The sequence below is a fragment of the Capricornis sumatraensis genome, chromosome 21 (assembly GCF_032405125.1).
Source record: "Capricornis sumatraensis isolate serow.1 chromosome 21, serow.2, whole genome shotgun sequence".
Lineage (NCBI taxonomy): Eukaryota > Metazoa > Chordata > Mammalia > Artiodactyla > Bovidae > Capricornis > Capricornis sumatraensis.
In genome coordinates, this window is record NC_091089.1 from 24,095,845 (window position 1) to 24,240,023 (window position 144,179).

Sequence of the window (144,179 nt, forward strand, 5' to 3'; positions counted from 1 at the left end):
TTGGCTGTTGTAAATAGTGCTGAAGTGAACATAGGGTGCACATATTTTTTTTTGAAAAAATTTTTTTCCCAAATACATGCCCAGGAGTGGGACTACTGGATCACATGGCAGTTCTTTTTTTTTTTTTTTTAGTTTTTTAAGGAAGCTTCATACTGTTCTCCACAGTGGTTCTACAACAGTGGTTGTACCATTTTACCTTCCCACCAACATTGTAGGAGGGTCTGCTTTACTCCACATACTCTCTAGCATTTACGGTTTGTAGACTTTTTGATGATGGTCATTCTGACTGATTTGAAGTGTTACTTCATTGTAGTTTTGATTTGTATTTCTCTGATAATGGTGTTGAGCATCTTTTCATATCCTTTTGGCCATCTGAATGTCTTCTTTGGAGAACTGTCTGTTTAGATCTGCCCATTTTTCTGACTAGATTGTTTTTTGGCATAGACTGGCATGAAATATTTGTAAATTTTGGAGATTTTTCCCTTGTCAGTTGCATCATTTGCAAATATTTTCTCCTATGCTATGGATTGTCTTTTTGTTTACAGTTTCCTTTGTTGTGCAAAAGCCTTTAAGCTTTTAAGTTTAATTAGGTCCCATTGTTTTATTTTGCTTTTATTTTCATTAGGAAGTGAATCCAAAAAGATATTTCTGTGATTTATGTCAGTGTTCTGCCTGTTTTCCTCTAGGAGTTTTATAGTGTCCATGCTTATATTTAGGTGTGCACTAAATGTATCTTTATTTCTGTGTATGGTATTAGAGAATGTTCTAATTTCACTTTTTACATGTAGCTGTCCAGTTTTGCCAGCACTATTTTTTGAAGTGACTGTCTTTTCTTCATTGTATATTCTTGCCTCCTTTGTCAAAGATAAGTTGTCCATAGGTGTGTGGGTTTATTTCTGGACTTTCTATGCTGTTTCATTGATCTATATTTCTGTTTGAGGGCCAATACTATATTGTTTTGATGACTGTAGCTTTGTAGTATAGTCTGAAGTCAGGGAGATTGATTCCTCCAGCACCATTTTTCTTTCTCAGGATTGTTATTCAGGATCTTATGTGTTTCCACACAGATTTAAAAAATATTTTGTTCAAGTTCTGGGAAAAATTCCAATTGGTAATTTTATAGGGGTTGCCTTGAATCTGTAGATTGCTTTGGATAGTATAATCATTTTGACAATATTGATTCCTCCAGTCCAAGAGCATGATATATCTTTTCAACTGTCTATGTCATCTTCTATTTCTTTCATTAGAATCTTACTGTTTTCAGAGTACAGGTCTTTTGTCTCTTTAAGTAGGTTTATTCTTTGGTAGTTTATTCTTTTTGATGAGATGGTAAATGGGACTGTTTCCTTAATTTCCCATTTTGCTCTTTCATTGTTAATGTATAGGCATTAAAGAGATTGTAGTATATTAGTTTTATATCCTGCAACTTTACCAGATTCATTGATGAGCTCTAATAGTTTTCTGGTAACATCTTCAGGGTTTTCTGTGTACAGTATCATGTCACCAGCAAACAGTAATAGTTTTTAGTTTGTTATTCTATAATAAGTCTGTTCTTTTCCAATTTGGATTTCTTTTATTTATTTTTTTCCTAATCGCCATAGCTAGGAATTCCAAAACTATGTTGAATAAAAGTGGCAAGAGTGTACATCCGCGTCTTGTTCCTGGCCTTAGATGAAATACTTTCCACTTGTCACCATTGGGAATGATGTGGGTTTGTCATAGATGGCCTTTATTATGTTGAGGTAAGTTCCCTCCGTGCCCACTTTCTGGAGAGTTTTTGTCATAAATGGGTGTTGATTTTGGTCATAACCTTTTTTTTGCATCAATGAGATGATCATATGGTTCTTGTTCTTTGGTTTGTTAATATAGTCTATCACATGAATAGATTTGCAGATATTGAAAAAAAAATCCTTGCATCCCTGGGGTAAATCACATTTAATCATGGTGTATGATCCTTTTAATGTATTGCTGAATTTGGATTGTCAGTATTTTGTTGAGTATTTTTGCATCTGTGTTCATCAGTGATATTGGCTTGTAATTTTCTTATTTTGTGCTTTCTTTGTTTATGGTATCAGGATGATGGTGGACTCATAGAATGAGCTTGGAAGTATTTCTTCCTCAGCACTTTTTTCTGAAATAGTTTCGAAAGGGTAGGTGTTACTCTTTTCTAAAAATCTGATAGAATTCACTTGTGTACTCTGGATCTGTGTTTATTGGAAAATTTTAAGTCACTGTTTCAATTTCAGGACTCGTGATTGGTCTATTGAGATGCTCCTATATCGGATGCACATATATTTATGGTTGTTATGTCTTCTTGGACTGATCCCTTGATCGTTATGTAGTGTCCTTCTTTGTATTTTGTAACAGTCTTTATATAAAAGTCTGTATTGTCCGATATGAGTGTTGCTGCTCCAGGTTTCTTTCGATTTCTGTTTGCATGATATACCATTTTCCATACCCTCACTTTCACTCTGTGTGTGTTCCCGCTCCAATCTGTATAAGTCTGTTGTAGACAGCATACATATGGGTCTTGATTCTTCGTATCCATTCAGCCAGTCTGTGTCTTTTGTTTGGGGGTGTTTAATCTGATTACATTTAAGGTAATTTTTGATATGTATGTTCTGACTGCCATTTTGTTAACCGTTTTGAATTTGATTTTTGTAGGGGCTTTTTTTTTTCCCCCTTCCTGTTTTTTTTCTCTTCTCTTGTGACTTGATGACTGTCTTTAGTGTTGTGTTTAGATTCCATTTTCTCTTCTGTGTGTTTTTCTACAGTAGATTTTTGGTTTGAAGATACCATGAGGTTTTAATATAGCAGTTTATACATAGAGAAGATTGTTTTAAGTAGCTGGTCTTTTAATTTCAAATGCATTTTTAGTAATCTGTATTTATACACTCCTTCTCTCATGATTGCTTGTTTTGATATTATATTTGTGTATGGATGTTTTCCCACCACATTTACTTTATGTTAGCCCTTACTGATGATCTTTCCCATTCACAGTTTTCCTATTTCTAGTTGTGGCCTAATTTTCCTACCTAGACAAGGCTATGGTTTTTCCAGTGGTCATGTATGGATGTGAGAGTTGGACTGTGAAGAAAGCTGAGCGCCGAAGAATTGATGCTTTTGAACTGTGGTGTTGGAGAAGACTCTTGAGAGCCCCTTGGACTGCAAGGAGATCCAACCAGTCCATTCTAAAGGAGACCAGTCCTGGGTGTTCTTTGGGAGGAATGATGCTAAAGCTGAAACTCCAGTACTTTGGCCACCTTGTGCGAAGAGTTGACTCATTGGAGAAGACTCTGATGCTGGGAGGGATTGGGGGCAGGAGCAGAAGGGGACGACAGAGGATGAGATGGCTGGATGGCATCACTGACTTGATGGACGTGAGTCGGAGTGAACTCTGGGAGTTGGTGATGGACAGGGAGGCCTGGTGTGCTGCGATTCATGGGGTCACAAAGAGTCGGACATGACTGAGTGACTGAACTGAACTGAGAGAAATTTCTTCAGCATTTGTTGTAAAGCTGGTTTCAGTTCAGTTTGGTCGCTCAGTTGTGTCCGACTCTTTGCGACCCCATGAATCGCAGCACGCCAGGCCTCCCTGTCACTTGTTTGGTGGTACTGAGTTTTTTTGCTTGTTTGTAAGACTTTTCACTTCTCTGTCAAATCTAAATGAGAGCTATGCTGGGTAGAGTATTCTTGGTTGTAGGTTTTTCCCTTTCATCACTTTCAAATATGTTTTGCCACTCTTTTCTGGCCTACAGAGTTTCTCATGAGAAGTCAGCTGATAACCTTATGGGGTTTCCCTTGTATGTTATTTGTTGCTTTTTCCTTGTAGCTTTTAATATTTTTTCTTTGTCTTTAATTTTTGTCAATTTGATTAACGTGTCTCATTGTACTCCGCCTTTGGTTTGTCTTGTATGGGACTCTGTGCTTCTTGAACTTGAGTCAGTGTTTCCCGTCTCGTTAGACAAGTTTCCAGCTGTAATCTCTTCAAATATTTTCTCAGGCTGTTTCTCTCTTTCTTCTCCTTCTGGAACCTCTCTAATGTTAATGTTGGTGTGTTCTATGTTGTCCCAGAGGTCTGAGACATTTCATTTCATTCTTTTCTCTTTATTTTGTTCCACAGCAGAGATTTCCATCACTCTGACTTGTATTTTTCATTTCAGTTATTGTTCTTTTCTGTAAGTTTGTTAGTTCTTCTAGGTCTTTATTAAGATTAGTTATTCTAGGTCTTTATTATTTCTTGTCTCTTCTCAATCTGAGCCTCCATTCTTCTCCTGAGATCTTGGAGTAATCTGTATTTGTACACTCCTTTACCATTTGTACACTCATCTTTACCATGACTACTTTAAATCATTTTCAGGTAAGTTGCCTATCTCCATTTCACTTAGTTGTTCTTGTGGGTTTTTATCTTGTTTATTCATCTGGAACATATTTCTCTGCCATCTCATTTTCCCTGACTTTCTCTGTGGTCTCCTTTTCACAGGCTGCAGGATCATAGCTTCTCTTGCTTTTGGTGTCTGCCCCCTGGTGGGTGAGGTTGGTACTGGTGCTTGTGAGGATTTTGGTCCCTGCCCACTGGTGGGTGGAGCTGGGTCTTGTTCCTCCTGTGGGCAGGGCAGTGTCAAGGGTTGCCTTTAGAGGTAGCTAGGTGCTCAGAAAGCCTGTTTGTGATGGATGGGGCTGCGTTCCCTATCTTGCTTGTTGTTTGGTCTGAAGCATTCTAGCTCTGGAACTGCTAGGCTATTGACTAGGGCCAGGTTTTGATGCCGACATGGCAACCTCACACCAGTCAATATTCTCTGGGGCCTCTGCCACCATTGTCCTTGGCTCCCCCCTACCAGTAAGCCACAGCTGACCCTGCCTCCCCAGGAGACCCTCTAAGACTTACAGGTAGGTCAGCCCAGGATCCTATGGAATTACTGATTTCAGTGGGGGCCCAGCATACATGAAACCTTCTCTGTACCCCCAAGAGTGGAGTTTCTGTTTCCCCCAGTCCTGTGGAACCCCTACAGTCAAAACCTACTGGCCTTCAAAGCCAAATGTTCTAGAGATTCCTCCTCCCTATGCCAGTCCCTCAGGCTGTGGCGCCTGATATGTGGGGCTCAGGACTTTTACTCTTTTGGTGAGCCTCTGTGATATAATTATTTTCCAGTTTGCGGATCACCCACGCAATGGGTATGGGATTTGATTATGTCACAAAAGCGCCCCTCCTACCATTTCATTGTGGCTTCCTCTTTATCTTTTGAAAATCTTTTTTGGTAGGTTCCCGTCTTTGTTCAGTCATGAGTTGTGATTTTGGTGTTCTCCTGAAAGGAGGTGAGCTCAAGTTCTCTTACTGCACCATCTTGTCAGGAATCAAGGGGCTGCTTTTAGTTTGGATACTTGCTGCCTCTTTCCTCGGTCTGTGCTGGCTGTTATTCCCTTCATCTGGGGTGTGCAGGTGTGGCAGCCCTTGCACACCCTCAGGACAGCAGGCGTAGCACTTGGCACCTCCTTGCGGGCCTCGTATAGGCAGCTGTGGCTCACACACTCCTGGGACAGTGGAGGCAGCACGTGGAGCCTGCTCGTGGGTCTCACCGCAGTGTGGGTGACCCGGGCTAGCCTCTGGATCCCGCAGTGGTGGTGGCGACTCACGCCTGCCCCCAGAGCTCCTATAGGTAGTGTCTTGTTGCTTGGGAGCACTAATGGGGAAAGAAGCTTTTATGGTGGTCCTACCCTTCTCCTCAGGCACCTCCCCCCAAAATGGCACCTGGCCTCTCTGGCAGGCCCAGACCTCTCTGAGTACACCCTCAGTTGCGACCGTCCAGCCTCTTCAGGCTGTTTCTGATTCTCTCCCTGGTTCCCACCTCTGAAACCTTGAGCTTCGGCTCCGAGCTCCCATCCACACTAACAAACGAGCATCTCAGTCTGGGGAGTACAGGGCAGTGCCAACTGCCCAGGCAAGTGCCAACCTTGTGTGCTGGTTGCTCTCCATAAGCCAGTTGCTATGCTCCCCTCCTAGGCTCTGATGTTCCCTTCCATCCAGCTTGATCTCCCCACTGGTGACGGGACTTCCCAGGGTGTGGGAGCTTTCCTTCCTTCACAGCTCTCTCTCCTTTCTTTTTCTTTTTCCTTTTGTCATACCCAGTTATGTGGAGGTTTTCTTACCTCTTTGGAAGTCTGAGGTCGTCTGCCAGCATCCAGTAGATGTTCTGTATGAATTGCTCCACTTGTAGATATATTTTTAATGTTTTTGTGGGAGAAGATGAGCTCCACCTTCTACTCTTCTGCCATCTTGATCCCATCGCTCAGCAGTGGTTTCTTAAACATGACACTAAAAGCATAAAGACCAAAGAAAAAGAGGTACGTTAGATTTTATCAGCGCTTTAAACGTTCGTACTTCAAAAGGTACTGTCAAGAAAGTGAAAAAATAACCCATATAATGGGAAAAGATTTTCAAGTTATACAGCTGATAAGGGACGTGTGTTTATAATATAAAGAACTCTTCCAATTTAGTCATTAAAAAAAACTGTTAAAAATGGACAAAAAATCTGAATAAACATTTCTCTGAAGAGGATGTACGATGGGCCAATAATCAGCTATAAAGAGTGTCAACATCATTAGTCATCAGAAAAATGCAAAGTAAAATCACCATGAAATAGCACTCCACACTCACTAGGATGGCTGTTATTTAAAAAAAGGCAGATAATAGCAATGTTGATGGTGTTGAGAAACTGAAAAACTCATACATTGCTGGTGGCAATGTAAAATGGTGCAACTGCTTTGAAAAATGGTTTGGCAGGCACTCAAAAAAATAAACATAGAATTATTGTATGACCCAACAATTTCACTTCTAGAAAAATGTCCCACAAAATTTTGTACATAAATGTTCACAGCTGCATTATTCACAATAATCAAAAGTGGAAACAACCCAAATGTCTGTTAACTCATGAATGGGTAAATCAAATGTAGTATATCCACCCAATGAAATATTATTTGGCAATAGAAAGGAATGAAGTACTGATACATGTTACAGCGTGGATGAATCTTGAAAATGTAAGCGAAATGAAAGAAGCCAATCAGAAAACACTGTATACTGTAAGATTCTGTTTATATAATATCTTCAGAATAGGCAAATCTGTAGAGAGAAAAGTAGATTAGTGGTTGCTTAGGACTCTGAGGAGTGATAGCTAAGGAACTTGGGATGTCTTTCTGAAGTGATAAAAATATTCTATAATTTTGATGATGGCTGCACAACTTTGTTGATATATTAAAAACTAGTGAATTGTATACTTGCAATGAGTAAATTGTATTATGTGAATTACATTTCAATAAAGCTGTTACCAAAAGAATAAAAGCATCTTGGAACATCAGTAAGGAAGAAAGAAAAACAGAGTAAAAAACTATGGGTAAATACAATAGATTTTCCTCTTCCTCTTTAGTTTTCTAAACTATGTTTGGTGGTTAAAGCAAAAATTACCACATTTTCTGATGTGGTTCTCAGTATATTTAGAGACAATCAAAATGTAAACAGGGAACAGTTAAAGGGATCAAAGGGAGGTAAAGTGTTTTTGGTAAGTAAATCACAAAAATTTCTCAGTGTTCCTATAAAGTTTTAGACTAGAGAGACTCAGTAATTAATATTCAGTAAACATAGAGAAGGTTTGTTTTCACTTCCCTCAGAAACTAGCTCTGCAGGCATCTGTTTCCTTAAGAGTAGAGCTAATTGCTTCCATCCAACAGCCTCCTTTTCTCCCCTCAGGAACAAAAAAGTTACATTTCAGGATAAATATCTAGGTTTGAGCATTGTTTTTTCAGGTAATGGCTTTTGAAATTTCAAAAGGGATGAAACCCAGGACACACAGACATTTGTGTATTGTAAAAGTTGAGAATTGGGCTTATTTGGATCCTTGAGATATTTACTTCAAAGTGTTAAAGTTAAGAGATTTCCAAGGAGACTCTCAGAAAGGGAGAGAGGTAGCTGCGCTTTCTGCATGTTAAATGGCCAAAATTCACTCCTCTGTGTTTGTCACTTTTAATGTAGACTTTGCATGTGTCTTTGTTTTTTTTTTTTAATATTAAATTTATTTATTTTAATTGGAGGCTAATTACTTTACAATATTGTATAGGTTTTGTCATACATCAACATGAATCTGCCACGGGTGTGTACGTGTTCCTCATCCTGAACCCCCCTCCCCCTTCCCTCCCTGTACCATCCCTCTGGGTCATCCCAGTGCACCAGCCCTGAGCATCCTGTATCATGCATCGAACCTGGACTGGCGATTTGTTTCTCATATGATATTATACACGTTTCAATGCCATTCTCCCAAATCATCCCACCCTCACCCTCTTCCACAGAGTCCAAAAGACTGTTCTATATATCTGTGTCTCTTTTGCTATCTCGCATACAGGGTTATCGTTACCATCTTTCTAAATTCCATATATATGCATTAGTATACTGTATTGGTGTTTTTCTTTCTGGCTTACTTCACTCTGTATAATAGGCTCCAGTTTCATCTACCTCAGAACTGATTCAAATGTATTCTTTTTAATGTCTGAGTAATACTCCATTGTGTATATGTACCACAGCTTTCTTATCCATTCGTCTGCTGATGGACATCTAGGTTGCTTCCATGTCCTGGCTATTATAAACAGTGCTGCAATGAACATTGGGGTACACGTCTCTTTCAATTCTGGTTTCCTCGGTGTGTATGCCCAGCAGTGGGATTGCTGGGTCGTATGGCAGTTCTATTTCCAGTTTTTTAAGGAATTTCCACACTGTTTTCTCTAGTGGCTGTACTAGTTAGCATTCCCACCAACAGTATAAGAGGGTTCCCTTTTCTCCACACCCTCTCCAGCATTTATTGCTTGTAGACTTTTGGATCGCAGCCATTCTGACTGGCATGAAATGGTACCTCATTGTGGTTTTGATTTGCATTTCTCTGATAATGAGTGATGTTGAGCATCTTTTCATGTGTTTGTTAGCCATCTGTATGTCTTCTTTGGAGAAATGTCTGTTCAGTTCTTTGGCCCATTTTTTGATTGGGTCGTTTATTTTTCTGAAATTGTCTTTTCACCTTGCTTATAGTTTCCTTTGTTGTGCAGAAGCTTTTAATTTTAATTAGGTCCCATTTGTTTATTTTTGCTTTTGTTTCCAGTATTCTGGGAGGTGGATCATAGAGGATCCTGCTGTGATGTATGTCGGAGAGTGTTTTGCCTATGTTCTCCTCTAGGAGTTTTATAGTTTCTGGTCTTACATTTAGATCGTTAATCCATTTTGAGTTTATTTTTGTGTATGGTGTTAGAAAGTGTTCTAGTTTCATTCTTTTACAAGTGGTTGACCAGTTTTCCCAGCACCACTTGTTAAAGAGATTGTCTTTTCTCCATTGTATATTCTTGCCTCCTTTGTCAAAGATAAGGTGTCCATAGGTGCATGGATTTATCTCTGGGCTTTCTATTTTGTTCCATTGATCTACATTTCTGTCTTTGTGCCAGTACCGTACTATCTTGATGACTGTGGCTTTGCAGTAGAGCCTGAAGTCAGGCAGGTTGATTCCTCCAGTTCCATTCTTCTTTCTCAAGATTGCTTTGGCTATTTGAGGTTTTTTTGTATTTGCATACAAATTGTGAAATTATTTGTTCTAGCTCTGTGAAAAATACCATTAGTAGCTTGATAGGGATTGTATTGAATCTATAGATTGCTTTGGGTAGTATACTCATTTTCACTATATTGATTCTTCTGAACCATGAACACGGTATATTTTTCCATCTATTAGTGTCTTCTTTGATTTCTTTCACCAGGGTTTTATAGTTTTCTATATACAGGCCTTTGTTTCTTTAGGTAGATATATTCCTAAGTATTTTATTCTTTTCATTGCAATGGTGAATGGAATTGTTTCCTTAATTTCTTTTTCTATTTTCTCATTATTAGTGTATAGGAATGCAAGGGATTTCTGTGTGTTGATTTTATATCCTGCAACTTTACTATATTCACTGATTAGCTCTAGTAAATTTCTGGTGGAGTCTCTAGGGTTTTCTATGTAGAGGATCATGTCATCTGCAAACAGAGTTTTACTTCTTCTTTTCCAATTTGGATTCCTTTTATTTCTTTTTCTGCTCTGATTTCTGTGGCCAAAACTTCTAAAACTGTGTTGAAAAGTAGTGGTGAAAGTGGGCACCCTTGTCTTGTTCCTGACTTTAAGGGAAATGCTTTCAATTTTTCACCAATGAGGATAATGTTTGCTGTGGGTTTGTCATATATAGCTTTTATTATGTTGAGGTATGTTCCTTCTATTCCTGCTTTCTGGAGACTTTTTATCATAAATGGATGTTGAATTATGTCAGAGGCTTTCTCTGCATCTATTGAGATAATCATATGGCTTTTATTTTTCAATTTGTTAATGTGGTGTATTACATTGATTGATTTGTGGATATTAAGAATCCTTGCATCCCTGGGATAAAGCCCACTTGGTCATGATGTATGATATTTTTTGTGTTGTTGGATTCTGATTGCTAGAATGTTGTTGATTTTTGCATCTATGTTCATCAGTGATATTGGCCTGTAGTTTTCTTTTTTGTGTGTGGCATCTTTGTCAGGTTTTGGTATTAGGGTAATTTGTATGGCCTCAAAGAATGAGTTTGGAAGTTTACCTTCCTCTGCAATTTTCTGGAAGAGTTTGAGTAGGATTGGTGTTAGCTCTTCTCTAAATTTTTGGTAGAAGTCAGCTGTGAAGCCGTTTGGACCTGGGCTTTTGTTTGCTGGGAGATTTCTGATTATAGTTTCAATTTCCGTGCTTGTGATGGGTCTGTTAAGATTTTCTATTTCTTCCTGGTTCAGTTTTGGAAAGTTGTACTTTTCTAAGAATTTGTCCATTTCTTCCACGTTGTCCATTTTATTGGCATATAATTGCTGATAGTAGTCTCTTATGATCCTTTGTATTTCTGTGCTGTCTGTTGTGATCTCTCCATTTTCATTTCTAATTTTATTGACTTGATTTTTCTCCCTTTGTTTCTTGATGAGTCTGGCTAATGGTTTGTCAATTTTATTTATCCTTTCAAAAGAACCAGCGTTTGGCTTTGTTGATATTTGCTATGGTCTCTTTAGTTTCTTTTGCATTTTTTTCTGCCCTAATTTTTAAGATTTCTTTCCTTCTACTAACCCTGGGGTTCTCCATTTCTTCCTTTTCTAGTTCCTTTAGGTGTAGAGTTAGGTTATTTGACTTTTTTCTTGTTTCTTGAGGTATGCCTGTATTGCTATGAACCTTCCCCTTAGCACTGCTTTTACAGTGTCCACAGGTTTTGGGTTGTTGTGTTTTCATTTTCATTTGTTTCTATGCATATTTTGATTTCTTTTTTTTATTTCTTCTGTGATTTGTTGGTTATTCAGCAGCGTGTTGTTCAGCCTCCATATGTTGGAATTTTTAATAGTTTTTCTCCTGTAATTGAGATCTAATCTTACTGCATTGTGGTCAGAAAAAAATGCTTGGAATGATTTCAATTTTTTTGAATTTACCAAGGCTAGATTTATGGCCCAGGATGTGATCTATCCTGGAGAAGTTTCTGTGTGCCCTTGAGAAAAAAGGTGAAATTCATTGTTTGGGGGTGAAATGTCCTATAGATATCAATTGGGTCTAGCTGGTCTATTGTATCATTTAAAGTTTGTGTTTCCTTGTTAATGTTCTGTTTAGTTGATCTATCCATAGGTGTGAGTGGGGTATTAAAGTCTCCCACTATTGTTGCATTATTGTTAATTTCCCCTTTCATACTCGTTAGCATTTGTCTTACATATTGCGGTGCTCCTATGTTGGGTGCATATATATTTATAATTGTTATATCTTCTTCTTGGGTTGATCCTTTGATCATTATGTAGTGTCCTGCTTTGTCTGTTTTCACAGCCTTTGTTTTAAAGTCTATTTTATCTGATATGAGTATTGCTACTCCTGCTTTCTTTTGGTCTCTATTTGCGTGGAATATCTTTTTCCAGCCTTTCGCTTTCAGTCTGTATGTGTCCCTTATTTTGAGGTGGGTCTCTTGTGGAGAACATATATAGGGGTCTTGTTTTTGTATCTATTCAGCCAGTCTTTGTCTTTTGGTTGGGGCATTCAACCCATTTACATTTAAGGTAATTATTGATAAGTGTGATCCTGTTGCCATTTACTTTATTGTTTGGGGTTTGAGTTTATACACCCTTTTTGTGTCCTGTCTAGAGAAGATCCTTTAGCATTTATTGGAGAGCTGGGTTGGTGGTGCTGAATTCTCTCAGCTTTTGCTTGTCTGTAAAGCTTTTGATTTCTCCTTCATATTTGAATGAGATCCTTGCTGGGCTGTAGGTTATTTTCTTTCATCACTTTAAGTATGTCTTGCCATTCCCTCCTGGCCTGAAGAGTTTCTATTGAAAGATCAGCTCTTGTCTTTATGGGAATCCCCTTGTGTGTTATTTGTTGTTTTTCCCTTGCTGCTTTTAATATTTGTTCTTTGTGTTTGATCTTTGTTAATTTGATTAATATGTGTCTTGGGGTGTTTTGCCTTGGGTTTATCCTATTTGGAACTCTCTGGGTTTTTTGGACTTGAGTGATTATTTCCTTCCCCATTATTTCCTCAAGTATTTTCTCATGGTCTTTCTTTTTGTCTTCTTCTTCTGAGACTCCTATGATTCGAATGTTGGGGCATTTAACATTGTCCCAGAGATCTCTGAGATTGTCCTCATTTCTTTCACTTAGTTTTTCTTTTTGCCTCTCTGATTCATTTATTTCTACCATTCTATCTTCTACCTCACTAATCCTATCTTCTGCCTCCGTTATTCAACTATTTGTTCCCTCCAGAGTGTTTTTGATCTCATTTATTGCATTATTCATTATATATTGACTCTTTTTTATTTCTTCTAGGTCCTTGTTAAACCTTTCTTGCATCTTCTCAATCCTTGTCTCCAGGCTATTTATCTGTGATTCTATTTTGTTTTCAAGATTTTGGATCATTTTCACTATCATTATTTGGAATTCTTTATCAGGTAAATTCCCTATCTCTTCCTCTTTTGGTTGGTTTGGTGGGCATTTATCCTGTTCCTTTACCTGCTGGGTATTCCTCTGTCTCTTCATCTTGTTTATATTGCTGTGTTTGGGGTGGCCTTTCTGTATTCTGGCAGTTTGAGGAGTTCTCTTTATTGTAGAGTTCCTCGCTGTGGGTGGGGTTGTACAGGTGGCTTGTCAAGGTTTCCTGGTTAGGGAAGCTTGTGTCGGTGTTCTGGTGGGTGGAGCTAGATTTTTTCTCTCTGGAGTGCAATGAAGTGTCCAGTAATGAGTTATGAGATGTCAGTGGGTTTGGAGTGACTTTGGGCAGCCTGTATATTGAAGCTTAGGGCTATGTTCCTGTGTTGTTGGAGAATTTGCATGGTATGTCTTGCTCTGGAACTTGTTGGCCCTTGGTGGTGCTTGGTTTCAGTGTAGGTATGGAGGTGTTTGATGAGTTCCTGTCGATTAATATTCCCTGGAGTCAGTAGTTCTCTGGTGTTCTCAGGATTTGGACTTAAGCCTCCTGCTTCTGGTTTTCAGTCTGTTTTTACAATAGCCTCAAGACTTCTCCATCTATACAGCACCATTGATAAAACATCTAGGTTAGAGATGAAAAGTTTCTCCACAGTGAGGGACACACAGAGAGGTTCACAGAGAGGTTCACAGGGTTACGTGGAGAAGAGAAGGGGGAGGAGGGAGATAGAGGTGACCAGGATGAGATGAGGTGGAATCAAAAGAGGAGAGAGCAAACTAGCCAGTAATCACTTCCTTATGTGCGCTCCACAGTCTGGACTGCTCAGAGATCTTCACGGAGTTATATAGAGAAGAGAAGAGGGAGAAAGGAGACAGAGGTGGCCAGGAGGATAAAGAGGGGAATCAAAAGGAGAGAGACAGATCCAACCAGTAATCAGTTCCCTAAATGTTCTCCCCAGCCCAGAACACACAAAGAGATTCACAGGGTTGGGTAGAGAAGAAAAGGAGGAGGGAGGAGATAGAGGTGACCTGGTGGAGAGAAAGGAGAGTCCAAAGGGGGAGAGAGCAGTCAAGCCAGTAATCTTGTTCCCAAGTAAAAATGGGTACTGAAGATTGGGTTCTTAAAGGTACAAAATTGATAACAAATACCAAAAAGATTAAAAATCTAGAGTAGAGGTTGGATTTTCAATAATACAATATTAAAGAAAAAAAAGACAAAGTCACAAAAATTATAAAATATGTATATATGAAGTTTGCTTTAAAAAACAGGTCTCTTTTTTTGCAAAGTAATAGTAGGTTATAAAAATGAAAATTAAAGGAGTAATAGAGGACTTGAAATTAAAAAAATTTTTTTTAAATTAAAGAATGATAGTAAAAATGGTACAAATATATCTAGCACTTTCTCTGGTGGTGTTGTGAGCAGTGTGGGGTCAGTTAATTTCAGATAGTTCCTTGATCCAGCTTACATTTCTCAAGATCTATGGGCCCCTTCCTATGTAGTCGGTACTAACTACAGGGTTTTAGTCTATTGCACCTGTCACTTCCAAGGCAGTTCCCCCTGTTTCAGCTTCTTCTGTTTGCTGGTCTCTTCAGTGTCTAATTTCCGCCCTGACTCAAGGGGGCAGTGGTGGACACTTTTTTAAGCTCACTTGTTCAGTCGTGCTGTGGGGAGGGAGGGACGCTGCAAACAAGTAACACTGGTGTGTGCTCGCAGTGTTTCGGCCACACTGGGTTTGCCCCACTCACAGCATGTGTGCTTTCCCTGTCTACACTGCTCAGGCTCTAGGTTGCTCTGCTGGGAACTGTCTGAGGCCGGCTTGGGCTGCATGCACCTCCCAGGTCTAAGCCGCTCAGGTTCAGGCACTCAGATAGTCCTCAGAGGTGCAGACTCGGTTGGGTCTGCATTTTGTGCCCTTCCCAGGTCCGAGCAGCTCAGGTGACCAGGTGTTTGGCGAGCACGGTCATTGCGACTTATCGCCTCCCCCGTCCCTGCCGCTTGGTTTTCTGGGTGTACAACCGGCATACCTTCTCAGGCAGATGTTGACCATCCAGAATCCCAAGAAGTCTTGGTTAGCAATGAAGCCTGCTTGCAGTTTGGTAGATAATGCCTCTCTGGGGCCGCGATTGCCCTCTTCCGGCTCTGGCTGCCCTCGCCTGCCTGTCACCGGAGGGAGATGGCCGGTCTGCAGCTGGCTAGCTCTGCTCCGTCCTTTGTTCTGTGAGCGGGCCTGATGGTGTCCCAGGTCAGGGCCTTTCGCGTAGGTCTAGTCAGTCCTTTGTTCCGTGAGCGGGCCCGGTGGTGTCTTAGGTTAGGGTTCCTTGCATGGTAGTTATCGCACAGTCTGGTTTGCTAGCCCAAGTTAGTACCCTCAGATTGCCCTTGGGGCATTCAGGCCGGGTCCTTACTCTAAGCAATGCAGCCCACACCTCCCTGCCCAGCCCCCACTTGCTAGTGGCAGATGCAGGCGTCTGTGCTGCTTCTGCGCTGGAAGTTACCACTGGGCAAGTAATCTGTGTGTTTTGATTACTTATTTTTCCTCCCTGTTATGTTGCCCTCTGTGGTTCCAAGGCTTGCCACAGACTCAGCAGTGAGAGTATTTCCTGGTGTTTGGAAACTTCTCTCTTTTTAAAGACTCCCTTCCCAGGATGGCTCCTTCCAGCTGATTTATAGATTGTGTGATGTCCTTTGAGTTGCTCCCTCTTGACAACTGAACTCGCACAGTGTGATAACCTAGTGATTGCACTGTTTTCATCAGTCACATTTTTACAAATAGGTAGACTCATTCATTGGAGAAGGCGATGGCACCCCACTCCAGTACTCTTGCCTGGAAAATCCCATGGACAGAGGAGCCTGGTGGGCTGCAGTCCATGGGGTCACGAAGAGTCGGACACGACTGAGCGACTTCCCTTTCCCCTTTCCCTTTCCCAGGACGGGGCTCCCTACCTCTTTTGTCTCTCTTTTATCTTTTATGTTTTTTCCTACCTCCTTTTGAAGACAATGGGCTGCTTTTCTGGGTGCCTGATGTCCTCTGCTGGCATTCAGAAATTGTTTTGTGGAATTTACTCAGTGTTCAAATGTTCTTTTGATGAATTTCTGGGGGAGAAAGTGGTCTCCCCCCAGTCCTATTCCTCTGCCATCTTAGGACCACCCCACCCTGCATGTGTCTTTGTATTTGAGCTCACTCTCATCGTATTGACCTGACTTTCATTACGGATATGGGAGAAGCACATGCTTGTTATTTTTGGTCAATAATAAGAAATCTAATCCTGATTTAAAAATCTCATCTGTACATTGAGGACACAAAGAGAATGAGTGTTAAAAACATAATTGCTTCACTTGAATTGAAAAACGTTAACCTCAGTAGACTGATGTTATATACATTTAAATAGTATAGTATCTTGAGCAAACTGTTTAAAAAATACTATACAAAGAAGTGAATTAAAAAACTATAAGAAATTAAAAACTCTAGAAAAACAGGGACATTACTTTGCTAGCAAAGTCCATCTAGTCAAAGCTATGTTTTTCCAGTAGTCATGTATGGATGTGAAAATTGGACCATAAAGCTGAGTACCGAAGAATTGAGGCTTTTGAACTGTGGTGTTGGAAGAAGACTCTTGAGCATCCCTTGGACTGCAAGGAGATCCAACCAGTCCATCCTAAAGGAAATCAATCTTGAATATCCATTGGAAGGACTGATGCTGAAGCTCCAGTACTTTGGCCACCTAATGCAAAGAACTGGCTTACTGGAAAAGACTCTGATGCTGGGAAAGATTTAGGGCAAGAGAAAAGAGGGAGACAGAGGATGAGATGGTTGAATGGCATCGTTGACTCAATGGACATGAGTTTGAGCAAACTCCAGGAGATAGTGAAGAACAGGGAAGCCTGGCGTGCTTCAGTCCATGGGGTCACAAAGAGTCTGAGGACACGACTGAATGACTGAACTGAGCTGAAGTAACCGTGGAAGTCTAAGACCTACAGGATGGAATTCTGGTTTCCAGTTCCACATGCAAGGAGCTTGAAAGTCACCATCCATTCTAACAATGTATAAAAAGCTAAACGGGCTGGAAAATCAACACTTCTTCTTGGATCCATAGAAGGAGGACAGAGCAAACCACTGCCCCAAGATTGAAGAGTCAGGGGAATACAGGAAGTTGCAGTTTGCCCCTGCTTACCAGAGGAGTAGGCTCATGAGCAGAATTCACTGCAGGAACTGGCGACAGGCTAGGAAAATCTGAACTGTGATTGCTGGAGGCTCAGGGCGGACAAATCTGAGAGTTAAAACTCCAGGGCACCCAGGCACAGAGGGACCGCCACCATACTGTGTGACTTACTCTCAGGAGCTCAATCAGATCCCCACAGTAAATATCAGAGAAAAGCTACCCCAGGGCATCTGGCACAAGGGGTAAAGAAACCATTTTGAAATATGCCAAGAAATCTGTTCTTAACGAGACCTACCCTCAGGGGAAACTAACAAGTTATTTTACAGAATATCAACAAGCTGATTCTAAAGTTCATATGGAGAGACAACAGACTAAGAACAGCCAGCACAAAACTGAAGGAGAAAAACAGTATTGGGGGGCTGATTCCACCTGACTTCAAGACTTATTATATAGCTACGATAATTAAGAGAGCAGGATATTGGTGAAAGACAGATCAAAAGCCTGGAAATAGAGACCCATAAGTATGGTCAACTAATCCTTGACAAAGAAGCAAAGGCAATACAATGGAGCAAAGATAGTCTGTTCAATAGCTGATGCTAGAACAACTGGATATCTACATACAAAATAAAATGAACCTGGACCCAGACCTTACCCCCGTCACATAAGTTAACTTAAAGTAGATCACAGATCTGTTCTGTTTTGTAATTTTACTTATTTATTTTTGGCCATGCTGGGTCTTCGTTGCTGCATGCGCTCTTTTCTAGTTGTGGCGAGTGGGGTTGTTCTCTAGTTGCTGTGCACGGGCTTCTCATTGCAGTGGCTTCTTCTGTTGTGGAGCTTGAGCCCTAGGGGGCATGGACTTCGGTAACTACAGCACATCGGCTCAGCAGTTGTGGCTCTCAGGTTCTAGAACATAGGGCTCAGTAGTTGTGACTCTTGGGTTCTAGAGCACAGGCTCAGTAGCTGTGGCCTGTGGGCTTAGTTGCTCTGTGGCACGTGGGATCTTCCTGGATCAGGGATTGAACATGTGTCTCCTTCATTAGCAAGCAGGTTCTTTACCACTGAGCCACCAGGAAAGCCCTGGGTCGTAGATCCAAATGTAAAATGCAAAACTATAAACCTCCTAGAAAATAGCATTGGGGAAAAACCTATGTTATTTGGATAGGTTTATAGACTTTGGATATTGTGGTGCCTTTTTTAGATAGAACGACAAAGACATGATCCATGAAAAAAATAATTGATAAGTTCAACTTCATTAAAGTTTAGAAACTTCTGCTCTGTGAAAGATAGTATCAAGAAAATGGGAAGACAAGACACAGACTGGGAGAATATATTTGCAAAAGACACATCTAGTAAAGGACTATTATCCAAAATATAGAAAGAGGATTTCCCTGGTGGTCCCGTGATTAAGACTTTGCCTTCCAATGCAAGAGGTGTGGTTTCAATCCCTGGTTGGGGAGCTGGGATCCCAACATGCCTCATGGCTAAAAAACCAGAACATAAACAGTATAGGCAATATTGTAACAAATTCAATAAAGACTTAAAGAAAAATCTTAAAAACGTAGAAAGAACTCTTAAACTATACAGATAGCACACAAAAGAAGAAAATCTATAGATCAATATCCGTCATGGATAAAAATTCCAAAAACTTTTAACAAGACATTAGCAAGCAGAATTCACCAATCTGTAAAAGAATTCTACACCATGACTAAATGGGATTTATTCCAGTGATGGAGTGCTAATTAAATATTTGAAAACAGTGTGATACACCATTATGTTTGTTTCTCATTGCTGTCATAACACAAACTAGTGGCTTAAAAGCACAGATTTGTTGTCTTAACAGTCCTAGAGGCCAGAAGTCCAAAAATGGGTTTTACTGGCTTAAAACCAAGGTATTGGTAGGGCTATTTTCCTTTCTGGAGATTTGCAGGAATAATTTTTTTTCACCTCTCCTAGCTTCTAGGGGCTTCTGGCATTCTTGGCCCATGGCCCCCTTCCATCTTCAAAGCCAGCAATGTCCAGTTGAGACTTTCTTACATTGCTCTAACACAGACTGCTCCCTCCCTCCTTTGCACTGAAGGAGGCTTGTGATTGCATTGGGACCGTCCAAATAATCCAGGATTATTTCCCCATCTCAAGGTGAGCTGATGAGCACTCTTAAATCCACCTGCAAACTTAATTCTCCTTGGTGAAGTAAGTGAATGTAGCCACAGGTTCCAGGGATTAGGACATGGTCATCTTTGGCAGTCGTCTTCTTGCCTGCCTGTAATTAGCCCTCTCATTGCCTGCTTTTGGGGCCTGTCTTGGGCTTTCTTCCTTCACCTGAGTATTCCCTGTCCACACTGCCCTGCTAATCAGCTCGCTGACCTTGTTTCCCTCCCAGGGCCTCTCCCACTGCCCTCTTGCCCCGTGGCTTGCTTTTTGTATCTTTCAACCTTTGGTCAAATACTCCTTTTTGAGGTCAGCTGACCACCTGCTGTTGGATGGCTCCTTTTGCCCTGTCACTTTGTCAGCTCTTTCAGTTTTCGTCAAGGCACATTGTTTATTTTGTTTCACTTGATTTTTTATCTGTCTCCCACCCTCCCTTCTCTCATGAATTCTGTGAAGGTGGGGAGTTTACATTGAGTCCCTGAATGGTGTGGGACATAGATGAAACTCAGTGTATATTTGGTGAATTAACAAATGACAGTTATCTGCAAATCATGAGAACAAATTGCTGTTCTTGATGACATTCTTACCCCCTTTCTGCTTCATGTCTAATGTATTGCCAGAACTTCCGGAACACTGTTAAGTGGTAATGGTGATAGCAGGCATCCTTCTTTTGTTTGATTTAAATAACAAACTCTCTAGGGTTTTATTGTTAAATATAAATTTGGCTTTTGGTTTGGAAAAATATAAGTTAAAGTACAAGAGTACTTCAAACCAAACATGTTAAACACTTGTTTTGCAGCAAGTGTTTGGCTTACTAGTAATGTTTTATCAGCCATCTACTGTCCAATACATTCATAGCTTTTCTCTCAAAACTTGGTTAAATTTTGAGACAATCCCAACTAAGTTGAAATGAATGCTTCTTTTAATATAATGGTGAATTCTTTCTGTTTATCTTCCATTAGGAGTTTTGAATCTGCAATCCTGAAGGAGACTGGCTGAGAATTTTCTTTTCTCTCTTTTGGTTCCCTGTTTCAAGTCCAGCTCTTTGTCCCTAAAGCTGCCTATGGCCTGTAGATCAGTCTCTTCTGGAAGCCACACACTCAGGGTGCAGGACACAGCCAGGTGGGCTGGGCTGAGTAGAAGTGCTAAAGAGTAAATACTGACTTGTTTCGTCTCACTTTTTGCAGTTTTTTTTAAAAAATTAATTAATTGACTTGGCTGCGCTGGGTCTTAGTTGCAGCATGTGAACTCTTAGTTGGAGCATATGGGGTCTAGTTCCCAGGCCAGGGATCAAACGCAGGGACCCTGCATTGGGAGCTCAGAGTCTTAGCCACTGGACCACCAAGAATGTCCCACTTTCTGTAGTTTTAAATGTTTCTTTGCTAGAGTCAAATCAAATCAGGCACTGGTTAAGGAGGACCAGATTTCCATTCTTCTGGACTGGATCCTCTTCCAGCTGCCCCGTACACTGGGTCCTTGGCTGATCTGGCACATAGCTGGGTGCAACTGCCCCCACCACAGGCTTCAGTCCCAGCAGAAGCAAATAATGAGCACAGCAGAAGGGAAAAATCATTTGTTAATGCCATCTCTGTCAAGGTGTCTTAATTCCCCAGTGAGGCAGGCGGTCCCACAGAGATGAAGGGTCTTGGTAAAGGTCCCTCAGCTGATAAATGTCCCACTTTGAATTTTTTAATTAATTAATTTTAATTGGAGGCTAATTACTTTACAATATTGTAGTGGCCCACTTTGAATTTGAACCTATGATTGCTATGCTGTGCTTAGTTGCTCAGTTGTGTCCGACTCTTTGAGACCCCATGCACTGTATAGCCCACAAGGCTCCTCTGTCTAAGGGGATTCTCCAGGCAAGTATACTGGAGTGGGTTGCTATGCACTCTGCAGGACATCTTCCCAACCCAGGGATCAAACCCAGGTCTCCCACATTGCAGGCGGATTATTTACCATCTGAGCCACCAGGGAAGCCCATGAATACTGGAGTGGGTAGCCTATCCCTTCTCCAGGGGATCTTCCTCACCCAGGAATTGAACCAGGGTCTCCTGAATCGCAGGCAGATTCTTTTCCAGCTGAGCTACCAGGGAAGCCCAAACCTATGGTTGTCTGACCTCAAAGCCTGTACTCTACCCACAAGGCCACTGTCTCCTTTCACAACTGACCCTCTCGCTTTGGTCATACAGATGTTGTAAAGAGACTGTGTCCCTCGCCTTCTCCCCTCTTCCGATGGCATAATGCAGTACAGTATTGCCTGCTGTCTTGAAATCTGGCAAAGGCCCAAAGCTGAGGACAGAAAGTGAAGATCCTTTCTGGTCCATGAAGCAGGCGCTGAGACCATCAGGCTTGCAGGGGAGTTTCTGTGTGTGACCCAGCCTTCTTCCTTGAGACCTTCAGTAGCTCAACTCCAGTGTCTGAGGGCAGGAAGGGGGTGACTTTTGAAGGACGTCAGTCTCTCCCCCTCCTGAGTGTGTCCCTCTTGGGTAGAATGGGGGTGCTTGCCTGCAGGGGAGCAGGGCAGTAGCCCAGCACCCTGGGCTCATCTGCTTAGGTGGGGCCTTGCTGGGGTTCCCTCCACCACCTGAATAACAGAGAGACTGTATGGTGAGAGCTGCCTGGGGAGAGCCACCCGGGGGGTCCCTAGTTCCTAAGAGCAAAGAAGCAAGATGGGAACGGAAGGAACCTACCACCCAGGAGTTGGCTTCGGAGGGCCGTTCCCACCCCACCCCGCTGCTCTTGGGTGCAGTCATCTTTACTGCTGCTCTTGGCTCCCTGGTGTAGGTCTGAATGTCCACCTGCTGCCAGTTCCTTTCCAGCATGAAGAACTTCTTTCAGCATTTCTTATAGTGCAGGAGTCTTGTCCACAGAGGCTCTCAGGTTTCGTTTACGTGAAAATATCTTTATTTCATCTTTGACTTTTTGCTTATTTACTTTTTAAAGTAAACAATTCAGTGGTTTTAGTATCTTCACAGCATTGTATACCATATCCACCATCTAATTTCAGAATATTTTTATAATCTCACAAAGAAGCCCAGAGTCATTCCTCATTTCCTCTTCCCCAAGGTGCTGCCAACCACTAACTTGTTTTCTGTCTCTATGGGTTCCTAATCTGAACACTTGACAAACACGGAATCATAAAATACGTGTTCTGTTGTGTCTGGCTTCTTTCATGCTGCATATTTTCAAGGTGCATCCATGTTGTAGCATGCCTTAGGAAGTATTTCATCCCTTTTTTAAAAAGACATCTTTTAAGAGCAGTATTTAAGTTCACAACAAAATTGAGGTGGGATACAGCTGTTTCCCATATACCTGCCTTCCCCTACGCGTGCAAAGCCTCCGACATCACTCACCAGAGTGATACACTTGTTACCAAGGGTGACCCTACATTGACAAACCATAATCTCTCAAAACCCATGGTTTACCTTAGGGTTCACTCTTAGCGGTGTATATGCTGTGAGTTGGGACAGATGCATAATGACGTTTATTCATCATTATAGTATCATACAGAGTATTTTCACTGCCCTTTGAGTACTCTGTGCTCTGCTGGGGCCCTCTCCCCATCAAGTACTAATATTTTTATCGTCCCCATGGTTTTGATTTTCTAGGATGTCACTGTATTTGGACTCCTACATTAAGTAGCTTTTTCAGATTGGCTTTTTGTCACCTAGTAATATGCATTTGAAGGTTCCACTATGTATTTTTTTTAAGGGCTGAGCATTGTTTGAATGTACCAGAGTTTATTCATTCACTTTGGTTGCTTCCAAGTTTTGACAATTGTGAATAGAACTATTGTACACATCCTTGTGGGGGGTTTTATGTGAACAAAACTTTTTAAATCCTTTGGGTAAATACCAAGGAGAATGTTTCCTGGATGGTGTGTTAACACCACGTTGAGTTTTATAAGAAACTGCCAGACTGTCTTCCAAGTGGCTGTACCATTTTCATCTCTCGGTGTATGAGAGTTCCTGTTATTCTGTGTGCTCCCAGCATTTGGCGCATTCATTTGTGTGTGTGTGGGACAAAACACACAAAGTTTACCATTTTCATCAGTTTAACTATACTTCAGTGTTACGTATGTTCACATTGTTGTGAAAATCCCCATTAAATAGCACCTCCCTTTTCTCTTTCCTCCAGCCCCTGGTAACCACAATTCTGCTTTCTATTTCAGTGAATTTGACTACTTTGGATATCTCCAAGCGGAAACACATAATATTTGTCTTTTTGTGACTGGCATATTTCACTTAGCATAATGTCCTCAAGATTCATCCTTGTAGCAGGTGTCAGGATTCCCTTCTGTTTTGAGGCTGAGTAACAGTCCACCGTGTGATTATGCCTACATCTCTATCTGCCCCACATTTTATTTACCCATTCACATTCGTGTTGTTTCTGTCTCTTGGCTGTTGCTAATAGTGTGTATATATGCATGGGCGTGCCAACGTCTTCCTGAGACTCTGCTTTCTTTGGATATATACCCATAAATAAAACAGCTGTATCACATGGTAGTTCCATTTTTATTTTTTATTTTTGAGGAAGCTCCACACTGTTTTACATAAAGGTCACACAATTTTTCAATCACACCAATAGTGCACAAGTTCGAACTTCACATCCCTGCCAGGGATAACACTTGTTATTTTCTGTGTTGTTCATATTACCCATAGTAATGGGTGTGAAGTGATATCTAATGTGGTTTTAATTTGCATTTTCTGATGATTAGTGATGTTGAGCATCTTTTCATATGCCTGTTGGCCATTTGTATATCCTCTTTGGATAAATATCTCTTAAAATTTGTGCCCATGGTTTAGTTAGGCTATTTTATTTTTGATTGATTTGGAGGAGGTCTTTATATATTCTGGATATTAACCCCCCTTTTTCAGATAATGTGCTTTTTACAGATGTTTTCTCCCATTCCATAGCTGGCTTTTCATTCTGTTGATTCTGTCCTTTGACACACAAACGTTTTAGTTTGATGTAGCCTTGTTTCTCTATGTCTTCGTTGTTGTAGTTTGTTCTTTCGACTCCATATCCAAGAAATCATTGCCATGTCCAATGTCATGCAGTTTTTCCTGTTTGTTTTTTCCTAAGAGTTTTAGGTCTAAGTGTTCTAGCTAAGATTTCCAATACTATGTTGGGGGGGGGGGGGAAAGTGGTAAGAGCAGATATCTTTCCCTATTCCTGATCTCACGAGAGAAACTTTCAGTCTTTCACCCTTAAGTATGATGATAACTGTGGCCTTTTCATATATGGTCTTATGTTGCAATAATTTCTAGTTGTGGTGCATGAACTTCTCATTGTGGCAGCTTCTCTTGTTGCAGAGAGTGGCCTCTAAACACACGGGCTTCAGTAGTTGTGGCACCCAGGAGGTATGGTGCACGGGCTTAGCTGCTCCACTGGGTGTTGAATCTAGGATCTTCCTGGACCAGGGATCGAACCTATGCATTGGCGGGTGGATTCTTAACCACTGGATCACCAGGGAAGTCCCTCTCTTTCATTTCTAATATTAGTTATTTGAGTCTTCTCTTCTTTCTTAGTTAATCTCACTAAGGATTTGTTAATTTCATTGCCCTTTACAAAATCCAACTCTGTTTCATTGTTTTGTATCTTAGCATTCTCTAGTTTATCTCTGCTCTAATCGTTATTATTTTCTTCCTTTTACTCTCTTTGGATTTTTATAGGTTGAGTCATTTTAGGATTCCAGGAATAAATCCTACTTAGTCATGGTGTATAGTCCTTTTAAAGTTCTATTGAATTATGTTTGAAGGAAATGGCAACCCACTCCAGTGTTCTTGCCTGGAGAATCCCAGGGATGGGGCAGCCTGGTGGGCTGCCATCTATGGGGTCGCACAGAGTCAGACACGACTGAAGTGACGCAGCAGCAGCAGCAGCAGCAGTATTTTGCTAAGAATTTTTGCATCAGTATTCATCTGGGATATTGGTCTATAGTTTTACTTTCTTGTAGTATCTTTATCTGGCTTTGGTATCAGAGTAATGTTAGCCTCATAGAATGAACTTGGAAGTGTACGCTCCTCCTAAGTTTTTGGGAAAAGTTTCAGAATTGGTATTACTTCTTTAAATGTTTGGTAGAAGTCACCAGTGAATCTAGATGGTCTGGGCTTCTCCTTGGGGAGGCTTTTGATTACCGCTTCAATCCTTTCACTCACTATTGGTTTGTTTAGACTTTCTCTTTCTTCGTGATTCAGTCTTGTCAGGTTACATGTTTCTAGCATTTTATTTTTTTCTTCTAGGTTACCCAATTAGGCGTACAATTGTTCATAGTATTCTCTTATAACCCTTTCCCCCTGTGATTGTAATGCCCTCTTTTTCATTTCTTTTATGTATTTATTTGTGGCTGCACTGGGTCTTCATTGCTGTGCGTGGGCTTTCTGTAGTTGCAGCGTGCTTCTCTGTTTCTCCCTTCAATTCTATCAAGGTTTGCTTCATATATTTAGGAATTTCGAAGTTTGGTACATAAATATTTATATCTGATAAATCTTGGTGAACTCACCCTTTTTTGAGTGTACAACATCCTTCTTTGTCTTTTGTAGCAGTTCTAAAAAAATTATTTTTTTTTAACGGAAGGATAATTGCTTTACAGTATTGTGTTGATTTCTTCCAAGCGCTGACATGAATCAGTTCAGTTGCTCAGTCGTGTCCGACTCTTTGCAACCCCATGAACCGCAGCATGCCAGGCTTCCCTGTCCATCACCAACTCCCAGAGTTCACCCAAACCCATGTCCATTGAGTCGGTGATGCCATCCAACCATCTCATTCTCCGTCGTCCCCTTCTCCTCCTGCCCTCAACCTTTCCCAGCATCAGGGTCTTTTCAGATGAGTCATCTCTTTGCATCAGGTGGCCAAAGTATTGGAGTTTCAGCTTCAACATCAATCCTTCCAATGAACACCCAGGACTGGTCTCCTTTAGGATGGACTGGTTGGATCTCCTTACAGTCCAAGGGACTCTCAAGAGTCTTCTCCAACACCACAGTTCAAAAGCATCAACTCTTCAGCTCTCAGCTTTCCTAATATTCTAACCCTCAAGGCAATGGCACCCCACTCCAGTACTCTTGTCTGGAACATCCCATGGACGGAGGAGCCTGGTGGGCTGTGGACCATGGGGTCACTAAGAGTCAGATACGACTGAGCGACTTCACTTTCACTTTTCACTTTCAAGCATTGGAGAAGGAAATGGCAAGCCACTCCAGTGTTCTTGCCTGGAGAATCCCAGGGATGGGGGAGCCTGGTGGGCTGCCGTCTATGGGGTCACACAGAGTCGGACACGACTGAAGTGACTTAGCAGCAGCAGCAGCAGTGCATCCATACATGACTACTGGAAAAAACGTAGCCTTGACTAGATAGACCTTTGTTGGCAAAGTAATGTCTCTGCTTTTGAATATGCTATCCAGGTTGGTCATAACTTTCCTTCCAAGGAGTAAGCATCTTTTAATTTCATGGCTGCAGTCACCATCTGCAGTGATTTTGGATCCCAAAAAAATAAAGTCTGACACTGTTTCCACTGTTTCCTCATCTATTTCCCATGAAGTGATGGGACCGGATGTCATGATCTTAGTTTTCTGAATGTTGAGCTTTAAGCCAACTTTTTCACTCTCCTCTTTCACTTTCATCGAGATGCTCTTTAGTTCTTCACTTTCTGCCATAAGGGTGGTGTCATCTACATATCTGAGGTTATTGATGTTTCTCCTGGCAATCTTGATTCCAGCTTGTGCTTCCTCCAGCCCAGCGTTTCTCATGATGTACTCTGCATATAAGTTAAGTAAGCAAGGTGACAATATACAGCCTTGACGTACTCCTTTTCCTATTTGGAACCAGCCTGTTGTTCCCTGTCCAGTTCTAACAACCTATCTTGAAATTATGACTTTCTGTTTTAAACTGATAACATCTTAAGTTTCACCTCTCTTCCTTTATAGCTTTACCTCACACATTTTGTATTACTGATGTCACAATTTTTATATCTTTAAATATTGTGTACTTAGTAATATAGATTTGTGGTTATTTAAATTTTTGTCATTAAAGTTCTATGCATGAAAATTACAATATTAGAAGTTACTGTATTTGTTCATGCATTTAGCTTTATTGAAGAGCCTTATAATTTCATACAGCTTCATGTTGCTATCTTTTCATTTCAACTTGAAGTATTCTTTTAGCATTCCTTATAGATCAGTTCTTCGCATGGGATCACAAAGAGTTGGACACGACTGAGCGACTAAACTGAACAGATAGATCAGTTCTAGTCGTAATGAAACTCCTCAGCTTTTATTTATCTGGGACGGTCCTAATTTCTCCTTCATTTTGAAGGACAGTTTTGTCAGATGCAGTATTCTTGATTGAGTTCTTTTGGTACTTAAAATATATCACACTACTTCCTTCTGGCCTTCAAATGTTCTGCCGAGAAATCTGATCATCCTATGGAAGCTCCTTTTGTATGTGATATATTGCTTTCCTCTAACTCCTTTCAAGATCTTCTGTCTTTGTTGTTAGACGATTTGATTTTAATGTGTCTTGATGTTGTCCTTTTTGGATTTACTTGTTGGAGTTTTTTGAATTTCTTGGATGTCTGTCTTCTCAGATTTGGGAAACTTTTGGCTATTATTTCTTCAAACAAACTCTCTGCCCCTTTCTGTCTTTCTCTTATCCTTCTGAGAATCCCTTGATGTGTATATTGGTCCCCCTGAGAATGTACCATAAGTCCCTTAGGCTCTCTTTGGTTTTCTTCATTTCTTTTCTTATTTGCTCCTCTGACTCAATAATTTCAAATAAACTGCCTTCATGCTTGCTTGCTTGGTTGGTCAAGGCAGCTCTCAACCTCCTCTACTGAATTTTTTAGTTCAGTTATTGTATTTTTCAGTTCCAGAATTTTTTTTGCTTAAAAAATGGTTTCTATCTTTTTGTTAATATTCTCATTTTGTTCATTCCTCATTTTCCTAATTTAGTTGTTTTTTGTTTTCTGTTAGTTCACAGAGTATCTTTATAGCAGTTATTTTAATTTGGGGGGGTGGTCAGGGAGCTCATAGATCTGCATTTCTTTAGGGTTGGTTTCTAGAGTTTTATTTTGTTCCTTTGACTGGCCCACATTTTCACATATCTTTGTATACCTTATATATATATATTTTTTTCTGGGATTTGAGCATTTGTAAGAAAAAACCACCTCACCCAGTCTTTATATACTAGCTTTGCACAAGGTAAGGTCATCACCAGTCAGCCTTGCTGTAGTTTCTAAGATCTCTCAATTTTTATCTCTTGCTCCCCTTGGTGTCTTCCTGCAAAACTGCTGCTCTGATAGGTTGCTTGTCTTCAGTTTCAGCATCTTCCAAATTCTGGCACTGATCCTGTTAATGCTCTGAGTCAGACAAGAGAAACCAGTCCTTCAAGATGGCCCCAGCAAGCTGGAATATTGGCGATGTAGCAGTGGTAGAAGTGTTAGTCACTCAGTCGTGTCTGACTCTTTGTGACCCCTTCGACTGTAGCCCACCAGGCTCCTCTGTCCAAAGGATTCTCCAGGCAAGAATACTGGAGTGGGTAGCCATTCCCTTCTCCAGTGGATCTTCGCAATCCAGGAGTTGAACCTGAGTCTCTTGCGCTGCAGGCAAATTCTTCACCATCTGAGCCACCAGGGAACCCCACTGGTGACGTGGTGCTCTCTTTTGTTTCCATCCTGACGGAGAAACAAGAGTTTCCTCTACGCCATGCTGCAAAAGGAAGGGGCGTGAACAGGTGCCCCAAATGTGAGTTTTCCCACCCCTGTTGTTGGAGCTCCTTCTTGATTTTACAGTAGTCTGGGTTCCGTAGCTTCTCGGTTGGTCTCTAGACTTCTCACAGAGGTTCTCTGGTCCATATACTGTTGTTGATGCAGTGTCTTTGTGGGGGAGGTGGGCCTGTGGGATTCTAGTCCACTGTCTTGCTGATGTCACTCTTCAGTCATTGATTCTTTTTTGTGGATAATATTCCATTGTATGGAGATGCATTTTATCCATCCCTTTATCAGTTGATGGACATTGGGTTGCTGCCACTCTTTGGCTATTATGGATAATGTTGCTGTGACCATTTATGAACAAATGTTTGTGTAGACCTGTTTTCAGTTCTCTTGGATATAAACCTAGGAGTAAAATTACTGCATCTTATGATCATTCCATGTTTAACTTTTTAAGAAACTTGCCAAATGTTTCCCATGGTACCTGCACCATTGCACATTTCTGCCAGCAATATTTGAAGGTTCTGATTTCTCTATATCCTCAGAAGAACTTACCATCTTTTTAAAATGATCTTCCTAGTGGGTGTGAAGTGGTATTTCACTGTAGTTTAGGTTTGTATTTCCCTGATGGCTAATTTCATATTCTAATTGGCCATTTTTATATCTTTTTTGGAAGATTAAATATTAAATATATGATTTAAATATATATCCCTTATTAAATATATGATTGACCAGTATTTTTCCCATCCTCTGGTTTGTCTTTTTACTTTCTTGATCGGGGCCCCTGAGAACACAAAATCTTTTCATTTTGATGAATTTCAATTTCTGTATTTCTGTTTTAATAGAAATAGTGCTTTTAATTCATACCTAATAGATCATTACCTAATCCAAATTAATGAAAATTATGCTTATGTTTTCTTTTAAGAGTATTATAATTTTAGCTGTTACATTTGGGCCTTGTGTCTATTTTGAGTTAATTTTTGTATATGGGTATAATATATTGGTCAGACTTCCTTCATTTGCATGTGGATATCCAGTTGTCCCACCATCATTTGTTTAAAAAGCTACTCTATTAAATTTTCCTGTCATTCTTGTTGGAAAATCAATTGACCATAAATGCAAGAGTCTTTCTGAATGGACTCAATTCTATTTCATTAATCTATTTGTCCGTATCCTAGTCTAACACTGTTTTGATTACTGTAGTTTTATAGTAAGGTTGAAAATCAAGAAGCTTAGTATTTCAACTTTTGTCCTTTTTTTCAGGATTACTTTGATTATTCTGGGCCTTTTGAGTTTCTTTATGAATTCTAGGAAAAGCTTGTCTTTTTCTGCAAAAAAAAAAAAAAAAAAGGCCCCTGGAATTTTGATAGGAACTTACTGAAACTGTAGCTCAGTTTGGGAAATATCACTGTTTTAACAAGTTTAAGTCTTTTGATTCATGAATATGTGATTTCTTAAGGTCATCTTTCAGGTTTTTGTTTTTTAAAAGTTTTCAATGTATAAGACTTATAATTTTCTGTTAAATCTATTCCTAAGTATTTCTTTTTGATACCATTTTAAATGAGTTGTTTTCTTAATTTTCTTTTTGAATAGTCCATCGCTAGGGTGTAGGAATACAAGTGATTTTGAGTATTGATCTTTTATCTTGAAACTTTGTTGAACTCATTATTTCTAATATTTTTTTGTGGACTCCTTAGAGTTTTCTGTATACAAGGTCATGTCATCTGCAAATAAAGATAGTCTTAGTTTTTCTTTTTTAATCTGGGTGGTTTTTCTTGCTTAAATGCCTTGGCTAGAATCTCCAGTACAATGGTGAACAGACATGGCCAGACCGAACATCCTTATTGTTTGTTTTCCTGATCTTAGGCGGAAATCATCCAGTCTTGCACTGTTAAATATCATGTTAGCTGTGGATTTTCATAGAGTTATATTGAGGATGTTCCCTTCTGTTCGCAGTTTGTTTAGCGTTTTTTATCATAAAAGGTTGTTCGATTTTTATCGAATGGCTTTACTGCTTCTGCATGGGCATTGGGATGCCCATGTAATTTTTGTCCTTTTTTCTTTCAATATGGTGTAGTATATGGATTTCATATGTTGAACCAACCTTGTGTTCCTAGGAGAAATCCCACTTCATCACGGTGTGTGATTCTTTAAATATGCTCCTGAATTTGGTTTACTAGTATTTTGTTGATATTTTCATTGATGGTCATCGTAGATATTGGTCTTCTGGTTTTTTACTTTCCTTTGCTTGTGATATCTTTGTCTGGATTTGGTATCAGGATAATGTTAGCCACATGGAATGAATTGAGCTGTTTCTCCTTCTTCTTTTATGGGTCAGTTTGTGAAGGATTGGTGTTCATCTTTCCTTAAATGTTTAGTGGATGTACTGATTTTAAGTAGTGTTTACCCAAAATTCATGTCTATTGAGTACTTCAGAATGGGACCTAGTTTTGAAATAAGGTATGTGTTAGTTTCCTGGAGTGGCCTTAACAAAGTACCACACGTTGTGGAATTCCTGGTGGTCCAGTGGTTATGTCTCCGTGCTCTCACTGCCGAGGGCCCTGGTTTGATCCCTAGTTGGGGAACTAAGATCCCACAAACCTCACAGTGCAGCCAAAAACAAAGAAGTAAAAACCCTTAAAGTACCACCCACCAAGTGGCTTAAACAATAGAAATCTATTGTTTTGGAGTTTGGAGGCAAAAAACCCAAATCAGGGGGTTGGCAGAGTTGATTCTTTCAGAGGGTGGTGAGAGATGATCTGTTCCTTGCTTCTCTCCTGGGTTCTGTTGCCCTGAGGCACTCCTTGGCTTATAGAGGATGTTCTCTGTCTTTTCATCCTTTTCCTTCCATGTGTGTCTCTCTGTTCAAGTTTCCCATTTCTACAAGGACATCAGTCAAATTGGATTAGGGCCCACCCTAATAAGCCTTATTGTAACTTGATCACCTTGGTAAAGACACTGTTTCCAAATAAGGTTGTATTCTGAGGTGTTGAGGGCTGGAGTTTAACATATCTTGGGTGGACATGATTCAAACCCTAACAGTATCTTTGCAGATGTAGTTAGTTAAGAGGTCAAACTAGATTAGGGTGGGCCTTCAGTTCAGTATATATACAGTGTCCTTATAAGAGGAGAGACCCAGAGTATGATGCTGGGTGTAGAAGAAGGTAGAAATTGGAGTGATGCCATCTGTAAGCCAAGGACTGCCAGCGAGAATGGAAGTGAGGAGAGAGGCATGAAACAAATTCTCCCTCAGCCTCAGTTCCCTGTCTTACCTCCTTCTGAGTATCAAATGCATGTATGTGATTATATATCACTTTCCTCTTTTTTAAAAAATGTCATTTTATTAAATGACATATATAATTTTTATAATTAATGGATTCTTTATTAAACTGTGCCACATAAAGAAATAATTTTTTCTGCACATTGTAAATTTATTACAGAACAATAGAAACAAATAGCACTATTGATTTACTCTTTCAACAAGTATATATTTATTCTCTGTGTTCCAAGCACTGTATTTGTCAGTTCAGTTCAGTCGCTCAGTCATGTCTGACTCTCTGCGACCCCATGAATCGCAACACACCAGGCCTCTCTGTCCATCACCAACTCCCGGAGTTCACTCGGACTCACGTCCATTGAGTCAGTGATGCCATCCAGCCATCTCTTCCTCTGTATTTGTCAGTAAATGCTATCAATGATGTTTGGGACAGGACTGGAAAAGGTCAGTCCAATCCCAAAGAAAGTCAATGCCAAAGAATGTTCAAACTACTGCACAATTGCACTCATCTCACACGCTAGCAAAGTAATGCTCATAATTCTCCAAGCCAGGCTTCAACGGTATGTGAACTGTGAACTTCCAGATGTTCAAGCTGGATTTAGAAAAAGCAGAGGAGCTAGAGATCAAATTGCCAACATCCGTTGGATCATTGAAAAAGCAAGAGAGTTCTAGAAAAACATCTACTTCTGCTTTATTGACTATGCCAAAGCCTTTAACTGTGTGGATCACAACAAACTGTGGAAAATTCTTCAAGAGATGGGAATACCAGACCACCTGACCTGCCTCCTGAGAAATCTGTATGCAGGTCAAGAAGTGACAGTTAGAACTGGTCATAGAACAACAGACTGGTTCCAAATTGGAAAAGGAGTATGTCAAGGCCGTATATTGTCACCCTGCTTATTTAACTTAGATGCAGAGTACATAATGCGAAATGCTAGGCTGGATGAAGCACAAACTGGAATGAAGATTGCCAGGAGAAATATTAATAACCTCAGATATGCAGATGACACCATGCTTATGGTAGAAAGTAAAGAGGAACTAAAGAGCCTCTTGGTGAAAGTGAAAGAGGAGAGTAAAAAAGTTGGCTTAAAACTCAACATTCAGAAAACTAAGATCATGGCATCTGGTCCCATCACTTCATGGCAAATAGATGGGAAAACAATGGAAACAGTGAGGGACTTTATATTTGGGGGCTCCAAAATCACTACAGATGGTGATTGCAACCATGAAATTAAAAGACACTTGCTCCTTGGAGGAAAAGCTATGACCAACCTAGACAGCACATTAAAAAGCAGAGACATTACTTTGCCAACAAAGGTCGGTCTAGTCAAAGCTATGGTTTTTCTAGTAGTCATGTATGGATGTGAGAGTTGGACTATAAAGAAAGCTGAGTGCTGAAGAATTGATGCTTTTGAACTGTGTTGTTGGAGAAGACTCTTGAGAGTCCCTTGTACTGCAAGGAGATCCAACCAGTCCATCCTAAAGGAAATCAGTCCTGAATATTCATTGGAAAGACTGATGCTGAAGCTGAGCTCCAATACTTTGGCCACCTGATGTGAAGAACTGACTCATTGGAAAAGACCCTGATGCTGGGAAAGATTGAAGGTGGGAGGAGAAGGGGACGACAGAGGATGAGATGATTGATGGCATCACCGACTCGATGGACATGAGTGTGAGCAAATTCCGGGAGTTGGTGATAGACAGGGAAGCCTGGCGTGCTGCAGTCCATGGGATTGAAAAGAGTCAGACATGACTGAGCAACTGAACTGAATGGATACAGCTTATCATTTAGTGGTAAGATAGGGTAAATCCCCAGATAATTAAATGATCAAACATTTTGTTAAGAGCAACAAAGGAAAAGATTCTAAGTGAATTAAAAGGGTACCTATTTGGAATGGCATGGTCAGTTTCAGAAAGCTTGATAAGGAAGAGGCATTTATTTAAGATAAGAATAATAAATGGAAAATAGCTGGCAGATGTAGGATATTTTAGGGTAATAAAGGCACAGCACAAGTAAAAGCCTTCACGGGAAAAAGAGCTTGGTTTGTTGGACAAATTGAAAGACCAGAGTGGTTGGATCATAGTAATCAAAAAGGAAAGCAGCTGAAAATGATGTTGAAGAGGGTGACAGGCTTTTCTGTAGATGATGCAGTTTATTATTAACACAATTGGAAGCCACTACTTTTTTAAAAAAGAATATTTTGTTATAAATTTTACAAAAATCTAGCTCTCCCTCAAGTTTTAAGATTTAGCTTATAATATTTTAATTTTTCTATTTATAAGTCCATTAAAAGTCTATCAGCTCTGGGAGTTGGTGATGGACAGGGAAGCCTGGCATGCTGCAGTCCATGGGGTTGCAGAGTCGAACATAACTGAGGGACTGAACTGACTGATCAAACTTTAGCAATCTTTTTAAGGGGCTGTTGGATGATGAGTGTTCCATTTATAAATTTAAACATCTTCAAATATTTAAAATGTCCTTTGATACATTTAATATTTAATTCTAATGGAATTATATAGTTGATTTTGCCATATTATTTTAGTTTTGGGTGTACAACATAGTAACCCAGAATTTTTATAGCTTTAATTTCATTTAAAGTTATTATGAATTTTTACTTATTCCCTGAGCTGTACAATATAGCTTATTCCTTTGTAGCTTATTCCTTTGATAAATAGTTCTTTGTACATCTTAATTCCCTATCCCTTTTGCCCTTACCTCCTTTTCTCTCCCCCAGTAACCACTAGTTTGTTCTCTGTCTCTGTGAGTCTGTTTTTATTACAGTCATTTGTTTATTTTTAGATGCCATTTATAAGTATGTGCGTGCTTACTTGATTCAGTTGTGTCTGACTCTTTGCGACCCTATGGACTGTAGCGCACCAGGCTCTTCTGTCCAGGGATACTCTAGGCAAGACTTCTGGAGTGGGTTGCCATGTTCTCCTCTAGGGGAATCTTGCAACTCAGAGATCGAACTTTTGCACTGCAGGTGGATTCTTTACCCACTGAGCCACCTGGGAAGCCCGTTTATAAGTGATAACATACAGTATTTGTCATTTTCTGTCTGACTTTTTCATTAAGCATAACGCCCTCCATGTCCATCCGTGTTTTTGCAAATGGCAAAATTGTATTCCTTTTGTGGCTAAGTTGTATTCCGGGGTGTGTGTGTGTTCATGCACAGACACCACAGCTTCTTTATCCATTAATCTGTTGATGGATACTTAGATTGCTTCCTTAAATTGGCTATTGTGAATAATGCTGCCATGAACACTGGGGTGCATGTGTCTTTTTGACACATGCCCCTGTATCATTATTTTAACTTTCCATGTCTCTATGAAATTAGGTGAAGCAGTTACCTATCCTGGTCTTGAAGGTGTGTCCTTTTTTAAAAATGTGTGTGTGTGTGTATTTATTTATTTATTTGGCTGCACCAGCTCTTAGTTGTGGCACAAGGGTCTTCATTTTTTGTTGTGGCATGCAGGATTTTTGTTGTGGCAAAACAAAAATTGTTGTGGGATCTAGTTCCTTGACCGTAGATCAAACCTCGGCCCCCTGCATTGGGAGCACAGATCTTAGCCACTGGACCACCAGGGAAGTCCTCTGAAGATGTTTTTATATGGGAACATCCTATGCAGTCTGCGTGTGCCCAGTAGCTTTGGGGGAGAGCTGGTTCTCAGTTGAGCCTGAGTTGCCTCTCTGCTCAGGGTATGCTGGCAGCCACCCCTTTGGTGGGAGCTGAGACTGGATTTGGAAGGGCTAGAGCTAGAGCCAGGTGCCAGCTGGGGCTTCTCCGATGCTCAGTGGCCATCACTGCCCTCTTGGGACCAGGGCTGGGGCCTCAGGGGATGGAGCTGGAGCACCAAGGGAGATGGGTTTCTCCCAGGCATGATGGCAGTCTCCATCTCAGTTTAGGATGCACCTGAGAACTTGAGGATACACTTCTGTAATTGTTTCACTTCTCTCCTGGTGTGCTTGCCTTGGTGAGAGGCTGGGCAGAGGAAGGAGGGGTTGACGCTGCACCACTAAGCTGGCTCAGCCCCCTCCCATGTGTGCCTGAAGACACGTGCTCCAGCAATGCTTGTCTCTGTCCTGGAGCTAACTTCACTCTCTCCTGTGTGTGTGCGCCAAAGGCTCGCTGGCAATGGCTGTCTCGTCTGGTCAGAGGTAGGGCTGGGGCCTGAGGTGACCCGTTATCTCCAGATGTGCACACGCTCACTGCAAATGGCAGCTTCTGCCTTAGTGGGGAGCTGCCCCAGAGGAAGAGGGGCTGGAGCAAGAGCCCAGTGGGGGCTCGGCAGTGTGCTGGGATGGTCCCCGCAGCTGGCCAGAACCCCAGAACTTCTCCACCTGCAGCCTTCTCACTGTGATCAGGAGGAAGCGAGTCCATGTGCGCTCTTTCGAGTGGGAACCTCCCTTTCCTGTAGTCCTCCGGTAACTCCCACTGGTGTTCAGACCAACGCAAAGGGCTCATCTGCCTGGCGTCAGACTCGAGGGCTGGGATGCCTATTATGTGACTGGAACCCCTCACTCCCCAGGGAGGATCCCTGTGATCTCCCCCTCCTCTCCTGTGCCCCCAACTAGGGGTGCAGGTCTCCACCAGATTGCCTCTCTTCCCTTCTTACCAGGCTCTGTGGGGTCTCTCTTTACAGCCTTGGTTGTAGAGGAGCTGTTCTGTTAGTCCCCAGGTTGATTTCAATGGGAGTTACTCTATACGTGACGGGAAGTCCAGCAAAAAAAAAGGTTAAGCATTCACATTGGGGGCTTATTTCCTCTTTTTATTAATTTCATAATTTGTGGGAGGGTAGGGGATTGGATTTTTTCAAAAAGACTTGTATCCTAATGATCCTAATGATTTCCAGCAAGTGCCATAAACTACTGATCTATGTAAAAGCAGGCCTCCTTATTACAGACGTGGCATCGTCCTCTCACCATTTACACTTGAAGGGACAGAATCAGTCAATTCCCCTTTCTTCACAAGGCAGCAGATTTCCTTACCCACCCTTTTGCTTGTAGATGTAACTCCTCTGACTGTCCCAGCTTTATGCAGATCTTTAATTCTCCGATTTTGTTTAGGCACAAGACCTAAGCTCCCTCTCCCCAAACTGTGGTAACTATTAGGTTGGTGCAAACAAAATTGCAGTTTCGGGGCTGTAAATTTTGAATCATTGTAACTAGGCTCAGACACCCCTTTATTAATCAAAATAGGAACCATTACAATCAATACATTTTTGCCAATGAGAAGTTTGTTTGTTCATTCTTGTAGCATGATTGATGGCATCACTGTGCTGCGCTTCGGTGCTTCAACAAACAAATCTGTGCTTCGGCATTCAACAAACTCTTGGAAAGCGTTTTCTGCATCCTTCTGGTTGTGGAAGTGTTTTCCCTGCAAAAAGTTGAGATGCTTGAAGAAGTGGTAGTCGGTTGGCGAGAGGTCAGATGAATATGGCGGATGAGGCAAAACTTGGTAGCCGAATTCATTCAGCTTTTGAGGCCTTAGTTGTGTGACGTGTGGTCACCAACTCCTGGAGCTTACTCAAACTCATCTCCATCGAGTTAGTGATGCCATCCAGCCATCTCATCCTGTCATCCCCTTCTCCTCCTGCCCCCAATCCCTCCCAGCATCAGGGTCTTTGCCAATGAGTCAACTCGTTGCATGAGGTGGCCAAAGTATTGGAGTTTCAGTATAACAACCACATTTATTTAAGAATGTATTCTGGTATCAAATGACAAATTGCAACAATGCAAAAACTGCAATTACTTTTACACCAACCTAATATAGTTCATCCTTGAAGAGGAAAGGCCTTTATGTGCAGTAGTATATTTGTGGCTCAAGTCTATGTATCCTTTTCACCCCTGACTTTAGGGATTTTCCATATTTTCTAATTTACATGTAATAAATGCATATACAGATATAGCTCAACAAATTTGGAATATTTATGCATATTACCATTATGTAAACCCATTTATAGAACACTTCCATCATTCCAGAAAGTTCTCATGCTCATTTCCACCCTATGCTCATCTAGAGGTTACCACCCTAGTTTTGTTTTGCCTGTCCTTGAACTTGATATAATGTAGTGTATCAAGCTTTCTTGGCTCAACATTTTTTAGACTTATCCCTATTCTATCAGAAATTCACTTTTTAAAATTGCAGACTGATATCTCAGTGTACATTAGTTGTTGTATCCAACTCTGCGACCCCATGGACTGCAGCCCCCAGGCTCCTCTGTCCATGGAATTCTCCAGGCAAAAATATTGGCATGGGTTGCCATTTTCCTTTCCAGGGGATCTCTCCAACCCAGGGATCAAACCTGGGTCTCCTGCATTGCGGGCTGCTGCTTCTTTACTGTCTGAGCCACCAGAGAAGCCCTTAAATATACCTTTATTTTGATTATTCACTAATCTGTGGATAGATATTTGGGTAGTTCCCAGTTTGAAACTATGAGAATATTCTTGCACAAATTGTACTGTGGGCACAAGCCTTTGTTTCTTTTGGTTGTATCTGTGGAAGTGGAGCCGGTGAGTAAGCATAAATTTACCTTTATGAGGAGATGGCAAGCTGTATTCCAAGGTGACAATATCAAGACGCCTGCACGGTTGCTCCACATTCCCACTATTCAGCAGCTATGCAGTGCTGTTTCCTTCTGGTTTCGTCCTGTTCTCTGACGTTGGGCTTTTTTTCCTGTGCTAGCTGTACATCAGGACAGCTTCTGTGAAGTGTGTATTCAAGTCACTAATTTTTATATCGTGTTGCTTCTGCAATGGCTTTTAAAAGTTGTTTTCCTGTGTACAAATCCTTTGTCATTTGTATGTATTACAAATATTTTCTCCTTGGCCATAGCTTGCCTTTTCACTTTAATAGCATCTTCTTGATGAGAAGGGCTTAATTTTGGTTGTTTATTTTTTTGGTCACACTGTGTGGCATGTAGGATCTTACTTCCCCAGTCAGGGATGAAACCTATCAGTGGAAGCACAGCCTTAACCACTGGACCACCAGGGAAGTCCCATAATTTTGGTGAAATTTATGTTTTTATCTTTTATGGTTAACATCTCTTGTGTCCTGAGATATCTGCCTATTTTAAGAGTCATGGAGATATTCTGTTTTCTTCCAGGAGACTTGCTTTACCCTTCTCATTCATTTAAATCTGTGATCGACTCTGAGTAAGTATAGGTTGTGTGAAAGCATCAGTGTTTGGTGTTTTCTCATTATCTCATGGGTATCATTATTCCAGCTCCAAATGAAAACACTTCCCCCTTACTGAATTGTTTGTTGAAAAGTCAGTAATGATGTGTGCAGATCTATTTCTGGACTCTGTTCTATCCACTGATCTATTTGTCCTAACTTTAGTATCACACTCTCTTCATTTCTGTAGCTCTAAAGCAAGTCATACAATCAAGTAGTACAAAGTCTTCCAACATTTTTTTCTTCCTTCTTCATGATTTTCTTGGCTCTTTTGGGTCTATTCCATTTCCATATATATATATATATTTGCCAGTTTCTACAAGAAAGCCTCATATTTTAACTTCATTGATTCTATAGATCAATTTGTGGCCAACCGAGATCTTAACAGTGTGTAGTTTTTCAGTCTGTGAACATATAGATTACAGTTTTCTGTAGAAACTATTCTAGTTTCTCTCAGCAGTGTTTTGTGGTTTTCTGGGTAGAAGGCTTGTACATCTGTTAATTGCTTTTAAGGTATTTGACTTCTTTGATGATAAACTGCATATTTAAAGTTTAATTCTCAATTGTTTGTGGCTAGTGTATAGACAGTACAACTGAGTTGCCTCATGTCCTCCAAAACTGTTAGTTCTGGTAGGTTTATCAAACACACTTCAAGAAATCAGACAGTATGGGCAGTGTCATAAGACATCTGATTTTCCAGAGTAAAAAGGGATTTGCCTTTTGTATACCTTTTTTCACAGTTATCACCTCAGAAATATTACCTTCTTTCTGATTTCCTTCTCCTTTGAAGAACATATAATTCTGGAGTTAAATTTTTTCTTGGTATAGTTCTTGAAAAATGGAGACAGCACCAGATCTTTACAGAGGAACCTTTGTTTTTCAACTGAATGTACAACAGGGAAATGAGGACATGGCCTACATGCTGCCTCTTATTTGCAGAATGGTGAACAAAGTACTGTTTTTCAAGATCCCAATTAGACCAGAAAGACATATTAAAATGGGTTGGGACTAGAGTAGGGGGGAACAGATTTGTGAGATTTGAATTATCCTTAACTGTCACATTTATGAATTATTCACTGGTCAATAATCAAATCTTTTCATCGTCTTTTTCATTCATTCCTTTCTTCCCAATTTAATTTACAACAGTGAGGACCACACTGCCTAATCTACAAATAGCTATAAACAACAGGGATCCATTTTTAACTTCAAATAAAACCAATATAAGGCACAACTATTCAGGAATATTTTATATTTTCAAAGTATTTAGGAATTCTTTAATTAGAAAAATAAAGGCAATGGGATTATCTATCAGGTTCTAAAAGTACCCATGAATGAAATCACTCACATCCCCCTCTTAAAAAAAAACAACAAAACCTTAAATCACATTGTTGGTAAGTTTTCTTACAGTAAGAAATAAGACCAACCTACACTAGGTACAAAATCCTGAAATTCTGAGCATGAAAATAATTTACTGATTAGACATCCGATTTATTCAAGCGTAAGGCCTACCAAAGAGAGAAACACAGCTCAGGGAGTAGGGAAAAAACCCCATCCAGCACTTGCTTTGTCTCAGAGTTCCTGGGGACAGAATTTCCGCATTCTGTACTACAGCTTCACTCTACAGCAGCCACATGTGCTTGGTATTAACTTGAATATAGTGTGAGTAACTTTCTGTTGGCAAGTATCATTAGTGATGCAACTTTCAGAAACAGTCTTAGGCACAAGAAATAGCACTACCTGCAGTGAGAGTCTCTGATAAAGAAAAGAATATCATTAAATATAATCTCACAAACAGGAAAATACATGTAATTTTTGCCAATGGATTGCCTCACATATCAGGAAAAATGTTACAATTAGATTTTCTTTCCATGAGATTAAAACGCTAATTTAATTGATACTGAACTTTTAATTGATCCTCAGGTTATCTTGTATTTAAGATTGGAACAAGAAAACCGATGTACCCTAAGTGGAATTTAGGGAAGAAATACAGGCCTAATAATATGGAATAATAGCTGCACTTCTTTGGTTAACTCATTAAAAAATGCCAATTAAACATTTTCAGTCAGATTTTATTAAAAAAAAAAAAAAAGCAGCAGATCAACATTACAATTCAAGAACCTAATCTAAATACGCACTTGACAATGAAGCACATCCAAAAATGGAGTGAAAAAACTTTTCCAAAAACCATCAAACGTATCATCTCCAAATACCCAATTATAAATCACTTCTGCAGGCCTTTTGTTGAGTGGAATCATAAACAAAAACAGAAGATTTATTGCTGTGAAAACAAATCTGTAGTACAGTAGTATGAATCTTGGGTGTTAAGTAAGCATAATCAGCTGAATCAAGTTAGGAAGTTGAAACTCTAATAAGAAATTTGTGTGTGTGTGTGAGCAAAGTCTGTAAGCCAGTTGACCCAAGAACAACTGAGATATCTAACTTGTTCACTGAGACCAGACACCACTTTAAATCTCCATTTTTTGAAGGCAATTAAAAATTACAATTCCAACAGCCCACAAACCAAAAAAAAAAAAAAAAAAACTGTAGAAAGCAATTAAAACTACGTTCAAAGAGCCACTTTTTTCAGCTCAATTTCAGCACCCCAAGGAAAAAAAAACATCCATGACTATCACAGATGAAAACAGAATGTCATTGGAATCAGTTATTTTTCCCCACTGAGGTATAAAATCTATATAGAAATTTGATACTATACTATAACAAATTGTACTTTTCATAGTTCTGTTTTAATTTCCTTTAAACCCTGTTTAATATAGTTTGTTTTTTAAATTGTTGTAAAAATGTTTTCATGATTCTGAATCTGGTTCCAGTTCTTTTTCATTTATTTTTATATCAGTATTTAATATACTGGCTACCAGTTCTAATCAGAAAAAAAATCTTAGACATCTCTTCATTATTCCAGCACATTCAGCGGAAGTCACTGATGTGCAAGCAAACCATAAAAGGTGCAGCTCTCTGGAAAGCGCAGTTCGTAGATTGTTTCCGTCTGAGTATTCTTTACGATGATTCTTGATGAGCGACTCTTTCAACCTTGTAAACATCAGTGTGCACAGTCTCGCTACTACGTAGTTGCACGTCCTGGGACAGGAAGGCTGGTTCACAGCTAGTGGAAGCGAGGGCAGTCTATAAAGTTTTAATGGCTGATAAACCTTACATCCTGCAGAAGGAAAGCACTTTTCCTTTTTTTGCTACTTAAGAATGTGGCAGAAATGTATGCTGAGGTAGCCCAGTCAGTCCTTACGTTTTCCTTTTTTTGTGTAAATTTGGTCTCAGAATATTTCTGGAAGGGTGACGTTTCGAAGAAGCCACTGCTGGGATCGGCTTCCATTGCAGTCTCTGATGCTGGGCACCTGGCTGTCCTCGTCTGTGGCTTTATCCAGGCACTGGTTACTGTTCACATGCTGCAGGGTCAATTTCTGAAAGAGACAGGAAACAAGTCTTAATGTGAACGTGGAAAACAGAAACCAAAGCACCTCCACAGTCATATTTTTGTGATTATGAAGTTCCTCTGTAGAAAAGTATTTTGTTTTGCAATATAAAATACAGAGTATTTAAGACATTGGAGGAATGTATCTATGTAAAGACAGCAACGCTGGGGGGAGGCATGGGGACTACAGAGGATTATGCTAGAGCTGCTATCAGATGACCTTAATTCTAAGTCCCAATTCTGCCGTAAGCTCTGCAATACTGTGGGAAAATCCCTTTTTGTGCTTTGATTTCCTAAAACAAACAAAAAAAAGATCTTATTAGTGATTCCCAATTTAGGATCCTCAGCCTATTTTCCAAAAGGTATTTCAAAACTGCTTCATTTTCCCACAACAAGGCCATTCAAATTAACTCCGATTCCAAACTTTAAGTTCTTGGAAACTCAGGTCTTTCTGAAGACTAAACTCACAAGGTTTATAAAACAGTCCTTAGTAAGTGGCTGACAGATGTGGCCACGTGTCTTCCTCTCTACTTGTTTGCATTCCAGACCTGATGCTGTCATGTTGATTTTTAGGAAAACTAAAAAAAAATAAAAAAGGACAGATGGGCATTAAGAGACACATACTGACCATACTCATGAATATGATACCAAGCCCTGGTCAGGTGAAGAACTCCAAAGCAACTATGTAGGAAAGCTAATTACTTTACAATATTGTGGTGGTTTTTGCCATACATTGACATGAATCAGCCATGGTATACATGTGTCCCCCGTCCCGAACCCCCCTCCCCGCACCAGCCCTGAGTGCCCTCCAGCTTTGAGTGCCCTCAGTTTCATGCATCGAACCTGGACTGGTCATCTGTTTATTTCACATATGGTAATAGACATGTTTCAGTGCTATTCTTTCAAATCATCCCACCCTTGCCTTCTCCCACAGAGTCCAAAACTCTGTTCCATGTATCTGCGTCTCTCTTGCTGTCTTGCATATAGGCTGTCATCACTACCATCTTTCTAAATTCCATATATTTGTGCGTTAATATACTGTATTGGTGTTTTTCTTACAAGGCCTCTTTTGTACCTATTTGAACTTCAAACAAAGCAAAACCTGGTGACTGTCTACAACACAGCTATCTTAGCTTTCAGTCATTTCTTCTGCGTTGTGACCCAAGCGGAAGTTGACAAAGGGGAATGCACATTCGCAGATGTCACAGTTTACTATCCACACCGACTTCAGGATTAGACACTTAATCCTTATAAATGCATCAATAAGACATGGAAGAGTCAGCATGGCTGTGGCTGGTTTTACTTTTATGCACATGCCGTGTAGTTTATGGGTTGAGGGGATGGGCTCTGCAGTTAAGACGTTTCTGGAGTGAACCCCAGATTTTTCACATACCAACGACATGCCCTGAAGCAAAACCCTCTCCGAGCCCCAGGTTCCTTATCGATGAAATGGGGAGACATACTTCTCGAGGCGTGAGGAAACATTAAGACAGTGTGCAGAGAGCACGGCCAGCTCAGTCACTCGCTGTTGGAACGTTCCACAGCATCCTGAGCAGCTGCGGACGGTCTGACAGCCCCGAGAGCCGAAGGTCCCCACACATACCACTGCTGCCAAGGCCTTCGGTCGTGTGTAGGACGAAAACAGAGCACTTTAAAAAGAACCCCTCAAACATTCCACAGGCCCTTCAAACCTTCTCTGGGTGGCCACCTTCATCAGACCCATTGTCAGTATTAAAGTAAAAAAACGCATTATTTCACTTATTTAGAATCATTAAAATAAGCTTGTTAACAAAGAGGTTATTGATCCATGCTGGGTATTTACTCAAAATTAAGACAGAATCCCCCTAATTTCAGGGGGCTGCCACTCCCTTCAGGAGACCTGGCTGCTGGTAAGAAGCCCTGTTCAAGACACAGCTGTCTGGCTGCTGACCACAGGACAGAGTTCTGGGGCTCGTGACCGTGTGGGGACTGTGGCCACTGTACGCAGTGGAGGTTCTGCCAGCACTGACCAGCATCTGCACAGAAAAGGGGTTATGAAGGCAGTGGACTGACTGTAACCTCTGAAAGGAGGATAAAGCTATAGTTATCACTGCATAAAAAATTTGCTGCTCCCTGCCTTTCAATGTAAGTGTGATAAAATCTACATTTTCATTCCAGAAAGGACAGGTACAAGCAGTCAAAGCAAAAGAGCCAAGTATCATAAACTCTGCAATATGTAATATAAACAAGACTTAAAAGATGTAAGAATATACACATTTAATAAAAGATAGTATGGTATCGTGCAAAGAATCCTTGTTCAAGAATCCCAGGTCTGTCTGAGATCTGGTAGCACTGTTTACCTGCTCGGTGACCCTGGGCAATTAATTTCTATTCTGGGCTTCAATATTTACATGTATTAAACAAGGTCCTGAATTTTATTTCTAGGATTCCTTTGAAATCTAAGACTTCACAACCGTAGGTTTAAATGATACACCACTGACGTAAATGTTATTTTTCCAGATTGCTATTTTCAGCTGGAGGCAGCAGAACTCTGACGGGCTGTCCAGAGCTCCCTGTGCAGTAAGCCAAGCTGTGAGACCCCCGCTGCAGCCTAACTCCTCCTCTGCCCAGTTCTGCCATCTCCCTTTCCACAGGTGTTGATCTAAAGGGTGCTCCCTAATAAACATCCTGAACGCTAAGCTTGACCTCAGAGTGGAGCCTGCCTCCGAGAAAACCCAGCCTGCTTGCAAAATGCTCCAGGGCTTTTAAAACTTTACACTCGTAACTGGTTCTTTCAAAGTATTGTAAATCATCTCAAGTGCCTTAATTTCTAATCAAACATTTGCTTTTTGAAAAACTGTTGTGGTAGACTGTATAGGTTATACACAGTCTGCCAAAAGCCATTCCCACCCTCTGCCTCCCAGCTACATCATATCATAAAGACTGGAAAAGCAAATGCCTGCTTTCCCAGCCTCCCGCACAGCTGGTGGATCACTCTGAGAAGAAGTTCTGGCCCATGAGACCTAGCAGAGACTGCTGTGGAGGATCCAGGAAAAGCTTTGGCTTTCCTGATAAAGAGGAATTCAAGGAGCAGCGTACCCGTCGTCTTTTCTTCTTGCCTTGAGTTGGGAGTGACACCTTCTAGTGGCCACAAGAAAACGGCCGAGAATATTGCTGCCATGTTACCCCTGACAGCACTGTGTCACTGAAACCACACCAGCCACTTACCTCCAGACTTAAGGGAAAAAACCCACTATTTGTTCATGCTAGTATAAATAGGTTTCTGTTACCTATTTAAATATACTGTCATTTTTCAATAAATATATACAATTGGGAGGCTTTTAAAAATATTTTGGTTTCATAATGACTGTGGGGTGCCACTGATATTCACTGTCTGGAGTCAGAGATGCCATATATCCTTTAGTACCTGGGGCAGTTACACCCAACAGGTAGCAGCATGCACCATGGAAAACTCCAGAACAGAATATTCAGTCCATTTCCAACAGTCATACTAACTGAGCTACTGCACGCATACATACATATACGTGTGTGTGTGTGTGTGTGTGTGTGTATATACATAAACTGTAGTTTGATACTGTGAAGGGAGACCCAGGAATTATAAAACATGGTCTCTATCCTCTAGGCTCCAACTAATAGAGGAGAAAAAGACTGGTAGACAAATATTAAGCTTGGTGCAAAAGTAACTGCAGTTGCATTCTTGAACTCTATTTGTTATTAGAATACAATCTTTTTAAAGCGCATTTCTTGTTCTGTTTGCTAATGACTTATTACTTGCTGTGCATTTTATATTACTCTAGAATAGGGTGATGATATTAGACAAAAAACAGATTCAGGGGATTTTCTTAATCAAGTTCAAAATGGATTGTAAGATAGCACAGACAACTTGCAACATCAACAAGGCATTTGGCCCAGTAATTGCTAATGAATATACAGTGTAGTGATGGTTCAAGAAGTTTTGCAAAGCAGACAACAGCCCTGAAGATGAGTGCAGTGGCTGGCCATCAGAAGTTGATGATGCCAATTGAGAGGATCATCGAAGCTGATCCACTTAACAACTACATGAGAAGTTGCTTCATTTGGCATTTGAAGCAAAGTGGCAAAGTGAAAAAGCTCAATAAGGGGTGCCTTCATGAACTGACCGCAAATCAAAAAGTTATTTTGAAGTGTCTTTTTCTCTCATTCTATGCAACAACGACAAATCATTTTTCGATCAGACTGGAATACATTGAAAAGTGTATTTTATATGACAATAGGAGATGACCAGCTCAGTGGCTGCATTGAGGAAAAACTCCAAAGCACTCCCCAAAGCCAAACCTGCACCAAAAAAAGGTTATGGTCACTGTTTGGTGGTCTGCTGCTGGTCTGATCCACTACAGCTTTCTGAACCCTGGCAAAACCATTACATCTGGGAAGTATGCTCAGCCCATGATGAGATGCACTGAAAACTGCAACACCTGCAGCCAGTATTGGTCAACAGAAAGCACCCAATTCTCCATGACAATGCCCGACCACACGTTACATAGCTAAGGCCTCAAAAGCTGAATGAATTTGGCTACCAAGTTTTGCCTCATCCGCCATATTTATCTGACCTCTCGCCAACCGACTACCACTTCTTCAAGCATCTCAACAACTTTTTGCAGGGAAAACACTTCCATCACCAGTAGGAGGCAGAAAATGCTTTCCAAGAGTTTGTTGAATCCTGAAGCATAGATTTTTATGCTACAATAAACTTATTTCTCATTGGCAAAAATGTGTTGATTGTAATGCTTTCTGTTTTGATTAATAAAGATGTGTTTGAACCAAGTTGTAATGATTTAAAATTCGTGGTCTGAAACCGCAATTAATTTTTCACCAACCTAATAACTATAGAGAAGCACAAAATCACAGGGGTCAGAAACAATTATACTTAAGACAAAGAGAGCTGATTTCTGGCTGAGGGTGATGTCAGCTCTGGGCCCTCCAGAATAGGCGGGACCTGTCAGGCACAGGGAATAGTGTGACTCTAAATGTAAAGTAGGAAGAACTGGATATGGTCGGGGAATAGCTGGTCGAAGATGACGGTAGTCCAGGATTTGTAGGTGACATAGTGTAAGCAGAAAAGAGAGCCAAAGTCAAACCTTGGTTTGGATCTCATTTAAGGGGTGGGGTGAAGCAGGAGAGTGAAGCAAGCCGAAGACAGAAAGCTGTTTGAAGAAACTGAACAGGAGTGCATCTATAGGCAACAGGAAGAGGATTTTGAAAACGTATCTGCTTAGCAGTCGTAAATGCTATAGAGAAGTTAAGCACAAGAGATGTGAAAGCTCTGGCTTTGTATCCAGGAGCTGTTTCTGCACTGTCAGGCCAAAAGGCAGGAGCCAGGGTTGAAGACCCAGAGGCCTGAGTGTCAGCCACTCACTCGCCGTCATACAACACAGGAGAAGAGTAGGATGGTATGCAGAAAATGAAGTAGCAACAAAAGTCTGTCCCAACGTGAAGAGAAGAAAGCCAGTGCTGGACGCAGAGAAAAGCAACCAGAGAAACCCATCCTGAAGATGCCGGTGCCGGCTCCAGAACGGGAGAGCACAAGCATCAGCTGGGAGGTTAGTCAGGTACGAGGAGAGGAAGGGAGGTTTGCTGGAGAGGCTCTGCGTCCTCTCTGTGAGCACCACACCCGGGCAGTGGGGAGGGGGCGCAGCTCCAGAGGAGAGCAAAGATAAAGTCACTGACAAACAGGAGGAGCCAGAGAATTTCATTAATAAAACCTCCATGTTTAATTCAGTAATTTAAAAAGCCTTCTTACTGTTCCACTTCCACCACACTGGACGGCAGAGCTTGAGGACACACAGAGGGGAGAGTGTGTAGTAACCCAAGGACCCAGGACTGGAGTCAACACTAATTACTGGACAGATTGCAACATGTGTGTTTTAAGTTAGATTGCGTTTCCTGTCAATTTTGGGAGTATAAGAACAATTTGATTTATAGTATGCAGGCTCTATAAGAATTCATTCTTCTAGGAATAAAGTAGTTTATATAGTATACCCTATGACACACACTTTTATTCCTATTTTCAACTGGAATATAACTTACCACCGGGTCATACTCCCAAAGCTGGTTGCCTTTTAGGTGGTGGCATTTGAGCATTGTGACTGGGCCATTAAGTTTGGAGACATCCAAGCAAAGGTCATCTGTTCTAATTTCTTTGTTGGCAGTGTAAGAGAAAACCTGATAAACAAAAACGCACATGTAAGTTTTAACAGCAAAGTAAGTTAGTGTTTTATGTACCCAAGGATCTGGCAGGGAAAAAAACAAGTATTGAAAATAAATGCTTTTTGAACTTTTATTAGTATAATAGAGAACAAATGACTCAGAAAAGCTATCACTATTTTTGCAGAGGAGAAGAAAAAATGACCTTAAGTTCTCTGTATACACTGAGTTTATTGTCAAGGGTTGTCATCTGTTTGACTAAAAAGGGCAAAATAAATCTCATGTACAATAATGTAAATATAGTTCTCACAAAGGGCCATTTACAAAGGTTTCATTTTAAAAACAGTCATTAGATTGAAGCCTCCATTCTTCTAAAGGTCTTTATTATTTGCTCTTTAGAAGTAGGAAAATGTTTCCTGAATGATATCATGAGACAAAAAGGGAAGATTAAAACAAAGCCAAAAAGTATCCCTTTAAAGCTTTACTAAAGTACTCACCTGATTACCTCCCATACCGTGACAGTTAAAAATTCCAACTTTTTCATTCTCTTTTCTAGCCATGTTATCTAGACACTGATTTGTTTCCACATTTCGTATCTAGGGGAAAATGAATAATGAAAACACCAAGAGTTAGAGAGGTTCACTAGACAGACACGTACAGATCTACACACACAATGAAACTGATTCAAACTTCCCACTAAATCCTTAATTCCTGAGGCAAGGTCTGTGAGTTGGGAGCAGGGGGAACATCATGGCCTAAGATTCTGTGCTCTAAAAAGCTCTTAACTATTTATATGATAATTTTTGTGTTTCAAGGAGAAATCCTTTAAGTTCTTATTTCTTTCTGTTATCCCAAGCTGTTCTTCTGGAATTTGTATTTAACTCAGTAAGCTCCACTTTGCCTAATAATTTTAAAGCAACCGAACAACTCCCTGTGGACACTGTCTGCCACCATGATAAGGGGGCAGTGCTTTTGTTAACTACTTTGATGACTTCTTAGGAGATTTAAGGTGGGTATTTTCTAAGCAAAGAACCAAGAACTTGGCTTGACTGGGAAGCCTACGCATACAGCAGTGCAAACACCACTCTTCTGTTAGACATTTGTCTATCACTGTAGAAAGCTGAGTCAGTCATCAGAATTAGGAAGAACAGCTTAAGCACTGTTCCTTGATATTTGTTTCTCTCTGAACCACTGTAGTTTAAAAGCATATGGCAAATTAACAGACATTTGTAAAGTCCCAAACCTGTTCTCACGCGTTAGCAGGTAAGCCAGAAGAGAAGTGCGGGACAAACTACATGCTATGCAGATGGAAAGTTGTGTGTGATGGATAACAGGCCAGTAAAGCTAAAACCGCAAATAACTCATTTACTTCCATAAACGTGTGCTGCCTACGTATTATTCTGCTATTTTAATAAGGCACTAACAAGTCCAGATGCATTTTTTTCATATAAAGATACAATAGAGATAAAATAGTCTAAGTATGAATAACTATTATTCTCAGAGTGTCAGAATAAGAACTGGGGCTTTGGCCTAAGAGAGGGGCCTCAGTTTAAGTCCAAATGATCCAGACCCTCTGAGGACAATTTCCTAAGAGTGACTAGTCAGCTCTATGCTGAGGCTGGGTGAGACAGGGCATCCATGTACCTACTCTGGAGTCCAGCACAGAGTGGACTCAGGAATAGTAATAATCTGCACTGCTGCCTTATCACCAGTCACCTTCATTTGGCAATTCCATCAAAACCTCAAATTCAGTTCAAGTCAATACAGGATTTTCCAAGTCTTTAATGCTAACATTTCTTTACCTGAACATTTTGGCATAACCCTGCCACTCCTGACTCTGAGGAGACTCCTGGGTATAACATATCACATCAGTCTCCAGGAATTCTTTTACTGCATAGTACACATCATCTTTTTATCCACTATTTTAAAGCAGAAACCTATTACCTCATAAGTAGATTTTATAAAAGGTTTTATACTTAGATACAAATATGCATGAAAGACATCTTTCTGCACCTCAGTGGGCAGTCAATTAATACTTGATCACAGGTCTCTTACATGACAAAAAATTTAGTTCCAATTTTGACAAGATGAGCCTTTATCTCATATATCCATATAAATTATTTCCTTATACTGTTGAAAAAGTTACCAATCCCCAGTCCTACGTTTTCTTCTATTTTTTTCTTCCAAATATAGACACAGAGGTTTCTGAAGACAGGTGGTAAACGTCACAGAAATGATGAGGGAAGAACCAACATCACTGTCAGCTTCTCCCTCTCACGTGAGATGATTTTTTGGTTAAATACTTACCTTTTACCAAACTGAATATGAATCAAAATTTAAAAAGTACAATTCTCAAGTGTAACTGGACTCCCTATCACTCTGTAACTATCTTATATCAACTTCAGCGATTCTGTTACCATAACTGATGTCGCTAACAATTACAGCAAATAAAGCACACTTACTCTGCACTAGGCACTGTTCTATGAGTTTTACCTGTGACACCTTATACTATTTTATCCATTTCTAAGAACAATTCTGGATTGTTTTCTGACATAAGAGGTCTGGGCCTCCATCCCTTGAGGACACTACTAACAACTAGATGTGAGAAGTAGAGTTCTCCAAGGACTGGAAACATGGCTTCCCAACACCTGTCTTGGTGGCAATGAACCCTGATCAGCAGGAAGTGGCCCCACTAAGATGGGTGGTCAGGGACTGAGTGGTCAGTTCTCTGCCGGTGCTTGATGGCACTGCTCCACAAAACTGTAGGGGAAGCCTCGCACACTCAGTGAGAAAGCACTTCTGTAGAAGGGCAGCTGTGATGCTTGGTCCCTGGGCAGAGAGGATTCTGTCTGGCTTAACATGTAAGTCGCATCTCTGAGCTGCTCTCCAGGCAGTTTTTCCATATGCTAATTGCTAGAGAAGACACTTTTCAGGGAATATCCTCTTCCTCTGTAGGAATACATGTGGGCTACCTCAACTATGGAGTGTGTGAGATGATTTTTTGAGGACATGAAAAACCAGGATGACTAAGGGTGAGTTTCGGGAACAGTTCTATCCTTTATGATGTCAAGAGGCAGTAGATCATTTAATATGCTGGTTTGGTGCGAGTTAATTTTGGAGCCTTTGGAAGAAGAAAAAATTAGGGACAAACATTTTTAAAGAAGTGTTGGATTCAGTTCAGTTTAGTCGCTCAGTCGTGTCCGACTCTTTGCGACCCCATGAATCACAGCACACCAGGCCTCCCTGTCCATCACCATCTCCCGGAGTTCACTCAGACTCATGTCCATCAAGTCAGTGATGCCATCCAGCCATCTCATCCTCAGTTGTCCCCTTCTCCTCCTGCCCCCAATCCCTCCCAGCATCAGAGTCTTTTCCAATGAGTTAACTCTTCGCATGAGGTGGCCAAAGTACTGGAGTTTCAGCTTTAGCATCATTCCTTCCAAAGAAATCCCAGGGCTGATCTCCTTTAGAATGGACTGGTTGGGTCTCCCTGCAGTCCAAGGGACTCTCGAAAGTCTTCTCCAACACCACAGTTCAAAAGCATCAATTCTTCGGCACTCAGCCTTCTTCACAGTCCAACTCTCACATCCATACATGACCACAGGAAAAACCATAGCCTTGACTAGACGGACCTTTGTTGGCAAAGTAATGTCTCTGCTTTTGAATATACTATCTAGGTTGGTCATATCTTTCCTTCCAAGGAGTAAGCGTCTTCTAATTTCATGGCTGCAGTCACCATCTGCAGTGATTTTGGAGCCCCCCAAAATAAAGTCTGACACTGTTTCTACTGTTTCCCCATCTATTTCCCATGAAGTGATGGGACCAGATGCCATGATCTTCGTTTTCTGAATGTTGAGCTTTAAGCCAACTTTTTCACTCTCCTCTTTCACTTTCATCAAGAGGCTTTTTAGCTCCTCTTCACTTGCTGCCATAAGGGTGGTGTCATCTGCCTATCTGAGGTTATTGATATTTCTCCTGGCAATCTTAATTCCAACTTGTGTTTCTTCCAGTCCAGCGTTTCTCATGATGTACTCTGCATGTAAGTTAAATAAGCAGGGTGACAATATACAGCCTTGAGGTACACCTTTTCCTATTTGGAACCAGTCTGTTGTTCCATGTCCAGTTCTAAGTGTTGCTTCCTGACCTGCATAGAGGTTTCTCAAGAGGCAGGTTAGGTGGTATGGTATTCCCATCTCTTTCAGAATTTTCCACAGTTTATTGTGATCCACACAGTCAAAGGCTTTGGCATAGTCAATAAAGAAGAAATAGATGTTATTCTGGAATTCTCTTGCTTTTTCCATGATCCAGAGGATGTTGGCAATTTGATCTCTGGTTCCTCTGCCTTTTCTAAAACCAGCTTGAACATCAGGGAGTTCACGGTTCACATATTGCTGAAGCCTGGCTTGGAGAATTTTGAGCATTACTTTACTAGCATGTGAGATGAGTACAATTGTGTGGTAGTTTGAGCATTCTTTGGCATTGCCTTTCTTTGGGATTGGAATGAAAACTGACCTTTTCCAGTTCTGTGGCCACTGCTGAGTTTTCCAAATTTGCTGGCATATTGAGTGCAGCACTTTCACAGCATCATCTTTCAGGATTTGAAACAGCTCAACTGGAATGCCATCACCTCCACTAGCTTTGTTCATAGTGATGTTTTCTCAGGCCCACTTGACTTCACTTTCCAAGATGTCTGGCTCTAGATGAGTGATCACACCATCATGATTATCTGGGTCGTGAAGATCTTTTTTGTACAGTTCTTTCATGTATTCTTGCCACCTCTTCTTAATATCTTCTTCTTCTGTTAGGTCCAGACCATTTCTGTCCTTTATCGAGCCCATCTTTGCATGAAATATTCCCTTTGAAGAGATCTCTAGTCTTTCCCATTCTGTTGTTTTCCTCTATTTCTTTGCATTGATGGCTGAAGAAGGCTTTCTTATCTCTTCTTGCTATTCTTTGGAACTCTGCATTCAGATGCTTGTATCTTTCCTTTTCTCCTTTGCTTTTCATCTCTCTTCTTTTCACAGCTATTTGTAAGGCCTCTCCAGACAGCCATTTTGCTTTCTTGCATTTCTTTTCCATGGGGATGGTCTTGATCCCTGTCTCCTGTACAATGTCACAAACCTCATTCCATAGTTCATCAGGCACTCTATCTATCAGATCTAGGCCCTTAAATCTATTTCTCACTTCCACTGTATAATCATAAGGGATTTGATTTAGGTCATGATGTTCAAACCTGTAATTCTATACACAGCCTTAAGGCTATGTAACCAATCACCTGCTTTCCAGTGAACTATGGAAGGTAGAAATGGTGGTGATATATACTTATTTCAATGTTCATACTAGAATAGAAATAAGTACCAGACTTGTTTACTCAAAATTTGACACTTAAAATCATAATGATATCTGAAGTATGTGGTCGGGGGCAATGGCCACACTTTCAAGGTTTCTGGAGGCAGATGGGTAGGCATGAGAGCTTAGAGTTGGGGGACGTGCAGGGCTGGGCCTCACTACTAGCCATGTGACCTTGGCAGGTCAATATTCTAAGACAGTGATTCCCAAAACTACGATTTGCACAACAGTATCTGCCATTAAACAAAGGATTTTGTGATCAAGTATGTTTAGGAAATACTAGATTAACATCCCCAACTCAATGGACATGAGTTTAAGCTCTAGGAGTTGGTGATGGACTGGGAAGCCTGGCGTGCTGCAGTCCATCTGGGTCTCAGAGTCAGACAGGACAGTGACTGAGGTGGACTAACAAATTTAAATAGATATTCTTTACTGAACAACTTCTCAAAACCTTTCAATAGACTCTTGGTACGGTGGGGACTGAAGGTACAGAAGAATATAAGGTATCAAGAGTAGCAATTCCCAAATATTTTTGGCCATAAAATCCACCTCTCCTCCCCTATCCCTTGCCTTTCTAATGGGCACCTTGAGAGACATCAGATATCAGCAGGAGAAGTTGCTGTAAAATCTCATTTTCTCATCTGTAAGCAAGGTAACAGACACAGACCCAGAAGAAACCGACACCCAGTAGGCCCACAATAGCTACTCATTTTCCTTCCTTAGCTTAGGTGTACACAGCTGTCACTAAAATGTTATTTTCCACCTTACCACCCAAGTTGATGATTCTGAATGTGAATGAAACCAGGCAAGAAATCAGAGCCTCAGTTTCCTGGTTTCTGCTAGTCTCCCCCAGAATTCTGGCACCTCATTAGGGGGGACAGTGTAAGTAATTAAAGGTATTTTAGGATTTACTACTAAGGAATCTAGACTTACTTTTTCACTCTCTCCCGTGAGAGTCATGAGTAACACTGGTTAGACATGGGAAAGAGCATGACTGCCAGTGGTTATGAGCACAAGCTCTCACGCCAGACCACTTGTGTTCAAACCCTCTCTCTTCCATTTTGTGGCTGCACCTGAGCCATGCTGATTAAACCACTTCTCTGTGCCTTAACTGACTCGTAAAGTGGGGGATAATAGCATATGTATCTCAAAGTGTTGGGAAAATGAGTTAATATTCATAAAGCATCAGACTGGTGCTTGACATGAAGTTCATGCTCAGAAAATTTTAGGGTGCAAAAGCAAATGGTCAGTCCTTAACACTGGTTAAACTGTAAAAGATTGGATTATTTGCTTTCTATGGCTATTGTTTGGACAGTTCAACTCCTGCATTAACAATGATTAGATATCACCGTGAAACACATTTATTCAGTTTCAGGTCCTATCAGAGCTATAATTACAGAGTGGGATTTCATGAACCCAGACACACTAAATGTACACCTTCTGATTTCTTTCTACTCTAAAATCCTTGACTTCAAGCTTCCTTGGGCCCTTATAAGATGACAAGTGATCCTTGAGGGGCTAAGTTCTAGTCTCTGGGGAAGGAAAGCTCACACAGGAGGAGCTATGATCACAAGCACAAGCTCCCTGCTGCACTGTGGTGGGTGCTTATAAACAACCCCAGTCCCCACACCAGCACTTCACACCAGCGTGGCCTGGTATGAAGGGCATAAGTGCTTAAGACCAGCTGTTACTAAGGCAATAACAAGCAGGACAGAGAGGGTAAAATCTGTTCTTTATACACAAAGCCAGCTGGCAAGAGACAGGTAAAGGGCAAACTTGCCTTGGCAATCAGCTACTGTGGGTTAGACAAGTGGCTCTTTGTAATACACCTATATACTGACCTAGCTAACAATGCCTAAGTGTTGTCCAAAATTGGGTCGGTTCAAAGAAAGAACAAACGAAAGAAAAAAAAAGGCTCCTCAACCTTATTCTAAAGGTGCTGTGCTAAGTCCCTTTAGTCATGTCTGACTCTTTGCCACCTTATGGACTGAAGCCTGCCAGGCTCCTCTGTCCATGGGATTCTCTGGGCAAGAATACTAGAGTGGGCTGCCATGCCCTCCTCCGGGGGGTCTTCCCCACCTGGGGATGGAACCAGCGTCTCTTACATCTCCTGCATTGGTGGGTGGGTTCTTTACCACTAGTGCCACCTGGGAAGCCCCATTTAAAGATAAGCAACTGCTTTCTCAGCCTTGCCATGGCCTCACCCACGCTGGGCCCTCCTTGACTGGAATGAGGCTGCAGCAGAGGGCGCAGGTGCTCACTAAGGGGGCAAGGAACTCCGCATACCCCTCGTGTGTTTGAGGTGACTTCCTTAAATGACAACAAAGTTCAGAGGCAGGGAGCTCACTTCAGCCCTGAAGCAGCCTCGGTAACTACCAAGGACGGACACGGGCATCCATGCTTGCCCTGGCTCTGGAGATGCTGTGACCAGGCGGCTCCTCACCACCCTGGAGCTCCCCCTGTGATCTATTTGCTCCACCATATCCTATTAATCCTTATCTATTTTATGTCTTCCCCTCTTTACCCAAACCCCCATCACCAACAATCCCCCTTCACTCTCAGCCCACAATCTTGTGTTCAGCTGAAGAATCAAGTCACCAGACAGCTTCCTCTCACGTCCACCTCAAAGTTCCAGCTTCTAGCCCTCAACCCACAGTTCACCTGACTTGGGCCCACTCCTCTTCCTTCCTTCCTGGTGCAGTGGAGGACTGCCTTCTCCCCCCACCACCTCCCAACTTGTGCATCAGAACTTACCACAACCCCCCTCCATGGGACTCCAGCCATCAGTGGCTCTTTTCTAGCATCTTCAAATTTTCTCCTTTGTATCACTGCCATCAGCACCATTTCATCTTAGTAAAAATAAATAGAGAAACCCTTCTTTAACCCCATTTACCCCTCCGGCTACCACTCACTTCTCTGTTCACCTTTACAGCACAGTTTTTTGTCCACTCTTCTCATCTCTACTTGTTCCCCTAATCTCCTATGAAGCCATCAGAGACCCTGTCCCTCCCAATCTCCAGGGGAACCCGCCTGACACACTGAGAGGGAGCTTCCAGACAACATCTCCCTTACCAACCCAGTGGCCAGTCCTCAGGACTCTTCTTCCTCCCTTCTCTGCAATGCTCCACACAGTCAATCTCTTCCTCTTTCTTAAAGCAAGTCCTTCACTTACTGGCACATCATTCTCCTGGGTATCTTCCTATTTCAATGCCTGCTCCTTCTCAATCTTTTTAGCTGATTCCCTCTCACCTTCATAATGTCTAAATTTGGAGTTTTTTAATGTCTTATTCCTTATTCCTTCCCTCTTGTCCATCTACATTCACTCACCCCAAGGTGCTCTCATCAAGTTCTGTGGTTTTAAAAACCACCTATACACTGACAACCCCTAAATTTAGATCTCCACTCCACACTTTCACCCAAACTGCATTTTTTTTTAATGCAACTACCTACTTAAAGATAGGAAACCATAAACAAAACAAAAAGACAATCCACAGAATAGGAGAAAATATCTGTACATGATGCCATCAACAAAGGATTTAGTCTCCAAAATTTACAAACAATTCATGCGACTATCAAAAAACTAACGACTCAGTCAAAAAGTGTGCAGAAGACCTAGACAGACATTTCTCCAAAGACACACAGATGGCCAAGAGGCACATGAAAAGATGTTCAACATCACTAATTACTAGGGAAATGTAAATCAAAAGTACAATTAGGTACTACATCACACCGGTCAGACCAGCCACCATTAAAAAGTCATAACAAGTGCCGGAGAGGGTGTGGAGAAAAGTGACCCCTCACTACACTGGTGGTGGGAATGTAAACTGGTGTACTACTAAGGCGAACAGTATGGAGATTCCTCAAAAACTAAAAACAGAGTTGCCATATGATCCTGTAATTCCACTACTAGTCATATATCTGGAGAAAACTGTAATTCAAAACATGCACCCCAGTGTTCACTGCAGCACTGTTTACAATAGCTAAGACCTGGAAGCAACCTAGATGTCCTTCACCAGATGAGCAGATAAAGAAGGTGCGGTAGGTGTACACAATAGAATAAAAGGATGAAATGCCGTGTGCAGCGACATGGATGGACGCAGAGACCATCAAGCCAAATACCAAATGGTATCACTTACATGTGGAATCTACACTATGACACAAATGAATTTATCTATGCAACATAAGCAGACTCATAGTCACAGAGAACAGATCTGTGGTTGCCGAGGGGAAGGTGTGGGAGAGGGATGGATTGGGACCGTGGGATTAGGAGATGCAAACTATTATATATAGAATGGATAAACAACTGTAGAGCACAGAGAACATATATTCAATATCCTGGATAAACCATAATGGAAAAGAACATAAAACATAATGTATATACACATATATGTGTCACTGAATCACTTTGCTGTACGACAGAAACTAACACATCATCATAAATCGATGGTACGTCAATACATTAAAACAGAAACCGTCCACATCTCCTGGTGCTTAGGAGACAAATTCCTGCTAGAAAGAGACTTGAAGAAATAACAGCTGGTCCTCCCACAGAAAAAGGTGAGAGGCTCAAGTACTAACGTCAAAACCTCAGAAAGGCAAACCTGTCAGGGCTGAGGAGACAGACACCCCTCCGTGCGATTACTCAGAAACTTTGAAAGACCAGGCCTGAGGAGCATACCTGAGCTGGAAGTGAACCAAGTCTTCACACAACTACAATCCAGCCCCGCCTAGCTCAGTCTCTGTACAGACTGAACCATGTCCCCTCAAATTCACATGCTGGAGTCCTAACCCCCATTACGCTCAGAATGTGACATCATTTGCAGACAGGTTCTTTACAGAGGGAGTCAAACTGAAATGAGGTCATTAGGGTAGGCCATCCAGTGTGACTGGTGTCTTTAGTAAAGAGGGAAGATTTGGAGTCAGATGTGCACACGGGAGAACGCCATGTGAAGACGAAGGCAGAAATCAGGGTGATGCTTCCACACACCATGGAATACCAGAGACTGTCAGTAAACCACCAGAAGCTAGAACAAAGCAGGGGAGAGAGCCTTCCTCACAGGCCTCAGAAGCCTGCCCACACTCTGATCTCGGATTTCTTGACCTTAGAGCCGCGAGACAATCCATTCCGGTGCTCCGTGCCACTCAGTTTGTGGTGTTTTACTACGGCAGCCCCAGGAAACTCCTGGGACTCCTGACTTGATCATACCCTTGGACTAAGGGAAGGACCTGTCTGGATTTCCTATACACGGCACAGCTTTGGCTGGAAGCAGAATGACTGGCTACTGACAGTCTAGGAACACGGTGAAGACAGGGCACAGGAAATGCTCCCCTGAGGCCGCCCGGCAGTTACACCAGAAGGTGCAAGGGCAAGCCTCTTTCAAAGCAGACCCTCCACTATGGGCATCCAAACTCCAAAAGCACAGCTAATTGTGCTGACAAGTTATAAGCATTAATAAATACATTATTTCAGGTTTCAAGAAGATTTGCTTCTGAATTCTAAGAGCAAAGACTAAAGTCGTCATCAGAGTAAGCATGCTAACCCACAAGCCCAAATGGAGATTTGGGGCTCCAAAAGGAAAATAAACAGGTATTAAAAACACAACTTCTTCTTATACAGTCTTTCTGGAAAGACTCAAGGAAACTGACAAGTTTCCTTGTCAGTTCTTTACAATTCTACTTTGAAGTTCCTCAAACTTTGATTCAGTCTAGTTAATGTTAGGATATCACCTTCAGGAATATATGGTTTCAACTAAATGGACCAGTTTGTTAAAATAAGTCTATTGAAGACACTAATATGACAAAAGTCCAACTGTGAAAGGTGAGAGGTAGAGCCTTATTTTAATAAAATGTAACAGGATAAATTAATAAGACTTCAAGTTATGAGGCAGACTGCATCAACTAACAAGGACTTTCCCATACTTGAGTGTAAGTAATTTTAACATACAGGTACTCCCTTGTTAGAAGTTTAACCTCTATTCCTTTTTTTTACAAATCAGTGAGAACCACACAGAATACATTTTTTTTTTACCTCTCCCAAAGAGAAATAGTGACGTGGAATCTGAGAATCAGGATAAATATTCTCTAGGTACCAAGAGAATGGTCTGCATTGGAGTTTGTGCCTTAGACCAAGTCTTGATGATATATCTCCATAATCTACCTTTGTAACACCTGGTAAAAGAAATAAGTCACTGAATTATTAATGTTCTGTCAGGCAATACATTTCTATTTATATATTGCATCTAACAAGCCAAACAGGAAAAGCAATATCATTTTTGTGGTATACCACAAATCTACCTCCCAAGGTATAAAACAAGAAAATAATGTGTTTTCCAAAGAAAAATTAAATTCATATGAGAACAGTTTACATGCCAATACATACAAATGTAAGTTACATGGGATCACAAAACTTTAATATTTGCTAAGGCAAAAACAAAGATCAATTTTGCCCAAATATGAAACAGATGTTAAACAGAGCAATTGTTTCCAGTCAGGTATTTCTCACACAGGCTCCCTAAATTGTGCACCCACCCCCCTCAACCCCAGACAGTCTTGTGGTGACTGAAGAGTATAGAATCATAATTCAGGCAGATTTATAGTTGATGGAACGGCTGCTGCCACAAAACTCTGAAGAGCAGAGAAAAGCTCCTGGAGGCATGATACAGGGCACTGGCCTTGAAATACTTGACCATTTCATGTAAATGTTAAATGTTGCAGTTAGTTTTAAAAAAAAAAACAAAACAAAACATGGAAAGTACCTGGGCTAAAACAGAAATTTCTGCAATACTGGATCATGTATTATTACTGTTCCCCTGTGCATGCTATGTCGCTTCAATTGTGTCTGATTCTTTGTGACCCTATGGACTGTAGCCCACCATGTTCCCCTATTCATGGGATTCTCCAGGCAAGAAGACTGAATGGGTAGCCATTCCCTTCTCCAAGGGGTCTTCCTGATGCAGGGATCGAACCTGTGTCTCTTGTGTCTCCTGTGATGTAAATATTATACCAGGCTTTTGCTAAGCACTTTCTATACCATATGTAATTTCATTTATTCTTTACAACAACTCTGCTCAAAGCTTCTTTTCCACACCTTCTTACCTCTTCTCAGAATGCATTAGGATCAGACCAAGAAAGTTTGTCTTGTGTTTCTAATGCAAAATAATGCTAACCTGGAGAAATTATATAGAAGAAATTCTTGAATTCATCCATCCATACTTCTGCAAGTCGTCTGTTATTTTTATTGATAATCTGCCCTGTGCCTCCTGGGAACGTGTAGGGTGTAGCTTTCCGAAACACGTGTCCAACATGTGAACAAGTAACAATCTCCAAAGTTCCTCCACACTGCCAAATCTGGAAACAGCCGCAAAGAAGACCGTTTTAAACACCGACAGTTTAAAAAAAAAATTGTTCACATCTACTGAATTTCATGGCTGGAATTTCACAGAATCAAGGGTATATGTACAATGGAGCTCCTGCTACATGGTCCCAGAGTCAGTGCTTCTTCAGTTTCTGGTTCTGATCAAACCAGAAGCTGAAGGTTAAATTCAGGAAAGACCTGAGGCCCAGAGCAGTGTTTTTTGCTAACTGCAGTCCACCAATCTTAAAAGGGTCATAAAATTCAAATTTGATGAATTGCAACCAGCACTCAGTAACAAGGACATACTGTTTGATGAAATGTTTACATTATGGGTTGTGTGTATAATGTATTTATTAATATGGTTCATGGTCAAAAAACTTTTGACCATGGGGAGTTCAGCCAGGGCCCTATCTGTTTGTCCTTCTCCAAACCTGTGTCACAACCTATACATTAAACAGAACCTAGGACTCTCAACTTGCGGATTACTCATGAATTACTCAGTGGCCAGTGAGAGCACAGTCTAGTCTCTAGTGAGCATAAAAACAAAAATAGGGGTAAAAAGAAAGATCATTAAGTGTGGTTTCATATCCTTAATCAGTTATCCTTCTACTCCTTTCAAAATACATTTGCCTGTAAGTTAAAAGTCTAATTAACTGTAGACTATTTTCAATTACATTGCTTTTTGAAAAGTCTTGACTTTGTTAAATACTCAGTGTGCCCACTTTAACGTTTTCCCAGGATCATAAAATGATACAGCCAAACAGGATCTCCAAGATGCTCTGGCGTCCAAACCTCTCCTCATAAAGAGCAAGGTGATCCACCAGGAATGCAGTGAACTAGCAATGTTAGACTTCTGTGCAGTTCACTATGGTTTCCAATAAGCCATGTGTCTAAAGTTCATTATTTTCAGAAATACACATCATTCTAAAAATAAGTTGATTTTTGTGAACATGAAATGCATAAGACTTAAGGCTGACTGGGTTAAATTAATTTAGAATAATTTAAGAATTCTTTTGCCTTTTTCTTTTTATTGAAAAACAGAAAGCTGGTTAAGTGGCCAGGTTTAAATAAGAAAGAACAATTCTCAAACCAGAAGGACACAGCATATTAAAGAAGGCAAAATTATGTTTTTGGCAGTTAAGGAACAAAGTAGCATTTATGAACTACATGTTATTTTTATTTACTTTAGAGTCTGATTTACCTCCTTGGAAGTAAAGACAACTGGGGAATCCTGTGTAAATTTTACAAGTGGACTACTAATATAACTGAATTATTTGCTTAAAATACTTTAGAAAGAACCTTTAATAGTATCACCAAACTTTTTATGGGCTGAAGGCTGTGAAGTCTGATCAAACTCATATTAAATTCACTTTTTATTTTTTCTTTAGAAAGAACACGAATATTCAAAGCATATTCATATTTGAGGTTATACAGGTTACTTTTTTCAGAGGGAACTTACCCTAAAGGAAATTTCTAGGTTTTCTCCTCCCCAAATATCCATTCCAGCATCATATGTTCCAATTTCCTGAAAGTAATCTCTGTCTATTGAAAAAAGGCCTCCTGCCATTGTAGGTGTTCTGAAATTCAATCATAATACTATACTGTTAATTGCAACAATTTAAAGTTTACTATCAGTTTTTGTTTTTAAAAGTAGTTTCATAACTGTTTATTTAACTATGGAATAAATGCTGATTCTCACACTCTTCAGAAAGCTTCACAGGCCCCAAGAGCTTTGTTTTTATGCTGAGTTATTTGGTTTCCAGATAAGATCTGCACCCCAGTCATGCTGTCACAGCTCCGGCCTGGACCCCCTTCCCTGCCTGGTCCCAAGGGCTCTTACTGTCTTCAGTACCGTTCCTGATCCTCAGGTCCTGACTGAGCTTCCACCCTGAACTCCTTAAGTTGAAGCTATTTCTTGTAATCTTCTTCATCTGACTGTCATGCACTCCAGAGTTTCAAGCAACTAAAAATGCAGTTGATCATGTTAACCAACCAGACTCATGTCAGCAGCTCTAGCACACCAGGTTTTAAAGGGTGGCAAACACTGCAAAGATGTATGATTAAACAGGATGAAAACAATGCAGCTTTTTCCTGAACTTTAAGGAAGGAGACGAAGTACAGAATAAATCAATATATTCCTCCTAAGGGGATCATCATCCTGACCAAGTACAGTAAATTCTCTGCCACAAAACATGGCTCAGATATGCAGAGTGGGTGGGAATAGGTTGAATTAAGCAGAGAAATCATAACAAAGGAGCATTTAAATAAATGAATACCTAGTACTGGTTTACTTGAAGAATGAGTATGGGAGAAGAATGGGTTCCAACTAGGGAGAATGTAATTAAATTCTAGGGACAGAGGACACATGTAGATAATAGTTTAGGATGAACTGGCCACCTACATAACCCTAAAACATACTCATTCCATGCACTGGTGAGGGAGGTAGCATTTGCTTTTACAGAAGAAATAGTTGTTTCCACCAAGAAGTTAGGACTTACTTTGATTTTAGAAGACAAAAAAGAATGAGAAAGCCTAATATCTTAGGACTCAAAGGAAATAGGCTGACACCCAGCATTATCCTTCAGTGCAGGGGTTTCCTGACCTAGGTCTGGCATCTAATTTTCCTAGAACTGTTAACTGTTAATGCAAACCCGTCTGTTTATACATGTAAAACAGGCATTTATACAGGCATCCTGGACTACTGCCCTACCCCCCAGTTTAGGGAAGACTCCTAGCTTTTATCTGATTTTTCAAAGAAGTCTATCATCCATGAAATGTTTAGCAACCCTTGGTTTAGATGCTGATTTGAACTGTCAGCCAGAGTGAAAAAGCCCCTTGACTGGGAAAGCAGGAGAGGACTTGGGCTGGCTAGGGACAAAGAGGATAGAACTAGTGAAAGCTCTCTCCAACTGTCAGAACTGGACTCAATTCAAAGGCAGACAGATCTGGGAAGCCTAGAAGAGGAGAAGGCTAAAAAGACTAATAAGCAAGTCTCAGTTACTACAGAAGCAACAGGCTGATGCAACCAGAATAAATCCTAGGATGGCTCAGAAGGCTCAAGGTCTCTCTCTAAAGATCCTCAATAGCATGAAGCTTTTTATCCCTTTCCAGAAAAAAAAAAAAAATCTATATAGGACCAAATACAGAACAAAAGAAAAAGCAGAAATACATTAATGGATATCCCTTTTATACTTTTGTCAATTCTAGTTATTTTTATACTTGAAACAAGTTTTTTCTAACCTTGTCAGATGGTAGATGTCTGAATTTAAAGTCTTACATTCTATTACCCAGTTTTAGGCAATATTTTCACATCTTGGCACTAACAATTACTAAAGGGATGGTTTAAGTTGAATATTATTATCCTTAGTGACTGAATTAAAGCATAAATTACAGGTTTACAAACTTGTTCATGTAGAAATGAAAGAACATATGCATGTCACTGTCATTTCTCATAGGTACTAATTTATAGAAATGAAAAATTTGAACTTATTTTTTTACTTAAAAAAGAAACTCATCTTTGAAATAATGACATTATTTCAAATAAATAATGGTATTACTTCAAATAAATGAAAAATGGCTCTTAACTTCACATATGGTGAACAAATCCTTCATGTCTTTCAAAATACATTTAAAAATCCTTCTAATGTGATTCCCGAAGCTTCACAATCCCCCACCAGTAACACTTTGGGGAAAATGTTTGACGAATCAATTACCTCACAGGAAGAGTCCGATCACCTTTCCTTCTGTCCATTTCTCTTTGGGGAACAGGATACCAGCGAAAGTTGAGCTTCCAGTTGAACCCGCCGTAGGTCATGTCAGAACCTGCCATGTACTCGAAAGTGTCATCACTGATCACATCTATGATGGGACAGACCACTGTCTTCCTGGAATCATAAAAGCAGATGAAAAATCTTTGAAAACTTTCCTTTTTGAGGTCTGTCATAACAACTACATAACAAGTATATACTAAGTGTTTTTAAAATAAAAATGCATTCTATAATGTTAAGGACAATGGTGAAAAAAATCCCCCACTCTATCCTGCTAAGCTAGCATCATTTATCCTATTTATTTATAACCCATCGAAAATAACCTTCCACTTCTTTTCCATTCAGACTTTTTACATTTTTTGCCACATGAAAAGTACTTCAAATATTTCTACAGTATTAAAAAATAACACTTTTAATGACTAACCTATTTAACAGTTTTAAGCTAATAACTTTCTTAAAGAATAGACTTTTGGACATTTGTGTTTCTGATAGATTTTTGCTATTAAGAAACTAAGGGGTCATGTTCATATATATATTTTCACTTTTGCTTGAAAAGTAAACTTCTAGGAGTAAGACTAGTAAATTAAAGGAAAGAATTTTTTGTGGCACTGCTCATTACTGCTTTCCCAAAGTGTTTTATGTAGATGTATATACAGCTTTCTTATAATGCCATCAACTTTGGATGCTATTTTCTTGCAATTGTGTAATTATAATAATGTTAAACAGTATCTCTGGGTTTAAAAAAATTTATATTTTCTAATTATTAGAATGAGTACTTTTTATTGCAGTTTGTATTTCTTCATATAAATTGTCTGATCATACACACTAAAATTTTCTTCCTTTTGGTTATTGCGATTTTTATGAACCTGAAAAACCACCCATGACCCCAGCTCCTTCTAAGGAACACTGCCCCTCTCAGAGCCCTTGGGAGCCACATTTTGGAGTATCCTCCCCATCTGACTGGCGTCGTATTTAAGAAATCTCTCCTTACTCCCAATCACCTTCTCCTATATTATCTTCAAAATGAACTGTATTTTTGCCTTTCACATTTGTCTTTAGTCTTCATGAAACTGACTTTGGATTTTCATGCAGCAAGTACCCAACTTCGTTTATTTTCCTTATGGGTGACCAACTGTCTAGTGCTCCTTACCTCACAGTCTGCTGTAACCATAAGGGCCAGCTCTGTCTTAAGTCAAGTTTTCACATGAACAGGGACTGGCTCTGTTTCACTAGTCTAACCCTGCATCAACACACCACTGCCACAACTAAACAGCTTTAAAATAAGTCTTGATATCTAGTAGACAGGCCCAGTTGTACTTGACTCTTCTTTCTCATGGGTATTTTAGCTATTGTTTTAAAAAAATATTTATTCCCATATAAATGTCGGTATCAGCCAGTTTCTCCAAGAAAATTCTGCTGAGATTTCAATTAAAAACACATTGATTTATAGATCAAGGTGGGGAAAAATGACATTTTTATATTGACTTTTCTATCCATTAACATTATCCTTCTCTCTGCTCAGATTATTTTCCAGTGAATTTCAACAATTTTCAATTTCATGCATCATTTGTTAAACATATTTCTAATCACAGCCTATGATTTCCATTGCTATTATAAATGGTATCATTTCTTCTTTTTACATTATATTTCCTAACTACTCCTGCTGGTATGGAGAAAGCAACCGACTTTTCTGTGGTGATTTTATATTTGGCAACACTGCTAAATTCTTATTATTTCTACTACTTTGTGTATAGATTACTTTTCTTTGTAAAAAACACATCATTTGCAATTGATAGCACTCGTTTTATTTTTCCTTTCCAATTCTTACACCTTTATTTCTTGTATTATTGCAAAATCTAAGGCTTCTAATAATACTGAGTAATACAAATAATTCAGGGCATCCTTATCTTGTGCAAAACACTTTCAACATTTCTCTGTTATGTTTGCCAGTTAACAAGTGTATATTTAGCTATCTTTTCTAAAATTTGTAAATTTCCATTCTGTAATAGTTTACTAAGTATTTTAAATCACAGATCAATGTTCATTTTAATCATAAATGAACATTTTTTTTTTCCTGTATCTACTAAAGTGATTACAGAGTTTTAATGACAGGGTTTTAATCACAGTTTCAGAAATACGTTAACATCATCTACTTTGTGAACTGGTTTTGTAATATTAAACTAAACCAAGTAGTAATGATGTGTTATATATACATATATACTGATATGTTATCAGTGTTCCCCCACTTTTTTGGCACCAGAGACTGGTTTCATGGAAGACAGTTTTTCCGTTAAACTGGAGTGGGGGAAGTGTGGGTTTGGGATGATTCAGGTGCATTACATTTATTGTGCATTTTATTTCTATTATTATTACATCAGCTCCACCTCTGATCATCAGGCATTAGGTCCTGGAAGTTGGGGAACCCTGTGTTTTTTATATATGTTGATACGCTGTTAATAAATCCCAGCTGGACTCAGTTTGCTGATGGTGTGAGATTTTTGTATTAAGGTTCACCAGTGGGTTTGAATAATTTTCCACGTACTTCTTTTCAGATTTCTTATCAAGGTTATACTAGTCACATAAAACAAGTTGAACTGGTATCCCCTTTTTCTGTATCCTGCTTACAAATTCTCAGGAGAGATCTGTTTTCCCTCCTTCACCCCATATCAAGGTTGAAACAGCCAGGTTGCCTTTGGTGTGATAGAATTCACTTCTCATTCTAACCCAGAAGTACAGACAACGGAAGCCTAGCTTTATGCAGATATTTGCTATTTGTCTTCACACTGTAGGCAGGGCCCTGGCCTTGGCTCCTATCCTCCCAACTGTTTGTCTTTTAAGGTAGAAGATCCATATCCCCTAAGTTCAGCAGGAAACCCTACAAGTGAAAGCTGACTTTAGTGTCTGGACTACTTACTTGTATGTACTTCGTTCTGAGAGCTGCAAAATTTCTTACTTTACTGCCAACTTGGTGATGCACTTAAAAATATGTTTTGTATTTATCCAGAATTTAGCTTTTTCAGTTGGAAAAGTTGTTCAGGATACCTCATCTATCATATGGCCCAACTGGAAGTAGTTGTGTTTGTTATTTCAGGCAATTTCTCTTTCATATTTCATATTTCACACTGCTTTCTCCAAGGGTTTAGGCTCCTGCTTCATAAAGGTTACAGACTGTCTTTACACAAAAACACACTTCCTGAATCAGTCATTTGTTACATACAGAAAACAATTTACAGATATCCTATGTCTTTTTCAGGCAGTGTTCTCCTTCCTAAAGCTACTGTATCTTCTCACTGCCCAGGCAATTCATCTTTGAAAGGGGAGAGATGTAGGTCCAGTATTTGCTTACAAACAGAATGGATGCAATGAGAAGCTCCCACTAAGCTCAACTTGGGGCCTTCCCAGCTGGCACTAGTACTAAAGAACCCGCCTGCCAGTGCAGGAAACATAAGAGACTCGGGTGGTGGGGAAGGTCCCCTGGAGGAGGGCATAGCAACCCACTCCAGTATTCTTGCCTGGAGAATCCCATGAACAGAGGAGCCTGGCAGGTTACAGACCACAGGGTCACAAAGAGTCGGACACGACTGAAGCAACTTAGCACACACGCATGCTCAACTTGACTAATAAGGGTTTACCCTGCTGAAATCTAAATCTTAATGTTAAGCTGACACGGCCAGCCTCTGGTTGAAACTGCAACAACAAGCAGAAATGCAGCAAACCTAGGTCCTGCAGAATGAAGTTAGTTAGGTTTTTTCCTGATATCTAGGAACTAAGCCAGAGCCCAGCAGTAGACAATTCTCTGAAAACTGCATCATGAAAGACTACAACCATGAGCTTGCACTGCTCCAAATGTTCCACCTGTATTAGCCAAGATTACAGTGCTTATTTTTCATATACAATCAAGCATTTCCGGGGCAACGTGTATCTCCTCACCCTCTTTAACTCTGCGCTACAGGCTGAGAGATACAGTCTCAGTAAAGATGCAGACAGAGAGCAGATGACCTGCCCGAACCCTCATGGCAGCCTTAGAGAACAGGGACGAGTACAGGGCTTTTTATCCTACCAGCCCTGAGATAAGTGTCTATATGTTCTGTTCCTGTTCAGTGAAGAGAGCAGACAATAAGCATCCTAACAACACGTTTCCTAACCCATCCTCACTAACAAGACAGTCTACAAACAGTGCTTCCAGGCTTGAGAATGTGGTCTTCACATTTAGTCTAGAGCAGTCTTCATGGCGCGTCTCAGGTGGCTCAGTGGTAAATCTGTCTACCAATGCGGGAGACATGCGTTCGATCCCTGGGTTGGGAGGATCCCTTGGAGAAGAAAATGGGAACCCACTCCAGTATGCTTGCCTGGAAAATCCCATGCACAGAGGGGCCTGGTGGGCTACAGTCCATGGGGTCACGAGAGTTGGACACGACTCAGGAACTGAGCACGAGCATTCTTCAAAGGTATTTAAAAGGAAAACTCAGAAGAAAATATTTTTATATTTATTTTAAAACAGAATTACGCAACTTACCATAGTTTAACACAAAGGCACTGAAAACAATTTATAAATCCCATAAAATTACCTGTCGTGTTTGATCCTGGCTAAGAGAGGCTCCAGCCACCCCACTGTGCACTCACAGTGCGCGTCTAAAAAGGTGATCACTTGGCCTTTAGACACAGCAGCGCCTTTTAACCTAGCTCTGATCAATCCAGAACGCTGCTCCATTCGAATGACGTGAACGGGTACTTTTAATTTTTTCACGTAACTCTCTAGAGGTCTTTTTAAAAAGTCTGAAAAGGAATAAAACAAATAAGAAAATAACACGAAAAATCTGTGAGCTGGCATTGCCCAGGTGGAAAGCAACTTTGGATTGCAGTATTCATTCAACATGTATTTACTGGGCACTGTAGGTGAGGCTCCCTGACTCACAAACCCAGTTCACCCAGGAAGGCTTTTTATTTCCTGACAGAATGTGCCAGAACTGCCTCTTCTTTGTTACGCGAGGCATTAGGGGAGAGCCTCTGGGCTCAGGCTCAGTCAAAAGCATGTTACCACATTTCTTGAAGGAGCTTTCTGTCAGGCTCAATTCTTCTTTTTAAATCACGCTTAAGGATCAGGAACAGAAAGAAGGTGATTCAATAGAATTAAACCCAGATCTCAATAGAGAGAAGGAACGAATACACAATAGCTGTTAAGAGTTCAGAAAACTGTGTGGTTTCTTTAAAGACAGGAGCGAATTGTCTTACAGACAGTCGCAGTCTCTGACTATGCAGTTCTTCTTGCAGGAGGTGGGGAGTGAGGTCAAGCTAGAAGAGAATGCTGGGCTGTAGCTGCAAGACCAAACAGAAACCTTAACAGACCGTTTGGTCCAAGTAAAAGAGCTTTCAAGAGGGAAGGGCAACTAAAGAGAAAAAGAAAATCAGCAGCTATCCTGGAGAGTTCAGAGAGAGGCTGTGCCCTTAAGTCAAGGATTTCCTGCCTCCAGAGTACATAACTGACTTTAAAAGGCAGACAAGGGAGACTTCCCTGGTGGTCCAGTGGCTGAGACTTTGCACCCCAATGCAGGGGGTCTAGGTTCAATCCCTGGTCAGGGAACTAGATCCCACAAGCTGCGACTAAGGGCCCTGCATGCTGTAAGGAAGACTGAAGATCCCATGTGCAATGACTAAAACCTGGTGCAGCCAAATAAATAAATTAAAAAAGAAAAAAGCAGAAAAGTGTCCACTTCCTCAAGGCAAAGAGAAGTTGCAGATCAGGTTAGTTTCTGGTAGTTATGCCAGAGAAGCAATAGATGGTGGGCAAATGTCTTTCCCACTTGTCCCCATGTAAGAAGTACAAGGACAATCTCTCCAGGGAAGGAAAATCTTGACATGGAGCTACCAGGATGCCTATGACTACCTCTGTCCATGGGATCTCCATAAGGGTGGTTGGGTATATTAAGGGGATAAATTCTAAATGTGGGAACCCAAAGGGCTTCCTACATATTGGAGAGGGAAAGACAAATAGGAGTGAAATGGTTCTTGCTCCCTGGAAGTGGTAAGACCTGACTGATTCAATAATGGAATAATCAGGGCTATGAAAACAGTGAAAGAGAAAAAAGGCCTCTATGTCCACTACACCAGAACACCGATCCTTTCCATGTCTGCTAACACATTTTCTAAAATATCTGGGCTAAAAAGAGTATCTGAAAAATATGGGGAGAACTCCTACCTGATAACCATGATTTTATGAACCAGAAAGCTATAATTTGATTCTGAGTAAAAAGGTGAGGGTGATGCCAATCCCGATGAAAAGCACCATTTTACCCTTTTATGTCTGTTTAGTATAATGCCAGGCTCTTTACAGACTTTATTTCATTAATCCTCATAATGACCCTATGAGATGTTATTAAACCTATTTTAGACATGAAATTCTAAGGCTTAGAATATTAAATGAACTGATCAAGATGGCACAGTTTATTAAGGAGTAGATCCAACAGTCAAATCAGGTCTGCTGACTTCAAAGCCCATCTTTTCACCCACAGCAAGAAATCCTGAAAGGAAACAACCAAGGGAAAAATTCAGGACTGTGGAATTGCCCGACCTGATACACATTTAAACTGCTTTATGTTCAGAGTTTGATGAATCTCATGTGATGAGGTATGAGTTATATTCTAGTACCTTAGACCAGTCAAGTGCAACTGTATTACAACGCATCTCCCAGTAAGTCTTCCTTCCAGAATTAGTTTGAAGTGCATCTTAAGAATCAAAGCAATCTAATCCCTGAGTCCTGTTATCTTTGAAAGTTATGATACTATGTCTTGTCTATCATTAAAATGAAAAACGCATGGTCTGGTGGCTCAAAAAAGTTGCTATTCAACAACTTTTCTTGGCATTTTATTTAACATCTTTGTGGTTCTCATGCAATATGACTACAAACTAGGTGTCTTCCTAACAGCTGACAGAGAATTATGTGCTTAGGACTAGGTGGGGGATTCAGTTCAGTTCAGTTGCTCAGTCGTGTCCGACTCTTTGTGACCTCATGAATCGCAGCACGCCAGGCCTCCCTGTCCATCACCATCTCCCAGAGTTCATTCAGACTCACGTCCATCGAGTCGGTGATGCCATCCAGCCATCTCATCCTCTGTTGTCCCCTTTTCCTCCTGCCCCCAATCCCTCCCAGCATCAGAGTCTTTTCCAATGAGTCAACTCTTCGCATGAGGTGGCCAAAGTACTGGAGTTTCAGCTTTAGCATCATTTCTTCCAAAGAACATCCAGGGCTGATCTCCTTCAAAATGGACTGGTTGGATCTCCTTGCAGTCCAAGGGACTCTCAAGAGTCTTCTCCAACACTACAGTTCAAAAGCATCAATTCTTCGGCACTCAGCCTTCTTCACAGTCCAACTCTCACATCCATACATGACCACTGGAAAAACCATAGCCTTGACTAGACGGACCTTTGTTGGCAAAGTAACGTCTCTGCTTTTCAATATGCTATCTAGGTTGGTCATACCTTTTCTTCCAAGGAGTAAGTGTCTTTTAATTTCATGGCTGCAGTCACCATCTGCAGTGATTTGGGAGCCCCCAAAAATAAAGTCTGATACTGTTTCCACTGTTTCCCCATCTATTTCCCATGAGGTGATGGGATCAGATGCCATGATCTTCGTTTTCTGAATGTTGAGCTTTAAGCCAACTTTTTCACTCTCCTCTTTCACTTTCATCAAGAGGCTTTTGAGTTCCTCTTCACTTTCTGCCATAAGGGTGGTGTCATCTGCCTATCTGAGGTTATTGATATTTCTCCCGGCAATATTGATTCCAGCTTATGCTTCTTCCAGTCCAGCATTTCTCATGATGTACTCTGCATATAAGTTAAATAAGCAGGGTGACAATATACAGCCTTGACATACTCCTTTTCCTATTTGGAACCAGTCTGTTGTTTCATGTCCAATTCTAACTGTTGCTTCCTGACCTGCATACAGGTTTCTCAAGAGGCAGGTCAGGTGGTCTGGTATTCCCATCTCTTTCAGAATTTTCCAGTTTATTGTGATCCACACAGTCAAAGGCTTTGGCATAGTCAATAAAGCAGAAATAGATGTTTTTCTGGAACTCTCTTGCTGTTTCCCTGATCCAGCGGATGTTGGCAATTTGATCTCTGTTTCCTCTGCCTTTTCTAAAAGCAGCTTGAACATCTGGAAGTTCGTGGTTCACGTACTGCTGAAGCCTCGCTTGGAGAATTTTGAGCATTACTTTACTAGTGTGTGAGGGGGATTCAGTTCAGTTCAGTTCAGTCGCTAAGAACTACTTATTCAAAACTCATTTTATGAAAATGAAGCCATGGGGGTTAACTGATTATGATTAGAAGATACAACGTCATCTAAAAATAAGGGAGAATCTTATTTATTAGGTATCTTTACAGCTATTAGTCTATAAACGGATCCCAAGGCATCTCTACCTCAGGCAGTGTGAGGCTGGCAGAGTAAAGGTCAGGGAAAATTTCGCTGCTCCTGGCAACAACTGAGAAATCTTAGTTAGAACTCAAAAGAGCAAGGAATTTAGAGTGTAATATTAATAAACCTGACTCCTAATCCCTACTTAAATAAGAACCTATTTCCTTTTGTGTAAAATGAGAAAAACAATAGTCATGTCAGATTAAGAACACTGTATCAATTCTAAGCCTTAAGATACCCTTCTGAGATGACAACTGCATAACTTTGAACATGAACTAGGGATTCATCCAGATTCCGTCTTTATTACAGATCTGTAACAGTAAAGTTATGACAGACATGAAGCACATAGCAGTTAAGAGGTCAACCCCCAGGTTTATGGTTAAGTCTCATTTTGCTCTAACAATAAAATAGGGATAATTATAGCACCTACTTCATACTTAATAAATGGAGCTACTGATGTCTCAGCAGGTTAACTGTGAAATCCAGGACTCTGAGGCCATGAGCAGACTATGCATGCTACATAACCTAGTTAGGAACTCTATGCAGACAAGGAGGAAAACACAAGGATTAACTGACTGGGGATTACTCTTCCCTTCATTCACTGAATATATTCTGGACTGCTTACTATGTAACAGGCACTGTGGACACTGGGGAGAAAACAGTGAGCGAACAGTCCTTCCTGATGGAGTTATAGTGCCTGCCTGGGGGGGTGGGTGTAAACTGGTAAAGCTCCGGGGGGTGCTGTGGAGTACAGAGTGTTCTGAGAGGTGTTCAGTGGGACATGACCTGGTCTTGGGAGGTCAAGGAAGGCCTCTCTGAATGTAACTTGACTCTGATGAAACATCTGAGCTGAACTGTGGGGATAGGGTGGGCAGGGATTTACAAGATGAGACTGGAGATGCAGGCAAAGACCAGGTCATGCAGGCCTTAGAGGAAAGCTGTTTGCTTGTTTTTAACTGAAGTATAGTTGCAGGCCTCAGAGGAATGATTTTTTTTAAAAGTATAGTTGATTTACAATGTTTTCAGGGGTACAGCAATGTGATTCAGTTACATACAGGTTCTTTTTCATATTTTTTTCAATTGTAGATTATTATAGGATACCGATATAGTTCCCTGTGTTATATAGTAGGTCTTTGTTTTGAGGAAAGGTTTTCATCAGAGAAGTGACGTGGTCTGGTCTGCATGTTTAAAAGCTTCCTTCAGGGAGACAGTGTTTATGGGGAGACTAGTCTATTTCATCAGCCGGGTGAGAAATAACGGTGCCTTGGCTGGGCCTCATGAGTAGGAAGGGGCAAAGACTTAAGAGAGCTGGCTCTGGTTCCTGGGCCCATAGCTACCACCTAAACAAGAAGGTCAGACCATGCTCAGTCTGGGCAGCAGGACTGCAGCTGTGACCACAACAGCACAACGCCCAGTGGTTCCCAAGCATCAGAAGTGGTGATCAGAACACCCGAGGCTTTCCAGGCCAGAAGACGCAGAAGAACCAAGTTCTCTGTGAGAGCTGTGCAGTGACACTTCAGACCTGCTTAGTGACTAAGAGCCCGACGGAGCAGGGAGGCAGACACCTGCCCACACGTTTCCAATTACAGGTTCACACAGGCCATGGTGATTCAGGAGGGCCTACATGAGGGAGGAAAAAATAACTGGGATACGTGACTTTCTTTGCCACTTCATGCTGTGGACACATGCATCTTTCTGATTAGGCTACATCCCACAAAAACTTCCTATTTCACACAGCCTTCTCAGGCCTGCAACAAAATGATGGCGAAAACAGGGGGAAATATAAAAACAAATCACTTCATCTGAGGAAAAATATCTCTCCTTAAGGAACATTTAATTTCAAAAGTTTCAACTTATAAGTCAGTCACTCAGAGGACAGAAATGTTTTTATATATCGCTGCTAAACTAACTCTGGCTAATTTTCTAAAAGAGGGATTAATTAATTCCTAGCTAACAATTATTCAGGTGAAATTTATATGTCTACTGTCAATAGTAATTATTTAAGTGTGGTATTCTTAATTTATAACCGCTCTCATCCATTTTGACATTAATTAGAGTAGCTATTATTATTAAATGTTTTATGCAATTATAAACTATCTCCTTGATTAGATTAAGGAAGCAAGCTACAAAACCCTTGAGACAGCAAGGCTATAACTTATTTATTTTTACTTCTACAATCTGGCAAAGGAAGATGACTTAAATTGTTATCAATGTGCAAATTAATCCCAATAGTTAAGATAGGAAGTAATTAAATTTCATCATGCTTAAATGTATATGTTTAGTGTGGGCATAGGAAGGAGAAGGTATAATACTTGACTAAACTATCTTAGCATATGCAATGAGAGATTAGGCAAGAAAGGTGAAGAAAACAACAAAAAAAGGTTGAAAAGATAAGTCATGAAGTTTCAAGCTGCTTAAGCAGGGAAGAGCCATTTTCTGTAGTTCCCTTCAAATTTTTCTCATGTGAGTATAGGAATATTGGGGAAAGCACATGACACCAATGATCCTAAACAGCTGTGCTGTGAAAAACAAAAAAGCCCGTGAAAAATTCTGAGATTCATGGAAGAATGTCTGGGCCAGAGCCACTGCAGAGACTCATCATGAGATCAGAGACATACTGTACACCACTTTCCCACAAGGCCCTTCATCACCCTTTCGGGCACGCTTTTATGCACCACGCCTGACCTTGGGAATGGAGAAAATGGGAAGATCTAGGGAGAACCTGGAGAGCCTGGACTCGCCCAGTTGAGGCTCTGCTCTGCTGGCAGGGACGATTCCCACTGTCCATGCACTAAATCTCTCTTCATGGCTCTAAATCAGAGCCGGTCTTTCTCCACCGACTCCAGGCTCAGCTTCCCACAGAGAAAATCCTGACAAAATTGTGTTTTTTCCTCCCCCACTGTTATGCATAAATTTTTACAGTTATCTCTTTTTAAAACAAGATTAAGATGTGATACAACTAAATGCTAATTAAAGTAATATTTTAAGTTTCACAAGGCTGTAAACTGTTTGCATATGTGAATGAGTCCAAATGTCATAAATAACTTTTAGGATAAGTTAGAAGCTTGTATAAAATTATTAGGTTAAACTGATAGCAACTATCACTGATAGCAGCTAGTTTTATAAGCACTAATGACAAAACATGTAGATTATTGGCATTAAAATATAAAATTTACCTCTTTCACTGGCATCATCTACTAGAACAATTTCTTCTAGCATGTGTCTTGGTGAGCGATTAATGACGCTGTGGACAGTTCGCAGAAGTGTGCTCCAAGCCTCATTGTGGAAAACAATCACCACACTGGTTGTAGGAAGGTTATCTGGATACACCTTTGTTTTACACCTGGAAACAAAGCAAATGCCTTTGTAAAACTGTTAAGACAGCAAAATCCAGTAACCCAGACTAGGATGGCTGACAGAGGAATAAAGGCAGTTGGCTCTAGGGCTCTAGTGGTGCAACTCTCAGTAACTTCTCATTTATTTAGGTTTTGGTTAATGTTGCATTTAATAAAACAGTACCTAAAGTTATATATGCTTAGACTAAAACTATTTTAAAGATGTTAATCATGTTCTTAAAATCAGGCACCTCTCCTGATATGTCTTCTGTGGATTCATTTCAATGGAGAATGTACTAAGGCCATATCACTAATCCCAAAGTGAATGCGTCTCAAGAATCCCATTAGACAAAAAGTCAGAACTGCTACAGGCTAATAGTTGAATAATCTAAGCAAAAGATTCCCTGCCACAAAGGAAGTAAACTAATATTTACTGAGTATCTACTAAGCACCAGGCACTGAAGCTTCCTAATAGCTTTGTGAGATACTTGGCACCACAATTCACAAATGAGAAGCCAAGGACAGACCCAGGAAAGGAGTGGCAGGGCTGATTGTGAGTTTCACAATCTTGATGCTGCCATTCCACAACGCAATTTCAGCACACATCTTGTTCAGTATAGACTGTGTCTAGAAATGTAGTCATTGGAAAAGACCAAACACACCCAAAGTATCGGCACACAGAATGAATAAACTAGTTCTACATGGTCTCATCTTTCAGTCTTGTGAGCTAGATGAAACCACTAGAAACAGACTACCCGAGGGCAACAATAGCACTAAGTAACCAGACATCAAGCCATGTGTTCCAGGACATTCTAACATTGCTTAACTGAATCCTATTAAGTCATGAGTCTCCTTGTTTCACAAACTAATCCTACTTATTATTATGAGTGCTGGGAAACAGAATACAGCCATGGTGACTACAAAGCTAGCTTACAGAAACAACAGAAAGAACAAAACCCCCTGAGACTCAGAGGATGACTAGGTAAACCTGGCATGTACAAACAGTACTGCTAGCTGGGAAGCCAGCTGGGTGCACAACCGGGAACCAACAGGAAGATGACGGAAAACTCGGAGGTGCCGGCTCTGCAGAAGAGGAGTGGTAAGTCAGATTTATTACTAGGACGACAGGCTAAGGAATTAAATTCTGAAGTTGTATGGAAAGGAAGTAAAGCTACGCAACACTGGAAATAAAGAAGACTAAAATGGAAATCATTCACAGCAGGATGGAAGAATCAGAAAGCAGAGTGAGTATTAGAACCCAGAACAGATGACAAAAAGGATACCAATTTCCTAAATCAAACAACTGAATTTAATCATTCAGAGAAATACAAACTCACAAACATTCTCCCAGGACTTCCCTGGTGTTACAGTGGGTAAGAAGCTACCTGCCAACGCAGGGGACATGGGTCCCATCCCTGGTCTGCACAGATTCCACATGCTGCGGAGCAACGAAGCCCATGTGCCACAACCACTGAGCCCACGCTCTAGGGCCCGTGACCACAGCTACTGAGCCTGCGTGCTGCAGCTACTGAAGTCTGTGCGCCCAGAGCCTGTGCTCGGCAACAAGAGGGGCCACCGCAGTGAGAAGTCTGCACACTGCAATGAAGAGTAGCCCCGCTCGTCACCAACTAGAGAAAGCCCTCATGCAGCAGTGAAGACCCCATGCATAATAAGTAAGTAATAAGTACACAGTAAGGAAGTAATAAGACAATAAAATAACAAATAAATAAAAGGTATTTTAAAAACCCACACGATTTCATAAAAAAACAAAACAGAGAAAATATGGGAAAATCTTTATAAATGATCACAGACATGTAAACACACACACACATACTCCAGCATTCCAGCTAAGCTTCTCCCCTGAAGGGGCCACCTGTCCTTGTGGGGCTGGAGGGAAGGTAACCCTTTGAGAGAAGGAGACACCGAGCTAAGGATGAGCACAGGCTGTATTATGAAGCCATCTTCTTCTACTGTGTCCCAACTGAGCACATCCTTGGGGAAGAAAACTCGCAAGTGGAAGGCCATGTTGCTTTAAAAACAAACAAAACAGAAAGACCACACACAGACTTAACAACAGGGTGTGGGTTAGGAAGAGAGGGAAAAGAAGACTCTTAACTTTTTACTGAAATAAATAAACAAGTTGACAACTATAAGTATACAGTTCAATGAGTTTCTACAAAGTGAATGCATCAAGGAGTCAGCACCCAGAAGAAACAAGACCATTACCAACCCCACGGAGGCTCCCACTGCACCCGTTCCCAAGGTGACCACTCCTGTGGACCGCTAGCATTACAGATGAATTTTGTCTTCTTAACAACTTTATTTAAAAGGAATAATACAGAGCAGTGGTTTTCAGGGCTTCCCAGGTGGGCTAGTGGTAAAGAATACGCCTGCCAATGTAGGAGATGCAAGAGATGTGGGTCGGGGAGATTCCCTGGAGGAGGGCATGGCAACCCACTCCAGTATTCTTGCCTGGAGAATCTCATGGACAGAGGAGCCTGGGGGTAACAGTACATGGGGTTGCAAAGAGCTGGACATGACTGAAGTGACCTAGTACACACACAAGACATGGGAGCAACCTAAATGTCTATCAATAGATGAATGGATAAAGAATATATATAATGGAATATTATTCAGCCATAAAGAGAGTGAAATAATACCATGTGCACCAACATGGATGGACCCAGAGATTATCACTGAGTGCTAAGACGCTTCAGTCATGTCTGACTCTTTGCAACCCTATGTACTGTAGCCCACCTGGCTCCTCTGTCCACCAGATTCTCCAGGCAAGAATACTGGAGTGGGTTGCCATGCCTTCCTCCAGGGCCTCTTCCAACCCAGGGACAGAACCAGCTGTCTCTTGTCTCCTGCATTAGGAGGCAGGTCTTTACCACTAGTGCCACCTGGGGAGTCAAGAGATTATCATACTAAATAAAATAAGTCATAAAGAGAAAAACAAATACCATATGATATCATTTATAAGTGGAATCTAAAATATGATACAGATGAACATATCTACAAAATAAAAACAGACTCACAGATTCACAAAATAAACCAAACAAATACCAAGGAGGAAAGGGGGTGAGAGAGGGGTAATAAAAGTTTGAGATTAGCATATACAAACTACTATATATAAAACAAACAAGGTCCTACTGTATAGCACAGGGAACTATTTTCAATGCCGTCTAATAATCCATAATGAAAAAGAATATGTATTTATATAAAACTGAATCACTTTGCTATACAACTGAAACTAACATGACATTGTAAATTAACTATATGTCAATAAAATAAAATTTAAAATGGGTCTATTTCTGAGCTTTCTATCTTATCCCATTAATCCATACATCTATCTTTTTGCCAACATCATAACTTGATTACCGCAGCTTTATAGAAAGTCTTTGAATTGGGTAATGTATTTCCTCCAAATTTATTCATCATTTTCAAATTTATTTTAGTTATTCTATTTTTTTTTTGCATTTTCAAATAAAAATTTAAATCCCTTGCTCGGATTCTGATGGAATTTCACCAAACATCTACTGAGGAGAATTGGCATCTTTTTTTTGAGGGGCTACTATGCATCTGTTTTTAAAGAACATTTTTATTTTTAATTGGAGGATGAATGTTTTACAATATTGTGTTGCTTCCTGCCATACAACACTGTGAATCAGCTGTAAGTATACATATGTCCCCTCCCTCTTGAACCTCCCTCCTACCCCCACCCCATCCCACCTCTAGCCTGTCACAGAGCACTGGGTGAGCTTTCTGTGTTACACAGCAACTTCCCACTAGCTATTTTACATAGGGTAATGTATATGTTTCAGCGTTACTCTCTCAGTTTCATCCCACTCTCTTCTTCCCCTGCTGTGTCCACAAGTCTCTATGTCTGTGTCCTACGTGTCTATGTATGTGTCTATGTATTCCTGTCCTGCAAATTAGTTCATCAGTACAATTTTCCTATTTTCCATATATATATGCATTAATATATGATATTTTTCATGCTGACTTACTTCACTGTAACAGGCTGCAGGTTCATCTACCTCACTAGAACTAACTCAGATTTATTCCTTTTTATGCCTGAGTAATATTCCATTGTACATATATACCACACCTTTCATCCATTCATCTGTCAATGGACATCTATGCTTCCATGTCAGGACATTGCCTCCATATCCTGACTATTGTAAACAGTGCTTCAATGAATACTGGGGTACATGTGTCTTTTTGAATTATGATTTTCTCAGGGTATGTGCCAAGCAGTGGGACTGCTGGGCCACATGGTAATTTTATTCCTAGTGTTTTAAGGAACCCCTGTACTGGAGAACTGACGTCTTTTACGTTGAGTCTTCCAACACAGGTAGAAAATGAGGCTTTAGTTTCCTCTCTCTGCTGCATATTTCCCAAGACTGTACCTGTGTTTCAGGTCTAACTGTGGGAGACAGAAAGAGAAAAGCAATGGGAATCTACACATGCTCTGGAGACCAGAGTTCTTCTAGTCAGAGAGGATTTCCCTTCCTCAGACTGCCGCCCTGGCCGCTGCTCTCATGGCTGTGTGCCTTGACAATACTGCCTAGGGGCTGAGAGTAGAGGGAAGATAAGAAAAAAACGAGTTAAAAAAAGCGAACCTTAAGACACCCTCTTTCTGTATCTCAGACCAGAGAGGGCTACTTTTGGGGCTCTCTTTCTGTACCCACAGTGCACTTCTGAGTTTTGGACTAGTAGAATTTTGAGAATAAGCAGAAAGCAGGCATCCTTTGCTTGCTTCTGACCTTAGCAGGGAGGAGTCCAGTCTTGTTCCATAAAGTGTGATGTGACATTAGAAGCACAATGCATAAAAGAAACAACTGATAAATATGATTTCATTAAAATTAAATTTTTCTGTGCCAATGAGCACATTCTGTACCTAAAGGTATCATTAAGCCATTAAGGAAATGGAAAACACAAGCCACAAACTAAGAAAATATTTTGAAATCACATGTCTGATATTTATAATTTGTCCAGAACATATAGAGTTCTTGCAACTCAGCAACAGGAAATCAAATAATCTAACTTACAATGGGCAACATATTTGAAAAGACATTTCATTAAAGATATAAAAATGGCTGATAAGTACATAAAAAGATCCTCAATATCATTAGAGAAACCCCAATTAAAATCACAGTGAGGTACCACTTCACACCCTGTAAAATGACTATAGTAGAAAAGACAATAAAAAAGCAGCACTGGTAAGGATGTGGAGAAACTAGAACCCTCATACACTGCTGATGGAAGTGTAAATGGTGCAGCTGCTCTGGAAAATAGCTTGCCAATTTCTTAAATAGTTAAAGAGTATTATAAGACTCTGCAATTGGGAATTTGCCCAAGAAAAACAAAAACATATATCCACACAAACTCCTGTATACAAATGTTCTTAGTAACATTACTCATAATAGCTAAAAAAGGGGAACAATTCAAATGTTCATCAACTGGTGCCAGCAGTAACATCCACACAGCTGAGTAACACTGGGCAATAAAAAGGAACAAAGGAGACAGGCCACAATTGGGAGAATCCCAGAAACACTATCCTCAGTCAAAGGACTCAGACACAAAGACTTCACATTATGTGATTCCATTTAAATGAAACGGCCAGATGAGGCAAGTCTACATAAATAGAGCACATCAGTGATAACTTTAACCTGGGGCTGAGAGTGGGAATGGAGAGTGACTACAGACGCACACCAGAGACTTTTTTTGGGTGAATAAAAATTTTCCAAATGAGTGCAATTGTGTGCTCATTTCACATGCTAGCAAGGTAATGCTCAAAATCCTTCAAGATAGGTTTCAACAGTAAGTAAATCTAGAACTTCCAGATGTACAAGCTGGATTTAGAAAAGCCAGAGGAACCAGAGCTCAAACTGCCAACATCCCCTGGATCATAAAAAAGGCACGGGAATTCCAGAAAAGCATCTACTTCTGCTTCACGACTATGCTATAGCCTTTGTGTGGATCACAACAAACTGGAGAATTCTTAAAGAGACAGGAATACCGGACCACCTTACCTGCCTCCTGAGAAAACTGTACATAGGTCAGGAAGCAACAGTTAGAACTGGACATGGAACAACAGACTGGTTCCAAATTGGGAAAGGAGTACGTCAAGGCTGTATGTTGTCACTCTGCTTATTTAACTTATATGCAGAGTACATGATGAGAAATGCTGGCTGGAGGAAGCTCAAACTGGAATCAAGGTTGTCAGGAGAAACAGCAATAACCTCAGATATGCAGATGACACCACCCTAATAAAAGAAAACGAAGAGGAACTAAAGAGCCTCTTGATGAAGGTGAAAGAGGAGAGTGAAAAAGCTGGCTTAAAACTCAACATTCAAAACACTAAGATCATGGCATCTGGTCCCATCACTTCATGGCAAATAGATGGGGAAACAATGGAAACAGTGGCAGACTATTTTCTTGGGCTCCAAAATTACTGTGGATGGTGACTGTAGCCACGAAATTAAAAGAGCTTGCTCCGTGGAAGAAAGGCTATGACAAACCTAGACAGTGTATTATTAAAAAGCAGTGACATCACTTTGCCAACAATGATCTGTATAGTCAAACCTATGGCTTTTCCAGTAGTCATGTATGGATGTGAGACCTGGCCCACAAAGAAGGCTGAGTGCCACAGAACTGATACCTTCAAACTGTGATGCTGGAGAAGATTCTTTAGAGTCCCTTGGACAGCAAGGAGATCAAACTAGTCAATCCTAAAGGAAATCAGTCCTGAATATTCATTGGAAGAACTGATGCTGAAGGTGAAGTTCCAATACTTTGGCCATCTGATGCGAAGAGTTGACTCATTGGAGAAGACCCTGATGCTGGGAAAGATTGAAGGCAGGAGGAGAAGGGGGTGGCAGAGAATGAGATGGCTGGATGGTATCATGGACTCAATGGACATGAGTTTAAGCAAACCCAGGAGATAGGGAAGGACAGGGAAACCAGGTGTGCAGCAGTTCATGGGGTCACAAAGAGTTGGCCATGACTGAGCAACTGAACAACAAACTTTCTAAGAGTGGTGATACCAGCATAACTCTGCAAGTTTACTACAGTTATTAATAAATACTTAAAATCACTGCATCATACACTTTAAATGGGTATATTTTCTGGTTCCAGGAAAGATGGAGTAAGTGCATGCCACTCTGTTACTCCCAGTGGGTGGAGCCATAACTCCTGGGCAGAATGCATGGAGCAGCTGTTTGACGGGACACTGAAATGTGAATGGTAGCAGGTCAACTGGGAAAGGAGATGGTAATTCGAAGTTCCAACCAACCACTGGTGAGTTTTCCATTTTTTTCCTTCTGGTATTAGCCAGGCTGCACTCAAAGGCAACTCCAGAACTGCAAGTGTGCACTAGAATCACAAAGAAAGAGCCCTAAGAGAAGCTCTTTCTGGTCTGAGAGTTACCCCATCTGTAAACTGGGCATACTACCCACCAGGGTAGTAATGTGTACAGCCCCTGAAACATAATAAACACTCAATAAGTGGTATTATTGTTAGTTCTTAACCATCTGAGACTAATTATATAGGATGGAATTGCCAAATTAGATGCCTTGAAATTGTATTTATCTTCTTCCCTAAGATTACACATTACAAGGGTTTTCTTTGACTGTTATTTCTATTGAATTCTTCTTGACACTGGAACAATGTTCTCCTTTGCTACAGTTGCCTTCAAAAACGTGTCCTTGGAGATCCTATAAGGTGGTAAAGGTTCTGCTGCAAGGTGACCTGACACTCCAGCTATACAAGGAGTTAAGCCTACAGCTCAGACAACCAAGGCTTTTCTGGATTCAGATAAGAGGGCGAAAAGGCTGCTCTCTAAGGGCTGCCCCACACTACTCCTCTTCCACCTCTGGGGAACTGGTCTGAAAAGCACCTGTTGGCCAGCTTTGTCCAGCTCAATGGAGGGGTACTTAACTATCAATCTGACAGTTCTCATTTAACAGTGCATTGTGAATACACTTCAGAAGCCAGACAGTGAGGAGTGAAAAAGAGTGAAGATGGAAAAGCATGCTTCGAGTTGTCTTTTCCTGAGAATTGCACTGGGATGGAGAGCTCATTCTCTGGACAGAGGCCTTCTCTGCATCCTAGACCAGCGAGTATTCAAAGCACTAGAGTCTTCCAACAACCTCTGTTAGTGTCCTGACTGTACAGATAAGGAACCTGAGGTATGGAAAGGTCAAGGAACTTGTCCAAAGCCACAAAGCCAGTAAACATCAGACACAGACTCTGACGGTATCAAGGTATTTATGAGAAATTCATCTAGATATAATTAAAAAAGTGAGCAAAACTAACAGTGTAGATTAAGGAGTTCCTAGAATGCGCACAGGAGCAGTTCCAGAGGAATAGACTGGAGGGCACGGCGACACCGCAAAATTTGAGATTACAACTAGAAATGTCCTAACAGTGAAAAATAACAAGACTGTTTGGATCCAAAGGACACTATATACACTGAGCACGCAGATAAATTTACATCTTGACAGACTACAATGGGCCCAGATCTCACCATTAAAGGAATAAAAATAAAACGTGCAGCTTCCAAACCAAGAGACAGAAAAACATGAATACTAAAAATTTTACCAGTTGAAAATGTAGCAATTAGTATTGCAGGAAAGAAAAAAACAAAGATGGTAAACAAAATATGATTTATTAGATAGAACTTTTTATAAAGCTGTCATTTCTGTAAGTCAAAAATGAATGATTATCAATTTTATTTGGTTCAGCCTTAAAGAAGTCTAAATATATCAACAGTCACAATAAATGCACATGCCTCAAACTCAACAATTAAAAACAAAGATTATTAGAGTGATTTAAAAATACAAAATTCAGCCATTTAATAGAGGTACACCTAAAACAAAAATCATACAGATGGCTATAAATAAAAAAGGAAAAAAAGAAAAAAGACGCATCAGGAAAATATTAAACTAAAAGTGACATAACAATATCAAAATCAGGAGGAAGAAAGTCAATAAAGATACAGTGAACACTGAGTTTAAAAAATACATGTGCATACGCACACACACATACACACAGTAAATTGTCTTAAATGCATCCAATGCAGCAACCTTGAAAAATAAACTAATAGAATGATACAGAAAGAAAAAAGTGAAGTCACTCAGTTGTGTCCGACTCTTTGCGACCCCATGGACTGTAGCCTACCATGCTTCTCTGTCCATGAGATTTTCCAGGCAAGAGTACTGGAGTGGTTTGCCATTTCCTTCTCCAGAGGATGTTCCCAACCCAGGGATTGAACCTGGTTCTCCTGCATTGGAGGCAGACGCTTTACCAACTGAACCACCAGGGAAACTGTCAAATCCAAAATCACAGTGGAAGTTTTTAATACAACTAAAAAAAATTGCACTTCCTAGATCACAAAGGAGGTTTCAACACAGAAGGCAAAAGGAAATGTACACAGAAAAAATTTAATGCACTTCTAAGTCATCCTGGGTTAAACAGAATTCAAATGGAAACTACAAACTACTTATAAATGAATAAGGATGAAAGAGCTGGCCACAAATGAAGCAACTTAGCAAGCATACACTACACATAAAACTAGCAGGATGCACTGACTTGATTCAAAGATGTAAATTTAGTGTTTGATGAATTTATTACAAAACAAAAATGCTTTAAATTAACAGGTTAAGCATTTAAATTAAAGAAGTGAAAAAAACAGATTAAACACAAACTAGAAGAAAAGATAGATCGAGAACAAATTTTTTAAAACTGGATAAGCAAAAAAGGAAAAACTACTCCTCCTTTAAAACTTAAAAATTTCAAACCGCTAACAAGACTACCTAAGGAAAAAAAAGAGAAAAACAATATTAAAAATGAGAATAGATACATAATTACAGATCTAGTAAAAATGTTTTAAAATCATGAGGTACCTAAGATATTGCTATGAACAAAACAGAAAAACCAAGCTTTCCAGTTCATCATGAATTACCCAAATTCTAATTGTGATTTGGCTAACTAAAGATCATAATCTGTAAACCTTTCCACTGTGTTCTCTGGAATTCATGGTTACTGTCATTGGCAAAATTCCTTACAGTCAAAATCTTTTCATTGAATATTCCTGCCATATCGTACACTAATTAAAATATCCCCCAAGAATACTGTTTCCTGAGTGTTCTTTCAAGGGAAGGCTGGCCTTTTTCAACATCACTGTATCACTGAGGCTGGAGGTGGGGGTAAATATCTCCCTTGTTCCTCACTGCTGTTTCAAGAGTATGTTTTTCCCTCCTCCTGAGGAAGTTTCAGGTCCTTTAAAGACACTGCTACCAGAAGCTGCCAACCCACCCTCATTCAGTCATCTGTCACGTTCCCGACCAACTCTGTCACTAGTCTCGTCATCGTATCTCTCGATCATTCTAGTTTCCACAAAGTCGATTTTTCAATAGTTGGCCTCTCAGATCTGTGCTCTGCTCTGCTCTCCTCCACCATGTCTCATCCACTTATGTTCATGCTATTCCCTTAAATCACATCATTGCTGATACTCTCCATTTTAAGCATCCCAATCTCTGGTCACCATTACTCTTCCACCTCCCAGCCCTCCTCCCTTCCCCTGACATCCAGGTTTATTCCAACTCAGTTACTCCAATAATCCCAGATCTTTATCGTCCTTCATTGGGATCTCCAATCCAGACCCTTCCGTCCTCTCACTCGCCGTTACCCTCTTCATGTTCTCCTTTATTACAATCATCACCTTGTATCTCTCCCTAGTCTATCTCACTAGCTTGGCATTATCCCAATCCTCGCTAAATCCAACTTTCTGCTGATTTTGCACCTTGTGCTGGGGCAGCTGAATTAATACAGAAAACATATGAGCATGGTGACTGGTCTCATTTTCAGTTTACAAACACAAACCTCAAGTAGGCTCCTGGCACTAGCCAGTATTCCCACTATAGTTCCTAGTTAACCCCTTTAGGAGAAGGCAATGGCATCCCACTCCAGTACTCTTGCCTGGAGAATCCCTTGGACGGAGGAGCCTGGAGGGCTGCAGTCCATGGGTCGCTAAGGGTCGGACACGACTGAGCAACTTCACTTTCACTTTTCACTTTCATGCATTGGAGAGGGAAATGGCAACCCACTCCAGTGTTCTTGCCTGGAGAATCCCAGGGATGGGGTAGCCTGGTGGGCTGCCGTCTATGGGGTCGCACAGAGTCGGACACAACTGAAGTGACTTAGCATAGCATAGCCTAGCATAACCCCTTCAAACTGCTCATCTCCACAGAGTCCCAATACCTTTCCCACCCTCCTCACACATAGGTGTAACCCCTGTTTCTAATTTCACTGAAAATGCCATCAGATGAGGATTTCCATACCTTCATCAACACATTGGCCATCCTGTAGGTTTCTGTGATCATAAACATTGAGCCTCTTCACTGGTATACTGGGAAAGTCTGAATTATCCCTGTTCCTGTCTGAAACCAATTACATTCCTTCTCATCTACTCAAGTTCAGTGCTCTTGCCATAACTCTCCCGAACTTCCCTCAATGGGATCATTTCTATCAATACAGAAACATGTTGTACTATATGCCCTTAACTGCATGATCCCCCCAGCTTACTGCCCCAATTCTCTTTTTCCAACTACTACATATCAAAAGGGCTGCTGTGCTTGCTGTCTCCACTGCTTCCCCTCCCACTGAGCTTCTCCCACTCTTTTCTTATGTTGATTTTACGTGAAGCATAACAGAGTGTAAAAAAAAACCAACATAAATTTAGAGCGAATGAGTTAGCACACAGCAAATGCTCATGTAATCATGACTCAGATGAAGAAACAGGAACACGGTGGGCACCTCCCAAGTCCCTCTTGCTCCTGATAGCTTTTCTTTCCTCTCAAAAGCACTCTTTAGTTTCTCAGAATATTTTTTCCAGATACAGTAGATGCCTCTAGGTAAAGGCAGCCTCCAAACTCTAAGCTCATTTCTCTGGGTTCCATCTTCTCTCAGATTTTGGCTCTGAAATTCTCCACTACCTTCTCATCTCTGCCTTGTTTTAACCTTGGGACATTTTCAAGCAGATGCTTTTCATGTATTTTTTCCCAGCTTTCTATACGTTCAGCTGGAGAGCTTGGTCCAGACCACCAGCCACTACAGAAATTGAAAGTCTCCCCATTCTTTTAAATCATGATTTCATTCCTATTACTTCGAAGGAACAATTCTGTCCAATAACCTCCATACACTGAAATCCATTGGTCAATTTGGATGTCTCATCTTACTTCACCTCTCAGCAGATTTAACATAGTTGGTCAGCTCCTCCTTGAGACATTATTTCACCTCCCCGCAGCCTCTTGCTAGACCCTCCTTCTTTTCTTAATCTTTGCCGGCTGGAACCCTAACCTCTTTTTCACCTCATCCACTCCTGGTGGATAACGGCTGGATATCTCAGCCAGTACTGTGTCTTTACCTCTCCTGTTCCTTTAGCGACTCCAGCTGCAACCTCTCCCCTGAACGCCAGGATGTTATAAATATGTGCTAACAATTCTTGATTTCTATCCCCATATTTCTACTCTCCTCTTCTTTCCATCTTGGCAAGAAAGTATCACTATATGAAAACTATGACTATAATTCAGATAGCTCATCAGATCTGTTTTTTTTTTCTTTTGCTCCACACCCAATGTGTCAGCATTGATAGCTTCCGTCTTAAATATACAATCAGAATTTGAAAAGTTCTTCACCTTGACCATGCCTCTATTAATCTTACTCATGACACTCCTATACTCTGCACAAATATCTCATCCACTGGAGCTGGAAAAACATAAACTGGTGAAACCACAGTGGAAGCAATTTTTTAAAAAACCCTATGAAGTTTAAAGTGCATTCCTCTCAGCACAATTATTTCGCATCTCTGTGAAACTGACCATAATCCATGGTAACAAATACATTTTACAGTAATCCAGAACATGTATTACTGAAACAATGATTAATGAAAAATAAACTTATTACATGAAACATACTCTGATATCTTCTATTTCACTAATTAAAACGCTAACAGGTACTCACATTGTGTATGAAATACCATAAAAAAAAAAAACAACAAACTTAAGGCCTAAGGTTTTCTAAATTGATCTCATATCTAATATATCTCATATATTAATAGCCGAAGGGTCATGACCTGCAATTTAGGTTTTTTTATTTGTTTTAATTTGCTTTATTTTTCGGCTGTATCACCCAGCATGTGGGATCACAGCTCCCCACCCAGGGATCAAACCTGTGCCCCTCCACTGGAAGCGCCGAGTCTTAGCCACTGGACCACCAGAGAAGCCCCATAGCCTACATTCGGAGAGCACTGTTTCAGGGAAAACTTCTACATCTGTACAAGAGGTGTAACGACACGTTGGCTTAAAAAGGATAGGTACAGATACTTTGTGACTTTAAAGTAAAAGCGCAATCAGTTAACTGTGATGCATATTCACACAATGGACTGCTACAAAGCAGTTAAAATGAATAACCTAGAACTACATGCAATGACACGGCCAAACTTCAAAATCAAAGCTTAAACAAAAACAATTTTAAAGTTGTAGAAGAATATGTACATATGCTGTACTAGCATTTGCTAAAACTATGAAACTGTACTATGTATTATCCAGGCAGGTAGACAGGAAGACATGCAGTAACGATAAATGCAAAAAATCAGACCTATAGTTAGGGAGGAATGGAATATAACTGGGGAGGGTACACAAATGGTTTCAACTGTAGCAGTAAAGCTTTACTGCTAAAAACAAAATATGAAGAGAATATGGCAACTTATTGAAATTCAATAAAGTTAGGGGTTGGTACGAAGCTTTGTTATCTCCTACAGCTTTCTGAATGTTTAGACCATTTCATTCAAAAAGATTAATACTTAAGAGACCACCAGTAAAAATGGAAAATGCAAAAGAAAAAAACTTCAAGTATTTTAAAACATATTTTTTTTAACTATATCATGTATGCCTTAGGGCAACAGATAAACAATCAGGGAGCTCACTAGACTTGTAAAACAAAAAAATTTACATTTCATGAAGCAGGTGGAAAACCACCCTCTAAGAGGATATACAGATACAAAGAGTAAGATTTGGGACTTCACTCGTAGCCCAGTGGTTAAGAATATGCCTCCCAAAGTCGGGGATGCAGGTTCAGTCCCTGCTTAGGGAACTAAGATCCCACATGCTGAGGGGCAACTAAGCCCACACGCTCTAGAGCCCACGCACCCCAACCAGAAAAGCCCACTCACTGCAGTGAAGACTCAGCACCGCCAAAACAACAACAAAGAGTAATAATTACATTACAATACTGTTCACAAAATCTTACTTAACTCAAAATATCCATCAGCCTTGGAACTACTATTTACAGAATTATAACAAAGTTACTGCAAACACGTGGAAGAATACAAAACGGTAGGTCTTAAAAACTGTAAGCAGAGCAATTTTCAGAAGTTCATCAAAATCATCTAAAAGAACCTTATCCGAAATGAGAAAACAGAATTCTGCAGATTTTGATCTGTTTCCAGAATTTTATCTAATATTAGGAGGAACAGTTAACAAAATGAGGGGGAAAAAAAAAAACTTTCAGTAATTAGGTCGAGAAAGAAGGGAATCAGAAGTCAGAAGACCTAGATTCGAGCCTGATTCAATTGTCCTGGGCTACAGCAATCTCTCTGAGGCACTTACCAGCAGCCTGCCACATGGGACTAATAATTTTTTAAACCAAATTAAAATTACTTAAAAAACTAGAAAGATGAAAAAGCTATTGTTATACTAAACATCTCAGAAATATTTCCATGAATAAACAAGTAAATTGCAGGGATTTATGTCTATATTTTTAAGAAGTCAGAAAACAATGGCAAGCAGTTAGTAATTAAGAATTTAACAAATAAAAGAAATTCAAAAGAATAGCTGAAAGACAGCCTAAGAGTTCTCCCTGGAAGTAGAACAGAAAGATGAGAAAAGATAAAAATAAAAGGGACTAAGAGAATCAATGCAAGCAGTCCAAAGCCTGGCTAATAGGAGTTTCAATGAGAGAACACAGACTGATGGGACGTATCATTTGCATGCTTAGTAGCTTCTAACTCTTTAAGACCCTTTGGACTACAGCCCTCCAGGCTCCTCTGTTCATGGGATTCTCGAGGCAAGAATACTGGAATGGGTTGCCACTTCCTACTCCAGGGGATCTTCCCAACCCAGGGACTGAACCGGCATCTCCCAAGTCTCCTGCATTGGCAGGAGGATTCTTTACCACTGAGCCACCTGGAAAGCCCAATGAGACATATAATAGACCTGCCTAATAAGCCACAACTCACTTGACTTCAAGGATATTGGCACAAAACACCTTTAACTTATCAATCTACAGGGAAGAGAGGAACAATCAATGGTACCAGTGATGCAATTAGCAAAATGCAGGCTCAGGAAGAACCTAAGACACTGTGAAAGTGAATGAGTCACTCAGTCGTGTCCAACTCTTTGCGATCCTATGGACTATACAGTCCATGGAATTCTCTAAGCCAGAATACTGGAGTGGGTAACCTGTCCCTTCTCCAGGGGGATCTTCCCAACCCAGGGATTGAACCCAGGTCTTCTGCATTACAGGCTGATTCTTTACCAGCTGAGCCACAAGGGAAGCCCATAAGACACTTTACCTGGTCTTCAAATAATAAACCATGAGGGTAAAAAAGAAGAGGGAACCTACAGACTGAGAAAAACTTGAGAGAGATACCTACCAGTTGCAATCCTGATACAAACACTATTAAAAAGGGAAATATATGACATAACTAGGAAATGTAAATACTAACTGGGTATTTTAGGTTACCAAGGAATCACTCACTATTAATATATTTTGAGGTATGAAAAATGATACCATGATTTCTCTTTTTTCTCCCTGATTCTATGAGTCCCATCTTTCAGAGATAAATACTGTAATATTTACAAATGGTATGTCTTTGTCTGGGGCTGGGGAATCTGCTTCTCATCTCACTCACCTGATTGATCTCCCAAACCCACAAACCGTGTGGGCTTCTCCAAAGCACCACTCCTCTCATGTCAGCTGGCTGACCCCAGAGTCACTGATCCAAGTGAGAATAAAAGACCAAACTGGAAACCACAGTGTATTTTATAACCTCCCCTTCATGGATCACAGCTTTTTTTGTGGTAAAAGGGCTTGCATAACTCAGTGAAGCTATGAGCCATGCCTTGCAGGGCCACCCAAGACGGATAGGTCACAGTGAATACTTCTAACAAAATGTGGTCCACTGGAGGAGGAAATGGCAACCCAATCCAATACTCTTGCTGCAAGAATTCCATGAACAGTATGAACAGGCAGAAAGATATGACACTGGAAGATGACACTCCATCACTTGTACTGTGTCCTGCTGGTCATACAGACAAACCCTGGCACAACAGAGAAAGAGACATCCAGAGAGGAAATACCAGGAGATGGAGACTGTTGCGGGACATCTTAGAGGATATAAATGAGGCTACACAACAGAACTTTCAGAAATTATTGAAGCAAGGTGATGAATACATTAGGGTTCACATTATTTTCTCTATTTTGTATATATTTGAAAATTTCCATAATAAAAAGCTTTTCAGAATGTTTTTAAACAAAGAATAAAAGCACACAGATGGAATAAGAAGGTTTAAGGGAAAAAAAGGCTCTTCAGCTGTAGCAGTGCTGTGCCACTTCCACCTGGAAGCAGCCTCGTCCCACAGAGACCCAGTGGTTGCCAAAAAGACTGTTTTAGCAGCTGGACTAGCAATCCAGCACAAAGCAAGAGTTTTTCAAGTCTGAGAGTTCTCATTAAGCCCCAAATCTGGTGTACAAGCATTAAGTATCACATCACTGAAACACTGATCTCATCATCATAAAGTTGTTCACTCTGCAAAAACTAGCGCTTATAATACAATTTAAAACTACTCATTAATAAAAGTATCTTCAAGAACCACATAAAAGACTTTTAAAAAACACTTAATGAAATGTATTGATAGCGGTGATGTATTTAGGGGACTTATCAAAGTACAAAAATAACTCTCCTATAAACAGTAATAGTTAAGGTTCTTTTAAACATCACTGAATCTGAGACTTCCCTGAGAAACCTAGCTTGCTTCAATAACTGTTAAATTATTCAGAAAGTACAGTTTGTGAAAATCTAAGTTTATAATGACGCTTCTTTTGATTGATGTCCACCTAACCCGTTTGCTAGATGAACAGATACTCTCCAGACCCTTAGTTTTTATAGGCACAGTATCCAACGGTTTCCTTATTCTGACTTCATTCAAACCTGTGCCATTAAATGATAAACCATGACTGCCTTCTGTGAACAATTTTTTAAAAAATTTTCCCTGGAGTATCTTTTCATGTGTTTGTTAGCCATCTGTATGTCTTCTTTGGAGAAATGTTTGTTTAGGTCTTTTTCCCACTTTTTGATTGGGTTGTTTTTCAAATGGTATTGACTTGTCTGAGCAGTCTGTATACTTTGGAAATTAATCCTTTGTCAGTTGTTTCATTTGCTATTATTTTCTCCCATTCTGAGGGTTGTCTTTTCACCTTGTTATAGTTTGCTCTGCTGTGCAAAAGCTTTTAAATTTAATTAGGTTCCACTAGTTTATTTTTGTTTTTATTCCTATTACTCTATGAGGTGGGTCATAGAGGATCCTGCTGTGATTTATATCACAGAGTGTTCTGTTTTCCTCTTAAGAGTTTTACAGTTTCTGGTCTTACATTTAGGTCCTTAATCCATTTTGAGTTTATCTTTGTGTATGGTGTTAGAAAGTTCTCTAATTTCGTTCTTTTACATATAGCTGTCCAGTTTTCCCAGCACCACTTACTGAAGAGGCAATCTTTGTCCCACTGTAATATTCTTGCCTCCTTCTGTCTAATATCCTTGACTCCTTGCCTCCAAAAATATGGTACCCATAGGCATGTAGGTTTATCTCTGGGCTATCTTGTTCCATTGGTCTGTATTTCTATTTTTGTGCCAGTACCATACTGTCTTGATGACTGTAGCTTTGTGGTATAGTCTGAAGTCAGGAAGGTTGATTTCTCCAGCTCCATTCTTCTTTCTCAAGATTGCTTTGGCTATTTGAGGTCTTCTGTGTTTCATTATGAATTGTGAAATTTTTTGTTCCAGTTCTGTGAAAAATGCCATTGGTAATTTGATAGGGATCACACTGAATGTGTAGATTGCATTTGGCAGTACAGTTATTTTCACAATATTGACTCCCTGGAGTTAACGAGTTTTTTTCTTCTTCTTGTGATAGTTTTCTGTGTAATTATTACTAATTTTCCATTGCCTTCTCCAGCAGACCATGTTTTGTCAGAACTCTCCACCATGACCCAACTGTCTTGGGTGGCCCTGTACTGCATGGTTCATAGTTTCACTGAGTTACTCAAGGCTGTGATCCATGTGATCATTTTGGTTAGTTTTCTGTGACTGTTGTTTTCATTCTGGAGGCCATGGGATTGCATTCTTGCTTTTCCTGTCTGTTCTCTGATGGATGAGGATAAGAGGCTTGTGCAAGCTTCTTGATGGGAGGGACTGGCTGTTGGGAAAACACGTCTTGCTCTGGTGGGCAGGGTCATGCTCAGTAAATCTTCAGTCCAATTTTCTGCTGGATGGGGCTGTGCTCCCTCCCTGTACTTTGGCCTGAGGTGGACCAGTCCTGGAGTCTGCAGTGTCCATGACAGAGATAGAGGCTCTGTGATAGGGCTAATGGCAAGAGGACTTATGTCAACAGGCCATGCCTCCCAGGACTGCTGCTGCCAGTACCCCTGACCAGAAGGCAGGCCACTGTTGGTTCATGCCTCTGCAGGAGACAAAACATGGTCCACTGGAGAAGAGAATGACAAACCATTTCAGTATTCTTGCCTTGAGAACCCCATCAACAGTATGAAAAAAAGGTAAAAAGATGTGGAACTGGAAGCTGGGCACTGTCCCTGCAGGTCAGTAGGTATCCAATACTCTACTGGGAAGAGCAGAGAAATAGCTCCAGAAAGAGTGAAGAGGCTGAGCCAAAGTGCAAATAATGCCCAGGTGTGGATGTATGTGGTGGTGAAAGTAAAGTCTGATGCTGTAAAGAACAATACAGCACAGGAACTTGGAATGTTAGGTCCGTGAATCAAGGTAAATTGGATGTGTTCAAACAGGAGATGGCAAGAGTGAACACTGACATTTAAGAATCAGTGAATTAAAATGGATGGGAATGGGCAAATTTAATTCAGATGACCATTGTATCTACTAGTGTGGGCAACAATCCCTTAGAAGAAATGGAGTAGCCTTCCCAGTCAACAGGAGTTCAAACTGCAGTACTTGGGTGCAATCTCAAAAACAAAAGAATGATCTTGGTTCATTTGCAACGTAAACCATTCAACATCACAATAATCCAAGTCTATACCTCAATCACTAGTGCCAAAAAAGCTGAAGTCAAACAGTTCTATGAAACAACAGCAAGTCCTTCTAGAACTAACAGCAAAAAGAGATATCCTTTTCATTATAGGGGACTGAAATGCAAAAGTAGGAAGTCAAGAGATACCTGGAGTAACAAGGAAGTCTGGAGTACAAATGAAGAAGGGCAAAGGCTAACAGAGTTGTGCCAAGAGAATTCACTGCTCATAGCAAACACCCTCTTCTGGCAACACCAGAGACGACTCTACACATGGACATCACCAGATGGTCAATACTGAAATCAGAATGACTGTATTTTTTGCAGCCAATAATGGAGAAGCTCTACACAGTCAGCAAAAACAAGACCTGGAGCTGACTGCAGCTCAGATCATAAGCTCCTTATTGCAAAATTCAGACTTCAATTGAAGAAAGTAGGGAAAACCACTAGGCCATTCAGGTATGACCTAAATCAAATCTCTTATGATTATACAGTGGAAGTGACAAACAGATGCAAGGGATTAGATCTGATAGACAAGAGTGCCTGAGGAACTATGGATGGAGGTTTGAAACACCGTACAAGAGGTGGTGACCAAAATCATCCCCCAGGAAAAAAAAATTGCAAGAAAGCAAAATGTAAGACAGCCTCCTGTCTTAGGAGGCCTTTCCAACAACTGAGAAAAGAAGAGAAGTGAAAAGCAAAGGAGAAAGTTAATGGATATACCCAACTGAATGCAGCGTTCCAAAGAATAACAAGGAGAAATAAGTCAACCTTCTTAAGTGAACAATGCAAAGAAATAAAACAATAAAATAGGAAAGACTATACATCTCTTCAAGAAAATCAGAGATACCAAGAGAACATTTCATGCAAAAATGGGCAAAACAAAGGACAGGAATAGGGCCTAACAGAGGCAGAAGAGATTAAGAAGAGGTGGCAAGAATACACAGCAGACTGGTACAAAAGAGGGTTTAATGTTCTGGATAATCACGATGATGTGGAGACTCACCTACAGACAGACATCCTGGAGTGTGAAGTCAAGTGGGCCTTAGGAAGTATTACTACGAACAAAGCTAGTGGAGGTGATGGAATTCTAACTAAATAGTCAGTCTTTGCTTCCTCCAAGCTGCTTAAAGTTCTGAACTACACTTTCCATGTTTGAGAGTATTCTGTGATATCTAGTATTTCTTGGTTATCCATCATTAAAAATGGAAGGCCAAAAAACTGACTGTAAGCTCTCAGCGTGTGAGGCTTTCTGACTATGAGTCTCCTTCATTGGCGTGATCAGGCTGCTGTCACTGGATTGGAGAGTCTCTGATGTCAGTGTCTGCACTTGTTTTCCTTTTCTTTAGGGCTAGTCCAATTCTGTTGAAAGAGATCTTCGAATCTCTTGCCTGGAGGGATAAGTTCAGCTGCTGGCATTACTGTGAGCCACAGAAGGCAAGGTGGCCAAGGGGGTCTCAACAGCTAAGAATGTTTACTTTATCCACCTTTCTCTGTATAGTTCCTTTGCTTTTAACAGCACCCGTTGCCCTCTAGTCCAGATATCTTGCATCATATGGCACAGCTGGACATTAGGTGCTGATAGGAGTGTAAGATAGTACAACCATCTTAGAAAAATGTGCTAAAGCTATGTAAGTGTATATACTATTCCTTTCCTCAATATATACACCAAATAGAAATGAGAGCCTAGGTCTTCCTAAAACATTCACAGAAATATCACCATAGCCTTTATTCATTAAAGTGAAAAAAAGTGGAAACAACCCAAATATCTATCAGTGTGTAAGTTATGGTACATTCACGTAACAAACCACCACACTGCCATGGAAAACAGTAAGTTTCTGATACACGCAACAACATGGATCTCAGAGACACCAGACTATAAACAGTATAGATTCATCTATAAAAAGCTCAAAGAAAGACAAAGCTAATCTATGTTTAGAGATCAAAACAAGGGCTGCCCCTGGGGTTGGGAGTACTGACCAGAAAGGAACATAGGAGAACTTTTAGAGGTGATGAAAATGTTCTATAATTTGATTTGGACGATGATTAGACAAGATAACATGTATGTAGCAATTCACTAATTTGTATGCTTAGGCCTGTATACTTCACTGTTTTAAGATACACACACCTTAAAATGATCCTTTATAAAACTGATTATATAAATGCTTTGGTAATAATGAGGTTTAAAATCCCTACTAAATCCATCAAGATAAACAATTATCTTTCAAAGCCTAAAACACATGGTCCCAATGATCTCTAGAACTTTAGATATTATTTTATCAGCATTTAATTATTTCTTAAGTGGGGGGTGGTGGTAAGAAGTAACTCAGCGATGTAGCATTCATTTCAAGAATAGTCAACACTGAAGTGCAATTCACTGAGAATTCAAAATATACTTTTCATTCACATTAAATACTATCAGGACCACACTAGGTACTTACCCTTCTAACCTAACATCTGGTAAAGATCTGTTGAGTGCAATCATCTCACTTGCCATTAAATTGAACTGGTTGATTTTAAACATCTCTTTCATCTTTTCTTGATCCTCTTTAGGAATGACGACTGGTTTCCCCATTTCTCCAGGACCTTCATGAGGCTTTTGTATTGGCTCTAGAACTAAGAATAAGGAGGAAATTTAACGAACATTAATTTTATAGCAATTAATTCATGTTTCTGTTGAATAACATTTATGTTTGAACTATGCCCTCAACAACCAGAGCCACCTCTGAGGCCATCCTCTACCAATCTGAGACACAGCCTAGGGGCTGCCCTGTCCCCTGCTTCCACACTGTGCCCTGACTCACCTGAATCACTGCATGGCCTTGGCACTCCCATCTCGAATACTGTGGCCACAGTAACTTCTCTAAAGCATAGTCTTCACTGTGCTATTCCCATGGTCTCTGGGAGTCTAATCTCTTTAACAAGAAATTTAAGTTTCCAAACCTCCCACCTGCTGGGCTCTCGGCTTCCCAGCCCCCAGATGCTCACCCTCCCTCGGGCAGCACCTCCTGCTCTCCCCTCTGTGCCTCACGTCTACTTGCATCGGGGCCTTTGCTCACACTGGCCTCCTCCCTTGGCACCTCCCACCTCTACCTGTGCAACACCAAACCCACACTAGTCCTTCAGGGCCCAGCTAAGATGGCTTCTCTCCTGCAGCTTTTCTGCATCTCTCTCAGGTGACAGCTTACTACTTTTGACCACATCATTTCATCCAGGGCTCTATGTATCTAATCAAATGTTGTTGTTGTTTAGACGCTCAGTCATGTCTGACTCTTTGCAACCCCATGGACTGTAGCCCGCCAGGCTCCTCTCTCTGTTCATGAGATTTCCCAGGCAAGAATACTGGAGTGGGTTGCCATTCCCTTCTCCAGGGGATTGTCCCAACCCGGGGATCAAAACTGCATCTCCTGCACTGGCAGGAAGATTCTCTATCACTGAGCCACCAGGAAAGTCCCTCTAATCAACAGCTCTCCCTAATATGATTGCTAAACATGCCTATGACACCCCAGCTAGCTAGATTATGATTTCTTTTTTAGCTGGAGTTTTTTGTTTATTCATGTACCTTCTGTGGAGTTTAGCAGTGTTTAATAGGCATTTTATAACTATATGCTAAATTAATACATAAGTACAAGTGTTATTGAAAATAAATAAAAATGAAATCCTAGAATTAACAATAGTAGACATTATAATAAGCATTATGCAAGGTGGAACATTAAGAAATGTAATTCTAATCAGAAGTAATGTTGTCTCGTAACATAGACTTGTTCCTCAGTATCCACAAGGGCCTAGTTCCAAGACTACTGTCACCCTGCCCTGTGGATACCAAAATCCGCACATGTGCAAATCCTTTATATAAAAAGGTATGTGATACAATCACCCCTCTGCATAATCCACAGATACGGAGGACTGGCTTTATTAGTAAAAAGAAGAATATTTCTGACCAGCAAATCCCAAATCTTGTTCCTGGTTATGTACTTTTGAGATATTAAAAAGTGTTCCAAGAAAAACGTGTTCTAGAATATATTAAATTTGAAAAAATTGTGTTAAACTTCCCACCTAAAAGGGATGGATAGAGAATGAGGTGAAGGTAAGAATGGGATGAAACTGTTTATACATTATTTTTTAAGCTGAAAGTTTTATTCTCCTGCAGTGTGTTTTTAAGGCATCCCCCCAAAGTCTCTGGATGGAAATGTCTGAAGACATCGCGGCAATAGATTAACCAGGAGTTCTCTTCAGACAGGCTTTGTCTGACCAAGAACAGCTCTTGTCGGCAAAGCTAGGCTACAGGATGACTGTCCAGTGCAGGTACAAAGCAACCTATCTATACCAGAGGTGCAGAATATTACTCACTATGCCTTCAGCATGAAACATAAACAGAACATAAAATCTGTTTTAAAGAACTATCAAGGAAAAAATGGTGTATAATAATTATCCCCATTCTCAGAGCTTAGAAACTGTGATTTCAGGAAGGAAGTTAAAATATTAGGAAATAACTTGAAAAATCATAGGAAACTCCTGTAATACAATTTTAAAAAACAAATCCTATCTAATGTTTGCCAAATAAGCTCTTTAAATATAAGAATTTTTAAAAAATTCTCAGTGACAAAAATGTTCAATGACAAATATAATAAAAACTGTAAGTACAGAAACATAATGCTCATATAAACTTTTAAAATGTAAAAAACCATAAATTATTAAACTCTCGGAGTCAATTCCTACCTACCTGTCTCTGAAAATAAAGAGCAATGAACAGATTTGGGGATTGGGACACTCAGGGGTCAGTACAAAGCACTGGAGTTCTGGAAGGTGGCACAGACAAATAAAGAGTAGGTGGGAGACATCTAGTGGCCCCAGTTATAAATATCCTTCAGTTACCTGTGACCTATTTTAGTATAAGATGTTGCTTTAAAGAAAAGTTAAAATGGAAACATTCTCACACTGCTCAGTTTTTAAATTTTTAATTGAGTATTGAGTTATACAGAACACCATCTGTAACATATTTTTGCCTGGGGCAAGGTGAGGTAGAGTAGATTCTGAATGTAATCAAGTCCCTGGACCCACTTATCAATTCACAGGAAATACTACTGGGGACAGAGGTCTGAATGTAATCAAGTCCCTGGACCCACTTATCAATTCACAGGAAATACTACTGGGGACAGAGGACATGATTTAAAAAAAACATTAACGGAATGAAATCCTGACTGTGGAAAACTGGAGAAAAGAAAACAGATTCTTCTTCTTCAACAACAACCAACAAAGCGGGGTGGGGAGGACAAAAAGAAAGAGGTACCACGTATCTATGCACGAGACTAGCTTCGCATCGACAGCTGCTGAAGACATGATGGGTGCGTGGAAGTTGCTCAGTCATGTCTGACCCTTTGTAACTCCATGGATTATATAATCCATGGAATTCTCCAGGCCAGAATACTGGAGTGGTAGCCATCTGGTAACCCGTCTTCAGATGATGGGTATATGGGAGATCAATTTCTCTAATTTTGTTTATGTTTCAAATTTTCCATGAGGATTGGGGGAGTATGAAGGAGCATTCAATAAATTACAGTAAGAACTAGTAAGACTAGTAAGTATAAACTTGATTGCTTATAGCCTAAAAGACTGTATGATCAGAAAATTAAAATCCTGCCCCATCATAGTGAACTCCAGCCTGGAAGTCTTAAAGAATTGGGCAAAACTGTATAACATACAAAATCTTCCTGGCTACAATACTTTACAAATTTGATCAGCTGGTACTTATTAACAACCTGAATATCTACTGTAATACCCACATCACATACTTTAACCTACTGATACATGTGAGTTTTCAGAGCCACATTTAAAAGGACCATTAATCAAAAGTCTTGTGACTACTACTTACAAAACCCCCACAACACCTAAAATTAAAATTATAATATCCCAAAGAATTAAAGGGGGACCAGTAAACTAACCCACTCCAGTACTCTTGCCTAGAAAATCCCATGGACGGAGGAGCCTGGGAGGCTGCAGTCCATGGGGTCACTAGGAGTCGGACACGACTGAGCAACTTCACTTTCACTTTTATGCATTGGAGAAGGAAATGGCAACCCACTGCAGTATTCTTGCCTGGAGAATCCCAGGGACAGAGGAGCCTGTTGGGCTGCCATCTATGGGGTCGCACAGAGTTGGACACAACTGAAGTGACTTAGCAGCAGCAGTAAACTAATTTTCTTTGGCAAAGATGCCAGGATAAAATGCAACTAGTTAATGAATATTTTTATTACTAACACACTTGCAAAAAGCAACTAACAAAAAAGATAGTATTAACTTCCCTTGTTTTCTACTTACCAGTCTTTCATGTAAATTAAAAAAGAGATCAGTGAAACTTGTTTGAAAGCAATGGAAGTGGGTTTGGATATTATCATTTTCCTGAACTGAAAAAAATACTTTCTTTGGCATAAAATTTCAGATGTAGATCATTTCTAAGAATAAAATCAGCTTTGACAAGGAGGTAACTAAGTGTTGTTCTGAAATATTATGTGAAAACATAATACTAACATTTTATTGTATACTTCAGCTAAACTTCATCTACATGACAAGGTAGAGAAGTTTCATTTCTTAGAAAATTTAACTGTAAAAAAGAAAAAACTACAAGTTCACTCTGACTGCTGCCAAATGAGATTTACATATACAAACCACATGACATACCTTAGCTTTAATACATCTTACAAATTTCTACAATATGTATTTTCTCATGGAAGTAGAATAAACCCTGGTGGCTCAGTCATAAAGAATCTGTCTGCAGTGCAGGAGACCCAGATTCGACCCCTGGGTCAGGAAGATCCCCTGGTGAAGGGAATGGCTGCCCACTCCAGTATTCTTACTTGGAGAATTCCACGGACAGAGGAGTCTGGTGGGCTACAGTTCATGGGGTCACAAAAAGTCTGACATGACTGACTGACTAACACTTCCACTTTTTCAAAGTTACAGGATATCCATTTGGGAAGATAAAAAGCTAAAAGCATTTCTCCCAAACAATTTTCTTAGGCGATCATAATTTTTCCTGTTTTTACACACTATATTTCACTTACTTCAAAATATTTTCCCCATATTTTAATATCTCTGAAATTGGGACTTGGCTTACAATGATAACTGAAGTGTTTCTGCTTCCTTAGTGTTATATAAAATAGTATTATATAAACAAAGCAAATTATCTGATTTTTTAACATTAAAATATTATTGCATAGAACAAAATTCATTGATAACTCTCTGCTACCTCAATACCTGTCAGTTTTAACCCTTATTCCAATTTTATATTCAATTCATTTGTAATGTGTACAAATAAAACTCTAAATACACTAAAAGTCTGTTAATAGTTTCTGAAAGCCTTTACTAACAATATTTAAAGTTTTTAATCATCTAAAGTTTCTTCTATAAAATATGTTCTCAAAGTCTTCCTAATGTGACAACTGAAATAATTCTAGCATAAGCACGTAAAAACTTGAATAATCAGTATTTTAGTAATCTGAAAATCATGTACTGAGCTGGCATAAAGGATTAATTCCTACTTGAAAGTTTATCTGTAAAAATACTGAATGTTCTATGCAACATCCAAATCCATAAATTGAATGAGTTAATTCCAACAAGGCAGAGGAGTTGCAAAAATACTCCTAAGATATAACTTGTACTAATTTTATTTTTCCAAAGGCAATTTTATCTAATTCTCTAGTGAAAGAAGAATTTTCCTATTCTCAGAGAGTCTGGTGTATAAAACACAAGTAAATATAAAACTATGAGAGAGAACAGCTCCAGAATATAAAATAAAACAGAATAAAATCAACCCTGTGTAATCACCAGACAGGCCTGCTGGTACCTGATGTGAGTACATGTAAGACCCTAGGATAATCTGATGAACATTATCATAGGGATAATGAATCCATTCTGCTTAATTGCACACAACAGTATAAAGAACAGAATTTGGTAAATTTTACCAAATTGGCGCTGTAAAGCAGTTCAGAAAGGAGGTCCTTACAATACTGAGACAACTGCTCTAGAATGTCATATCTGCTCATTGTTTAATTTGGTTTTTCAAATGCCACAGAGAATGAAATGATACCCCACTCCAGTACTCTTGCCTGGCAAATCCCATGGATGGAGGAGCCTGGTGGGCTGCAGTCCATGGGGCCGCTAAGAGTCGGACACGACTGAGCAACTTCACTTTCACTTTTCACTTTCATGCATTGGAGAAGGAAATGGCAACCCACTCCAGTGTTCTTGCCTGGAGAATCCCAGGGATGGGGGAGCCCGGTGGGCTGCCGTCTATGGGGTCGCACAGAGTCGGACACAACTGAAGCGACTTAGCAGCACAGAGAATGAAGATCCTGGAGACCTTATGTGTTCTAACAGAAGAGACTGATATTCTTCCAGGTCACTGACTGTGCCTGCTAATTCCACTAAGAAGGTCTACATCCTTCATGCCATCGCCTGTCAACCCTCTCCCAGCTACTTTAGTGAAAGATCTCTTCATCGGCACCACAATCTCTCAGCAGCCGTATATTGAGAGCAGTAACCTTAGGGTTCCTACACTACTTGGGACCTCCTAGTGCCCACTGCACTGAAACGTCCCATCAGAGCCGATTTTTCAAACTGTTCTTGCTTGGCAGCCACTGTCCCCCTTCCCCACTCTTTCCCTTCAATCCTTCGAAACACAGTTTGAAAAATGGATGCTTTAGGGCCCCATCTAGAATCACCTATTAACTCACCTCCTGGCATCGTACTGCTCAGCCTTCTCTCATCCTGCCGCTGCTGACCTCTCTCTCAGTCATCCACACCATCTTGCTATTTCCACATAGTAAGTATCAAGTTTCCTCAACACAGAGGTCCCATTCACCAGACTTAAACCTGACTCTCCTACAAGGCCCATAAGCTCACAACCCGCACTCACCTTCATTTTCCTTTCTTCAGGACACGCTGTCGTCTCTCATGGCTCCACGCTGAACTCTCAGACCGTATCTCCTTCACTCTGCACTTCTATACTTTGCATAAAAGCTACTCCTCTTCTCTGATGCTCATGTCACTAGTGGTTTTCAGAAGCGTACTGACCTTAGAATCCTCTTCAAGGATAAATCTTTTCTTATGGTTTTGATACCCCACTGTCTCCTCTGCCGAGAATTTGTTCTTTCAAGTATTACTTCATTCCTTTATATTTTAAACCTCTTCAAAATACATAAAAAATACGTCTGTACACAGAAAACCAACTTTAGCTCCATTCCTTTCTTCTAACTATTGTACTCTCTCTGTGTGTCGAAGCTCCTAAAAGGATAAGCTACACACCAGTAAATATGAAGTCCACTGGGACTGAAATGGCACTTTCTAGGGTAACAAGACGGAGAAGGCAATGGCACCCCACTCCAGCACTCTTGCCTGGAAAATCCCATGGACGGAGGAGCCTAGTGGGCTGCAGTCCATGGGGTTGCTAAGGGTCGGACACGACTGAGTGACTTCACTTTCACTTTCATACATTGGAGAAGGAAGGAAATGGCAACCCACTCCAGTGTTCTTGCCTGGAGAATCCCAGGGACGGGGGAGCCTGGTGGGCTGCCGTCTATGGGGTCACATAGAGTCAGACACGACTGAAGTAATTTAGCAGTAGCAGCAGTAGCAGGGTAACAAGAAACCCCATTAGGAAACATATCACAACCACTTTTTCATCTCAGGTGAAATCCCTGAACATCCATCCATCATGCCTGGATTTCCCCCTCTGGCTTTTCCACTGCCCCTGACTTCCAGAAGCCTTCTCTCCCCTTGCTGACCCTTCGTGATCCTCTCCAACTCTGCCTATCTCTCCCACACACTCCGGAGCCCACAGCGCCGGCCCCGTGCTCCACCCCAGCCACACTCTGCTGTAGAACGCGGCCCCCAGCCCCCAGCACCTCCACATGAAATGCTCCAAACACAGCTCATCCTTCTACCTTCCCACTGGAGCCGCTCTGCCTCTGGGGGCCCTCCTCGGATCAATTTGCCCAAAGACGGAGACCTGAGAGGCACGGGAGGCTTTTCACTTGCCCTCACCTACATTCACTGACTCTCCCTGCTATGTAAAGTCCACCATCTACAAACTTCCCATGTATCACTGTGTGCCCCGTTTTAGTGTGCGCCCCAAGAACTTCTCCAAACTCTCCCAGCAGTCTCACAGCCAGCCCCAGACGTCTCGCTCTCTCCCACTTCATCAGCCAAGTGGCCACTCTGTTCTGAAAGTCGGGAACCCATCAGGTTACTTGGTCCCTTCTTTGAAATCCTTCGATGGCATGCCTCACCTACAGGATAAAGTGCAAAACCCTGGGCATGTTATAAAACGCCTTCTGCGATGTGGTCTCTGCTGACCTCCCAGCCTCGTCTGTGCTCTCTCCTCAGGCTTTCCTACCCATCAACTCTGTTCTCTCATGTGCTTATCTTGTGTGTGCTTTTCTCCTTTGCTTGGGATGTATTCCCTTCACCTGTCAAACCTAACAAACACCCATGCACCCTGATACTTTAGCCTGAGTGTTACTTCCCTGCAGCACCTTCTCAGAGGCCTCACGGTGTTCCTTCCTCCCACACACCTCTAGTGTGCTATCTACCATATCACTGAAAGTCGCTCAGTCGTGTCTGACTCTTTGTGATCCCATGAACTATACAGTCCATGGAATTCTCCAGGCCAGAATACGAGTGGGTAGCCTTTCCCTCCTCCAGGGGATCTTCCCAACCCATGGATTGAACCGGGGTCTTCTGCAATGCAGGTGGATTCTTTACCAGCTGAGCCACCAGGGAAGCCCAAGAATACTGGAGTGGCTAGCCTATCCTTTCTCCAGAGGCTCTTCCCGACCCAGGAATTGAACCGGGGTCTTCTGGGAGAAGGAAATGGCAATCCACTCCAGTATTCTTGCCTGGAGAATCCCATGGACAGAGAAGCCTAGTAGGTTACAGTCCACGGGGTCGCAAAGAGTCGGACACGACTGAGCGACTTCACCTCAACTTACCTTCTGCACTGCAGGTGGATTCTTTACCAACTGAGCTATCAGGGAAGCTATCATATCACTACTTGTCTATTATTCTTCCTCTGCTATTGGATTGGGAGTTCCCCAGAGGGACAAACTACTTTGTACTGTTGAAATGTGTATCACTAGCACGTAGCACACTGCCTAGCACACAGCAGTTTACAAAACATTCAAAACATTGGTGAAGACCAAGTGTGTCTTCATCCACTACAGAGGTCCTGGTCTGTCTTATGACTGTGCCTTTGCATTTAAGATGGAATACCATGAGTTCCCACTATAAATGGCAATGGGTTAGGGTGGAATGAGGGGAAGTTAATCTGTTCCATTTGGGAATCTCCCAGTTTTTTAATGGTGAATAGCAATACCTGCCCTCTCATTTAAATGTCAACAGAGTTACAGCTCTAACACCAGTTAAGGAGGCCGGGTCTTGTCACACAACAAACTTACTAAGCAGCAGGTCCTTAAAGGAAACCAGGAAAGTCAACAGATAGGCTGACCTTGTATAAAAGTGTATCGTATTAAAAATTATGGGAAAGATAAAAATTAAAAAGTTAGGGGTTAGCCTAGGTATTACTAAAGTTCAGTATTAGCAACTGAGACTAATTTTAGGCAAATTTCCCATAAAATAAACAGAACTGGTTACATAATGGGGAAGATAAAAATTATAAAGTTAGGGGTTAGCCTAGGTATTACTAAAGTTCAGTGTTAGCAACTGAGGCTAATTTTAGGCAAATTTCCCATAAAATAAACAGAACTGGTTACATAATCCCATCTATAAAAATTATTGTACATAGGCAAGTAAGTTTTAGATTATAAATTTTAAAGGACCAGGTACCCTCATTATAAAAGTGTAAGATACTTAAATATGGCTGTATATTCAAATAAAACATTTACATATAATTCCTAAAAATAGAACTATTGTTTAGCCAGATATTCTATAACTAACCAGACAGAGTGCATGGCCCAGAATAGCTAAATTACTGACTCACAATGCAAAGTCATTTTCATTTTGTTTAAAAATAAGTAAATAAAAGGAGGCATTTGTTTTTTGGTTTAAACACAGAGTCTAAAACGGAATTTTTCGGGTGTCTCCTTCCTTTTCCACACCAGACTGCAGTGTTCTCAACACAGCACTGATTTTATAGTCTGATCTTTTCATAAGCTCTCCCTAAAAGTGCTAACTGGAGCTATCGACAGCATCAACAAAATGAACTCACCAGACCACGTCTACCTAAAATAACTTCTTCCCTCAGGACTGAGATAGGAGGGCTGGAGAACTCTCTCTCTCATGCCTGATAATGCAATTTTAATGCTCCACTCAGCATTATGACATTAGGCTAATCTCCTGTGCAGTTTTGGTAGTCCCAGCTATGCGATTCCCTACATTATTTGGTAATACGACTTCCAGAAAATTAACTACTTTTAACACTGAACACTGGAGAAGGCTATGGCACCCCACTCCAGTACTCTTGCCTGGAAAATCCCATGGATGGAAGAGTCTGGTGGGCTGCAGTCCATGGGGTCGGACACGACTTAGCGACTTCCCTTTCACTTTTCACTTTCATGCATTGGAGAAGGAAATGGCAACCCACTCCAGTGTTCTTGCCTGGAGAATCCCAGGGACGGGGGAGCCTGGAGGGCTTCCATCTATGGGGACGCACAGAGTCGGACACAACTGAAGCGACTCAGCAGCAGCAGCAGCATACATGACACTTTAATACTGTCAGAAGAACCCACTGGAGAACTGATAGAAATATGATCATCATAGAAAGCCAGGCATTACTATTAATCTAAAGAAATGTTAGAATTCTATAGTTCAAAAATTAGTTATTACAAACAAGTAACACATGTATCAAAACCGGCCCATTATTATACAGTGTCACTCACCATCCCCAGCAGGAAGTCCTCGCTCTGTTTTCTCATCACATTTGTTGCATTCACTGAAGTAGAGCAGCAGGAACATATCCAAGAGTACCCAAATCAAGGAGGTGGCGAGGACCACCTTGCAGTATGCAAATTTTCTCATGGCACTTTAAGTCAAATGCAAAATTTTAAAATATATATATATATAAATATACAAAGATCACGAAAATTATTCCAATCCAGTTTCATCAGAAATCACTTTCATAACCTACAGACAGAAAAAGAAAAAAGATTAACTAAAAAAATTCAGAACCTAAAGCACAATCGAAAGATTAACTTAATATGCATATGAAATTTTACTATGAAGAATAAGTTTTAAATCAGACTTCAAAAAATACTTGTAAAATATACAAAAACTGATAATATCAAAAACATGCAAATAACTCCTACAAATCAATATACACAATAAAATAAAAAATGGGTAAATGATGCAAACAAGCACTTTGCAGAAAGGAAACCGGAAGAGCCAATAAACAAGTGAAAATGGGCTCGATTCACTACAATTAAGAAAATGCAAATTAAAACAGTGAGCGACTATCTCATATCCATTAAACACGTGGGGCTTAACTGCCTTCTATTCAACTGCTATATTAAACGCTCAAGTAAAAGCTAAGCCATTAACTGCCACAGGGGTTTAAGAAATCAGTAATTTCCAGTCCATTTCAAACACTCCCATTCAGTTCCATGGTCCAAGGATTTATATGAGCTCTCCCGGCCGCTGTACTACATCAGTTTAACTGGAGCGATTCTTATCCCTCTGACCCACTGAATCCCATTCTAAAAATGCTAGTCACCAGCCATTCAGAAACAGACTCATGGAAAGAGCAGAAGAAAAGGGCATCAGGAGATCTGAGGCCTGGACTTGGCTCTGACAGTAACTGCATAGACTTCCCAGAACTTTCGCTTCTATGTGCCCCACCCCCACCCCAATCTGTTACAACATCTTGAGAAAACGACTGGAGGGACGGTCACCAAATCTGGGACAGCTAGATTGGAAACACCCCTGACATGTTGGCACTCGTCTGGGGGCGCACTGGAGCAGCCCCAGGGACCTCAGACGAGGAGTCATCGCGTGGAGCCATGGGCACCAAGGCTCAAAGGCGCGTGTCAGTGCTGACCGGGAGACGGAAGAATCCAGCGCCCTTGGGGTGGTGTGGAGGAAAGACTTGGCACAGGTGCCCCCCACTGAAAGCCAATGTGCAGATGCTCTGAAGGGCTGGGACGCTACAGGGGGCCCAGGAGCTTCTTACAAGGGCAGTTTATGTAGCATGAACCCGGGATAGACCAGAGAGTTTATCTATGAAAAAGATAACAGTTCTCTCCTACCTTATGAAGGGGCTAGCCAACAACCTGAAAAGCAACCCCAAAATACTAGGTGACACTTGTTACTGTCAAGTATTATTTCTGCTCACCTCTCTGGGGACTATGATCTCTTGCCTATTGGTCTCCTTCCATCAAACCAACACTCCCCACTTGTACCCTGAGAACAGGGGTGCCACTGTCGGATTCTTGCCTTAAGTCCCTCACATGGGGTGAGCAACCACTACTAACTCTAGTGACTGGGGTGAGAGGCAAGGCCAAAAGGATTACAACGCACAGTGTCATGGAACAACAGATCTCTCCAGAGAAGCTGATATACCATGTATTTCAAGCCACTTCAAGTGCAAGGCTACCTCTCTTGGCCACTGGCAAAGCAAGCAATCTAACTGCTGGTGCGCTATCTGGGACGCAAATGTGGCTCTGTGTTCTCTAAAACCTGCTGATTGTTATTTCTTTCAGAGCTTACAGCCCAGAACACTTAAATGTCTTTATGACTCTGTACCCATCCCTGTTTAATTTTTCCAAGGCAGCACAATTAGATTCTAAAATTGAAGATGAAACGCAGTGGGGGGGTGTGTATTTGGAAGGAGAGCGGTACAGACAAAGCAGGAGGTGCAGGGAGAAAGGAGAATAAAGAAGAGGCAAAAACCTCTGAAACCTTGGGCCAGAGATTCCTCAGCTACTAACAACAAAATGCACAAATCATTTAAAAAAAAAAAAGACTGGACGTTGGACTTAATAAAATCTGCTCTTCAAAAGACAGTTAAATAAAAAGAAGTCACATATGGGGAGAAAATATTTACAAATGACTCATCTGATAAATTACTTGTACCCAGAGCACATAAAAAACTCCTCAAATACAGTGTTTAAAAACCCTAATCCAAAATAATGGGCGAAAAGTTTGAACTGTCACTTCGCCGGAACAGCAATTCAGGTGGTAAACTAGAACAAGAAAAGATTTTCAACATTGTTAGCTACTGTGTGTGTGTACTCAGTCTGATCTGACTCTTTGCAATCCAGGGACTGTGGCCTGCCAGGCTCCTCTGTCCATGGGATTCTCCAGGCAAAAATACTGGAACGGGTTACCATTTCCTTCTCCAAGGGATCTTCCCAATCCAAGGATTAAACCCATGTCTCCTGTGTCTCCTGCACTGGCAGATGGATTCTTTACTGCTAATGCCACCTACTAGGGAATTGCAAATTAAAAACACAATGAAACACCACTATGCACCAATATAAACAGCTAAAGGAAAAAAGAAAACTACCAAACGCTAGCAAGAACTGGACCACTAACACACTGCCAGTGGAATGCAAAATGGTACAGTTTCTCCGGAAAACAGAGTTTTTCTCCCATGAGAATCTTACATAAGAGAAAGGATAATGTATGTCTACACAAAGACTTGTACACAACCTTTGTATCAACTTAATCATAACCATCAAAATCTGGAAACAATCCACACGTCTACCACCTGGTGAATGGATAAACAAACTGTGGTGCTCTAAACAGTGCAGGACTTCAACCCAGAATCCAGCAATCAAAAAGAACTCTCGACATACATGCCACAGCACTGGGGAATCTCACAAGCCTTATGCTAAGTGAAAGTGGTCAGTAGCAAACGGCTGCACTCTGTACACTATATGATGCCATTCATATGAGACAGAAATCAGATCAGCCATTGCCAGGGGCTTGGAAGAGTAGGGGACTGGCCTCAAAGGACAGTGAAAACTTGTGATAATGGGAAACCCTCTACTCCCAGCTAGTGGTGGCGGTCATACAACTGTGTCCATTAGTCCTAACGGGTACGACTACACTTAAAAGGGTGAATTTTACTGTACGTAATAAATTCAACCTCAATAACCTTAAAAATAGGTAAATACAGAAGAGGTGAGGACCCTTCAAAGAAACAATTTAAATTTTAGGAGGATAACTGTTGTATATTTCTTCAAGTACCTTAAACGCTATTACTAATGGGCTAAATACCCTCCCAGTCATTCAGAATAAATCAGCGGTATGTCATGTCTTTTTTTTTAAGTAATTGTATTATACCTACATATTCTCAGAACTTTTAAAATGAGTTCTGGGTACATGGTTATAGTAGTACAGAACCAAATAAAAATTTTAATACTATTTATTTTTATTTTTGCCTGCGCTAGGCCTTCGTTGCTTTTCGCAGGCTTTCTCTAGCTAGGGTGAGTAGGGGCTACTCTGCGGCGCCTGGGCTTCTCCCTGCAGGGACCTCTCTTGCCGCAGTGCATGGGCTCAGTAGTTGCAGTGCACGGGCTGAGTTGCTCCAAGGCATGTGGAATCTTCCTGGACCAGGGATCAAATCCATGTCCCCTGCATTGACAGGCAGATTCCTATCCACTACACCATCAGGGAAGTCCAGGTATATCATATTTTAAAGCAACTGTAACATCTATTTTTACTCAAATATTTTAATGTCTTAAATGTCCCTACAGGAGGAAAAGACTGAAATGTTTGTGACCATAAAGGGGAAGCATGAGAGATCTCTGTGGTAATGCCGCTGAGATTTTTTTTTTAATTAAACTAATATGCTCAACAGACATTCTAACCTCTCTCTCCACCACAACCACCAAGTATACTGTCTTAGACAACCAATGTCTTAACGATCACTTCAAAAAAGGCCTCCTGATATCCACAAAGCTGTGTCAGAATGCCACGTATTGTTTTACACGTTACTACTCTTTAAAGAAGAGAGAAAACAGACACAGGCTGAGGTGCTTCCTGGCTCATGATTCTGACTCTTGCTCTGCCCACCCTACCCCTAGGTCTGGTAACAGACCTAGTCGCATGGGCACAGGACAGCCAAATGAGCTGGCCAGGCCAACCACAGGCCCTCAGCCCTTCACTTCCCGAGTCACAGAGCTGGAAGCCCGTGCTAACCTAGTGCTGCAGTCAGCTACACTGCCCGTCGCGGAGAGAGAGCCGACCTGCAGTCCAAGAGGGCGAGCCCAAACGGAGGCACACAGGACGAGAGGAGGAGGGTCCCGTAGTGACCGAGTCCCTGTCTCTTCTCTGGCTCTCGTGACCAGATTAGGAATCCTTCTAATAATCCCCTTTTCCACTTATGAGAGTTTGAACGGAGTTCCTGACACACACCAGGGATGCGGAAGCGGGGGGACTGGGGCGGGGGGGAGGTGCAGAGATAGAGGAAACCTAAGGTCAGACAGGCTCTGGTCCACTTCTGAAGTTCCTCTCTACGAGTCAGAACAATTATACATTATGAGGCACACTATGCTTACTTGAAAGGACACTGAATTGCTTACTAGTGGAAAAATCTGAGACTTGCTTTTCTTCTAACACTACATTCCTCAAGCCCATTCATGCTGCATGTAGTTGTGGTCAGTTCCTTTTCACCACTGTATAATACTCAATTGGCTTATATCAATGTAATCATACACTATGGGGCTAATCATAGTTTATCCCTTTCATGCTTAATAGGCATGGGGTTATTTCTAAGTTTATGCGTGTTTCCTGGTACACATGTGCCAGGGGTCAGCAAACTTCTGCAAAGGGCCAGACAGTAAACATTTTAGGCTTTGCGGGACATAAGATCTCTGTGGCAACCACCTGAATCTGGGGTTGTACCACAAAAGCAGCCGTGATATGTAACCAAGTGAGTGTGACAGTATTCCAATAAAACGAAGCTTATTTATGGACATTAAATTTGAATGTCATGTAATTTTAAAATTATAAATTATGAAATTATTTCTTAACCATTTAAAGATGTTAAAAATCTTTCTTAATTCATGAGTTGTCACAACCCTGATCTAGAGTACATACCTAGGGATACTAGGTCATGAGACTACACATATTTTCAATATGACAACGTATGGCAAACTTGTTTTCCCAGATGTCTAAAGCAAAATGAGAGCGCTGGATGTGTTATGTCCTTGGCAACACTTATTGATGTCAAACTATTTCATTTTTTGACAATCTGGTAAGTGTGTAATTTAATGTGAGTTTCCCCACCATCTCTGACATTTCCATTTCCTCTTCCTAATATACCCACTGAAGTTTATTCTATTGGGTGAAGTTGTTTTGTCTTTTTCCTATTAGTCTGTGAAGATCTTTATACAGTCTGGATTCTAATCCATGTTAGTTACATGCACTACCAGTATCTTTTCCCAGTTTATAGCTTATATTCTTAACAAGAGGTGTCTTTTGTAGTTCATATTTTCTATGTCTTAAGAAGTTTTTCTCTACCTTCAGTTCAGTTCAGTCACTCAGTCGTGTCCGACTTTTTGCGACCCCATGAATCGCAGCACGCCAGGCCTCCCTGTCCGTCACCAACTCCCGGAGTTCACTCAGACTCACGTCCATCGAGTCAGTGATGCCATCCAGCCATCTCATCCTCGGTCGTCCCCTTCTCCTCCTGCCCCCAATCCCTCCCAGCATCCAAGTCTGGGTGTTGTTTTTGCTTTGGCTTCATCCTTTCATTCTTTCTGGAGTTATTTCTCCACTGATCTCCAGTAGCATATTGAGCACCTACTGATCTGGGGAGTTTCTCTACCTAGAGACCATTAAAAATATTTTAATGTCTAGAAGTTTTAAAGTTTTACCTTTCCAGTGTAAGTACAGATTCAATATTATCTTCTTCCATATGGAAAACCAACTGTCTCAGTACTGTTTATGGGAAGTTCAATCTCTCCCTAAAAGTGTGCAATACCAACTTTGTCATAAGTCATGTTTCTGAGGTTCTACGTTCTGTTCCATTGGTCTCCTTATCCCTATACCATACAGCGTCTTAATTATAGCTTTACAACAATTCTTGGTACCCAGTAAAGCAAATATTCTCACCTTTTACTAGTTGAGGAGTACCTTGGCTACTTCTGACCCACTGGCCTTCCTTAGCTATGCTGACCATTTAATTACTTAAAATGACATTCCATCTACTGCAAAAGAAATCCCCTAGTTACAAATGCTCACATGTCTATGGTGGAACAATTTTACTGTTCTGAGAAAATAAACCAATTAAAAATTCATAGAAGTCATAAAAAAAAAAGTTGGTGATGAGAAGAGGAATTAAATTCAAGAAGTCAAAAGAAAGCTCTAAAAATGTTCTTCAAAATGACATTATTAAAATAAATGTATAGTATCTAACCTTTATGTCTACTACTTTGTTATTCCTTTAAAACAAAACAACAAAAAAAACCCCAGTATTTTAGAGTCCCAATCATTCCATGCTGCTTGGATATTTACTGAGTCTTGGCCAACTCTGTTCTTGATACCATGTCAGACACTGTAGATGGTAGGAGCATGAAGGCAATGATCCACACCATGGAAACTGTTATCACACTATTAAATACCAGGGTAAGAGACACGTCATTCACATTACAAAAGAGAAACACCAACTCAGGAAACCTGGCAGGAAAGACACCCAGATAGGGAAGTTTCTAAACAGGTTTTATCAGACAGTGTAAGACACTACACTTTGCTGCAACAAGGTTTTCTTTAAATTTTTTCTACAGATGTTTTGTTTCTCTCTCTCCTTTAGCTAAAATCCTTTAAGGGCTTCCTGATGTCCTGCCATTTTGTTCTGAAGAACACCATTTGTAGGACTCACACCTGAAAGTTCTCACTAAAGAAATTCCATGATCAAATAAGTTAGGGAAATGTTACTTCCTCGATTTGCTTGGAGAGATTCAGTCTGTATATTACTGCACCAGAGGTTCTATGAAGCCCTGCATTGAGGCAAGCTGTGTGATTCCATTAACTCAGAACTTCTCAGATTCAAGCATGGAATCTTCCTTAACTACTGTGTCTTTCTTTTTTGCATAACACAAAGCAGTTTTCAAACAGCAATAAATAAACTAGTGAAGACTGGCTTCAAATCCTGGAAGCAAGTAACTTTTAAGCTATGAGTTATTTTTTTTCTGCAAAACTATTTCTGTAAAGCTGCAAATTGAGTAAAAAAACAGAAATCCCACTGTGTTTAAAAGCCTCTCATGAGGCTGACTTTCACAGAAAGTCATGTGTAATTTTGTAATATTTTAATTTAATTAATAAAATTAATATTGTTAATTTTGTGATATTTTGATTTAACATAACATATACCTGTATATAGTACAAATGAAAAGTGAAAGTGTTAGTCACTCAGTCATGTCTGACTCTTTGCAACCCCATGAACTGTAGCCCACCAGGCTCCTCAGTCCATGTAATTCTCCAGGCAAGAATACTAGAGTGAGTTGCCATTCCCTTCTCCAGGAGATCTTCCCAACCCAGGGTTCGAACCTAGGTCTCCTGCATTGCAGGCAGATTCTTTACTGTCTAGGCCACCAGGGTTTGTGGACAAAATGGGAAATCCAAAAGTCACCATTATATATAGATCCCTAAAAGAAAAGAATCTAGAAGCTTCCCTTCAGGTAAGTGAAATCTGTCAACTATTTCTACTATCAGTTATATTTTTTCAAGTGTGGAGTATCATATTCTACAGAATATATCATCATTAAATTTTGCATTCAGCAAATGCAACATTATTTCATGTGCAAGTCTGTGAGGAAAGAGTTAACACAGCAGATGTGTTCTACCCTGTCCGGGCTAAGCCCAGGGGGATGCCTAGGGCCATGGCAATGACCCCTGGCCAAATGCTGAGAAGAAACTCCTGGAATGTTCATGGTTATTTGTTAAGGATGTTAGAGGTGGTGAGTCAGGATGTACCAGGCTGTCAGCATTGTTTAAAGAAATCATCAAGATTTATGACGCGCACCTGGTGTCTGGTCTGGGCCCAAGTCTCAGCTGCCAAAGCTGGCCACATGGCAGGAATACGCCTACGTGACCAGCTGGCTACCAACGGGAGCTCCAGGCTGTGACACTCGTGTGCTTCCCTGAGCAGACACGTCTTGTACATGCCTCTATCATTCACAGCTGGAGGGGAACTTGTGTTCCTGTGATTCTTACAGAGGGAAGACTCAGAAGTCCACACCTGATCTCGTCAACCTTCACCTGTTTAAATCTCTTTTCTGCTGTTCTTGCACTGTATCTTTGGCTGTAATAAAAATGCAGCCGTGAGTACAACACTATGTTGAGCTGTGTCAGTCTTTCCAACAAATCAAACTAGTGGGCAGTCACAGGGCCCCCAAAACCAACACCATTATATCTACTTCTCTCATTCCTTTTCAGAAGCTGCATGATCATAGGACGATATCCTTGAATGAATAAATCAGCGTACAGCATAAAAGCTAAGACATAGACCTGAGATTACTGTCTTTAGAAAGGTCTGGTTGCAATGTTAGCCCTTGGCTGGTGTTTGGGAACTTGAGGGATACACAGTTTCCTAGGCTGATACAAATCTTACCTTAAATGATTAGCGGGCCTCACTGTGCTGAAACTGCCTGTACAAACAATATGATTTATGCAAAACATCTCTTTTCCTTCTGGGAGCCTGAAATTTTGGTACATGCTAGGCAGAAGGTACCTCCATTACCAGGTCCGATAAAAACACTGGCATTCAGTCTAATGAGTTTTCCTGGCTGACAACACTTCACACGTGTTGTCAAAATTCACTGATAAAGGAATTTAGCTTACATGGAGGAATTAAGCTTATTCCACAGGGAGAAGACTCTAGGAAGATAGTAACTGCTTTCCTCCAGATTTCACTTCTTCCCTTTGCTAACACTGCTTTGTATCCTTTTGCTATAATAAATCTTAGCTATTATTCAGAGATCATATGCTGAACGCTATGAATCCTCCTAGGCAATCACTAAACCTGGGGGTGGTCTTGGGAACAGCCAACACAATCAGCATTTTAAAACAGAAGTGACGATCTATTAGGCCAAATGCTAAAATTCACATTTCAATCCCAGAACGTATTAATATCAGTAATGGTGCTCCTAGCAATTTTACTTTATTTGCATAAACCTGGGCCTCTTTATTCCTTGAATGAGAAAAACATACCCACGTCACAGTCCCTGAATTAAATGCAGTAATGCACAACACACTCACAGCAAACACTCGGTAAATATTCAATAGTAATTCTAAGGGCTCTTTCTTAGATGAAACAAAAAAATCAGGAACATTTTACGTTTGTACTGATGCACTTGGAGTCCTGCAAAGAGAAGCTCAGAAACAAACCTGAACCCTTCACCTTCCTAACACTGGCGCCATGAGTGCTTTCCAGTCCACACGTCAGGATTGCTGGTCAAAGACAAGCAGGTTACACCCTATATAATAGGTATCTTTCTATTTCTAAACGTGGTCTTCATTTAGTCTTCACATTGCTTTCATGAATGAGAAGTGAATGTGCTAATTAATTAGTACCACACGTGGCTATGCTTGATGGTTACGTTTCTCAAATTACTGTGCCAGGATTTTAGTACAAGCCACTCACTTTCTGGCATGTAAATGAGGCATCAAGTCCAGTCAGGGCACATCTGAACCTGTGCCACTGTAAGAGCAACTCCCAATGTAAAGAGAAGTCCAACCCTGAAGTCATTTACGCCCAGTGATCAACTTACCCCAAAGTGGCTTTTCAAATGAATTCACATCCCAAATCCACATGTCCCACATCTCCTGCTGAAAAATAAATTTCCTAAAATCAGTTTATTACAGAATAACTCTATCCTCCCCACTTTACTTCAGCCACCCTATTCCACTGGACTAAGCGCCAGCCACTTCACCTGAGGATGAGGAGCAGGTCTTACTCAGCTACTTCCCCCATTCTGAGCACAACACCTGGCACAAACTGTGTGTTCAGTTAATGCTTATTACGTGAATAAGTGAGTCAATGAATACAGTATTTCTGAGATCCAACACCAAGCTCAGTGGAAATATTGTAAAAAGTATCTTTCCTCTTCTTGGAAATCTACAAGGATGTTAACTCCCCTGGTGGGAAGGTCAAGGACTCACAGATAGTACCTGTTCCATATCCCACCCCCATCCCTGTTCTTCACGGCATTAGACCTCTAGCTGAATTCAAGTGATCATTCTCTGCTAGACTACCTATTCTTGACTGGTCCCAGCCAACTGTGACCGTTCCACTCCTCTTGCCAGTGTAAATAACCACATCTCAACCAGCAGGATCTGAAGGGAAATCTGTTGGGAAGCATTCAGGAAAAGTTACGCTCCCTCATGGACAAGCGGAAGGAGACACTATCCTGCCTTTGGAACACACTGAGAAGTGCTGCAGCCATCTTGGGGGCATGAGGGGAGCCAACATCAACATGCTAAGGACGACAAGGTGAAAATAGAAAGCAAAGGGACCCTGACTGTCCCCAGGGGCCACTAACAGACTAATCCTGAAACTGCATGGGGCTGGACTTCTTGCTACCAAAGGGATAAAGCTCTGACTGTCTAACTGGATATTCAGCAATACTACAGTCAAAAGCATGCCAATACATCACTATGCAACCTATAATTATTGATTTAGATAGGTAGGTAGCCTGTGAAGAAAAAAATGAAATGTAAACCAGTGGAGGATCCAAATTAGGGAATCTACTTTTAAAGGAGATTCCACAGAAGGAGAATTTTAATATAAATGTAACAGCTGCAAGATAGACCCTGGTGTGTTAAATGCCCATTCTTAACAATCCTTAAGTCTATCAGAGAATCACATATCCCTAATTCATTCAGACTTTGATAAATAACAAGGATGTACAAGACACAACACTGAGTAGTTTGATGTACATAAACATAAAAAGGGCTCAGTTTCTGCCTTCAAGGAGCTTGCAGTTTAGAAGGACAGATACTATTAGTAAGTTTGTATGACACTTTACAATTTACAAAATGCTTTTCTATTTCTGCAACAGGTGCCAAGTTACAAGGAGCTACAGCGTACCAAGGAGAGAAAATGGTAAAGGAGAACAACTGGGGAATCGGTCTGAGTTAGGGAAAGGCAAAATGGTATTTCAGGCGGACAAAACAAAATGAGTTAAAATAGGGAGACAGAAAAATCAAGGGACTTCTGGGGACAATGAACAGAAAAATGGGGAGATGTGGTTATGTGTTTGGAAAAGGGAAATCTCATTCTACTTGAGACATCAAGTAGAATGAGTTTAAGAAAGAGACTTGTCTTGGTAGTTAGCACATTACGGTGATGTCCTCTCACGCTAAGGCGTTTGAAGAGCAAAGGTCAGGGGATGTTCCCCCATGTTTTAAATTTTATCTCCTGAATTCAAATGCCAACTCACTACAACAGAACTCTGTGGTTTCAGAAAATTTACATCCTTCCTCCTGACCACGAGCTCAGATACAAGGAAATACACTGCCACCATCAGCAATGGAAAAACTAAATTCTGGGGAGGAGTTTCTGGCAAGTAACGAATCCAGGAGAAACCTTCTCCAGCCCAGAGGCCCACCTTATCTCCTGGCCACAGAGCCCCCAAAGTCTCCAAGGGGAGTTTTGTTTCACATTTTGCCAGAACATCCGTCTTAGCCCTGAGTTCCACAATGCTGCCCTCTTCCCTTCAAATCATCACTCTCTCACTCGATTGCTTCCTTTACTACCTTCTGTGAAAGAAGTCTTCATTTTCTGTGTCTAATTCTCAAATTCTCAACCCAATGTGGTATGGGTTCACTTCAATGAAACTTTTTAAATCAAATCACTCTAATGTTCTAACTACCAAGACAAGTCGCTTTCTTATATTCATCCTACCTGATGTCTCAGCCTCTCAAATTATTAATATCTGGGGAACAGACAAGCTTGTCTTGGTTCCAGGGTCACTCCTTTCTCTCCCACTTTTCTCAACATGCTTTGCAGTCTTCTCTGTCCCACCCTGCTCTGCCCTGGATGTGTCTGCAGGCTGACACTACACAGATCCCTGGGGAATCCACCAGAGGCAAAGCATCACCCACCGTATGCTGATGGTCCCACATCTCTAACTTCCGTGACTCTCTGGTTTGAATGCAAGTTCCTCCAGCATGGGAATCAAGTTTTTCACATTTAAGCTCTAAAAATCTTATGAAATGTCTGAGGACAACAGAAACTCATACACAAAATAGCATCTCCACTTCTAAGTCATTCTTTATTTTGTCCTTCTGCTTTCCTTTCCATTCTAGCACCAAACACCAATTTACACGGTTATGTATGCATTAATTATCTTGTCAGCCTCACGAGGGCAGAGACCTTATTTCAATGCTACTACTACAGCACCTGGAATAGTAGTTGGCACACGGCAGAAGTTAGTAATTATTTGGTTAAATGAACACGAATACCAGAAAGCAACAGCATGTAAGAAGGAATAAAGGCACCTAAAATGAAAGCATTTTAAGGGTGCTGTGTTTAGGTTTAAGGCAGAGATATTTGATCAATTCAAGGCCTTAAGATTAATATTTTTAATATTAAAAGATAACTAATTAAGTAAAAACAGCATGTATAATTAAAAACCAAACTGAAAAAAAAAGGAGAAATAATAAAACCAATCAATTTAGAATAAAACAAGAAGGAAATTTAAAATGATTTAAAAAAACCCACAGACAGAAAAGAAAGCACAAAATGGCAGAAATAAATCCCCATACATAGGTAGTTTAAATAAAGATAAAAAGCCTAACTGTATTCATTGAAAGTTATCAGATTGGATTTTTTTCAATAAAAGCTATGTAAGGATTCAAAGTTTACAGAGCAGTTAAAAGTGAAAGCAACCTTACCAAAGATATACAGATGGCAAATAAACATATGAAGAGATGCTCCCTATACCAGTAAAATACAATTCAAACAACAAAATACCTCTATACATGTACTATAATGGCTAAAATTCAGAACACTGACAGTATCAGATGCTGGCAAGGAACTCTCATCCAACAGGAACTATCATCTACCATGAAGTCTGCTGCTGCTGTTTAGTTGCTAAGTCGTATCTGACACTTTGCGACCCCACGGACTGTAGCCCGCCAGGCTCCTCTGTCCATGGGATTTTTCAGGCAAGAATACTGGAGTGGGTAGCCATTTACTTCTCCAGGGGATCTTCCTGACCCGGGAATCAAACCTGCATCTCCTGCATTGGCAGGTGGATTCTTTACCCCTGTGCCACCAGGGAAGCCCTTCCATGAAGTTTCCATCTGAGAAACTTATGCAGAGAAAGATATGCAGAAAAGTATACATAAAAGTAAGATCTGAAAATGTCCACAGCTGGTGAAAGAGAGAAAATTGCAAACCTGAGTTCAGCTAACCCTAAGCAAAATAGAAAGAAAATACAGAGAAAATCACAAGAGCAAATCATATTCAAATTGCTGAAAACTAAAGATTCAGAGAAAATCTTAAACCAACCAGAGGAAGAAAAAAAAAAAAAGACAGTATGATATACAAAGAAAAAATGGATGACTTCTCATTACATGAAACAAAGGCATTTTCAGATAAGTAAAAGCCAAAACAGTTCCTCTCTCATAGACCTGCATGCAGGTCTATAAGAAATGCAGAAGGAAAATGAAACCAGATGGAAACTCAGATCTGTAAGAGAAATGAAGAATATCAGCAATGGTAAATATCAGTAAATATAAAAGCCTATATTTTTTCCTCAATTTCTTAAAAATGATGGTTGATGAAAAAAAAATTCTAACTTTATATTGTACAATTTATTAACACACAGATGAAGTATAAGACAAAATTAGAGCAAAGGATAGTGGTGGGAGGAAATGTAACTATATGGTTGCCAGGGACTTACCTTTTACACTTAATAATACAACCTAGCATCTATTCATGATATTTAAAACAAAAACAAAAAAGTGGTAGGAAACTAGAAAAAAGAATGAATTTTGTTAACCTGATAAGGTTATCTGCCCTAAATCTACAGTAAACAGAACGCTTATTGGTGAAGTGTTGGAAGCATTCCCTTTGAATGAAGTTAGGAAAAGGTCAAAAATGCCATCTATCACTTTTTCCTCTGAACAATGTACTGGAATTCCTATTCAGAACAGTAAAACAAGAAGAAATAAAGGATTTAAGAACTGGAAAGAAAAAAACAGAGCAACCACAAAGGAAATGACAGAAAATCCAAAAAAAAAAAAAGCAATTAGAACTAATGAGAACTTTTTAGCAAGGTTGCTGGATTCAAGATCAACATACAATATTCACCTAAGAATTCTAAGAAAATTTCTTAGAAAGACCTTTTAAAAAATGAAGATATAGCATGCTCACATATGGAAGATTTGTTAAGAGCAGTAAATAATCTCGGTATTAATCTACATAATTAATACAGTTCCAAGAAAAATCTCAACATAGTTTTTCAAAGAATTTTAAAAGCAGATCCTAAAATCAAACTGAAAGGCAAAGCCATAAAAGATTTTGATTTTTTGTGGCCAATAAAAATTTTGAACAGCAAGGCAATGGAACTCTGACTGCTACATGTCAATCCAGCTATAGGAATGAAGTCAGTGTGACTGTGGGCTGAGGCAGATCAAAAGATTAATCAAACAGAACAAAGTACAGAATTAGACGCCCTTGAGCATGCAAACGGTATATGACAGAGGTGGCACCACAAATGTATGAAAGAGATGGACTATTTAATAAATGTTCATCCACATGTAAAAGTTAAATTCCTACCTCAAACTGTAACAGAAAATGACACAGAAGTATCTGTAAATCCTTGGTTACAGAAGAATTTTTCAATGAAGACTCATAAAGCACAAACCATAAAAGAAAAACTAACTACTTTATGGAAATGAAAATTTTTTAACACAACCAAAAACATCACGGACATGTAAATGATAGGCCAAAGACTATGGGAAAATATCCACAACAGAAATAATCAGCAAAAGATTAGTGGTGGTGGTGGTGTAGTCACTCAGTCGTGACCGACTCTTCGCGACCCCATGCACTGCAGCCCACCAGGCTCCTCTGTCCCCAGGTCTCCTGCACTGTAGGTAGTTTCTTTATCAGAATGTATGTTAAAACTTCTCTAAATCAAAACAAAAACACACAAGTGAAAAATGGCCAAAAGGTATGAATGGGCAAATCACAGAAAAGGAATCATACATAGCCAATGAACATGAAAATATACTCGACCTCAGTAGTATTCAGGGAAATGAATTTGACTTCAACAGATGAGCAAAAACACAAGTTTGGTTTTTGTACAGGCCACTCATACAGTGTTGTTCCAAGTGCAATTTGACACAGCCACTTTGGAGAGCAATCTGACAATGTTTAGTAAAGCTGACAAAAGCACTATCTTCTCACTCTGTAATTGCACTTCTAGGTACACACCCAGGAGAAACTCTTACACAGGTGTATAGAGAAACATGTACAAAGACTGCAGCATTGATTATAATGGGGAAGAAAGGTAACAACCTAAAAATGCATCAAGAGGAAAGTGGATACGTGAACCGTATAACAGCACTACACCTGGAGGAGGAAACAGACAAAGCTGGGCTCCATCTCAGCCCAGGCTGCGAACAATGGGCTACACGCACGGCCACCCTCCCCATGGACTCTGAACTTTGTGCCCGGTGTCTATAGAAATGGCATACCAATGGAAAACCAGACCCCAGGATAAAAGAGCCTCAGGACTTGGACTTGGACTCTCTGTTGCCTAAAAGAACATGCTAATTATCTCTGAAACAGAACAAAGTGGTAAATTCCATTATGTTTATCGAGATATGACCACAGGCCTATTGATAAATATCCACTGTTTATCTAGTCTTGTGACACATGAATCATGGGTTAACTTTGATCGTATCTCTCTTTTACCTTGTCCAGACTAGTTTCAAGGAATTTGGGGAGGTGGGTTTGAGCAAGTACACTTAGGGTCTATAAGGTTTTCACAAAAACTGATCGGGGTCCTTGGCTAAGAGGAGACTCTGCCTTGGGCCTGCCGGTGTAATAAACTGCACTCCACTATCTGCATTGTCCTTCTGAGTGAGTTTGTTTCCCGGAACGCGTGGCTACAAGGCACACATTTCAAGTAGAACTATGTGTATCAACTGGGTAAATAATGCTGAATGAAGGAAAAAAGTAATCTGCAGGATATGCACAGAATGTTCCACTTGTACACAGTTTTTAAAGATACTAAAATAAGACACTGTTCATGGACACAAACATACAATGTAAAGACAAAATAATATGCATAAGAATAATATACCACATTTATATATGGTTAATTCTAAGGAAGAAGGAAAGGGCTTCAACTACAATGGGCTTTTTTTTTTAAAGGTAAGAGACCTAAAATTGTGGCAAGTTGCTAGATGCTCCCTGAATATCTGCTTTCCTCTTGTCTCTTTTCAAACTATTGTACTGTGACTGGCAATTTACATATCCTGGCCTGCCACACAGATTAAGGTAGCCACTAAGGATTAATTTTGGAGAAGGAAATGGCAACCCACTCCAGTATTCTCGCCTGGAAAATCCCACGGACAGAGGAGCCTGGCAGGCTACAGACCATGGGATCGCAAGAGTTGGACATGACTTAGTGACTAAACCACCACCAAGGATTAATCAGAAATCACTGGGCGGGGCATGGAAACTGAAAGGAACTGACTTCACTGCCCAGAGTGTAAACATGAAGAACGGAGCTGAACCGAATATTAGTACTAACTGACACAGAATCAAACAGTGAAAAATGTAAAGACAAGACATGGGGAAAAGGTGAGTTCATGGCTGTTCCCTCTCTTCTGCACGTTTAAAATCTTTTATTTAAAAAATATCCTTTACTTCTCAGATATTGAACAGAGATTCTTAAATGTCACCCATAGGCAGATGATGACCCACAGATCAAGCCAAAATGCACAGGCAACATGTATACTACTGAGGCGGCCAAGCAGAGTGGGTAAAGAATTCACTAGAAACTGGCCAACCAACCACACTCCAAGAACGCAGACAGTACTATGCTATTACCACCAGCACGGCTACCGCCAGTTTGGACAACAAACAAGACTGTAAGATCCCACAGTCTCTTGGCTCCGGGCTTGGGATGAGAAAAACCAAAAACATTTGCAGACTAAATGGAAATCTCTGTTGTCATTCCCTTTCCCTATTTTTCCTTCTCCCATGCATTCCCCAGAGCTCAGTGCCATACTTTTCCTCCTCCTCCATGGAATCATCTGGAAAGAGAGAAGGGGGAAAAAATATCAAAGAACAGAACCCTCAAATGAAACCTGGCTTTTATGACTGCAAACATGAAGAGGCTTTTGAGAATTACTTCACTTAAAACACTGTCTGATGTTACCTGGATGTTAACTTTAAGTGACCTTTTGAGATTGAAAAAGTTTTAAATTTGCTGAACAGACCAAAATGGAAATCTGGGCTGGAGGTAGGCATCAGAGCAAGATGATGGTCTGAAATATTTAGTTACCATTAAAACAAAACAGGAAAACAAAAACAAAACACCAACCCTTTGTTAATCTATTACTGTGTTACAGAAAGACGGTATTCCAGTTAGTCGTGAATTCTACTTCACGAATTTATTCCAGGTCCACACACTACAGGGCTTCCCTGGTGGCTCAGTGGTAAAGAATTCACCTGCCAACGCAGGCTTCTTCTTGGGTTGGGAAAATCCCCTGGGGAAGGAAATGGCAACTCACTCCAGTATTCTTGCCTGGAGAATCCCAGGGACAGAGAAGCCTGGCGAGCTACACACTCCATGGGGTAGCAAAACAGCCAGATACAACTTGGCGATTAAACGACAAGCACCAAAGATTATAAGACATGCTCTTCAGATTCTCCCCTTAACCAGCCAACAATGTGGTATATATCAGGTTTTGTGGGGATTTTTTCCCCCAATTTGGTTTCTCCCTAACACCATTTAACCTCTTTGGTGCTTATATTGTTTCTGCATTTTCTCTTGCTGTTTTTACTCAACTCTGGCCCTTTGCCTTTTTTCTCTGTGTATAGCTATTTTCTACCTCACCCCCTTAATTCAGTCTTCTAGTTTCACATGGCTTCTGCACTGATGCCACTTAAGATCCACACTAGGAGATAATACCCCAAGTGTATTTTCTTGGAATTTTTTTTCAGCTCTTTGGGAGCAAACACAGGATTGCTTCCTGCTCTCAGAAACCCCCAAAACCACTGCAATTAGTATATTAATCATTTAACAATATAATAGAAAGTTAACAAGGAAACTGTTGAAAAAGTCCCTGGAATAAATCTATTTAATTCACATCAAGAACTCAAAACATTACTTCTGTACTATTTTTTAAAGTTCCACTTAATTCTCAAAATTATATTCTGCCAAAACCTCTAAACACTTGGGTCATTGCTCCTTTCCTTATTATACACACTGAACAGTTACACATTTTTCTTTATTATTGACAAAAATACAACCAAAAGGTAAATTTTCTACAGATGATATTCCTCCATGTCAGAACTTAAGAATCAAGTTCATCAATAAGCAGAGTTTTCCAAACATATTATGTTACAGCCTAGATTTAGCTTCCTCCTTATAATCGTAAATTCAAGAAAAACAACTACAAAATATTAATAAATAAATAAAATATTTAAGATATGTTTAAACATTATCTAAGAGCATAACTTTTAACGAACATAAAATAGTTTTATAGGCTTAATGAAAAGTCCTAACAGTACTGCAGGAAACTGTTAAATTTAACAGCTTTCAGTCTGCATTTTGCTGTGCTGTTGAGGATAGTACTGCCCTGTACATGGTAAGTGATTAACAAAAGAAGAACAGCAAAGCAGTCTTAAGGGAGATAAACCCTTTACCTAAAATTACAAAGATTTTGGTTTTATTATAAAGAACTCTAATCTTGAGAGAGCATAAAGAAAAGGAAAAAAAAAGGGAGGGGAGAGAAATAATAAAAACTAGGTATTGCTTTATTTCTTAAGAAGGGTTTTTTCACAATAACCAAAAGTAACGTGTGGACCTGTTTGACTTGAGTCAACAAGCCAACTCAAATGGACACTAAGGGACCATTGGAGGAATTCGACTATGGACTGGGTAACAGATGATACTAAGCAATTATTGTTAATTTTATTAGGAATAACAGCTAGATGTGAAAATACACTCACTTTTAAAAGATCCACTATGAAGACTGATAGAGGCAAAACAGCATGATGTCTCATATTGCTTTAAGATTCTTGGGTTTCTAATGCAACAGCTTAAATCAACTATGCCATAATAAAATTAATTTTTAAAAAAGATACTTGGGCTTTGGAGGAGGGTGGTAGAAAGAAATGAGAGGTGAAGCACACGTGGCAAATTCTTAACTTGTGCTGAATCTGGAAGATGGAAACCAGAGTCAGGGGTTCGCCTTACTATTTCCTCTACTTTTAAATATACTACAATTTTTTGAGATATAAAGAAACAATGTTTAAATTTGTTTCAGATAGCTAAAAGCCGATTCAGAGTTACGAACAGATTTAAACCTACTTTGGCAGGCCAATAATCGAACACACTGTTTTTTTGTGAATGAAATCAAGTCATGAATACATTCATTCACTTAACTTCAATATAATAATCACCTATGTACTATATGCCAAGCATGTAACCAGACCATGGGAGAATAAAGGTGAGTTAGACCATGTCATTATCCTCAGGGAGGAGACAGCTAATATGAACGTCTGTGATCAGGATACTGATGTGGTAGGAAAGGAGGTTACAGAGAACAGAAGCCACAGACCAAAGATCCACGGGAAAACTTTATCATTTTTCAGCTGAAGAAGCTGATATGTCATGAGTTTCAGGGGTGAGCAACATTTAGAGAACTGAAAGGTCTAAGAGGTCAGAGAAGAGTCTGGAGAGTGGAACATAAAAGCAGAAGATGACAGAGCTCTGAGAAAGGAGTTCCCACAATGCTACATGCTACAGAGGATGGTGAAGTGACACTGGAAGCTGGTTCTGCCATGTATTTAGCAAGTTACACAGAGTCTGGTGATTTTAAACACGACACTAAAACATCAGAGGGTCTCACAAACAGTGCTAATGAAAAGAAATTACACCTTACTCAGGACTTCGGGGTAAGGCTATTTCAAACCTTACTGTCAGCCACATTAACCACATGCTGGATTAAAAAAACAAAAAAAAAAACAAAAAAAAAAAACCTCAAGTTCCCAAAGCAAGAAAGGTTATCCTTCCTTTTAATGGAGATTTAGGTTGCAAAAGGAGAATGAAGGCAGAGCCACGTTTCTGAACTTTTAACTTTGTGCTAAGCACTTACAGGGCCACTATACAACAAAATCCTCCCACAAGCCCAAGAGCTAGGAACCATTAAGCCCATTGTTGAACACGTAAGAATACTGATGCTCTAAGGTAGGTAGGTAATTTGGCCAACAGAGACTCTGTTAAAGGCCAGAACTCAAAATCAGTCAAGTCCCAGTAAACATGGTAAACCCATACATCTGTATTCTTTATTGCCCACCTTTGGAAGGTACATTCATGGAATCACATGATGATGCCTTTTTTGCTATCTTAGTAATCCAGTTTGTGAGAGATCTGCCATGTTGATTTATTAATAGTTCATTACCTCTAGCGCCACAGGGCAGGGGTTGGCGAACCACTACTTTTATAAATAAAATTTTATGGAAACACAGCCACACCCATTCTATTTGTTTATGTATGGTTTATGGCTGCTTTTGCTCTACAATAGCAAAGCTGAGCGATTACAAAAGAGACTGCACAGCCTGAAAAGCCTAAAATACTATCTGGCCCTTGATAGAAAGTTGGCTGAATTTGGCCGTAGAGCATTACAGGAGTATACTGGGTATTATTCAACTTTTATAATTTTGTCAATGTAGTTTTAATTTACATTTCCCTGTTGACAAATATTTAGTGGCTATTCATTTTTTTCTATGAAAAGCTTTTCCTCTCTATTGCTCATTTATCATTTCACATTAACATATGTATGTGTACTGACATGTATACATATGAGCGTATATATTACTGAGACCAAAAAAAATCTTTGTCAGTTGTATGTGTTAGAAATAACTTCTACTTGTGCACTTGTGACTCATCTTTACACACTGTTTTCTGTTCTTTTAGCTTATTTACTTGCTGAGCCAGGTCTTAGCGGCAGCATGTGGGATCCCATTCCCTGGCTAGGGACCGAAGCTAGGCCCCCAGCACTGGGAGTGTGGAGGCTTAGCCACTGGACCACTAAAGAAGTCTCGACACACTGTTTTCAACAAGAAACAAAAGATCTTAGTTTTAATACAGCACAATTTTTTAACCTTTTCCTTCAACAGCTGTGCTTCTGGAAACTAGTTAAGAAAGCCTGAAATCATAAAGCACCCTCTAAAGGCTTAAGTTTTGCCTTTCATAAGTTTTTAATCTATCTGGAATTTTTTTTTTTTAATATGGTGTGAAGTAAGAAACTATCCCCACTCCTTACTAATTTCTTGGATTTTTTTTTTTTTTTTGGTGCCATTCTGATAGCGTGAGCTCCAACCCCAAACCTGGTGAAGAATGGACATGTAGTTACCACTTCCCAGGGAGGACTGCTCACCTTTACAATGACAGACAATCTGAGACGAGCAATCCTCCTTACCTCAATCTGCTGTCCCCACCCATGCACTATGTAATAGGTTTTTAAATTTTTCCTAGTTTACCTACCAACATCTTTTAGGGAATTTCAGCTTTATACAAGGGTCTCTGGACCTAACTTCTCAGGTTGCTTGATCCAGAGACTCTGTCTAGACAGTTCCCCCATCAGTTCAGTTCGGCTCAGTCACTCAGTCGTGTCGGACTCTTTGCGACCCCATGAATCGCAGCACGCCAGGCCTCCCTGTCCATCACCAACTCCCGGAGTTCACTCAAACTCAAGTCCATTGAGTCAGTGATGCCATCCAGCCATCTCATCCTCTGTCATCCCCTTCTCCTCCTGCCCTCAATCCCTCCCAGCATCAAAGTCTTTTCCAATGAGTCAACTCTTCACATGAGGTGGCCAAAGTACTGGAGCTTCAGCTTTAGCATCATTCCTTCCAAAGAAATCCCAGGGTTGATCTCCTTCAGAATGGACTGGTTGGATCTCCTTGCAGTCCAAGGGACTCTCAAGAGTCTTCTCCAGCACCACACTTCAAAAGCATCAATTCTTCGGCACTCAGCCTTCTTCACAGTCCAACTCTCACATCCATACATGACCACAGGAAAAACCACAGCCTTGACTAGACGGACCTTAGTCAGCAAAGTAATGTCTCTGCTTTTGAATATGCTATCTAGGTTGGTCATAACTTTTCTTCCAAGGAGTAAGCGTCTTTTAATTTCATGAAAACCCAAAGCGCCAGGTCTCCAGGTGATCTGGTATCCCGGCACAGCAGCCATAATCCCATTAGCTTACCTCCCTGGATTCAAGATGTCTTGTTTTTAACTTCTGAGGAGTTTCCTTACTTGCTTGTCAGTTAATCTACACATTTAAAAGGCACTCTGAATATCTGATCCAGTATTTGTAATGTTTCATAAGAGGAAACATGTTTCTTTTTTACTCTCTAATTTGCCACACTGCCAAAACTGAAGCCTCTATACATTTTGAATAGTTTGTTGCTGAGTATCCTCCCCCAGCCAAGAAATGTACCTCTACTTCTAAAACCCCAAAGAAAAATGATTCATTTGATTAAAAAAAACATACACAACACTGTTCTACACACTTGGCATATATCACTAAATAAAGATTAACGCATTCAAAAACCCTAAGTGGGAGGAGAGGTACAGACAGAAAACAGTAAAACATAAGCAAACTAAACTGTATCCCAGAAGGTAGTAGGAGCAGTGGAAAGGAGAAATAACAACCCTTTAAGAAGGATCTGGAGTAAGATGGGGATTTCAACCTTAAACAAGGTAGCTATTACTAAAACATTAAGTATTTCCACCACATACCACCAATTAATTTTTACCAGACATACAATTATAAGAAATGAAAATTTTCCTCTTCTCTTGATGTGAAGTAGGATGCTAAGCAGCCTACAGATATGTTAATATTACACAACTCAATCCACTTCAAAGAAACAGAGGTACACTCTAACATTAATAATTGGAGATGCTGCTTAACAAGTTATTATGCTACCTATTCAAAATTAAAGTAAATGCAATTTAAAAATAAACTTATGCTATCCAAGCAAAATAGACAATTTAACATTTACTGAGAGAATGGCTAAATGAGAATCATCCTTCATACTTCTAAAGATAATTAGGAATCAATTGCTATCACTAATTAGGCAGTTCTTCTGAATGTTAAACCTAATAAAGAAGGCAATTTGCCCAATTATATTTCATTCTATCTTTTATGGAGATGTGCCCTATTTATAACTCTTTAAAACAGGTTTTTCTCTTTTCATAAGAATCACATAAGAAGTTGAGTCAGTAATTAAATCACACCTTAAAACACTGAACTACAAAACTGAGACTGTACTTTCCAGTCCTGTAATTATTTTCATTGCTCTTCTCTGTATCCCTCAATCTTTGCTTCCATCTCTTAAAAGACAGACAATAAAGCTAGAGTTTATATTCTATATAAATACTGTTTTGTAATTATAAACAACGGATGATCTCTTTTTTAATGGTACTGGTAATAATGATGGTAATGGACTAATATTCCAACATGGTCACGTCACTTTGTCAGAGAAAACTCCCAAAGGACAGGATCTACAAAACAGAGAGATGGGATTTACTTGTAAAAAGAGAAGCTTTAGAGGAAACTGTAATCTTTCTTCAAGATAAAAAATACTAGAAACAGTTCCACATAATAACAAAACAGACCAACTTGAGAATGTTTCCTGAGGCAAAGTGAAAGTTGCTCGGCTGTGTCTGACTCTCTTCGACCCCATGGGCTGTGGCCCTCTAGGCTCCTCTGTCCGTGGACTTATCCAGGCAAGAATGCTGGAGTGGGTCGCCATTCCCTTCCCCAGGGATCTTCCTGACCCGGGGACTGAACCTGTGTCTCCTGCATCGCAGGCAGATTCTTTACTATCTGAGCTGCAGGGAAGCTCCTGAGTTACAACAGCATTGTGAACACAGCAGCATACTAAAGCCAGCCAGTGGTGATGCTGCTTATAGCACTGTCCAAGGCTTCCCTGATGGCTCTGTTGGTAAAGAATCCACCTGCAACACAGGAGACCCCGGTTGGATTCCTGGGTTGGGAAGATCCGCTGGAGAAGGGACAGACTATTCTTGGGCTTCCCCTGTGGCTCAGCTGGCAAAGAATCTGCCTGCAATGCAGGAGCTGGGTTCAATCCCTGGATCGGCAAGATCCCCTGGAGAAGGGAAAGGCTACCCACTCCAGTATTCTGGCCTGGAGAACTCCATGCACTTGTATAGTCCATGGGGTTGCAAAGTCTGACATGACTGAGCGACTTGCAGTTTCACAAGCACTTGCTGGCTTCTTGCCAGCTATCTCTCTCCTCCACTCTCCCGACCATCAGAATTTCTCCTGTATTTGGCAAGCAGAATTAGATTATGTTACCTTCTCACTTTGTCTGATTACATATTGGGCCTTGATTGAATTTTATTTTACCTACTCTTAGATGTAAAAAGAAAGCAACTTGTTTTTTAAAAATCTGGGTTAGGTAATGTTTAATGGCATACTTATTTCTATAAGGTTGCTGCAAATTTCAGTAAAATTTCTTATTGGAAAAGTAAACCTAAGAAAATAAGGTCTCTGGTTGCAATTAATCTTTTTTTTTTTTAATAAAAGCGAACCAATGATCATGTATTTTAGGGAAAACAGCCTTTATAAAATTCTAGTAGCGCATGCTAAAACATAGTAAGCTATATTAACAGCCATTATGCAAAACACTGAAATTTAACTATGGTACCAAGTGGTTCAGAGCAAACACACTATGTTCACTCTCCCACACAATGTTCCCATTCCAGAGGCATCAACTCCTTGGCCAACTTAGCAGCTTAGCCAAGGAATGAGAAAGAAAGTGAATTTAGGGGTCCTGGGACCTAACTCCCAACACAGATGCACTGTTATACACACTTGGCATACATCACTAAATAAAGATTAACGTATTCAAAAACCCTAAGTGGGAGGAAAGGTACAGACAGAAAACAGTAAAACATAAGCAAACTAAACTGTATCCCAGAAGGTAGTAGGAATAATGGAAAGAAGAAATAACAATCCTTTAAGAAGGATCTGGAGTAAGGTGAGGACTTCAACCTTAAACAAGGTAGCTATTACTAAAACATTAAGTATTTCCACCACATACCACCAATTAATTTTTACTAGACATGTAATTATAAGAAATGAGCATTTTCTCTTCTCTTGATGTGAAGTAGGATGCTAAGCAGCCTACAGATATGTTAATACTACACAACTCGATCCACTTCAAAGAAACAGAGGTACGCTCTAATAACCCATACAGTAACCCATACAGCTGTAACCCAACACTGGAACCCACACAGCTCTCTTTATCTATACGTTGAAGCTTGGTAGAAGATATTTGAGAACACACTCCTGCTACTAAAAAGTTACAAAACCATCCACCTAGAGCAGCAGGTCTTTAAATGGCGGCAGTCCAGGGACCCCATCTGGGGTGGGGGGTCCTCAAGAGCCTTTCAAGAAGTCTGCAAGGTTAAAACTAACTGAATACTAATATCAAGTCACCATTCGCCTTTCACTCTCATTCCACCACGAGTATATAGCTGAGTCCAGAGGATAGGGGACATATGATATCGAAAAGACTGAATAGGGAAGAAGATCTGAGAATCCAGCTGTGAGAAGCTGGACAATGAGATGTGCACAAATGTAACACTTTCACACTTCTCACTCATTTTTTGCTTTGGAAGACAGTTATTTTTTTTAGTACATTTATATTAACATGTAATGGGTTTATTATTTTAAATCAATTAATGTCTTTAAAACGTCTAGGTTATCTTTCATATGATAAACATTAAGAGGCATAACCTACACACAAAAAAAACTTTGAGGTCTTCAATAATTTTTTGGTATAAACGGGTCTAGAGAACAATAATATTGAGAGCCACTGGTCTACAGAATAAAATCCAAAATTTATAGTAAAACATTCCATACTTACATTCATTCCACGAACACGCAGCAGATGCCAGCTGTATGCTGGACTCTAGGTGCGAGGGACACGGCAATAAACATGACAGAGCGGCTCCTGCCCTCACGGGAGCCAAGTGTCGGGACACAGATTACAAATACAAAATAAACAAAAAGCGTCAGCTAGCAAGGAGCGCTCCGAAAATGAAAAAAAAAGGACAGGTGCTGTGTTAGCAATGGCCTGGGCAGTTCCTCTCTGCCTTTCCTGCAGCAGTGCCACTGAGGAGACGGAAGCCACAGCCGAGCCTGCAGGAGCGCCGGGGCCCTGCCCCTCGAGAGCCACCCCCAGTCCGCACCTCCCTCAGGGGCCCTGCCTGCAACCACGCCCAGGCTCCAGGGCCACGCTGTCTCTTGCTTCCCGTCTCCATCGGTGTTCACTCTTGTGTCTGAAACGGCCTCTGCCCGTCCATCTGCCAGACTCATACACGGCTCAGGTCAGAGCTCCGTGAAGGCCAAAGGTTTGTATTCCTGGGACCCGGGCGATGCCTGCTGACACACAGCTGGGGCTCCTCATCTCGTCAGACCTCCGGCTCCGCACACCTCGTCTGACGTCATCAGCAGGTGTACGTTTGTACGTCAAGTCCACTCTCCGACTGTGGGTCCTGGCAGGCATTTTTGAACTCACGGTGTGGAGCAGTGTCTGCTTCACAGAGCTATGAGACAAGTGACTACATCACTGAATCAACTTTTAGTCTAACTATAGTTGTAGGTCTTATCTTTAACTACAGCAGGGATTCTGTCTTACCTTTCTATCACCTACAGAATCTAACACATCACACACACTCCAAAAATGTTCACCAGATTACTGAACTGAATTTCACCTGCAAAGCACTTTATGAACTTCAGAGCCATTCTGTAAAAGGCAACACCCTCAAACAGGCATGTCATTTCCCTTATTCTGTTTTTACCCTAATGTGCAAGAGGTGTCTGGTATCCACCACACGGGTCTCAGCTCCTGGCTCAGCGCTTAAGCAAAGGCTCCTTGTTAGCCACCAGACTACAGTAAAAGCCAAAAACGGAAAGTTGAGTAAAGTGGATTCAGCATTCTAGCTGGCAACTTCACAGAGCAATCAAAACAGTAAAAGATGATCCCCAAATTATTCAATTTAGAAGCCTGTTAGGTCTTTTTGTTTCTCATCAGCTGAGCTGATTTCTGTTGTGTGAGCTGAGAGGCAGCTCCAGGACATGGCAGCTGTCTGCATCACAAACCCCCTTAATCCCACCATGCTCCTAAGTTTGTAGTTTGTTTGCTTATGAACTTTTTTAGTAGTTCTCTTCAGTTGGCTATCCAGTGTATTCTACAATGCTAGAAGAGCAGGTCTACTTCACATTATATTGTCAGTTTTATTAAATCATCATTTTAAATTGGCTAAGCTAATGAAACAAGATATAAAAATCCCCCCTAAAGTAGCTATCTGAGCAACACTTAAGTTTTAAAGTGATGTGACCAGCCATCATGCTCAAGCGCTAGCTGTTTCCGTTTATTTCCATCAGCAGTCATAATTAGAGGGATTCTCCAAAACCATCTGATTACTAGTTAATAAAAGCATTAAATTAAAAAAAAAAAACTATAGTGACAGGGATGTATACAGCAGACTTTCAACAACTAACACATGCTGCGGACTTCCCTGGGAGTCTAGTGGTTAAGACTCCATGCTCCCAATGCAGGGGGCAGGAGTGGAGTTCAATCCCTTGGTCAGGGAACTAGATTCTACATGCCACAACTGAGAGTTTGTATGCCGCAACTAAGACCGGGTGCAGTCAAATAAATAAAAGAAATACATAAAAACAAATAACAAACACATGCTGCCTGTTCTTCCATGTGCCCCACCGCAACGGAATATCCACCACACTGACACAGGCCCATTCTCAGCTGTAAAGGGCTCATTATCTTCACTGCAGGTTATAAATGTCCTCTGCTTCTCTTCAGTCCCTTTCCTGTGGGGCCTTTCAAGGCTCATTAGAACTCTTGAGGGCATTTACAGGAGAATAAAGAAATTTAAATCTAAACTAACAAAATTTCCAGCAGGGACAGAAACTATGACAAAGATTTAAAAAAAGAAAAGAGAAACCTTGCTGGATGGAAAACTGGGGAACAATTTAGGATACAATTCTCTGGAATCATTTATTTCACCTATCAATGCCATTATTTTTACGACCACTACGAATAACTGATAGCAGTTTTAAATTACACTGACTAAATACGCCTAGAGAAACCTTCAGAAGGACCATTTTTAAAGGCTGAGGTTTGGTCCTGCTATATGGTAACAATGTATCAGCAACTCATTACATATAAATGCTTTGTATTTTCATCTATAAAAGGAGGGGCCTGTACTAAATGTACACTAAGATATCCTCGTAGGGCAGGCTTCACACACCTGTGACCTGTGGAGTCACATGGGGCCCCACACTTGGAAGGGCTCCACATTTGGTTTAATGCTCTGCTTTCACAGTCTTGAAATTCTTGATGGTTTTTAATAAGAGGCCCCACATTTTCACTGTGCACTGGACACTCACATTATATGGCTACTACTATTCCCTGGCGGCGTTAGTGGTAAAGAACCCGCTTGCCAATGGAGGAAACCTAAGAGACGCAAGTCGACCCCTGGGTCAGGAAGCTCCCCTGGAGGAGGGCACAGCAACCCACTCCAGTATTCTTGCCTGGAGAACCCCATGGACAGAGGAGCCTGGCGGGTACACAGTCCCCGGGGGTGCAGAGAGCTGGACACAACTGAAGGGATGCAGCACACACGCCATTCCTTTAAATTCGAATACTCTGTGACTCCATGAAAGTACACCTCTACCATCCCAGGCACAATTAAGATTAAAAAACAAACAAGCAAACAAAACAAAACAAAACCCTGAAGTCACCTATGCTCTATTAGTCTCAGAATAATGACTTTCCGAATAATTTTCTACCTCTATCAAAAAGAATCAAATGTACATTGAAGATATTTCAAATGCTAGGGACTCATTCCATTTTTAAATATAAAAGATGTTAAGTATTATTTAAGATGTCACTATTACAATGTACTCCTTCAAAGAGATAATCTAAAGGGATTAATATAAGCAAAGAGTAAGCAGCTGATTATAATCAATACAAAAAATTAATTCACTTTGTCCCTTAGTCTCCCAAATGCTTCTGACCATATCTGTCTTTTTCACCTTTCATATTAAAAAGTAGTTCTGAGGGAAAAAATTTTAACAGTCCCAATAGTACTTATGATTTCAAGAATTAAAACAAAATTTAGTTATAATTAATCTAAATAAACTATGATGTATAGCAGTGTTTTCAACTTATAAACTTCATGCATAATCTAACAGAGCAAACAGAGAAGAGTTCAATGAAAGCAACGGCAGGCTCCAGGTAAAATCATCAAAGAGAAAACACCTTTTCAGAGAAGAGGTCTGAAAAACAGCTATTTCCAGATCCCATGAGATAGGCTGCAGGAGCAAAGCTGAATTAATCTCAAGTTATCCTCTTTATCTGATAAGCTGACAGCACTTTAACTGATCTGAATTTTTTTGTATAAAAATTCCATTTCAACCTAAGATCCCTAAAGCACCACTAATTCCGATCAAAGATCAGCTCTCTACAGACAGAGGCAGGCGAAAGGTAAATAAAAAGAAGATTTTAAGTAAAACAAAAACACCATCGTAACAAACAAAAGACTGTCATAGACATAATGTCCAAAAGAAATCGTAGTTTTGCTAAAGCTAGGTAACTGGATTTCTGGGTAACTGAGGTTTGTAGCGAGAAGCCTGTATGACATGAAGCACTGCACATACAGATGTATGTCTACTAAACTGTGTATACATATTGCTCTTTACTGTGGAAGATTCAGGGATTTGCTTTTAGAAACCTTTTACTCTGCACACTAATAGGAAAGCACTGGGAAGTTCTTGCAGGAAAGAGTATCTGAATTTGCATAGATGGTGCCCCTACCACGGCTAGCGCTTAGTTAGGGCGAGAGTGCCGGCCTTCATTTCCTGTGTCTTGACAGAAGAAAAGAGGGTGATGCAGCCAGCAGTCCTCTCCGCCATCCTAGTCAGTATACTTCCTATCTTCATCAAGGATCTTCATTACTGCATTTACCACACAACAGTGCTACTCTTCCACTCACATCTCTCTCTGCCAAACTGTGAGCTCCTGCAGGGCAGGAGTCACATATCACTTCATTTTTGTGTTTTCTCAATACCCAGGACTGTACTTGAAGTGGGATGACGATTAAAGAGCATTTTAGTAAACAGACACATGAATCTTTGTTTAGTTTAGCTGAAACAATTAGTGGAATAGGCATAAATAGGCATGAAACGAAAGGACATTATGAGAGGTGACTTACATGCCTTTCATACCAAGGCATGATGACAGCCTTAAGCAACGGAGTTTACTTTCAAGATATACCAAGCAGATCGTGAGGGGTCCACTGTTTGAGTCACCCTCTGCAGTTACAGAACCCCCAATTTTTGCAAGGCACATGGACAGCTAGAGTAGGGGTACATTTCTCAGTCTGCCTGCAGTGAAGTTCTAGCTGATATGAGAAGTCTTGTGCACCTTTCCTGAGGTGTCCAAAAAGGACTGGAGCTGAGGGCAGGAAAAGGATGAGATGGTTAGACAACATCACCAATTCAATGGACATGAGTCTGAGCAAACTCCGGGAGATGGTGAAGGACAGGGAAGCCTGGCATGCTGCAGTCCTTGGGGTCGGACACAACTTGCAACTGAACAACGACAACAGGCATCCTCTTCTATTCTTCCTCCGTCATGCTTTGTGGAACGTGAATGTGACAGCTCAGGCCACGAGGATAAAGACTAGACCCCGCGAAGGCAGAGGAGAGAGCTGGAGCCACTAAGGTCCCAGAGTCCCATGGAGCTGCCACGTCCACCAAGAGCCGTCTATGCCCCAACTTGGACACGAGAGAGAACAGCTTTTCTTGCCCCAGCTACTCTTTGTTCTGGGTCTTTGGAACAAATACTCCTAACTAATTCTATTCTACAGTATACGCAAGGAACCCAGGACTCCCAAGCCAAGCAGGACAGAAGTGACCAGAGAGCTGGGCACACAGACAGAAGCAGAAATGCAAAGACCCTCGGCAGCTAGAAGTGAACTAGTCTCTTTTCTACTCTCTTATGGCTTTGTAACAGACTCAGAGCCTTGGGATCAGCCTTGGTGGTTAAATTCTCCAGAAGAGAGAGGAGCTAGCTGGTCTCCCTTATCTTGTCAAGCCAGGTCTCACAGAAGCCTGGCTGCCTTGGTCTGGTGCACATTCCTGAAGGCTATAAAATCATGACCAACCAAGAGCACCTTGGAGCAGAGACTGGAGAGGATCACAGTTTCTTCCAGAAGGTGATATAAATATGGCCGGTGCCATGACTGATAGGACTCATGCGGCATGGTCAGAATCTAGCAAAAGACATAAACGAAAGAGATCTGATATAAAATCCTGAGCCCCACTTGAAACATTCTAGTCTGAACCAGGATTCTAGCCATGTCAGAATTCAAATCCAAAGTATTACTTTTTAAAAGATGAGGGGCAAAGATGGGGAAAGGTCTTCCTCTAAAGAGAAGTGAAGCAGCTACAATTATCCTGCCCATTCCCTGACCCACCAAATCACCTGAGAGGCTATAGTTACCCTGCCCATTCCCTGACCCATCATATCAGCTGAGAGACACGGAAAATCTGTCTCCTCCAGAAAGAGTCAGGGATCTGATCTCAAAACTGGTATTTCCTCTCTTGAGGACTTTTCCTAAATAACTTGTCTGAAAGTAGCTTTTAAATAAACAAGAGCTAAGAAAACAATGAGGTTAATTTTAATATCATGACCTATACTTGTTCCATGAGAGGAAACAAGTTTTGAAGCATTAGCTGTTACATATAAAGCTGCAAGGCAGAAGAGATTTTCTATTTGTCTCAATACTGTGATAATCATTTAGTGCTATCCACTAAATACTTCTGGCTCCCTTGGCAGGCAGCTGGTAGGTTTGCAATTTTCCATCCCCTTAAAATATGGGTTAGCCATATGACTTGCTCTGGCCCCTGATATGTGAACAAAAATGACGCAAAGAAGCTTTAAGAGACAGTGCGCAACTTGCCTGCTCTCTTCCTTCTGCGACGGTGCTGGCGGCATTCAAGACAGTAACTGCTCCCTCAGCTTGGTTCCCAGAGCGGGAGAAGGCAGAGCCCCAGCCAACCAGTACATACGCCACTGAGATTTGGGGGCTGCACATTAGTACAGCGTAACTCATCCTACCGTGACGTGTACAAATACAAATGCCTAAACAGTCATAATTGTTTGGACACAGCTGCTAACAGAAAGACTTGTTTTCACAGTGCTGTAACTTCTTCTGATGTTAAAAAAACAGTATTAAACGAACAAATGCAGACGACTGAAACCTTAAAGCGAGGGAGACCTAATTTAGCTCCAAAGTTTAGCTGGGAAGAAAAAACTCTCCTAGAAGAGCCAACTATAAGCACTTAAAAAGCTACGGCTTTAAGACTGTCAAAATGTTTTACCGAAGTGAGAAGATGACTATATGGAAATTCATTATACTATTCTACTTGTGCATATATTTGAAATATTCCACAGTAAATGTTAAAGAGAGGCAGAGAGATGATGGGGGGATACAAACAATCTGAAGAATCTTAAAAAAAAACTCGAACAAATTTTTTAATAAATAAAAGTGCTACTGATTGTAAGCCCTTGGAGAGTTGGGGTGGGTGGAAGAGTTTTTAAAAGTGTTAAAAACTTTACTGGTGCTATGTTCATACAAGCCACAGAAACGCAGTGCCTTGGGGCTACTAGACTATGAGAGAAATCTAAGACGGCTCACTGTTTTAAAAAAAAAAAATCCTCAATTCCTAATTAAGTTTAACTAGATACTTTTCATGGGCCCCAAAATAGAGGATGTTTGAGATGAAAAGTACTTGGCAGCTGTTCAGGGCAACCTTCTCGTCACTGCTGATAGGAAAATTTAGTTCTGTGATATCCGTGCGTGCGTGCATGCATGCTCAATCGCTTCAGTAGAGTCTGCCTCTTTGTGACCCACCCCATGGACTATGGCCCGCCAGGCTCCTCTATCCATGGCATTCTCCAGCAAGAATATTGGAGTGGGTTGTCGTGCCTCCTCCAGGGGATCTTCTCAATCCAGGGATCACACCCACATCTCCTGCATTGCAGGCAGATTCTTTACCACTGAGCCACCAGGGAAGCCCGTGACATAGGTACTTAACGGCAATGCACAAACTATAACTCGGGTCCTCTGACTCTTAATTCATGCAACTTCTTCCTTCCCAGGCTAGCAGACCAGCCTGTTTTAACAGTATCTCAATAGTTTTACTTTGAATATCCAGCAGAAGGAATCTTGTTATCTCTTCCCATTGCAATTCTGCATTATGACATCTGCCGAGATGCCATTAGCTCTAAGTGAACAGAAATGACGTCTCAAATTGCTTAAATATAAGGAAAATTACTGCTCACATTAACTGTTATTCCAGGGGTAGGGTGGAAATCAGGATTGGCTTAGCCTAACAACTCCTGCTCCCTTCCTCTGCAATTCTTTCAGCCCTGTTCTAGAGCTGGTTTCCTCCTTTGAGTTTGATAACAAGATCACTCTAGCAGCTCAGAGCCTCATAGTCAGATCTGACAACATTTACAGAAAGAGACAGGCCTCTTCCCTGTGCCTTGGACAAGAAAAAAAGTCTTTCCCAGAAGCTTCTGCACACTTTCCTCAGCCTAAAATGGGAACATGCCTATTTTTGAATCAGTCCCTAGCAAGGGATATGGGACTACCATGACTGCTTTAGATTACTCAGGGCCACTGACAGCCACACCGTGGGGAGAAGAGAAGCCATGCCTGGGAGAGAACTGCACGTCAACACAAGCACAGCCAGTGACTCCTAATTTAGAGCCAAGAAGCCTCGGGAAGTTGAAGAACTCCCTCACGAACTTTCTGAACACATTATATAAGTTGTGTGTGAGTGAGAGAGAGACCTGGTACTACCTTTAAAAAATCTGCACATAAAGTTAATAAAACTCAATTTTATTTAAAAGCATTAACCCCCTAATTCATAATTTTTTGAACAGCACAGAGGCGATGTAGCACACACTATCTGGGTTTGTACCTGGCTCTCGCACCTTTTATCAGGGAAGTTCACACAAGCGGTTACCCACATTACAAGACTCATGATGATTAAGGAAGCAGCATGTGGAGGGCTGATATCAGACAGTATAAACCGTATTGAGCAAAGCACTAAATAAAATCTAGCTATTATTTCTCTCCTACAAATAAGGTTCTACAATGGGAAGAATTCCAAAAACATTTCTGAGGTAACAATGGTTTGTAACATAAACTTCATGTGTACAACAGTGTATC

The 144,179-nt window shown here is 40.6% G+C and overlaps 1 protein-coding gene and 1 non-coding gene across 3 annotated transcripts; both read right to left on the bottom strand.

Moving 5' to 3' along the window:
- Positions 1-40,682: 40,682 nt before the first annotated feature.
- Positions 40,683-109,689, bottom strand: GALNT1 (polypeptide N-acetylgalactosaminyltransferase 1). 2 transcript variants are annotated; one of them, XM_068993553.1, is made up of 11 exons: positions 109,551-109,689; positions 99,099-99,267; positions 77,120-77,286; positions 70,102-70,309; positions 65,480-65,650; positions 63,226-63,343; positions 61,579-61,759; positions 60,441-60,580; positions 49,561-49,659; positions 48,947-49,081; positions 40,683-42,869 (listed from the first exon to the last, which is right to left on the bottom strand). In XM_068993553.1, exons 1-11 carry the CDS (start codon positions 109,687-109,689, stop codon positions 42,723-42,725), a joined length of 1,674 nt encoding a protein of 557 aa, XP_068849654.1. In that variant the 3' UTR covers positions 40,683-42,722. The 2 variants fall into 2 exon arrangements, with proteins under 2 accessions (XP_068849654.1, XP_068849653.1); XM_068993552.1 differs by having other exon boundaries at positions 99,099-99,273.
- Positions 86,538-86,609, bottom strand: TRNAW-CCA (transfer RNA tryptophan (anticodon CCA)). The gene has a single exon. It is a non-coding gene; the product is annotated as a tRNA-Trp (tRNA).
- Positions 109,690-144,179: the final 34,490 nt, after the last annotated feature.

What these genes read in the sequence shown, in the direction of transcription:
- GALNT1 (XM_068993552.1), bottom strand. Translation starts at nt 109,689, where the DNA reads ATGAGAAAATTTGCATACTGCAAGGTGGTCCTCGCCACCTCCTTGATT. An exon ending in AGGACTTCCTGCTGGGGATG is followed by an intron (nt 99,274 to 109,550) that starts GTGAGTGACACT and finishes CCTTATTCTTAG; the next exon opens with TTCTAGAGCCAATACAAAAG. An exon ending in GATCGGACTCTTCCTGTGAG is followed by an intron (nt 63,344 to 65,479) that starts GTAATTGATTCG and finishes ATTGAATTTCAG; the next exon opens with AACACCTACAATGGCAGGAG.